General features: G+C 41.2%; 2 long non-coding RNA genes and 8 other non-coding genes across 10 annotated transcripts; 4 read left to right on the top strand and 6 right to left on the bottom strand.

The window, feature by feature from the left end:
* Positions 1 to 29,890: 29,890 nt before the first annotated feature.
* LOC147271136 (uncharacterized) lies at positions 29,891 to 30,566 on the bottom strand. The gene is made up of 3 exons (XR_015115744.1): positions 30,546 to 30,566; positions 30,363 to 30,436; positions 29,891 to 29,954 (listed from the first exon to the last, which is right to left on the bottom strand). It is a non-coding gene; the product is annotated as an uncharacterized LOC147271136 (long non-coding RNA).
* Positions 30,567 to 30,641: 75 nt separating this feature from the next.
* On the bottom strand, positions 30,642 to 30,713 carry trnaa-agc (transfer RNA alanine (anticodon AGC)). Its single transcript has one exon. It is a non-coding gene; the product is annotated as a tRNA-Ala (tRNA).
* Positions 30,714 to 62,380: 31,667 nt separating this feature from the next.
* Positions 62,381 to 77,424, top strand: LOC147271134 (uncharacterized). The gene is made up of 2 exons (XR_015115743.1): positions 62,381 to 62,418; positions 77,007 to 77,424. It is a non-coding gene; the product is annotated as an uncharacterized LOC147271134 (long non-coding RNA).
* Positions 77,425 to 78,793: 1,369 nt separating this feature from the next.
* trnal-cag (transfer RNA leucine (anticodon CAG)) lies at positions 78,794 to 78,876 on the top strand. Its single transcript has one exon. It is a non-coding gene; the product is annotated as a tRNA-Leu (tRNA).
* A 6,267-nt stretch (positions 78,877 to 85,143) lies between these two features.
* trnan-guu (transfer RNA asparagine (anticodon GUU)) lies at positions 85,144 to 85,217 on the bottom strand. Its single transcript has one exon. It is a non-coding gene; the product is annotated as a tRNA-Asn (tRNA).
* A 5,641-nt stretch (positions 85,218 to 90,858) lies between these two features.
* Positions 90,859 to 90,930, top strand: trnaq-uug (transfer RNA glutamine (anticodon UUG)). Its single transcript has one exon. It is a non-coding gene; the product is annotated as a tRNA-Gln (tRNA).
* Positions 90,931 to 109,565: 18,635 nt separating this feature from the next.
* Positions 109,566 to 109,637, bottom strand: trnam-cau (transfer RNA methionine (anticodon CAU)). The gene has a single exon. It is a non-coding gene; the product is annotated as a tRNA-Met (tRNA).
* A 5,528-nt stretch (positions 109,638 to 115,165) lies between these two features.
* On the bottom strand, positions 115,166 to 115,237 carry trnah-gug (transfer RNA histidin (anticodon GUG)). The gene has a single exon. It is a non-coding gene; the product is annotated as a tRNA-His (tRNA).
* A 415-nt stretch (positions 115,238 to 115,652) lies between these two features.
* On the top strand, positions 115,653 to 115,724 carry trnam-cau (transfer RNA methionine (anticodon CAU)). Its single transcript has one exon. It is a non-coding gene; the product is annotated as a tRNA-Met (tRNA).
* Positions 115,725 to 120,301: 4,577 nt separating this feature from the next.
* trnal-cag (transfer RNA leucine (anticodon CAG)) lies at positions 120,302 to 120,384 on the bottom strand. The gene has a single exon. It is a non-coding gene; the product is annotated as a tRNA-Leu (tRNA).
* Between the last annotated feature and the right edge of the window lie 23,795 nt (positions 120,385 to 144,179).

Genomic DNA, 144,179 nt, shown 5'->3' with positions numbered 1-144,179 from the left:
GTCCCAATATTTTGAGGTACGTAGCAACTTTTACTACATTACTGTCGCATTATTTAAAGGTTCGTAGCAACTCTTAGGACATGACTGTCAGCATCACTTTGAGGTTATTCGAAACGTTCACTCCATTACTGTTAGCATCATCTTGAGTTCATTGGCAATTCTTCTGACATCACTGTCGCAATATTTTGAGGTTCGTAGCAACTTTTACTACATTACTGTCGCATTATTTTGAGGTTCGTAGCAACTGTTTGTACATGACTGTCAGCATCACTTTGAGGTTATTCGAAACGTTCACTCCATTACTGTTAGCATCATTTTGAGTTCATTAGCAATTCTTCCTAAATCACTGTCGCATCTTTTTGAGATTTTTAGCTATTCTACTGACATCACTGTCGCATTATTTTGAGGTTCGTAGCAACTCTTACTACATGACCATCAGCATCATTATGAGGTTATTCGAAACTTTCACTCCATCACTGCTAGCATCATTTTGTGTTCATTAGCAATTCTTACTAAATCACTGCCGCATCATTTTGAGATCTTTAGCAATTCTTCTGACATCACTGTCGCATTATTTTGAGGTTCGTAGCAACTCTTACTACATGACTGTCACCATCACTTTGAGGTTATTCGAAACACTTACTACATTACTGCAAGCATCACTGAGTTGATTAGCAACTATCACTAGATTACTGTTAGCATCATTTTGAGTTCATTAGCAATTCTTACTACATCACTGTCGCATCATTTTGAGATCATTAGCAATTCTTCCGACATCACTGTCGCATTATTTTGAGGTTCGTAGCAACTTTTACTACATTACTGTCGCATTATTTTGAGGTTCGTAGCAACTGTTTGTACATGACTGTCAGCATCACTTTGAGGTTATTCGAAACGTTCACTCCATTACTGTTAGCATCATTTTGAGTTCATTAGCAATTCTTCCTAAATCACTGCCGCATCATTTTGAGATCTTTAGCAATTCTACTGACATCACTGTCGCATTATTTTGAGGTTCGTAGCAACTCTTACTACATGACCATCAGCATCATTATGAGGTTATTCGAAACTTTCACTCCATTACTGTTAGCATCATTTTGAGTTCATTAGCAATTCTTACTACATCACTGTCGCATCATTTTGATATCATTAGCAATTCTTCCGAAATCCCTTACGCATTATTTTTAGGTTCGTAGCAACTTTTACTACATTACTGTTGCATTATTTAAAGGTTCGTAGCAACTCTTACTACATTACTGTCAGTATCACTTTGAGTTTATTAGCAACTATCACTACATTACTTTTCGCATCATTTTGAGTTTATTAGCAATTCATAGACATCACTGTAGCATTAAATTGAGGTTAGTAGCAACTCTTACTACATGACTGTCAGCATCACTTTGAGTTAATTAGCAACTATCACTACATTACTGTGAGCATCATTTTGAGTTCATTAGCAATTCTTCCGACATCACTGTCGCAATATTTTGAGGTTCGTAGCAACACTTACTACATGACTGTCAGCATCACTTTGAGGTTATTCGAAACTTTCACTCCATTACTTTTAGCATCATTTTTTGTTCATCAGCAATTCTTACTACATCACTGTCACATCATTTTGAGGTTCGTAGCAACTCTTTCTACATTACTGTGGCATTATTTTGAGGTTCGTAGCAACACTTACTACATGACTGTCAGCATCACTTTGAGGTTATTCGAAAGTTTCACTACCTTACTGTTAGCATCATTTTGAGTTCATTAGCAATTCTTCCGACATCACTGTCGCAATATTTTCAGGTTCGTAGCAACTCTTACTACATTATTGTTGCATTATTTTAAGGTTCGTAGCAACTCTTAATACATTACTGTCATCATCACTTTGAGTTGATTAGCAACTATCACTACATTACTGTTAGCATCATTTTAAGTTCATTAGCAATTCTTCCGACATCACTGTCCCAATATTTTGAGGTACGTAGCAACTTTTACTACATTACTGTCGCATTATTTAAAGGTTCGTAGCAACTCTTAGGACATGACTCTCAGCATCACTTTGAGGTTATTCGAAACGTTCACTCCATTACTGTTAGCATCATCTTGAGTTCATTGGCAATTCTTCTGACATCACTGTCGCAATATTTTGAGGTTCGTAGCAACTTTTACTACATTACTGTCGCGTTATTTTGAGGTTCGTAGCAACTGTTTGTACATGACTGTCAGCATCACTTTGAGGTTATTCGAAACGTTCACTCCATTACTGTTAGCATCATTTTGAGTTCATTAGCAATTCTTCCTAAATCACTGTCGCATCTTTTTGAGATCTTTAGCTATTCTACTGACATCACTGTCGCATTATTTTGAGGTTCGTAGCAACTCTTACTACATGACCATCAGCATCATTATGAGGTTATTCGAAACTTTCACTCCATTACTGTTAGCATCATTTTGAGTTCATTAGCAATTCTTACTACATCACTGTCGCATCATTTTGATATCATTAGCAAGTCTTCCGAAATCCCTTACGCATTATTTTTAGGTTCGTAGCAACTTTTACTACATTACTGTTGCATTATTTAAAGGTTCGTAGCAACTCTTACTACATTACTGTCAGTATCACTTTGAGTTTATTAGCAACTATCACTACATTACTGTTAGCATCATTTTGAGTTTATTAGCAATTCATAGACATCACTGTAGCATTAAATTGAGGTTAGTAGCAACTCTTACTACATGACTGTCAGCATCACTCTGAGTTAATTAGCAACTATCACTACATTACTGTTAGCATCATTTTGAGTTCATTAGCAATTCTTCCGACATCACTGTCGCAATATTTTGAGGTTCGTAGCAACACTTACTACATGACTGTCAGCATCACTTTGAGGTTATTCGAAACGTTCACTCCATTACTGTTAGCATCATTTTTGGTTCATCAGCAATTCTTACTACATCACTGTCGCATCATTTTGAGATCATGAGCAATTCTTCTGACATCACTGTCGCATTATTTTGAGGTTCGTAGCAACTCTAACTACTTGACTGTGAGCATCACTTTGAGGTTATTCGAAACATTCACTCCATTACTGTTAGCATCATTTTGAGATCATTACCAATTCTTCTGACATCACTGTCGCATCATTTTGAGATCTTTAGCAATTCTTCTGACATCACTGTCGCATTATTTTGAGGTTCGTAGCAACTCCTACGACATGACTGTCAGCATCACTTTGAGTTTATTAGCAACTATCACTACATTACTGTTAGCATCATTTTGAGTTAATGAGCAATTCTCACGACATCACTGTAGCATTGAATTGAGTTCATTAGCAACTCTTACTAAATGACTGTCAGCATCACTTTGAGGTTGTTGGAAAGTTTCACTCCATTACTGTTAGCATCATTTTGAGTTCATTAGCAATTCTTCCGACATCACTTTCGCAATATTTTGAGGTTCGAAGCAACTTTTACTGCATTACTGTCGCATTATTTTGAGGTTCGTAGGAACTCTTAGTATATCACTGTCAGCATCACTTTGAGATTATTCGAAACGTTCACTCCATTACTTTTAGCATCATTTTGAGATCATTACCAATTCTTCTGACATCACTGTCGCATCATTTTGAGATCTTTAGCAATTCTTCTGACATCACTGTCGCATTATTTTGAGGTTCGTAGCAACTCTTACTACATGACTGTCACCATCACTTTGAGGTTATTCGAAAGTTTCACTCCATTACTGTTAGCATCATTTTGAGTTCATTAGCAATTCTTCCGACATCAATGTCGCAATATTTTAAGGTTCGTAGCAACTCTTACTACATTCCTGTCATCATCACTTTGAGTTTATTAGCAACTATCACTACATTACTTTTAGCATCATTTTGAGTTGTTGAGCAATTCTCACGACATCACTGTGGCATTAAATTGAGTTCATTAGCAACTCTTACTAAATGACTGTCAGCATCACTTTTAGGTTGTTCGAAACACTTACTACATTACTGTAAGCATCACTGAGTTAATTAGCAACTATCACTACATAACTGTTAGCATCATTTTAAGTTCATTAGCAATTCTTCCGACATCACTGTCGCAATATTTTGAGGTTCGTAGCAACTTTTACGACATTACTGTCGCATTATTTTGAGGTTTGTAGCAACTCTTAGTACATGACTGTCAGCATCACATTGAGGTTATTCGAAACGTTCACTCCATTACTGTTAGCATCATTTTGAGTTCATTAGCAATTCTTACTAAATCACTTTCGAATCATTTTGAGATCATTAGCAATTCTTCTGACATCACTGTCACATTATTTTGAGGTTCGTCGCAACTCTTACTACATTATTGTTGCATTATTTTAAGGTTCGTAGCAACTCTTACTACATTCCTGTCATCATCACTTTGAGTTTATTAGCAACTATCACTACATTACTTTTAGCATCATTTTGAGTTGTTGAGCAATTCTCACGACATCACTGTGGCATTAAATTGAGTTCATTAGCAATTCTTACTAAATGACTGTCAGCATGACTTTGAGGTTGTTCGAAACACTTACTACATTACTGTCAGCATCACTGAGTTAATTAGCAACTATCACTACATTACTGTTAGCATCATTTTGAGTTCATTAGCGATTCTTACTACATCACTGTCGCATTATTTTGAGGTTCGTAGAAACTCTTGCTACATGACTGTCAGCATCACTTTGAGGTTATTCGAAACACTTACTACATTACTGCAAGCATTACTGAGTTGATTAGCAACTATCACTACATTACTGTTAGCATCATTTTAAGTTCATTAGCAATTCTTCCGACAACACTGTCGCAATATTTTGAGGTTCGTAGCAACTTTTACTACATTACTGTCGCATTATTTTGAGGTTCGTAGCAACTCTTAGTACATGACTTTCAGCATCACTTTGAGGTTATTCGAAACGTTCACTCCATTACTGTTAGCATCATTTTGAGATCATTACCAATTCTTCTGACTTCACTGTCGCATTATTTTGAGGTTCGTAGCAACTTTTACTACATTACTGTCGCATTATTTTAAGGTTCGTAGCAGCTCTTAGTACATGACTGTCAGCATCACTGAGGTTATTCGAAACACTTACTACATTACTGTAAGCATCACTGAGTTGATTAGCAACTATCACTACATTACTGTTAGCATCATTTTGAGTTCATTAGGAATTCTTCCTACATCACTGTCGCAATATTTTGAGGTTCGTAGTAACTTTTACTACATTACTGTCGCATTATTTTGAGGTTCGTAGCAACTCTTAGTACATGACTGTCAGCATCACTTTGAGGTTATTCGAAAGTTCCACTCCATCACATTTAGCATCATTTTGAGTTCATTAGCGATTCTTACTACATCACTGTCGCATCATTTTGAGATCATTAGCAAGTCTTCCGACATCACGTTCGCATTATTTTGAGGTTCGTAGCAACTCTTGCTACATGACTGTCAGCATCACTTTGAGGTTATTCGAAACACTTACTACATTACTGCAAGCATCACTGAGTTGATTAGCAACTATCACTACATTACTGTTAGCATCATTTTAAGTTCATTAGCAATTCTTCCGACATCACTGTCGCAATATTTTGAGGTTCGTAGCAACTTTTACTACATTACTGTCGCATTATTTTGAGGTTCGTAGCAACTCTTAGTACCTGACTGTCAGCATCACTTTGAGGTTATTCGAAACGTTCACTCCATTACTGTTCGAATCATTTTGACTGTCAGCATCACTTTGAGGTTGTTGGAAAGTTTCACTCCATTACTGTTAGCATCATTTTGAGTTCATTAGCAATTCTTCCGACATCACTTTCGCAATATTTTGAGGTTCGTTGCAACTCTTACTACATTATTGTTGCATTATTTTAAGGTTCGTAGCAACTCTTACTACATTCCTGTCATCATCACTTTGAGTTTATTAGCAACTATCACTACATTACTTTTAGCATCATTTTGAGTTGTTGAGCAATTCTCACGACATCACTGTGGCATTAAATTGAGTTCATTAGCAACTCTTACTAAATGACTGTCAGCATGACTTTGAGGTTGTTCGAAACACTTACTACATTACTGTAAGCATCACTGAGTTAATTAGCAACTATCACTACATTACTGTTAGCATCATTTTGAGTTCATTAGCAATTCTTCCGACATCACTGTCGCATCATTTTGAGATCATTAGCAATTCTTCTGACATCACTGTCACATCATTTTGAGGTTCGTAGCAAATCTTTCTACATTACTGTGGCATTATTTTGAGGTTCGTAGCAACTCTTGCTACATGACTGTCAGCATCACTTTGAGGTTATTCGAAACTCTTATTACATTACTTTAAGCATCACTGAGTTTCTTAGCAACTATCGCTACATTACTGTTAGCATCATCTTGAGTTCATTAGCAATTCTTCCGACATCACTGTCGCAATATTTTGAGGTTCGTAGCAACTTAAATACATGACTGTAGCATTATTTTGAGGTGTGTAGCAACACTTACGACATGACTTTCAGCATCACTTTGAGGTCATTCGAAAGTTTCACTCCATTACATTTAGCATCATTTTGAGTTCATTAGCGATTCTTACTTCATCACTGTCGCATTATTTTGAGGTTCGTAGCAACTCTTGCTACATGACTGTCAGCATCACTTTGAGGTTATTCGAAAGTTTCACTCCATTACTGTTAGCATCATTTTGAGTTCATTAGCAATTCTTCCGACATCACTGTCGCAATATTTTAAGGTTCGTAGCAACTCTTACTACATTACTGTCAGCATCACTTTGAGTTTATTAGCAACTATCACTACATTACTGTTCGCATCATTTTGCGTTGTTGAGCAATTCTCACGACATCACCGTAGCATTAAATTGAGTTCATTAGCAACTCTTACTAAATGACTGTCAGCATGACTTTGAGGTTGTTCGAAACTCTTACTACATTACTGTAAGCATCACTGAGTTTCTTAGCTACTATCACTGCATTACTGTTAGCATCACTTTGAGGTTGTTCGAAACTCTTACTAAATGACTGTCAGCATCACTTTGAAGTTGTTCGAAACACTTACTACATGACTGTCAGTATCACTTTGAGGTTGTTCGAAACTCTTACTACATTACTGTAAGCATCACTGAGTTTATTAGCAACTATCACTACATTACTGTTAGCATCATCTTGAGTTCATTGGCAATTCTTACGACATCACTGTCGCATTATTTTGAGGTTCGTAGAAACTCTTACTACATGACTGTCAGCATCACTTTGAGGTTGTTAGAAACGTTCACTCCATTACTGTTAGCATCATTTTGAGATCATTAGCAATTCTTACTAAATCACTGTCGCATCATTTTGAGATCTTTAGCAATTCTTCCGACATCACTGTCGCATTATTTTGAGGTTCGTAGCAACTCTTACTACATGACTGTCAGCATCACTTGGAGGTTCTTCGAAACACTTACTACATTACTGTAAGCATTACTGACTTGATTTGCAACTATCACTACATTACTGTTAGCATCATTTTGAATTCATTAGCAATTCTTCCGACATCACTGTCGCAATATTTTGAGGTTCGTAGCAACTTTTACTATATAACTGTCGCATTATTTTGAGGTTCGTAGCAACTCTTAGTACATGACTGTCAGCATCACTTTGAGGTTATTCGAAACTTTCACTCCATTACTGTTAGCATCATTGTGAGTTCATTAGCAATTCTTACTACATCACTGTTGCATCATTTTGAGATCATTAGCAATTCTTACTACATCACTATCGCATCATTTTGACGTTCGTAGCAACTCTTACTACATTACTGTCATCATCACTTTGAGCTTATTAGCAACTATCACTACATTACTGTTAGCATCACTTTGAGGTTGTTCGAAACTCTTACTAAATGACTGTCAGCATCACTTTGAAGTTGTTCGAAACACTTACTACATGACTGTCAGTATCACTTTGAGGTTGTTCGAAACTCTTACTACATTACTGTAAGCATCACTGAGTTGATTAGCAACTATCACTACATTCCTGTTAGCATCGTTTTGAGTTCAATAGCAATTCTTACGACATCACTTTCAGCATCATTTTGTATTTACTCGCAACTCAAACCACATGACTGTCAGCATCACTTTGAGGTAATTCGAAACTTTCACTCCATTACTGCTAGCACCCTTTTGAGTTCATTAGCAATTCTTACTAAATCACTGTTGCATCATTTTGAGTTCATTAGCAATTCTTCCGACATCACTGTCGCAATATTTTGAGGTTCGTAGCAACTTTTACTACATTATTGTCGCATTATTTTGAGGTTCGTTGCAACACTTACTACATGACTGTCAGCATCACTTTGAGGTTATTTGAAACGTTCACTCCAATACTGTTCGCATCATTTTGAGTTCATTAGCAATTCTTTCGACATCACTGTCGCATTATTTTGAGGTTCGTAGAAACTCTTACTACATGACTGTCAGCATCACTTTGAGGTTGTTAGAAACGTTCACTCCATTACTGTTAGCATCATTTTGAGATCATTCGCAATTCTTACTAAATCACTGTCGCATCATTTTGAGATCTTTAGCAATTCTTCCGACATCACTGTCGCATTATTTTGAGGTTCGTAGCAACTCTTACTACATGACTGTCAGCATCACTTTGAGGTTCTTCGAAACACTTACTACATTACTGTAAGCATTACTGACTTGATTTGCAACTATCACTACATTACTGTTAGCATCATTTTGAATTCATTAGCAATTCTTCCGACATCACTGTCGCAATATTTTGAGGTTCGTAGCAACTTTTACTATATAACTGTCGCATTATTTTGAGGTTCGTAGCAACTCTTAGTACATGACTGTCAGCATCACTTTGAGGTTATTCGAAACTTTCACTCCATTACTGTTAGCATCATTGTGAGTTCATTAGCAATTCTTACTACATCACTGTTGCATCATTTTGAGATCATTAGCAATTCTTACTACATCACTATCGCATCATTTTGACGTTCGTAGCAACTCTTACTACATTACTGTCATCATCACTTTGAGCTTATTAGCAACTATCACTACATTACTGTTAGCATCACTTTGAGGTTGTTCGAAACTCTTACTAAATGACTGTCAGCATCACTTTGAAGTTGTTCGAAACACTTACTACATGACTGTCAGTATCACTTTGAGGTTGTTCGAAACTCTTACTACATTACTGTAAGCATCACTGAGTTGATTAGCAACTATCACTACATTCCTGTTAGCATCGTTTTGAGTTCAATAGCAATTCTTACGACATCACTTTCAGCATCATTTTGTATTTACTCGCAACTCAAACCACATGACTGTCAGCATCACTTTGAGGTAATTCGAAACTTTCACTCCATTACTGCTAGCACCCTTTTGAGTTCATTAGCAATTCTTACTAAATCACTGTTGCATCATTTTGAGTTCATTAGCAATTCTTCCGACATCACTGTCGCAATATTTTGAGGTTCGTAGCAACTTTTACTACATTATTGTCGCATTATTTTGAGGTTCGTTGCAACACTTACTACATGACTGTCAGCATCACTTTGAGGTTATTTGAAACGTTCACTCCAATACTGTTAGCATCATTTTGAGTTCATTAGCAATTCTTTCGACATCACTGTCGCATCATTTTGAGATCTTTAGCAATTCTTCCGACATCACTGTCGCATTATTTTGAGGTTCGTAGCAACTCTTACTACATGACTGTCAGCATCACTTTGAGGTTCTTCGAAACACTTACTACATTACTGTAAGCATTTCTGACTTGATTAGCAACTATCACTACATTACTGTTAGCATCATTTTGAATTCATTAGCAATTCTTCCGACATCACTGTCGCAATATTTTGAGGTTCGTAGCAACATTTACTATATAACTGTCGCATTATTTTGAGGTTCGTAGCAACTCTTAGTACATGACTGTCAGCATCACTTTGAGGTTATTCGAAACTTTCACTCCATTACTGTTAGCATCATTTTGAGTTCATTAGCAATTCTTACTACATCACTGTTGCATCATTTTGAGATCATTAGCAATTCTTACTACATCACTGTCGCATCATTTTGAGGTTCGTAGCAACTCTTACTACATTACTGTCATCATCACTTTGAGTTTATTAGCAACTATCACTACATTACTGTTAGCATCACTTTGAGGTTGTTCGAAACTCTTACTAAATGACTGTCAGCATCACTTTGAAGTTGTTCGAAACACTTACTACATGACTGTCAGTATCACTTTGAGGTTGTTCGAAACTCTTACTACATTACTGTAAGCATCACTGAGTTTATTAGCAACTATCACTACATTACTGTTAGCATCATCTTGAGTTCATTGGCAATTCTTACGACATCACTGTCGCATTATTTTGAGATCATTAGCTATTCTTCTGACATCACTGTCGCATTTTTTTGAGGTTCGTAGCAACTATTACTACATTACCGTCAGCATCACTTTAAGGTTGTTCGAAACGTTCACTCCATTACTGTTAGCATCATTTTGAGTTCATTCGCAATTCTTACTAAATCAATGTCGCATCATTTTGAGATCTTTAGCAATTCATCTGACATCTCTGTCGCAATATTTTGAGGTTCGTAGCAACTTTTTCTACATTACTGTCGCATTATTTTGAGGTTCGTAGCAACTCTTACTACATGACCGTCAGCATAACTTTGAGGTTATTCGAAACTTTCACTCCATTACTGTTAGCATCATTTTGAGTTCATTAGCAATTCTTCCGACATCACTGTCGCATTATTTTGAGGTTCGTAGAAACTCTTACTAAATGACTGTCAGCATCACTTTGAGGTTATTTGAAACGTTCACTCCATTACTGTTAGCATCATTTTGAGATCATTAGCAATTCTTACTAAATCACTGTCGCATCATTTTGAGATCTTTAGCAATTCTTTTGACATCACTGTCGCATTATTTTGAGGTTCGTAGAAAGTCTTACTGCATGACTGTCAGCATTACTTTGAGGTTGTTCGAAACACTTACTACATTACTGTAAGCATCACTGAGTTGATTAGCAACTATCACTACATTACTGTTAGCATCATTTTGAGTTCATTAGCAATTCTTCCGACATCACTGTCGCAATATTTTGAGGTTCGTAGCAACTTTTACTACATTACTGTCGCATTATTTTGAGGTTCGTAGCAACTCTTACTACATGACTGTCAGCATCACTTTGAGGTTATTCGAAACTTTCACTCCATCACTGTTAGCATCACTTTGAGGTTGTTCGAAACTCTTACTACATGACTGTCAGCATCACTTTGAAGTTGTTCGAAACACTTACTACATGACTGTCAGCATCACTTTGAGGTTTTTCGGAACACTTACTACATTACTGAAAGCATCACTGAGTTGATTAGCAACTATCACTACATTACTGTTAGCATCATCTTGAGTTCATTAAAAATTCCTCCGACCTCACTGTCGAAATATTTTGAGGTTCGTAGCAACTTTTACTACATTACTGTCGCATTATTTTGAGGTTCGTAGCAACTCTTACTAAATGACTGTCAGCATCACTTTGAGTTTGTTCGAAACTTTCACTCCATTACTGTTAGCACCCTTTTGAGTTCATTAGCAATTCTTACTACATCACTGTCGCATCATTTTGAGATCATTAGCAATTCTTCCGACATCACTGTCGCAATATTTTGAGGTTCGTATTAACTCTGACTACATGACTGTCAGCATCACTTTGAGGTTATTCGAAACTTTCACTCCATTAATGTTAGCATCATTTTGAGTTCATTAGCAATTCTTACTAAATCACAGTCGCATCATTTTGAGATCATTAGCAATTCTTCTGACATCACTGTCGCATTATTTTGAGGTTCGTAGCAACTCTTACTACATTAATGTCAGCATCAGTTTGAGGTTGTTCGAAACGTTCACTCCATTACTGTTAGCATCATTTTGAGTTCATTAGCAATTCTTACTACATCACTGTCGCATCATTTTGAGATCATTAGCAATTCTTACGACATCACTGTAACATTATTTTGAGGTTCGTAGCAACTTTTACTACATTACTGTCGCATTATTTTGAGGTTCGTTGCAACTCTTACTACATGACTGTCAGCATCACTTTGAGGTTATTTGAAACCTTCACTCCATTACTGTTAGCATCATTTTGAGTTCATTAGCAATTCTTACTACATCACTGTCGCATCATTTTGAGATCATTACCAATTCTTCCGACATCACATTTGCATTATTTTGAGGTTCGTAGAAACTCTTAATACATGACTGTCAGCATCACTTTGAGGTTATTTGAAACGTTCACTCCATTACTGTTAGCATCATTTTGAGTTCATTAGCAATTCTTACGACATCACTGTCGCATCATTTTGAGATCATTAGCAATACTTCCGACATCACTGTCGCAATATTTTGAGGTTCGTATTAACTCTTACTACATGTCTGTCAGCATCACTTTGAGGTTATTCGAAACTTTCACTCCATTAATGTTAGCATCATTTTGAGTTCATTAGCAATTCTTACTAAATCACTGTGGCATCATTTTGAGATCATTAGCAATTCTTACTAAATCCTTGTAGCATCATTTTGAGATCATTAGCAACTCTTCTGACATCACTGTCGCATTATTTTTTAGGTTCGAAGCAACTCTTACTAAATGACTGTCAGCATCACTTTGAGGTTGTTCGAAACTTTCACTCCATTACTGTTAGCACCCTTTTGAGTTCATTAGCAATTCTTACTACATCACTGTCGCATCATTTTGAGATCATTAGCAATTCTTCTGACATCACTGTCGCATTATTTTGAGGTTCGTAGCAACTCTTACTACATTAATGTCAGCATCAGTTTGAGGTTGTTCGAAACGTTCACTCCATTAATGTTAGCATCATTTTGAGTTCATTAGCAATTCTTACTAAATAACTGTAGCATCATTTTGAGATCATAAGAAATTCTTACTAAATCACTGTAGCATCATTTTGAGATCATTAGCAATTCTTCTGACATCACTGTCGCATTATTTTTGAGGTTCGTAGCAACTCTTACTACATGACTGTCAGCATCACTTTGAGGTTGTTCGAAACTCTTACTACATTATTGTAAGCATCACTGAGTTGATGAGCAACTATCACTACATTACTGTTAGCATCGTTTAGAGTTCAATAGCAATTCTTACGACATCACTGTCGCATTATTTTTTAGGTTCGTAGCAACTCTTACTACATGACTGTCAGCATCACTTTGAGGTTGTTCGAAGTGTTCACTCCATTACTGTTAGCATCATTTTGAGATCATTAGCAATTCTTACTAAATCACTGTCGCATCATTTTGAGATCTTTAGCAATTCTTCCGACATCACTGTCGCAATATTTTGAGGTTCGTATTCACTCTTACTACATGACTGTCAGTATCACTTTGAGGTTATTCGAAACTTTCACTCCATTAATTTTAGCATCATTTTGAGTTCATTAGCAATTCTTACTAAATCACTGTAGCATCATTTTGAGATCATTAGCAATTCTTCTGACATCACTGTCGCATTATTTTGAGGTTCGTAGCAAGTCTTACTACATCACTGTAGCATTATTTTGAGGTTCATAGCAACTCTTACTACATGACTGTCAGCATCACTTTGAGGTTGTTCGAAACACTTACTACATTACTGTAAGCATCACTGAGTTGATTAGCAACTATCACTACATTACTGTTAGCATCATCTTGAGTTCATTAAAAATTCCTCCGACATCACTGTCGAAATATTTTGAGGTTCGTAGCAACTTTTACTACATTACTGTCGCATTATTTTGAGGTTCGTTGCAACTCTTACTACATGACTGTCAGCATCACTTTGAGGTTATTTGAAACTTTCACTCCATTACTGTTAGCATCATTTTGAGTTCATTAGCAATTCTTACGACATCACTGTCGCATCATTTTGAGATCATTAGCAATTCTTCCGACATCACTGTCGCAATATTTTGAGGTTCGTATTAACTCTTACTACATGTCTGTCAGCATCACTTTGAGGTTATTCGAAACTTTCACTCCATTAATGTAAGCATCATTTTGAGATCATTAGCAATTCTTACTAAAACACTGTAGCATCATTTTGAGATCATTAGCAATTCTTACTAAATCCCTGTAGCATCATTTTGAGATCATTAGCAACTCTTCTGACATCACTGTCGCATTATTTTTTAGGTTGGTAGCAACTCTTACGAAATGACTGTCAGCATCACTTTGAGGCATTTCGAAACTTTCACTCCATTACTGTTAGCACCCTTTTGAGTTCATAAGCAATTCTTACTACATCACTGTCGCATCATTTTGAGATCATTAGCAATTCTTCCGACCTCACTGTCGCAATATTTTGAGGTTCGTATTAACTCTGACTACATGACTGTCAGCATCACTTTGAGGTTATTCGAAACTTTCACTCCATTAATGTTAGCATCATTTTGAGTTCATTAGCAATTCTTACTAAATCACAGTCGCATCATTTTGAGATCATTAGCAATTCTTCTGACATCACTGTCGCATTATTTTGAGGTTCGTAGCAACTCTTACTACATTAATGTCAGCATCAGTTTGAGGTTGTTCGAAACTTTCACTCCATTACTGTTAGCATCATTTTGAGTTCATTTGCAATTCTTACTACATCACTGTCGCATCATTTTGAGATCATTAGCAATTCTTACGACATCACTGTAACATTATTTTGAGGTTCGTAGCAAGTTTTACTACATTACTGTCGCATTATTTTGAGGTTCGTTGCAACTGTTACTACATGACTGTCAGCATCACTTTGAGGTTATTCGAAACTTTCACTCCACTACTGTTAGCATCATTTTGAGTTAATTAGCAATTCTTACTACATCACTGTCGCATCATTTTGAGATCATTAGCAATTCTTCCGACATCACTGTAGCATTATTTTGAGGTTAGTAGCAACTCTTACTACATGACTGTCAGCATCACTTTGAGGTTATCCGAAACACTGACTACATTAATGTTAGCATCATTTTGAGTTCATTAGCAATTCTTCCGACATCACTGTCACATTATTTTGAGGTTCGTAGCAACTCTTACTACATTATTGTTGCATTATTTTAAGGTTTGTAGCAACTCTTACTACATGACTGTCAGCATCACTTTGAGGTTGTTCAAAACACTTACTACATCACTGTTAGCATCATTTTGAGTTCATGAGCAATTCTTCTGACATCACTGTCGCATTATTTTGAGATTCGTAGCAACTCTTGCTACATGACTTTCACCATCACTTTGAGGTTATTCGAAACTCTTACTACATTACTGTAAGCATCACTGAGTTGATTAGCAACTATCACTACATTACTGTTAGCATCATTTTAAGTTCATTAGCAATTCTTCCGACATCACTGTCGCAATATTTTGAGGTTCGTAGCAACTTTTACTTCATTACTGTTGCATTATATTGAGGTTCGTAGCAACTCTTAGTACATGAGTGTCAGCATCACTTTGAGTTTATTAGCAACTATCACTACATTACTGTTAGCATCATTTTGAGTTTATGAGCAATTCTTCCGACATCACTGTAGCATTGAATTGAGTTCATTAGCAACTCTTACTAAATGACTGTCAGCATCACTTTGAGGTTGTTCGAAACTCTTACTACATTACTGTAAGCATCACTGAGTTTCTTAGCAACTATCACTACATTACCGTTAGCATCATCTTGAGTTCATGAGCAATTCTTCCGAAATCACTGTCGCAATATTTTGAGGTTCGTAGCAACTTTTACTTCATTACTTTCGCATTATTTTGAGGTTCGTAGCAACACTTACTACATGACTGTCAGCATCACTTTGAGGTTATTCGAAAGTTTCACTCCATTACTGTTAGCATCATTTTGAGTTCATTAGCAATTCTTACTACATCACTGTCGCATCATTTTGAGATCATTAGCAATTCTTCCGACATCACTGTCGCATTATTTTGAGGTTCGTAGCAACTCTTAGTACATGACTGTCAGCATCACTTTGAGGTTATTCAAAACATGTTCCACATTACTCTCAGCATCACTTTGAGTTTATTAGCAACTATCACTACATTACTGTTAGCATCATTTTTGAGTTAATTAACAATTTATCCTACCTCACTGTAGCATTATTTTGAGGTTATTAGCAGCTCTTACTACATCACTGTCAGCATCATTTTTAGGTTACTCGCATCTCGAACCACATGACTGTCAGCATCACTTTGAGGTCATTCGAAACTTTCACTCCATTACTGTTAGCATCATTTTGAGTTCATTAGCAATTCTTACGACATCACTGTCACATCATTTTGAGATCAATAGAAATTCTTCCTTCATCACTGTAGCATTATTTTGAGGGTTATTAGCAGCTCTTACTAGATTACTGTTGCATTATTTTGAGGTTCGTAGCAACTCTCACTACATGACTGTCAGCATCACTTTGAGGTTGTTCGAAACACTTACTACATTACTGTTAGCATCCTTTTGAGATGATTAGCAATTCTTACGACATCACTGTCGCATCATTTTGAGATCAATACCAATTTTTCCGACATCACTGTCGCATTATTTTGAGCTTCGTAGCAACTCTTACTACATTACTGTCAGCATCATTTTTAGGTGACTCGCAACTTTAATCACATGACTATAAGCCTCACTTTGAGGTTGTTCGAAACACTTAGTACATTACTGAAAGCATCACTGATTTTATTAGCAGCTATCACTACATTACTCTTAGCATCATTTTGAGTTCATTAGCAATTCTTACAAAATAACTGTGGCATTATTTTTAGGTTCGTAGCAACTCTTACTACATGACTGTCAGCATCACTTTGAGGATATTTGCAACTTTCACTACATTACTGTTAGCATCATTTTGAGTGCATAAGCAATTTTTACTCCATCACTGTCGAATTATTTTGAGATGATTATCAATTCTTCCGACATTACAGTCGCATTATTTTAAGGTTCGTAGCAACTCGAACCACATGACTGTCAGCATCACTGAGTTTATTAGCAAATGTCACAAAATTACTGTAAGCATCATTTTGAGATCATTAGCAATTCTTACGACATCACTGTAGCATTATTTTGAGATCATTTGCCATTCTTCTGACATCACTGTCGCATTTTTTTGAGGTTCGTATCAACTCTTACTAAATTACTTTTGCATTAGTTTGAGGTGAGTAGTAACTCTTACTACATGACTGTCAGCATCACTTTGAGGTTGTTCGAAACACTTACTACATTACTGTAAGCATCACTGAGTTCATTAGTAACCATCACTACATTACTGTTAGCATCATTTTGAGTTCATGAGCAATTCTTACTACATCACTGTCACAGTATTTTTAGGTTCGTAGCAACTCTTACTACATGACTGTCAGCATCACTTTGAGGATATTTGCAACTTTCACTACATTACTGTTAGCATCATTTTGAGTGCATAAGCAATTTTTACTCCATCACTGTCGAATTATTTTGAGATGATTATCAATTCTTCCGACATTACAGTCGCATTATTTTAAGGTTCGTAGCAACTCTAACCACATGACTGTCAGCATCACTGAGTTTATTAGCAAATGTCACAAAATTACTGTAAGCATCATTTTGAGATCATTAGCAATTCTTACGACATCACTGTAGCATTATTTTGAGATCATTTGCCATGCTTCTGACATCACTGTCGCATTTTTTTGAGGTTCGTATCAACTCTTACTAAATTACTTTTGCATTAGTTTGAGGTGAGTAGTAACTCTTACTACATGACTGTCAGCATCACTTTGAGGTTGTTCGAAACACTTACTACATTACTGTAAGCATCACTGAGTTCATTAGTAACCATCACTACATTACTGTTAGCATCATTTTGAGTTCATGAGCAATTCTTACTACATCACTGTCGCATTATTTTTAGCTTCGTAGCAACTCTTTCTACAAAACTGTCAGCATCATTTTTAGGTGACTCGCAACTTTAATCACATGACTGTCAGCCTCACTTTGAGGTTGTTCGAAACACTTTGTACATTACTGAAAGCATCACTGATTTTATTAGCAGCTATCACTACATTACTCTTCGCATCATTTTGAGTTCATTAGCAATTCTTACGAAATAACTGTGGCATTATTTTGAGGTTCGTTGCAACTCTTACTACATGACTGTCAGCATCACTCTGAGGTAGTTCAAAACACTTACTACATTACTGTAAGCATCACTGAGTTTATTATCAACTATCACTACGTTACTGTTCGCATCATTTTGAGTTTAATAGTATTTCTTACGACATCACTGTCAGCTTCATTTTTAGGTTATTAGAAACTTTCACTCCATTATTGTTAGCATCATTTTGAGTTCATTAGAAATTCATGCGACATCACTGTCACATTATTTTGAGGTTCGTAGCAACTCTTACTACATTATTGTTGCATTATTTTAAGGTTCGTAGCAACTCTTACTACATTACTGTCATCATCACTTTGAGGTTGTTCGAAACAGTTACTACATTACTGTCAGCATCACTGAGTTTTTTCGCAACTATCACTACATTACTGTTAGCATCATTTTGAGTTCATTAGCAATTCTTACGACATCACTGTAGCATTATTTTGAGGTTTGTAGCAACTCTTACTACATGACTGTAAGCATCACTGAGTTTATTAGCAACTATCACTACGTTACTGTTAGCATCGTTTTGAGTTTAATAGCAATTCTTATGACATCACTGTCAGCATCATTTTTAGGTTATTCGAAACTTTCACTCCATTACTATTCGCATCATTTTGAGTACATTAGCAATTCTTACTACATCACTGTCGCATCATTTTGAGATCATTAGCAATTCTTCCGACATCACTGTCGCATTACTTTGAGGTTCGTAGCAACTCTTACTACATCACTGTAGCATTATTTTGAGGTTATTAATAACTCTAACTACATTACTTTCAGCATCATTTTTAGGTTACTCGCAACTCAAACCACATGACTGTCAGCATCACTTTGAGGTTATTCGAAACTTTCACTACATTACAGTTAGCATCATTTTGAGATCATTATCAATTCTTCTGACATCACTGTCGCATTATTTTGATATTCATAGCAACTCTTACTACATTACTGTCAGCATCACTTTGAGGTTGTTCGAAACATTTACTACATTACTGTCAGCATCACTGAGTTTATTAGCAACTATCACTACATTACTGTTAGCATCATTTTGAGGTCAATGGCAATTCTTACGACATCGCTGTCAGCATCATTTTTAGGTTACTCGCAACTCTAACCACATGACTTTCAGCATTACTTTGAGGTTATTCGAATTTTTCACTACATTACTGTTAGCATCATTTTGAGTACATTAGCAATTCTTACTCCATCACTGTCGCATTATTTTGAGGTTTGTAGCAACTCTTACTACATGACTGTCAGCATCACTTTGAGGTTGTTCGAAACACTTAGTACATTACTGTAAGCATCACTGAGTTTATTAGTAACCATCACTACATGACTGTTAGCATCATTTTGAGTTCATTAGCAACTCTTACTACATGACTGACAGCATCACTCTGAGGTTTTTCGAAACACTTACTACATTACTGTAAGCTTCACTGAGTTTATCAACTATCACTACATCATTGTTAACATCATTTTGAGTTCATTAGCAATTCTTACTACATGACTGTCAGCATCATTTTGAGGTTCGTAGCAACTCTTACTACATGACTGTCAGCATCACTTTGAGTTTATGAGCAACTATCACTACATTACTGTTAGCATCCTTTTGAGATGATAAGCAATTCTTACGACATCACTGTCGCATCATTTTGAGATCATTACCAATTCTTCTGACATCACTGTCGCATTATTTTGATATTCGTAGCAACTCTTAATACGTTACTGTTGCATTATTTTAAGGTTAGTAGCAACTCTTACTACATGACTGTCAGCATCATTTTGAGATGATTAGCAATTCTTCCGACATCACGGTCGCATTATTTTAAGGTTCGTAGCAACTCTAACCACATGACTGTCAGCATCACTTTGAGGTTGTTCAAAACACTTACTACATTACTTTCAGCATCACTGAGTTTATTAGCAACTCTCACTACATTACTGTTAGCATCATTTTGAGTTCATTAGCAATTCTTACGACTTCACTGGAGCATTATTTTGAGGTTTGTAGCAACTCTTACTACATCACTGTAGCATTATTTTGAGGTTTGTAGCAACTCTTACTACATGACTGTCAGCATCACTTTGAGGTTGTTTGAAACACTTACTACATTACTGTAAGCATCACTGAGTTTATTCGCAACTATCACTACGTTACTGTTAGCATCTTTTTGAGTTTAATAGCAGTTCTTAAGACATCACTGTCAGCATCATTTTTAGGTTACTTGCAACTCCAACAGCATGACTGTCAGCATCGCTTTGAGGTTATTCGAAACTTTCACTCCATTATTATTCGCATCATTTTGAGTACATTAGCAATTCTTACTACATCACTGTCGCATCATTTTGAGATCATTAGCAATTCTTCCGACATCACTGTCGCTTTATTTTGAGGTTCGTAGCAACTCTTACTACATCACTGTAGCATTATTTTGAGGTTATTAGCAACTCTTACTACATCACTGTCAGCATCATTTTTAGGTTACTTGCAACTCCAACAGCATGACTATCAGCATCACTTTGAGGTTATTCGAAACTTTCACTCCATTATTATTCGCATCATTTTGAGTACATTATCAATTCTTCTGACATCACTGTCGCATCATTTTGAGATCATTAGCAATTCTTCCGACATCACTGTCGCATTATTTTGAGGTTCGTAGCAACTCTTACTACGTTACTGTTGCATTATTTTAAGGTTTGTAGCAACTCTTACTTCATGACTGTCAGCATCACTTTGAGGTTATTCGAAACTTTCACTACATTACAATTAGCATCCTTTTGAGATGATAAGCAATTCTTACGACATCACTGTCGCATCATTTTGAGATCATTACCAATTCTTCTGACATCACTGTCGCATTATTTTGATATTCGTAGCAACTCTTAATACGTTACTGTTGCATTATTTTAAGGTTCGTAGCAACTTCAACAGCATGACTGTCAGCATCACTTTGAGGTTATTCGAAACTTTCACTACATTATTATTCGCATCATTTTGAGTTCATTAGCAATATTTACTACATCACTGTCGCATCATTTTGGGATCATTAGCAATTCTTCCGACATCACTGTCGCATTATTTTGAGATTCGTAGCAACTCTAACCACATGACTGTCAGCATCACTTTGAGGTTGTTTGAAACACTTACTACATTACTGTTAGCATCATTTTGAGTTCATGAGCAATTCTTACGACATCACTGTAGCATTATTTTGAGGTTAGTAGCAACTCTTACTTCATGACTGTCAGCATCACTTTGAGGTTGTTCGAAACACTGACTACATTACTGTAAGCATCACTGAGTTTTTTAGCAACTATCACTTCGTTACTGTTAGCATCTTTTTGAGTTTAATAGCAGTTCTTAAGACATCACTGTCAGCATCATTTTTAGGTTACTTGCAACTCCAACAGCATGACTGTCAGCATCACTTTGAGGTTTTTCGAAACTCTTACTACATTACTGTAAGCATCACTGAGTTTCTTAGCAACTATCACTACATTACTGTTAGCATCATCTTGAGTTCATTAGCAATTCTTCCGACATCACTGTCGCAATATTTTGAGGTTCGTAGCAACACTTACTACATGACTGTTAGCATCACTTTGAGGTTATTCGAAACTTTCACTCCATTATAATTCGCATCATTTTTAGTACATTAGCAATTCTTACTACATCACTGTCGCATCATTTTGAGATCATTAGCAATTCTTCCGACATCACTGTCGCTTTATTTTGAGGTTCGTAGCAACTCTTACTACATCACTGTAGCATTATTTTGAGGTTATTAGCAACTCTTACTACATCACTGTCAGCATCATTTTTAGGTTACTTGCAACTCCAACAGCATGACTGTCAGCATCACTTTGAGGTTATTCGAAACTTTCACTCCATTATTATTCGCATCATTTTGAGTACATTATCAATTCTTCTGACATCACTGTCGCATCATTTTGAGATCATTAGCAATTCTTCCGACATCACTGTCGCATTATTTTGAGGTTCGTAGCAACTCTTACTACGTTACTGTTGCATTATTTTAAGGTTTGTAGCAACTCTTACTACATGACTGTCAGCATCACTTTGAGGTTATTCGAAACTTTCACTACATTACAATTAGCATCCTTTTGAGATGATAAGCAATTCTTACGACATCACTGTCGCATCATTTTGAGATCATTACCAATTCTTCTGACATCACTGTCGCATTGTTTTGATATTCGTAGCAACTCTTAATACGTTACTGTTGCATTATTTTAAAGATTCGTAGCAACTCCAACAGCATGACTGTCAGCATCACTTTGAGGTTATTCGAAACTTTCACTCCATTATTATTCGCATCATTTTGAGTTCATTAGCAATATTTACTACATCACTGTCGCATCATTTTGGGATCATTAGCAATTCTTCCGACATCACTGTCGCATTATTTTAAGGTTCGTAGCAACTCTAACCACATGACTGTCAGCATCACTTTGAGGTTGTTTGAAACACTTACTGCATTACGGTAAGCATCACTGAGTTTATTAGCAACTCTCACTACATTACTGTTAGCATCATTTTGAGTTCATGAGCAATTCTTACGACATCACTGTAGCATTATTTTGAGGTTAGTAGCAACTCTTACTACATGACTGTCAGCATCACTTTGAGGTTGTTCGAAACACTGACTACATTACTGTAAGCATCACTGAGTTTTTTAGCAACTATCACTTCGTTACTGTTAGCATCTTTTTGAGTTTAATAGCAGTTCTTAAGACATCACTGTCAGCATCATTTTTAGGTTACTTGCAACTCCAACAGCATGACTGTCAGCATCAGTTTGAGGTTATTCGAAACTTTCACTCCATTATTATTCGCATCATTTTGAGTACATTCGCAATTCTTACTACATCACTGTCGCATCATTTTGAGATCATTAGCAATTCTTCCGACATCACTGTCGCATTATTTTGAGTTTCGGACCAACTCTTACTACATCACTATAGCATTATTTTAAGGTTTGTAGCAACTCTTACTACATGACTGTCAGCATCACTTTGAGGTTATTCGAAACTTTCACTACATTACAGTTAGCATCCTTTTGAGATGATAAGCAATTCTTACGACATCACTGTCGCATCATTTTGAGATCATTAGCAATTCTTACGACATCACTGTCGCATTATTTTGAGGTTCGTAGCAACTCTTCCTACATCACTGTAGCATTATTTTGAGGTTATTAGCAACTCTTACTACATCACTGTAGCATTATTTTGAGGTTTGTAGCAACTCTTACAACATGACTGTCAGCATCACTTTGAGGTTGTTTGAAACACTTACTACATTACTGTAAGCATCACTGAGTTTATTAGCAACTCTCACTACATTACTGTTAGCATCATTTTGAGTTCATTAGCAACTCTTACTACATCACTGTAGCATTATTTTGAGGTTTGTAGCAACTCTTACAACATGACTGTCAGCATCACTTTGAGGTTGTTTGAAACACTTACTACATTACTGTAAGCATCACTGAGTTTATTAGCAACTATCACTACGTTACTGTTAGCATCTTTTTGAGTTTAATAGCAGTTCTTAAGACATCACTGTCAGCATCATTTTTAGGTTATTCGAAACTTTCACTCCATTATTATTCGCATCATTTTGAGTACATTAGCAATTCTTACTACATCACTGTCGCATCATTTTGAGATCATTAGCAATTCTTCCGACATCACTGTCGCATTTTTTTGAGGTTCGTAGCAACTCTTACTACATCACTGTAGCATTATTTTGAGGTTATTAGCAACTCTTACAACATCACTGTCAGCATCATTTTTAGGTTACTCGCAACTCAAACCACATGACTGTCAGCATCACTTTGAGGTTATTCGAAACTTTCACTACATTACAGTTAGCATCATTTTGAGATAATTATCAATTCTTCTGACATCACTGTCGCATTATTTTGAGGTTCGTAGCAACTCTTACTACATCACTGTAGCATTATTTTGAGGTTTGTAGCAACTCTTACTACATCACTGTCAGCATCATTTTTAGGTTACTCGCAACCCAAACCACATGACTGTCAGCATCACTTTGAGGTTATTCGAAACTTTCACTACATTACAGTTAGCATCATTTTGAGATAATTATCAATTCTTCTGACATCACTGTCGCATTATTTTGAGGTTCGTAGCAACTCTTACTACATCACTGTAGCATTTTTTTGAGGTTTGTAGCAACTCTTACTACATGACTGTCAGCATCACTTTGAGGTTATTCGAAACTTTACTCCATTACTGTTAGCATCATTTTGAGTTCATTAGCAATATTTACTACATCACTGTCGCATCATTTAGGGATCATGAACAATTCTTCCGACATCACTGTCGCATTATTTTAAGGTTCGTAGCAACTCTAACCACATGACTGTCAGCATCACTTTGAGGTTGTTTGAAACACTTACTGCATTACTGTAAGCATCACTGAGTTTATTAGCAACTATCACTACATTACTGTTAGCATCGTTTTGAGTTTAATAGCAATTCTTACGACATCACTGTCAGCATCATTTTTAGGTTACTCGCAACTCTAACCACATGACTGTCAGCATCACTTTGAGGTTATTCGAAACTTTCACTACATTACTGTTAGCATCATTTTGAGTTCATTAACAATTCTTACTACATCACTGTCGCATCATTTTGAGATCATTAGCAATTCTTCTGACATCACTTTCGCATTTTTTGAGGTTCGTAGCAACTCTTACTACATTACTGTTGCATTATTTTGAGTTTAGTAGCAACTCTTACTACATCACTGTCAGCATCACTTTGAGGTTGTTAGAAACACTACATTATTGTAGGCATCACTGAGTTCATTAGCAATTCTTTCGACATCACTGTCGCATCATTTTGAGGTCATTCGCAATTCTTACGACATCACTGTAGCATCATTTTGAGATCATTACCAATTCTTCCGATGTCACTTTTGCATTATTTTGAGGTTCGTAGCAACCCTTACTACATGACTTTCAGCATCACTTTGAGGTTATTCGAAACTTTCACTCCATTACTGTTGGCATCATTTTGAGTTCATTAGCAATTCTTACTAGATCACTGTCGCATCATTTTGAGATCATTAGCAATTCTTAAGACATCACTGTAGCATTATTTTGAGGTTATTAGCAACTCTTACTATATTACTGTCAGCATCATTTTTAGGTTACTCGCAACTCTAACCGCATGAGTGTCAACATCACTTTGAGGTTATTAAAAACTTTCACTACATTACTGTTAGCATCATTTTGAGTTCATTAGCAATTCTTCTGACATCACTGTCGCATTATTTTGATATTCGTAGCAACTCTTACTACATTATTGTTGCATTATTTTAAGGTTCGTACCAACTCTTACTACGTGACTGTCAGCATCACTTTGAGGTTGTTGTAAACACTTACTACATTACTGTAAGCATCCCTGAGTTTATTAGCAACTCTCACTACATTACTTTTAGCCTCATTTTTTGTTCATTAGCAATTCTTACGACATCATCGTTGCATTATTTTGAGAGCTTTAGCAATTCTTCCGACATCACTGTCGCATTATTTTGAGGTTCGTAGCAACTCTTACTACATGACTGTCAGCATCACTTTGAGGTTGTTCGAAACACTTACTACATTACTGTAAGCATCACTGAGTTTATTAGCAACTATCACTACATTACCGTCAGTACCATTTTGAGTTTATTAGCAAGTCTTAAGAATATCACTGTCACCTCATTTTGAGATCATTAGCAATTCTTCTGACATCACTGTCGCATTATTTTTAGGTTCGTAGCAACTCTTACCACATTACTGTGTCATTATTTTAAGGTTTGTTGCAACCCTTACTACATTACTATCAGCATCACTGAGTTTATTAGCAACTATCACTCCATTACTGTTAGCATCATTTTGAGATCATTAGCAATTCTTCCCAAATCACTGTCGCATTTTTAGGTTTGTATCAACTCTTCCTACATTACATTCAGCATCACTGAGTTTATTAGCAACTATCACTACATTACTGTTAGCATCATTTTGAGTTCATTAGCAATTCTTACTACATCACTGAAGCATCATTTGGAGATCATTAGCAATTCTTACGACATCACTGTCAGCATCATTTTTAGGTTACTCGCAACTCTAACCACATGACTGTCAACATCACTTTGAGGTTATTCGAAACTTTCACTACATTACTGTTAGCATCATTTTGAGATCATTAGCAATTCTTCCGACATCACTGTCGCATTATTTTGAGGTTAGTAGCAACTCTCACTACATGACTGTCGCATTATTTTGAGGTTCGTAGCAACTCTTAGTACAATACTGTTGCATTATTTTAAGTTTAGTAGAAACTCTCGCTACATCACTGTAGCATCATTTTGAGGTTTGTAGCAACTCTCACTACATCACTGTAGCGTAATTTTATCCTTGAGATTGGGGACCAATAATTTTATTTTCCATTTTTGGGACATGTACTGTACACAGACACACAGATTTATGAAAGTCACTTTCAGGTGCCTGAAATTCCTTTGGGGACTAAAGTCTAGAAAAGTAATTTGAACATTTGTGTGTACTTTGTTTTGTGATGATAAGATTTACACCGACCAAGTCAGCCATATTGGCACCACAATCCAATTGGCATGTCAATAAACATCACCCAATAAACCAAGGTCTTCTGTCTAAATGTATGTCACTGAAACATACTGTATTGTATTGCCTCACACTTACAGCATACAAGGATGCATGGCGTGGGTGGAACTGCCTGAATCTCTTCTGCAATGGAAGTTTGGTCAACCGTGTGGAACATTCCTGCACGATCCCCTTTGAGTGTGAAAGTAGCATCAACACAGCACCACGTGGTCCACCAGCAGCTTGGATTTCTGCTCCTTGTCTTGTAGTTCCACTTGACTTCTCCAAGGGAAGAGACTGCAAATAGTCAAGAACTCTGGGAAATTTGGTGGCTGTGGCCTCCTCAAATTCCACATTGATGTGGACACCAGTTCAAAGTTTGAAGTGCAGTTATCAACTCTGCACTGAAGTTGTTTCGTTAAAGGATAAATGATTTCCATTGTCCAATGATTATTTTACATTCCAATCCTCTAAAGTGATGGAGTGATACTGTAAATATGTAGAAATTCTCTATTGTTCAAAGTACAGATTCTGTGTTTATACATGGTTGTAGTTTTTATACTTGGAGAAACCAGAATCTAACAGGAAATCACTGTAGAAAGTTGGCTCAGTTTCATAAAGTAACAACTAAATAGCTTCAATTGACAGTGATTGACCTTAAACTTGGCAATTTTAATCACTATGCTTGCTTTTCCACTGTCAAATGAACTTTTTAATGGGAAATTCCTGCTCATAGACTGGTTTGTTTCATACATGAACCAGTAAGAGCCCTGAACTTAGAGAAGAACCTGAAAGGTCCTTGTTCTTCATGTGTTTTTACGTGATGGGCCTTTTTTCCTGCAGTTTAATTCACATTTATCAACAATTAAAGGGCACCTAGAATGAAAATCATTGTTTTTGTGTTTTTGGTGTTTCTTCAATGTCCCCCAGCTGTGGGGAACACACACCAAGTGTGAGGCAGTGTCATAACCTCTGTTTGAAGGATCTCCCCTTTTTTGAATCGCCGTGGGAAAATGGACCAATGCGATTTTGGCTGAAGTGTTACGTCACAGTTCAGTCAGTGCCCCCCCCCCCCCCCACTCACACACACCCCTTTGACATATTTCGGGGGGGGGGGGCGATTATGCGAGCGAGCCGAGTGAGTGCAGCGCTCTTGTGTCGCAACTGGAGCCTGCAGCAGCAGCACTGACTGAGCAGATTGATTGAAGGAATGGCCTCGATAGAATTGAGACCTTTGTTTTATCTGCGCTGTCTGTCGCTAGCTGGCCTGGCCTGGCTTGAGGGGGAAGGAATCTCACCAGCCAGGCAGGCTACCAAGGGGCCAGGCCACCAGGAAAACTCCCAGTTGTCCCGACGGTCACCCCGCCGCTGCATATACGGCTGGATCTGCGAATGGGCCGTGGCTACTTGGTATCTTATCTTACAAATGTTGTTGTATGATATGGAATGTTGTCAATTGACAGTAGCCGTCACACTTAGCACTGGCGACAGTTAGCCGAGAAAGTGGGAGTACTTTCTTTTCAGTGACAGTGAGGGCAGCCAATCACCGAGTAGTAGTTAAATGAGGTTGCCAGATAAACAACTGCAACTGATCTCCGTCAACTCATGCACTTGCATAAATAATGAGGTTGCCAGATAAGGTCAGAAACGACCCCAATAGGGACAAATGAGGCATTCTAAACCCAACATGGTAACATAGCGGTTTCAGAGAGCCTTTTAGGAAGCTACTGAGCCATCACAGACCCAACCATTTTTTGTGGGGTTACATATCACACCACAGAACAAGAATTAATACCCCTTCAACCTCTCTATGGCACCTTTAATGTACTGTAATTTAATGAGTTGGGACTGTGAAAGCTGCTGTGTATTTTTACAGTTTATTCCATGTAATTTTGTGGAACAGTTCATCACTGTAATTTGACGGTATTCGTCTGGAAACTCTGCTGCCAGACTTTTTACCGTTTTTTTATAGTTTTTTTTCTTGACAGTGTACACAGAGGTCTCGTGGTTGAGCCGGGGCACACAGAGTCCCGCCCCCACACAGCTGAGAAACGCAGCTCTGAGCAGCTGCCTCAGTCACACAGAAGATAGACGCGTTTCCTGGTTGGCGAGTGCAGACACAACTTCTCTGAGTGCAGGATTCACTTCTCTCATTGCTGTTTGTTCACTCTTGAGGTTTTATTCCTCCACCAACCTGCTTCTGTCTGGAAAGAAACAAATAACTGGAGTGCTGCACATCAACAGACTTGGTGTTTGGACACGGACGAATGAAGTTTGGCTTTTTGTTTCTTCCATCAGATCAGAGCTGATAGGAAAAACAATCAGGTGGTTTTATTAAACCAGCAGTGAGCTGGACTTCAGCCCAGGTCCTCAGTCCCACTGTCAGTTCACTTCAACATGGATGAACAAAATCCAACCCTCACCTGGCCTGGAAATCAATAACAATTACATAACAACTCCTTTATTTCTCTCCTGTTCAGGTCCAGTTGGACTCCATTCATCATCATCTTCCGCTTATTCCTTACTATTAAGGGTCGCGGGGGGGCTGGAGCCTATCCCAGCATCTACGGGCAAGAGGCGGGGTACACCCTGGACAGGTCGCCAGTCCCAGTTGGACTCATTCATCTCTATTTGTTAGGATTTCACTTCATGAGTTCAGAAGCATCTTCACATGAGATGCTGGTTCCTCAAATTGATTGATCGTTGAATTCTGTGTTTGATGTCTGAATTCTGTCTTTGATCTCTGGGTTCTGTGCATTGAATTCCTGCTCCAGTCTTTGATCTCTGACTGATTCTAAACTCATCAAAGGATCACATCAGCATCTTGGTCCAGACTCCAGATGGTGATTTTACCAAGTGCACCACAGTCCTTGTTGCTGTCTGCTGTTGGGTCACAGCAAAGTAAGGAAACAGCCTGACGGTCCTCAGGAGGAAATCCAACAACCTCCAAAGATGGAGGTGAATCTAGACCCTCTCATGTTGGCCATCCTTGATGAACTTGGGCGGTACTCTGGTGCAGGGATGAGGTCATGGAGCGTATCTGGGAGCAGTCCTGATGTTAAATGCTGTGATGAAGGACAGTGTGGAGGCAAAATGGACAAAATGTGTCAACATCAAATAAAGTTGTAAACCTGTTTGAAGTCTTATTTTGTGTTTGATGGACATTTTTAAAATCACTAATGATTTTTTTGACTGAACGTCCTGGATCCTGTGGTGCCTGATGAGGTGACAACTTGAGTACAGAGTTGGAGAAGAGGGTTTTTGGAGGGGAGATGATTTTTGCAGTGCTACAAGTCAATAAAATGTCATCATTTTTCAAAATGTCCTCACTAAGATGGTTATTAATTCTCTCTCTCCCTCATTCTCAGCTGCTACAGCCTTTAAAGAAAACCTTTGACTGGTGGATCTAACAAAGATCAGATGTTGTCTCCTCTAGAACATCAACAGCTTAACGTTGTGGGCAGGACTCCTACCTGAGCAGGGAGACCCCAATGGATTTCTAGTCCTGATAGGGAGAGGGAGCCTCCTGGGTCACGGAGTGGGGAACCTGATAGGGAGTGGGAAGACCCGCCCATTGTGGGTGATTGACAGGGCAGGTTTGATCTATGTTTTCATTTTCAAAAGTAATTTTGAATATTTGTGGAAAGTTAGCCCACCTTGAACATGGAGAAGATGTCTTCTGATAGTGAATCGACTGTTGTCACATTTAAGGATCACTTGAGCTGATAAGATGAAGGCTACAAAGGACCAGCTGGAGATGCCAGGGATTGAACCCAGGGCCTCATACATGCTCAGCATGCGCTCTACCACTGAGCTACACCCCCTCTGGTAGAGTCACTGTTTAACTGATGCAGGAACACAAACACAGACACAACATTTATTTTCTTCATTTTAGGGATGTCTGTGTAGGTTCTCATTCATCCAGGTCATCGTAGATCAAAGCGAAGTAAAATCTGGTCAAATGGACGTAAGTTTATCTTGAAGACGTTTCACCTCTCATCCGAGAGGCTTCTTCAGTTCTCGTGAAGAGTGTGGAAACTCCAGCTTATAAACCTATGTGGGAGTGGTCAGTGCTATTGTGGTGGAAACGACCCTCCCGAGACTCACCTGGCCTCCCCAAACGACAGTCGTTGTGCGGTGTCAGGGAGTTTCACCGACCACTCAGATGCTAATGGACTGTGCTGGCAGCAGCAACTCAGTCGCGTTTTAAGGTCTCATATGTGTGAATGTCACTGAGAAGAGAACTGATCTTGTCCTGGTAGTCAGTTGTGTCAAGGACCACCATGCATCTTCCTTTGTCAGCCGGAAGGATGGTGATGTTCTCATCTTTGCTCAGTGCATTCAAGGCCTTCCTTTCCTGGACCGAGAGGTTGGCAGAGGGGACCTTCGCTTCGGAGAGGGCCGCTGTGACCTTGAGTCGTAGTTCATCTGCTTTTGTGGTGGAGAGGTTGTTCTTCTTGATGGCGGATTCTGTGGCAGTGATGAGGTCCACCGTCGGGAGATGTTTCGGGGTGACAGCAAAGTTCATTCCTTTGGCAAGGACGCGTTTCTCAGGACTGGTGAGCTCCCTGTTGGATAAGTTCCTTATCCACCTGTCCTGTGAGTCCGCTGGGGTTGGGCCTTCTGCTTCTCGTTCCCGGTCGAGGCGAGACTGGAGGCGAGCGAATGTCCTTTTCTGCCTCTCCTTGCTCTTCTGATGTTGAGATAGTTGGGCTGTCCCAACGAAGGAGGTGACCTTGTCCAAGATGGCGGGTGGCAAAAATGGCGATAACTCTTGATTAAGGTGATCTAGCTTGGTCTTTAGTCCCTCGATGGTGAAATGGACCTGTCTCACTCTCTCGTTGAGAAGCTGATTTTGTGCCCGTTCCAAAATCTTGCTGGCCCTGTGGCCCCTCACGGTGGATCCTAGTAGTAGGCTAGTGGGAATGAGGTTGTGTTGGCGGCATCGGAGGTTGGAACGTAGATGGTTCCTGTAGTCTGCGATTTTCCTTGCAGTCCTTTCACATTCCCGTCCTTTCACATTCCCGCACCACACTAAGGATGTCCTTCCCATAGTGTTCGGCAAGATGTCTGTGTAGGTTCTCATTCATCCAGGTCATCGTAGATCGAAGCGAAGTAAAATCTGGTCAACTGGACGTAACTGAGCCTGTGATCTCAAAGGCTCTGTGATCTCTGTCATTTCACTGTGATGTCAGCCCTCACAGTCTGAAGGCGTGTTCATATCAATCGTGACACAAATTTTCGTGCAACAAGTTCACATGTAAAGTCCATGTAGAGAGCTGAACTGGTGTGTGTACTCGCCGGCAACGTGAGTGACGCGTATTCATGCATTTGAAAGTATTCAACTTTTGTGACAAATTCTCATGACAAGGAGTCCAGAGAGCCGGTCAGCGTTGAGATTCCCCTGGCGTCAGGGAAGTCATGTCAACGGTCCTGGAGCCTGTAGTTGGTGTCGGTCCTTGACATCCTGGCACCGATCCTCACAAACAGGTCATCGAACAGGAACCTCGTCAGCCTGAAGTAGCGCTGGAAACGGCCGTCGTCCAGGCGCAGTTCTTGGAGAAAGAGAGTTAAGAAGTTTAGAGGTCCAAGAAGCTTCTTCAGTTCAAAACTTGCCTTTAACCTTCAGTCTAACGCTGTTCCAGCATTGGATGAAAGAGACTGGTGCTCTCATCTTCTTCAACACTGACTTGTTCTACCAGGACAAGAGAATCTGAGCTTGGATGTCATTTAGCAGTCAAAGGCTTGTTAAACTGGTCAACATCAGCTGGTGTTCACTCTGATGATGTAGCGATGGTCTGGATTCTTCCTTCTGGAGCACCAAGCTGCTGGGAAGAAGCCTGATGATGTCAGAGTTGTGTTCAGTGGCTCCTGCTGGGTCCATTTCTGACAAATGGGCTCCAAAGAGTTCACTGTTTCAAAGGCTCAGAGAAAGCAGCACATCATGGTGGTCAGGAGACGAGGTGGCCGAGTGGTTAAGGCGATGGACTGCTGATCCATTGAGCTCTGCAGGCGTGGGTTCCAATCCCATCCTCGTCGTAGGAGACTTTGGTTTCTGCTCCTAGATTCTGGAACGACTCTGAACTGTGAGGCTTTTCAAGAGGAGATCCTGCAGCACCAGAGAGCTGCAGTTCCAGGACCCCACAGCACCCCCTACTGAATTGGATGATAAAATGCAGTTCTGGGACTTTTGGGTGACAGCGCCACCTATCGAATTAGATGATAGCAAATTACTCCTTTCGAACTACAGTATTAAAGGTTTATTCCACAAAATACTACTTCCTGTCCTTCAATTTCTGACAACTGCATAGAAGGATTATTCCAATTCCTCCAAAATACTTTCAAACAAGTTATTGTTTTAAAGGTTCATTCCACCAAAATACTTTCTAATTTATAGTTTTAAAGGTTCATTCCACCAAAATACTGCTTTCTGTCCAACTTCTCAGTTTTAAAGGTTCCTTCAGTTGAGGGCTCCTGGTTCTGTGTGAGGGGTTGAGGGTCGATATGGGATGATGAGGAAGATTTCATGTCCCGATGGTCCTGCTAAAGGAACTGAGAGTCATGATATCAAACAATGTCACCAAAATATGCTTGAACTCTTAAAATGGTAATAAAATCTACTGGAATCATTTTAGCACAAACACTTTTATTGTGTTTTTGTGAGCATCATTTTTCAAACATGATAACATAAACTTTAAAAAGGGTCCATTCACTAACACTCTTACTTGAAGGTAGTCACTGATATCAGTAAACAGCTGATAAAGATTTGTGCTCATGTTTTAATTCTCTACTCTGACCTGTGCTGAGACACTGGACCAGAGAGGAAGACCTGCTCAGCCTCCTGCATGGACCAGTTCTGCAGCCCAGTGATGACGACGAGGGATTCAGCATTGAGTTCATTTTAAACTTTTTGGAGGAAACACCTGTAAATTAACCAGCAGTTACTGGTGATGCTTCACAGTTTCCAAGCTCAAACGGCCTCCTGCTTGTTGGACTCACAATTTCCAAAAAAGGTAGACATCAAAAGTCAAATCATGGTTTTGTTTTGTTTTGTGTTGTTTTGTTTTTTACTGGAGGAAAACTTCAAATTGTGATGATGTGTCTGACTTAGAAACTGAACCCCCAAAAATCAAAAAGTCTCCTTCTTCTGTGCCGTGATCTCTGAGCTGATCATGATTGATCTCATCAATAATCCTTGGCAGCCGACCAGTCACACACAGCCCCCCCCCCCCACACACACACACTGAGACATGAAGCAGCTCACAGTAACTGCCTCAGTCACACAGCAGAAAGACTCCTTTCTATAACAAGATCAGCAGTAGAAATGGATGGAAGTGATGATGAACTGATGAACAGGTGATTTGTCCAAAAGTCAACATCAGATTCATTTCCAATCTGTGGAAGCAGTTTCATCTTGAGGTTCCAGGTAAGAACAGCCAGCTGTGGGCTGACACACATCTCTTCAGGAGCACTTCTATGTAGTATGCAGTAATGTAGTAAGTGTTTCGAATAAACTCAAAGTGATGCTGAGAGTCATGTAGTAAGAGTTGCTACTAACCTCAAAATATTGCGACAGTGATGTCAGAAGAATTGCTAAAGATCTCAAAATGATGCGACAGTGATGTCAGAAGAATTGCTAAAGAACTCAAAATGATGCTAACAGTAATGGAGTGAAACTTTCGAATAACCTCAAAGTGATGCTGACAGTCATGTCGTAAGTGTTGCTACAAACCTCAAAATAATGCGACAGTAATGTAGTAAACTTGCTACAAACCTCAAAATATTGCGACAGTGATGTCGGAAGAATTGCTAATGAACTCAAGATGATGCTAACAGTAATGGAGTGATAGTTGCTAATAAACTCAGTGATGCTTACAGTAATGTAGTAAGAGTTTCGAACAACCTCAAAGTGATGCTGACAGTCATTTAGTAAGAGTTGCTAATGAACTCAATTCAATGCTACAGTGATGTCGTGAGAATTGCTCATAAACTCAAAATGATGCTAACACTAATTTAGTGATAGTTGCAATTAAACTCAAAGTGATGCTGACAGTCATGTAGTAAGAGTTGCTACGAACCTCAAAATAATGCGACAGTGTTTTCGGAAGAATTGGTAATGATCTCAAAATGATGCTAAAAGTAATGGAGTGAACGTTTCGAATAACCTCAAATTGATGCTGACAGTAATGTAGTAAGAGTTGCTACGAACCTTAAAATAATGCAACAATAATGTCGTAAGTGTTGCCACGAAACTCAATATAATGCGACAGTAATGTCGGAAGAATTGCTAATGAACTTAAAATGATGCTAACAGTAATGTAGTAAGTGTTTCGAACAACCTCAAAGTGATGGTTACAGTCATGTAGTAAGAGTTGCTACGAACCTCAAAATAATGCGACAGTAATGTAGTAAATGCTGCTACGAACCTCAAAATAATGCGACAGTGATGTCGGAAGAATTGCTAAAGATCTAAAAATGATGCGACAGTGATTTGGTAAGAATTGCTAATGAACTCAAAATGATGCTGACAGTAATGGAGTAAACGTTTCGAATAACCTCAAAGTGATGCTGACAGTCATGTCCTAAGAGTTGCTCCGAACCTCAAAATAATTCGACAGTGATGTCGGAAGAATTGCTAATGATCTGAAAATGATGCGACAGTGATGTAGTAAAAGTTGCTACGAACCTCAAAATAATGCGACAGTAATGTAGTAAATGTTGCTCCGAACCTCAAAATATTGCGAAAGTGATGTCGGAAGAATTGCTAATGAACTCAAGAAGATGAAAACAGTAATGTAGTGAAAGTTGCTAAGAAACTCAGTGATGCTTACAGTAATGTAGTAAGAGTTTTGAACAACCTCAAAGTGATGCTGACAGTCATTTAGTAAGAGTTGCTAATGAACTCAATTCAATGCTACAGTGATGTCGTGAGAATTGCTCATGAACTCAAAATGATGCTAACAGTAATGTAGTGATAGTTGCTAATAAACTCAAAATGATGCTAACAGTAATGTAGTGATAGTTGCGAATCAAGTCAGTGATGCTTCCAGTGATGTAGTAAGTGTTTCGAACAACCTCAAAGTGATGCTGACAGTCATGTAGTAAGAGTTGCTACGAACCTCAAAATAATGCGACAGTGATGTCAGAAGAATTGCTAAAGATCTCAAAATGATGCGACAGTGATGTCAGAAGAATTGCTAATGAACTCAAAATGATGCTAACAGTAATGTAGTGATAGATGCTAATAAACTCAGTGATGCTTACAGTAATGTAGGAAGTGTTTCGAACAACCTCAAAGTGATGATGACAGTCATGTAGTAAGAGTTGCTACGAACCTCAAAATAATGCGACAGTGATGTCAGAAGAATTGCTAATGAACTCAAAATGATGCGAAAGGTAATGTAGTAAGTGTTTCGAAAAACCTCAAAGTGATGCTGACAGTCATGTACTAAGAGTTGCTACGAACCTCAAAATAATGTGACAGTAATGGAGTAAAAGTTGCTACGAACCTCAAAATATTGTGACAGTGATGTCGGAAGAATTGCTAATGAACTCAAGAAGATGCTAAAAGTAATGTCGTGATAGTTGCTAAGAAACTCAGTGATGCTTACAATAATGTAGTAAGAGTTTCGAACAACCTCAAAGTGATGCTGACAGTCATTTAGTAAGAGTTGCTAATGAACTCAATTCAATGCTACAGTGATGTCGTGAGAATTGCTCATGAACTCAAAATGATGCTAACAGTAATGTAGTAAGTGTTTCGAACAACCTCAAAGTGATGCTGACAGTTATGTACTCAGAGTTGCTACGAACCTTAAAATAATGCAACAATAATGTAGTAAGAGTTGCTACGAACCTCAAAAGAATGTGACAGTGATGTCGGAAGAATTGCTAATGATCTCAAAATGATTCGACAGTGATTTAGTAAGAATTGCTAATGAACTCCAAATGATGCTAACTGTAATGGAGTGAACGTTTCGAATAACCTCAAAGTGATGCTGACAGTCATGTACTAAGAGTTGCTACGAACCTCAAAATAATGTGACAGTAATGGAGTAAAAGTTGCTACGAACCTCAAAATCTTGCGACAGTGATGTCGGAGGAATTGCAAATGAACTCAAAATGATGCTAACAGTAATGTAGTGATAGTTGCTAATAAACTCAAAGTGATGCTGACAGTAATGTAGTAAGAGTTGCTACGAACCTCAATATAATGCGACAGTCATGTAGTAAGAGTTGCTACGAACCTCAAAATAATGCGACAGTGTTTTCGGAAGAATTGGTAATGATCTCAAAATGATGCTAAAAGTAATGGAGTGAACGTTTCGAATAACCTCAAAGTGATGCTGACAGTAATGTAGTAAGAGTTGCTACGAACCTTAAAATAATGCAACAATAATGTCGTAAGTGTTGCCACGAAACTCAATATAATGCGACAGTAATGTCGGAAGAATTGCTAATAAACTTAAAATGATGCTAACAGTAATGTAGTAAGTGTTTCGAACAACCTCAAAGTGATGGTTACAGTCATGTAGTAAGAGTTGCTACGAACCTCAAAATAATGCGACAGTAATGTAGTAAATGCTGCTCCGAACCTCAAAATAATGCGACAGTGATGTCGGAAGAATTGCTAAAGATCTCAAAATGATGCGACAGTGATTTAGTAAGAATTGCTAATGAACTCAAAATGATGCTAACAGTAATGGAGTGAACGTTTCGAATAACCTCAAAGTGATGCTGACAGTCATGTCCTAAGAGTTGCTCCGAACCTCAAAATAATTCGACAGTGATGTCGGAAGAATTGCTAATGATCTGAAAATGATGCGACAGTGATGTAGTAAAAGTTGCTACGAACCTCAAAATAATGCGACAGTAATGTAGTAAATGTTGCTCCGAACCTCAAAATATTGCGAAAGTGATGTCGGAAGAATTGCTAATGAACTCAAGAAGATGCAAACAGTAATGTAGTGAAAGTTGCTAAGAAACTCAGTGATGCTTACAGTAATGTAGTAAGAGTTGCTACGAACCTCAATATAATGCGACAGTCATGTAGTAAGAGTTGCTACGAACCACAAAATAATGCGACAGTGTTTTCGGAAGAATTGGTAATGATCTCAAAATGATGCTAAAAGTAATGGAGTGAACGTTTCGAATAACCTCAAAGTGATGCTGACAGTAATGTAGTAAGAGTTGCTACGAACCTTAAAATAATGCAACAATAATGTCGTAAGTGTTGCCACGAAACTCAATATAATGCGACAGTAATGTCGGAAGAATTGCTAATGAACTTAAAATGATGCTAACAGTAATGTAGTAAGTGTTTCGAACAACCTCAAAGTGATGGTTACAGTCATGTAGTAAGAGTTGCTACGAACCTCAAAATAATACGACAGTAATGTAGTAAATGCTGCTCCGAACCTCAAAATAATGCGACAGTGATGTCGGAAGAATTGCTAAAGATCTCAAAATGATGCGACAGTGATTTAGTAAGAATTGCTAATGAACTCAAAATGATGCTAACAGTAATGGAGTGAACGTTTCGAATAACCTCAAAGTGATGCTGACAGTCATGTCCTAAGAGTTGCTCGAACCTCAAAATAATTCGACAGTGATGTCGGAAGAATTGCTAATGATCTGAAAATGATGCGACAGTGATGTAGTAAAAGTTGCTACGAACCTCAAAATAATGCGACAGTAATGTAGTAAATGTTGCTCCGAACCTCAAAATATTGCGAAAGTGATGTCGGAAGAATTGCTAATGAACTCAAGAAGATGCAAACAGTAATGTAGTGAAAGTTGCTAAGAAACTCAGTGATGCTTACAGTCATGTAGTAAGAGTATCGAACAACCTCAAAGTGATGCTGACAGTCATTTAGTAAGAGTTGCTAATGAACTCAATTCAATGCTACAGTGATGTCGTGAGAATTGCTCATGAACTCAAAATGATGCGAACAGTAATGTAGTGATAGTTGCTAATAAACTCAAAATGATGCTAACAGTAATGTAGTGATAGTTGCTAATCAAGTCAGTGATGCTTCCAGTGATGTAGTAAGTGTTTCGAACAACCTCAAAGTGATGCTGACAGTCATGTAGTAGGAGTTGCTACGAACCTCAAAATAATGCGACAGTGATGTCAGAAGAATTGCTAAAAATCTCAAAATGATGCGACAGTGATGTCAGAAGAATTGCTAATGAACTCAAAATGATGCTAACAGTAATGTAGTGATAGATGCTAATAAACTCAGTGATGCTTACAGTAATGTAGGAAGTGTTTCGAACAACCTCAAAGTGATGATGACAGTCATGTAGTAAGAGTTGCTACGAACCTCAAAATAATGCGACAGTGATGTCAGAAGAATTGCTAATGAACTCAAAATGATGCTAAAGGTAATGTAGTAAGTGTTTCGAAAAACCTCAAAGTGATGCTGACAGTAATGTACTAAGAGTTGCTACGAACCTCAAAATAATGTGACAGTAATGGAGTAAAAGTTGCTACGAACCTCAAAATATTGTGACAGTGATGTCGGAAGAATTGCTAATGAACTCAAGAAGATGCTAAAAGTAATGTCGTGATAGTTGCTAAGAAACTCAGTGATGCTTACAATAATGTAGTAAGAGTTTCGAACAACCTCAAAGTGATGCTGACAGTCATTTAGTAAGAGTTGCTAATGAACTCAATTCAATGCTACAGTGATGTCGTGAGAATTGCTCATGAACTCAAAATGATGCTAACAGTAATGTAGTAAGTGTTTCGAACAACCTCAAAGTGATGCTGACAGTTATGTACTCAGAGTTGCTACGAACCTTAAAATAATGCAACAATAATGTAGTAAGAGTTGCTACGAACCTCAAAATAATGTGACAGTGATGTCGGAAGAATTGCTAATGATCTCAAAATTATTCGACAGTGATTTAGTAAGAATTGCTCATGAACTCCAAATGATGCTAACTGTAATGGAGTGAACGTTTCGAATAACCTCAAAGTGATGCTGACAGTCATGTACTAAGAGTTGCTACGAACCTCAAAATAATGCGACAGTAATGTCGTAAAAGTTGCTACGAACCTCAAAATATTGCGACAGTGATGTCGGAAGAATTGCTAATGAACTTAAAATGATGCAAACAGTAATGTAGTGATACTTGCTAATCAACTCAGTGATGCTTGCAGTAATGTAGTAAGTGTTTCGAATAACCTCAAAGTGATGCTGACAGTCATGTACTAAGAGTTGCTACGAACCTCAAAGTGATGCTGACAGTCATGTACTAAGAGTTGCTACGAACCTCAAAATAATGTGACAGTAATGGAGTAAAAGTTGCTACGAACCTCAAAATATTGCGACAGTGATGTCGGAGGAATTGCAAATGAACTCAAAATGATGCTAACAGTAATGTAGTGATAGTTGCTAATAAACTCAAAGTGATGCTGACAGTAATGTAGTAAGAGTTGCTACGAACCTCAATATAATGCGACAGTAATGTAGTAAAAGTTGCTACGAACCTCAAAATATTGCGAAAGTGATGTCGGAAGAATTGCTAATGAACTCAAGATGATGCTAACAATAATGTAGTGATAGTTGCTAAGAAACTCAGTGATGCTTACAGTAATGTAGTAAGAGTTTCGAACAACCTCAAAGTGATGCTGACAGTCATTTAGTAAGAGTTGCTAATGAACTCAATTCAATGCTACAGTGATGTCGTGAGAATTGCTCATGAAGTCAAAATGATGCTGACAGTAATGTAGTGATAGTTGCTAATAAACTCAAAGTGATGCTGACAGTAATGTAGTAAGAGTTGCTACGAACCTTTAAATAATGCAACAATAATGTAGTAAGAGTTGCTACAAACCTCAAAAAAATGTGACAGTGATGTCAGAAGAATTGCTAAAGATCTCAAAATGATGCGACAGTGATGTAGTAAGAATTGCTAATGAACTCAAAATGATGCTAACAGTAATGGAGTGAACGTTTCGAATAACCTCAAAGTGATGCTGACAGTCATGTACTAAGAGTTGCTACGAACCTCAAAATAATGCGACAGTAATGTAGTAAAAGTCGCTACGAACCTGAAAATATTGCGACAGTGATGTCAGAAGAATTGCTAAAGATCTCAAAATGATGCGACAGTGATTCAGAAAAAATTGCCCATGAACTCAAAATGATGCTAACAGTAATGGAGTGAACGTTTCACATAACCTCAAAGTGATGCTGACATTCATGTACTAAGAGTTGCTAATGAACTCAATTCAATGCTTCAGTGATGTCGTGAGAATTGCTCATAAACTCAAAATGATGCTAACAGTAATGTAGTGATAGTTGCTAATAAACTCAAAGTGATGCTGTCAGCAATGTAGTAAGAGTTGCTACGAACCTTAAAATAATGCAACAATAATGTAGTAAGAGTTGCTATGAACCTCAAAATATTGCGACAGTGATGTCGGAAGAACTGCTAATGATCTCAAAATGATACTAACAGTAATGTAGTAAGAATTGCTAATGAACTTAAAATGATGCTAAAAGTAACGTAGTGATAGTTGCTAAGAAACTCAGTGATGCTTACAGTAATGTAGTAATAGTTGCTAATAACCTCAAAGTGATGCTGACAGTCATGTAGTAAGTGTTGCTACGAACCTCAAAATAAGGCGACAGTAATGTAGTAAAAGTTGCTACGAACCTCAAAATATTGCGACAGTGATGTCGGAAGAATTGCTCATGAACTCAAGATGATGCTAACAGTAATGGAGTGAAACTTTCGAATAACCTCAAAGTGATACTGACAGTCTTGTACTAAGAGTTGCTACGAACATTAAAATAATGCGACAGTGATGTCAGAAGAATTGCTAATGATCTCAAAATGATGCGACAGTGATGTAGTAAGAATTGCTAATGAACTCAAAATGATGCTAACAGTAATGGAGTGAAACTTTCGAATAACCTCAAAGTGATGCTGACAGTCATGTAGTAAGTGTTCCTACGAACCTCAAAATAATGCGACAGTAATGTAGTAAAAGTTGCTACGAACCTCAAAATATTGTGACAGTGATGTCGGAAGAATTGCTCATGAACTTAAAATGATGCTAACAGTAATGTAGTGATAGTTGCTAATCAAGTCAGTGATGCTTACAGTAATGTAGTAAGTGTTTCGAACAACCTCAAAGTGATGCTGACAGTAATGTAGTAAGAGTTGCTACGAACCTCAAAATATTGCGACAGTGATGTCAGAAGAATTGCTCATGATCTCAAAATGATGCGACAGTGATGTAGTAAGAATTGCTAATGAACTCAAAATGATGCCAACAGTAATGGAGTGAAACTTTCGAATAACCTCAAAGTGATGCTGACAGTCATGTAGTAAGAGTTGCTACAAATCTCAAAATAATGCGACAGTAATGTAGTAAAAGTTGCTACGAACCTCAAAATATTGCAACAGTGATGTCGGAAGAATTGCTAATGAACTCAAAATGATGCTAACAGTAATGTAGTGATAGTTGCTAATAAAGTCAGTGATGCTGACAGTAATGTAGTAAGAGTTTCGAACAACCTCAAAGTGATGCTGACAGTCATTTAGGAAGAGTTGCAAATGAACTCAATTTAATGCTACAGTGATGTCGTGAGAATTGCTCAACAACTCAAAATGATGCTAACAGTAATGTATTGATAGTTGCTAATAAACTCAAAGTGATGCTGACAGTAATGTAGTAAGAGTTGCTAGGAACCTTAAAATAATGCAACAATAATGTAGTAAGAGTTGCTACGAACCTCAAAATATTGCGACAGTGATGTCGGAAAAATTGCTCATGAACTCAAGATGATGCTAACAGTAATGGAGTGAAACTTTCGAATAACCTCAAAGTGATGCTGACAGTAATGTAGTAAGAGTTGCAAGGAACCTTAAAATAATGCAACAATAATGTAGTAAGAGTTGCTACGAACCTCAAAATATTGCGACAGTGATGTCGGAAGAACTGCTAATGATCTCAAAATGATGCTAACAGTAATGTAGTAAGAATTGCTAATGAACTTAAAACAATGCGACAGTGATGTCAGAAGAATTGCAAATGATCTCAAAATGATGCGACAGTGATTTAGTAAGAATTGCTCAACAACTCAAAATGATGCTAACAGTAATGGAATGAAACTTTCGAATAACCTCAAAGTGATGCTGAAAGTAGTGTAGTAAGTGTTGCTACGAACCTCAAAATAATGCGACAGTCATGTGGTAAAAGTTGCTACGAACCTCAAAATAATGCGACAGTAATGTAGTAAAAGTTGCTACGAACCTCAAAATATTGCGACAGTGATGTCGGAAGAATTGCTAATGAACTCAAGATGATGCTAAAAGTAATGTAGTGATAGATGCTAAGAAACTCAGTGATGCTTACAGTAATGTAATAAGAGTTTCGAACAACGTCAAAGTGATGCTGACAGTCATTTAGTAAGAGTTGCTCATGAACTCAATTAAATGCTACAGTGATGTCGTGAGAATTGCTCAACAAGTCAAAATGATGCTAACAGTAATGTAGTGATAGTTGCTAAGAAACTCAATGTGATTCTGACAGTAATGTAGTAAGATTTGCTTGGAACCTTAAAATCACTGTCAGCATCACTTTGAGTTTATGAGCAACACTTACTTCATTACTGTAAGCATCACTGAGTTGATTAGCAACTATCACTACATTACTGTTAGCATCATTTTGAGTTCATTAGCAATTCTTCCGACAACACTGTCGCAATATTTTAAGGTTCAGTGTGTTGCTACGAACCTCAAAATAATGCGACAGTAATGTAGTAAGAGTTGCTACGAACATCAAAATAATGCTACTGAACTCAATTCAATGCTACAGTGATGTCGTGATAATTGCTCATGAACTCAAAATGATGCTAACAGTAATGGAGTATACTTTCGAATAACCTCAAAGTGATGCTGACAGTCATGTAGTAAGAGTTGCTACGAACCTAAATATAATGCGACAGTAATGTCGTAAAAATTGCTCCGAACCTTAAAATATTGCGACAGTGTTGTCGGAAGAATTGCTAATGAACTCAAAATGATGCTAACAGTAATGTAGTGATAGTTGCTAATCAACTCAGTGATGCTTACAGTAATGAAGTAAGTGTTTCGAATAACCTCAAAGTGATGCTGACAGTCATGTCGTAAGAGTTGCTACGAACCTCAAAATAATGCGACAGTAATGTAGTAAAAGTTGCTACGAACCTCAAAATATTGCGACAGTGATGTCGGAAGAATTGATAATGAACTTAAAATGATGCTAACAGTAATGTAGTGATAGTTGCTCATCAACTCAGTGATGCTTACAGTAATGTAGTAAGTGTTTCGAATAACCTCAAAGTGATGGTGACAGTCATTAGGAAGAGTTGCTACGAACCTCAAAATAATGCGACAGTGATGTCGGAAGAATTGCTAAAGATCTCAAAATGATGCGACAGTGATGTCAGAAGAATTGGTAATGAACTCAAAATGATGCTAACAGTAATGGAGTGAAACTTTCGAATAACCTCAAAGTGATGCTGACAGTCATGTAGTAAGAGTTGCTACGAACCTCAAAATATTGCGACAGTAATGTAGTAAAAGTTGCTACGAACCTCAAAATATTGTGACAGTGATGTCGGAAGAATTGCTAATGAACTCAAAATGATGCTAACAGTAATGTAGTGATAGTTGCTAATCAACTCAGTGATGTTTGCAGTAATGTAGTAAGTGTTTCGAATAACCTCAAAGTGATGCTGACAGTCATGTAGTAAGAGTTGCTACGAACCTCAATATAATGCGACAGTAATGTAGTAAAAATTGCTACGAACCTCAAAATATTGCGACAGTGATGTCGGAAGAATTGCTAATGAACTCAAGATGATGCTAACAATAATGTAGTGATAGTTGCTAACAAACTCAGTGATGCTTACAGTAATGTAGTAAGAATTTAAAAACAACCTCAAAGTGATGCTGACAGTCATTTAGTAAGAGTTGCTAATGAACTCAATTCAATGCTACAGTGATGTCGTGAGAATTGCTAATGAACTCAAAATGATGCTAACACTAATGTAGTGATAGTTGCTAATCAACTCAGTGATGCTTACAGTAATATAGTAAGAGTTTCGAACAACCTAAAAGTGATGCTGACAGTCATGTAGTAAGAGTTGCTACGAACCTCAATTTAATGCTACAGTGATGTCGGAAGAATTGCTAATGATCTCAAAATGATGCGACAGTGATTTAGTTAGAGTTGCTAATGAACTAAATTTAATGCTACAGTGATGTCGTTAGAATTGCTCATGAACTCAAAATGATGCTAACCGTAATGTAGTGATAGTTGCTAATAAACTCAAAGTGATGCTGACAGTAATGTAGTAAGAGTTGCTACGAGCCTCAAAATAATGCGACAGTGATGTCAGAAGAATTGGTAATGATCTCAAACTGATGGGAAAGTGATGTCGTAAGAATTGCGAATGAACTCAAAACGATGCTAACAGTAATGTAGTGATAGATGCTAATAAACTCAGTGATGCTTACAGTAATGTAGTAAGAGTTTCGAACAACCTCAAAGTGATGCTGACAGTCATGTAGTAAGAGTTGCTTCTAACCTCAAAATGATGCTAACAGTAATGTAGTGATAGTTGCTAATAAACTCAGTGATGCTTACAGTAATGTAGTAAGAGTTTCGAACAACCTCAAAGTGATGCTGACAGTCATGTAGTAAGAGTTGCTACGAACCTCAAAATAATGTGACAGTGATGTCAGAAGAATTGCTAATGATCTCAAAATGATGCGACAGAGATGTAGTTAGAATTGCGAATGAACTCAAAATGATGCTAACAGTAATGTAGTGAACGTTTCGAATAACCTCAAAGTGATGCTGAAAGTTATGTACTAAGAGTTGCTACGAACCTCAAAATAATGCGACAGTAATGTAGTAAAAGTTGCTACGAACCTCAAAATATTGCGACAGTGATGTCGGAAGGATTGCTCATGAACTCAAAATGATGCTAACAGTCATGTAGTGATAGTTGCTAATCAACTCAGTGATGCTTACAGTAATGTAGTAAGTGTTTCTAACAACTCAAAGTGATGCTGACAGTCATGTAGTAAGAGTTCCTACGAACCTAAAAATAATGCGACAGTGATGTCAGAAGAATTGCTAAAGATCTCAAAATGATGCGACAGTGATTTAGTAAGAATTGCTAATGAACTCAAAATGTTTCTAACAGTAATGTTGTGAACATTTCGAAAAACCTCAAAGTGATGCTGACAGTCATGTAGTAAGTGTTGCTACGAACCTTAAAAAAATGCAACAGTGAAGTAGTAAGAGTTGCTTCGAACCTCAAAATAATGCGACAGTGATGTCGTAAGAATTGCAAATGAACTCAAGATGATGCTAACAGTAATGAAGTGATAGTTGCTAATAGACTCAGTGATGCTTAAAGTAATGTAGTAAGAGTTTCGAACAACCGCAAAGAGATGCTGACAGTCATGTAGTAAGAGTTGCTACGAACCTCAAAATAATGCGACAGTGATGTCAGAAGAATTGCTAAAGATCTCAAAATGATGCGACAGTGATTTAGTAAGAATTGCTAATGAACTCAAAATGATGCTAACAGTAATGTTGTAAGTGTTTCGAACAACCTCAAAGTGATGCTGACAGTCATGTAGTAAGGGTTGCTACTAACCTCAAAATAATGCGACAGTGATGTCAGAAGAATTGGTAATGATCTCAAACTGATGCAACAGTGATGTCATTAGAATTGCTAATGAACTCAAAATGATGCTAACAGTAATGTAGTGATTGTTGCTAATCAACTCAGTGATGCTGACAGAAATGTAGTAAGAGTTTCGAAGAACCTCAAAGTGATGCTGACAGTCATGTAGTAAGAGCTGCTACTAACCTCAATTTAATGCTACAGTGATGTCTTAAGAATTGCTAATTAACTCAAAATGATGCTAACAGTGATGTAGTAAGAGTTGCTACGAACCTCAAACTAATGCGACAGTGATGTCAGAAGAATTGCTAAAGATCTCAAAATGATGCGACAGTGATTTAGTAAGAATTGCTAATGAACTCAAAATGATGCTAACAGTAATAGAGTGAACGTTTCGAATAACCTCAAGGTGATGCTGACAGTAATGTAGTAAGAGTTGCTACGAACCTCAAAATAATGCGACAGTGATGTCGGAAGTATTGCTCATGATCTCAAAATGATGCGACAGTGATGTAGTAAGAATTGCTAATGAACTCAAAATGATGCTAACAGTCATGGAGTGAAAGTTTCGAATAACCTCAAAGTGACGCTGACAGTCATGTAGTAACAGTTGCTACGAACCTCAAAATAATGCGACAGTGATGTCGGAAGAATTGCGAATGATCTCAAAATGATGCTAACAGTAATGGAGTGAAACTTTCGAATAACCTCAAAGTGATGCTGACAGTCATGTAGTAAGAGTTGCTACGAACCTCAAAATAATGCGACAGTAATGTAGTAAAAGTTGCTACGAACTTCAAAATATTGCGACAGTGATGTCGGAAGAATTGCTAATGAACTCAAGATGATGCTAACAGTAATGTAGTGATAGTTGCTAAGAAACTCAGTGATGCTTACAGTAATGTAGTAAGAGTTTCGAACAACCTCAAAGTGATGCTGACAGTCATTTAGTAATAGTTGCTAATGAACTCAATTTAATGCTACAGTGATGTCGTGAGAATTGCTCATGAACTCAAAATGATGCTAACAGTAATGCAGTGAACGTTGCGAATAACGTCAAAGTGATGCTGACAGTCATGTAGTAAGAGTTGCTACGAACCTCAAAATAATGCGACAGTGATGTCGGAAGAATTGCTAATGATCTCAAAATGATGCGACAGTGATGCAGTAAGAATTGCTAATGAACTCAAAATGATGCTAACAGTAATGGAGTGAAACTTTCGAATAACCTCAAAGTGATGCAGACAGTCATGTCGTAAATGTTGCTACGAACCTCAAAGTGATGCGACAGTAATGTAGTAAAAGTTGCTACGAACCTAAAAATAATGTGACAGTAATGTAGTAAAAGTTGCTACGAACCTCAAAATACTGTGACAGTGATGTCGGAAGAATTGCTCATGAAATCAAAATGATGCTAACAGTAATGTAGTGATAGTTGCTAATCAACTCAGTGATGCTTACAGTAATGTAGTAAGTGTTTCGAATAACCTCATAGTGATGCTTACAGTCATGTAGTAACAGTTGCTACGAACCTCAAAATAATGCAACAGTAATGTAGTAAGAGTTGCTACGAACCTCAAAATATTGCGACAGTGATGTCAGAAGAATTGCTAAAGATCTAAAAATGATGCGACAGTGATTTAGTAAGAATTGCTAATGAACTCAAAATGATGCTAACAGTAATGGAGTGAAACTTTCGAATAACCTCAAAGTGATGCTGACAGTCATGTAGTAAGAGTTGCTACGAACCTCAAAATAATGCGACAGTAATGTAGTAAAAGTTGCGACGAACTTCAAAATATTGCGACAGTGATGTCGGAAGAATTGCTAATGAACTCAAGATGATGCTAACAGTAATGTAGTGATAGTTGCTAAGAAACTCAGTGATGCTTACAGTAATGTAGTAAGAGTTTCGAACAACCTCAAAGTGATGCTGACAGTCATTTAGTAAGAGTTGCTAATGAACTCAATTTAATGCTACAGTGATGTCGTGAGAATTGCTCATGAACTCAAAATGATGCTAACAGTAATGCAGTGAACGTTGCGAATAACGTCAAAGTGATGCTGACAGTCATGTAGTAAGAGTTGCTACGAACCTCAAAATAATGCGACAGTGATGTCGGAAGAATTGCTAATGATCTCAAAATGATGCGACAGTGATGCAGTAAGAATTGCTAATGAACTCAAAATGATGCTAACAGTAATGGAGTGAAACTTTCGAATAACCTCAAAGTGATGCAGAAAGTCAAGTAGTAAATGTTGCTACGAACCTCAAAGTGATGCGACAGTAATGTAGTAAAAGTTGCTACGAACCTAAAAATAATGTGACAGTAATGTAGTAAAAGTTGCTACGAACCTAAAAATACTGTGACAGTGATGTCGGAAGAATTGCTCATGAACTCAAAATGATGCTAACAGTAATGTAGTGATAGTTGCTAAGAAACTCAGTGATGCTTACAGTAATGTAGTAAGAGTTTCGAACAACCTCAAAGTGATGCTGACAGTCATTTAGTAAGAGTTGCTAATGAACTCAATTTAATGCTACAGTAATGTAGTAAAAGTTGCTACGAACGTCAAAATATTGCGACAGTGATGTCGGAAGAATTCCTAATGAACTCAAAATGATGCTAACAGTAATGTAGTGATAGTTGCTAATCAACTCAGTGATGCTTACAGTAATGTAGTAAGTGTTTCGAATAACCTCATAGTGATGCTTACAGTCATGTAGTAACAGTTGCTACGAACCTCAAAATAATGCAACATTAATGTAGTAAGAGTTGCTACGAACCTCAAAATATTGCGACAGTGATGTCAGAAGAATTGCTAAAGATCTCAAAATGATGCGACAGTGATTTAGTAAGAATTGCTAATGAACTCAAAATGATGCTAACAGTAATGGAGTGAACATTTCGAATAACCTCAAAGCGATGCTGACAGTCATTTAGTAAGAGTTGCTAATGAACTCAATTTAATGCTACAGTGATGTCGTGAGAATTGCTAATGAACTCAAAATGATGCTAAAAGTAATGTAGTGATAGTTGCTTATAAACTCAAAGTGATGCTGACAGTAAGGTAGTAAGAGTTGCTACGAACCTTTAAATAATGCAACAGTAATGGAGTAAGAGTTGCTACTAACCTCAATTTAATGCTACAGTGATGTCGTAAGAATTGCTAATAAACTCAAAGTGATGCTGACAGCAATGTAGTAAAAGTTGCTACGAACCTCAAAATACTGTGACAGTCATGTCGGCAGAATTGCTAATGAACTCAAAATGATGCTAAAACTAATGGAGTGATAATTGCTAATCAACTCAGTGATGCTTACAGTAATGTAATAAGTGTTTCAAACAACCTAAAAGTGATGCTGAAAGTCATGTAGTAAGAGTTGCTACGAACCTCAAAATAATGCGACAGTGATCTCGTAAGAATTGCTAATGATCTCAAAATAATGCAACAGTGATGTAGTAAGAATTGCTAATAAACTCAAAGTGATGCTGACAGTCATGTAGTAAGAGTTGCTACAAAATTCAAAATAATGCGACAGTGATGTCGTAAGAATTGCTAATGATCTCAAAATAATGCAACAGTGATGTAGTAAGAATTGCTAATGAACTCAAAATGATGCTAACAGTAATGTAGTGATAGTTGCAAATGAACTCAAAGTGATGCTTACAGTCATGTCGTAAGAGTTGCTACGAACCTAAAAATAATGTGACAGTGATGTCAGAAGAATTGCTAATGATCTCAAAATGATGCGACAGTGATGTAGTAAGAATTGCTAATGAACTCAAAATGATGCTAACAGTAACAGAGTGAAAGTTTCGAATAACCTAAAAGTGATGCTGACAGTCATGTTGTAAGTGTTGCTACGAACCTAAAAATAATGCGACATTAATGTAGTAAAAGTTTCTACGAACCTCAAAATATTGCGACAGTGATGTCGGAAGAATTGCTCATGATCTCAAAATGATGTGACAGTGATGTAGTAAGAATTGCTACTGAACTCAAAATGATGCAAAAAGTAATGTAGTGAAAGTTTCGATTAACCTCAAAGTGATGCTGACAGTCATGTAGTAAGAGTTGCTACTAACCTCAAAATGATGCTAACAGTAATGTAGTGATAGTTGCTAATGAACTCGAAGTGATGCTGAAAGTAATGTAGTAAGGGTTGCTACGATCCTTAAAATAATGCAACAGTAAAGTAGTAAGAGTTGCTACGAACATCAAAATAATGCGACAGTGATGTCAGAAGAATTGCTAATGATCTCAAAATGATGCGACAGTGATGTAGTAAGAATTGCTAATGAACTCAAAATGATGCTAACAGTAATGGAGTGAAAGTTTCGAATAACTTCAAAGTGATGCTGACAGTCATGTACTAAGAGTTGCTACGAACCTCAAAATAATGCGACAGTAATGTAGTAAAAGTTGCTACGAACCTCAAAATATCGCAACAGTGATGTCAGAAGAATTGCTAATGAACTCAAAATGATGCTAACAGTAATGTAGTGATAGTTGCTAATAAACTCAGTGATGCTTACAGTAATGTAGTAAGTGTTTCTAACAACCTCAAAGTGATGCTGACAGTCATGTAGTAAGAGTTGCCACTAACCTCAAAATAATGCGACAGTGATGTCAGAAGAATTGCTAAAGATCTCAAAATGATGCGACAGTGATTTAGTAAGAATTGCTAATGAACTCAAAATGATGCTAACAGTAATGGAGTGAACGTTTTGAATAACCTCAAAGTGATGCTGACAGTCATGTAGTCAGTGTTGCTACTTACCTCAATTTAATGGAACAGTGATGTCTATGAATTGCTAATAAACTCAAAATGATGCTAACTGTAATGTACTGACAGTTGGTAATAAACTCAGTGATGCTTACAGTAATGTAGTCAGTGTTTCGAATAACCTCAAAGTGATGCTGACAGTCATGTAGTAAGAGTTGCTCCGAACCTCAAAATAATGCGACAGTGATGTGGGAAGAATTGCTAATGATCTCAAAATGATGTGACAGTGGTGTAGTAAGAGTTGCTACTAACCTCAATTTAATGCGACAGTGATGTGGTGAGAGTTGATAATAATTTCAAAATCACACTAAAGTGATGTAATGAGAGTTGCTACATACCTAAGAAATGATGCTAAAGTGATGCGGTGAGAGTTGCTACTTACCTAATAAATGATGCTACAGTGATGTGGTGAGAGTTGCTACGATCCTCAAAATGATGCCAAAGTGATGTAATGAGAGTTGCGACAAACCTAAGAAGTGATGCTACAGTGATGTCGTGAGAGTTGCTGCATACCTAAGAAATGATGCTACAGTGATGTGGTGAGAGTTGCTACGAACCTAAAAATTATGCTACAGTGATGTAATGAGAGTTGCTGGGAATCTCAAAATGATGCTCCAGTAATGTCGTGAGAGTTGCGACTATCCTCAAAATTATGCTACAGTGATGTAATGAGAGTTGCTCCAAATGTCCAAATGATGCTAAAGTGATGTAATGAGAGTTGCTAAAAAACCTAAGAAATGATGCTACAGTGATATAATGAGAGTTGCTACAAATGTCAAAATGATGCAACAGTGATGTAGTGAGAGTTACTACGATCCTCAAAATGATGCTACAGTGATGTGGTGAGAGTTGATTGTAATTTCAAAATCACGCTAAAGTGATGTTGTGATAGTTGCTACGATCCTCAAAATGATGCTAAAGTGATGTAATGAGAGTTGCGAATAACCTAAGAAGTGATGCTACAGTGATGTGGTGAGAGTTGATACTAATTTCAAAATAATGCTAAAGTGGTGTCGTGAGAGTTGCTACGAACCGCAATATGATGCTACAGTGATGTAATGAGAGTTGCTACTTACCTAAGAAATGATGTTACAGTGATGTGGTGAGAGTTGCTACGAACCTCAAAATGATGCTACAGTGATGTAATCAGAGTTGCGACGAATCTCAAAAAGATGCTCCAGGAATGTTGTGAGAGTTGCGACTATCCTCAAAATGATGCGACAGTGATGTAATGAGAGTTGCTACAAATGTCCAAATGATGCTAAAGTGATGTAATGAGAGTTGCTAAAAAACCTAAGAAATGATGCTACAGTGATATAATGAGAGTTGCTACAAATGTCAAAATGATGCAACAGTGATGTAGTGAGAGTTACTACGATCCTCAAAATGATGCTACAGTGATGTGGTGAGAGTTGATTGTAATTTCAAAATCACGCTAAAGTGATGTTGTGATAGTTGCTACGATCCTCAAAATGATGCTAAAGTGATGTAATGAGAGTTGCGAATAACCTAAGAAGTGATGCTACAGTGATGTGGTGAGAGTTGATACTAATTTCAAAATAATGCTAAAGTGGTGTCGTGAGAGTTGCTACGAACCGCAATATGATGCTACAGTGATGTAATGAGAGTTGCTACTTACCTAAGAAATGATGTTACAGTGATGTGGTGAGAGTTGCTACGAACCTCAAAATGATGCTACAGTGATGTAATCAGAGTTGCGACGAATCTCAAAAAGATGCTCCAGGAATGTTGTGAGAGTTGCGACTATCCTCAAAATGATGCGACAGTGATGTAATGAGAGTTGCTACAAATGTCCAAATGATGCTAGAGTGATGTCATGAGAGTTGCTACAAACCTAAGAAATGATGCTACAGTGATGTAATGAGAGTTGCCACGAATCTCAAAATGATGCTACAGTGATGTGGTGAGAGCTGCTACGATCCTCAAAATGAGGTGGCAGTGATGTAGTGACAATTGATACTAATCTCAAAATGATGCTCAAGTGATGTAATGAGAGTTGCTACAAACCTAAGAAGTGATGCTACAGTGATGTGGTGAGAGTTGATAGTAATTTCAAAATGATGCTAAAGCGGTGTAATGAGAGTTGCTACTTCCCTGAGAAATGATGCTAAAGTGATGTAGTGAGGTTTGCTACGAATCTCAAAATGATGCTAGAGTGATGTAATGAGATTTGCTTCAAACCTAAGAAATGATGCTACAGTAATGTTGTGAGAGTTGCGACTATCCTCAAAATGATGCGGCAATGATGTATTGAGAGTTGCTACGATCCTCAAAATGATGCTACAGTGATGTGGTGAGAGTTGCTACGATCCTCAAAATGATGCTACAGTGATGTTATGACAGTTGCTACTAACCTAAGAAATTATACTGACAGTGTTGTGGTGAGAGTTGATAGTAATTTCAAAATCATGCTAAAGTGATGTCATGAGAGTTGCTACGATCCTCAAAATGATGCAACAGTGATGTAATGAGAGTTGCTACGAATATCAAAATGATGCTACAGTAATGTAGTGAGAGTTGCGACAAACCTCAAAATGATGCTACAGTGATGTCATGGGAGTTTCTACTAACCTAAGAAATGATGCTACAGTGATGCAGTGAGAGTTGATAGTAATTTCAAAATAAAGCTGAAGTGGTGTAATGAGAGTTGATACTTCCCTAAGAAATGATGCTACAGTGATGTAGTGAGAGTTGCAACGAACCGCAAAATGATGCTACAGTGATGTAATGAGGGTTGCTATTTACCTAGGAAATGATGCTACAGTGATGTGGTGAGAGTTGCTACTAACCTAAGAAATGATGCGACAGTGATGTAGTGAGAGTTGCGACTAATCTCAAAGTGATGGTTACAGTGATGTAGTGAGAGTTGCTACGATGCTCAAAATTATGCTTACAGTAACGTCGTGAGAGTTGCTACGAACCTCAAAATGATGCTGAAAGTGATGCAGTGAGAGTTGCTACTAACCTCAAAATGATGCTACAGTGATGTGGTGAGAGTTGCTACGAATCTCAAAATGATGCTACAGTGATGTAATGAGAGTTGCTACTAACCTAAGAAGTTATGCTACAGTGATGTGGTGAGTGTTGATAGTAATTTCAAAATCATGCTAAAGTGGTGTAATGAGAGTTGCTACTTCCCGAAGAAATGATGCTACAGTGATGTAGTGAGAGTTGCTACGATCCTCAAAATGATGCTACAGTAATGTCGTGAGAGTTGCGACTATCACTACATCACTGTCGCATCATTTTGAGGAGAGTTGCTACGATCCTCAAAATGATGTTAAAGTGATGTAATGAGAGTTGCGACAAACCTAAGAAGTGATGCTACAGTGATGTAATGAGAGTTGCTACAAATGTCCAAATGATGCTAAAGTGATGTAATGAGAGTTGCGACAAACCTAGAAATGATGCTACAGTGATGTAATGAGAGTTGCTACAAATGTCCAAATCATGCTAAAGTGATGTAATGAGAGTTGCTACTTACCTCAGAAATGATGCGACAGTGATGTGGTGAGAGTTGCTGCGAACCTCAAAATGATACTACAGTGATGTGATGAGAGTTGCTACGATCCTCAAAATGATGCTACAGTGATGTAATGAGAGTTGCTACTTACCTAAGAAATGATGCTACAGTGATGTGGTGAGAGTTGCTACGAACCTCAAAAAGATGCGACAGTGATGTAGTGAGAGTCTCTACGATCCTCAAAATGATGCTACAGTGATGTGGTGAGAGTTGATACTAATTTCAAAATAATGCTAAAGTGGTGTAGTGAGAGTTGATACTAATTTCAAAATAATGCTAAAATGGTGTAGTGAGAGTTACTACGAACCGCAAAATGATGCTACAGTGATGTAATGAGAGTTGCTACTTACCTAAGAAATGATGCTACAGTGATGTGGTGAGAGTTGCTACGAACCTCAAAATGATGCTACAGTGATGTCGTGAGAGTTGCGACTGTCCTCAAAATGATGCGACAGTGATGTAATGAGAGTTGCTACAAATGTCCAAATGATGCTCAAGTGATGTAATGAGAGTTGCGAATTACCTAGAAATGATACTACAGTAATGTAATGAGAGTTGCTACAAATGTCCAAATGATGCTAGAGTGATGTAGGCAGAGTTGGTACGATGCTCAAACTGATGCTTCCAGTAATGTAGTGAGAGTTGCTACAAACCTCAAAATGATGCTACAGTGATGTCATGGGAGTTGCTACTAACCTAAGAAATGATGCGACAGTGATGAAATGATAGTTGCTACTAACCTAAGAAATTATACTAACAGTGTTGTGGTGAGAGTTGATAGTAATTTCAAAATAAAGCGAAAGTGGTGTAATGACAGTTGATACTTCCCTGAGAAATGATGCTACAATGATGTAGTGAGGTTTGCTACGAATCTCAAAATGATGCAAGAGTGATGTAATGAGAGTTGCTACGAATCACAAAATGATGCTAGAGTGATGTAACGAGATTTGCTACAAACCTAAGAAATGATGCTACAGTCATGTCGTGAGAGTTGCGACTATCCTCAAAATGATGCGACAATGATGTATTGAGAGTTGCTACTAACCTAAGAAATGATGCTCCAGTGATGTGGTGAGAGTTGCTACGAACCTAAGAAATGATGCAACAGTGATGTAGTGAGAGTTGCTACTAACCGAAGAAATTATGCTACAGTGATGTAGGCAGAGTTGGTATGATGCTCAAACTGATGCTTCCAGGAATGTAGTGAGAGTTGCTACAAACCTCAAAATGATGCTACAGTGATGTCATGGGAGTTGCTACTAACCTAAGAAATGATGCTGCAGTGATGCAGTGAGAGTTGATAGTAATTTCAAAATAAAGCTATAGCGGTGTAATGAGAGTTGATTCTTCCCTAAGAAATGATGCTACAGTGATGTAGTGAGAGTTGCTACGAACAACAAAATGATGCTACAGTGATGTAATGAGGGTTGCTACTAACCGAAGAAATGATGCGACAGTAATGTAGTGAGAGTTGCTACTAACCTAAGAAATGATGCGACAGTGATGTAGTGAGAGTTGCTACTAACCTAAGAAATGATGCGACAGTGATGTAGTGAGAGTTGCGACTAATCTCAAAATGATGGTACAGTGATGTAGTGAGAGTTGCTTAAAACCTCAAAATAATGCTACAGTAATGTCGTGTAAGTTGCTACGATCCTCAAAATCATGTTATATGATGTAATGAGAGTTGCGACAAACCTAAGAAGTGATGCTACAGTGATGTGGTGAGAGTTGATACTAATTTCAAAATAATGCTAAAGTGGTGTAGTGAGAGTTGCTACGAACCGCACAATTATGCTGACAGTGTTGTGGTGAGAGTTGATAGTAATTTCAAAATCATGCGAAAGTGATGTCATGAGAGTTGCTACGATCCTCAAAATGATGCTAAAGTGATGTCATGAGAGTTGCTACAAACCTAAGAAATGATGCTACAGTGATGTAATGAGAGTTGCTACAAACCAAAGAAGTGATGCTACAGTGATGTGGTGAGAGTTGCTACTATCCTAAAAATGATGCGACAGTGATGTGATAATTGCGATGAAGCTCATAATGAAACTACAGTGATGTAGTGAGAGTTGCTACGAACCTCAAAATGATGCAGGGTGACTTTGTGCAAAGTCTTGCACTGCCAACACATTCATTCTCACTAATGCAGTGACAGGTCAGAGCCAAGGGAGCCTCCATGTCCACAGATGTCCACATGGCAGCTGGACTTCCTTTTTCACTCCTTCCCGTTCCTCCTGGTACTTTTTGGCCACCCTTTGTTTGATGGTCTGAAAATGACACCCAGAGTAAATCAATACATTGAAATTAGAGATGAAATAAACTGGAGATATCAACGACTGCTTTAGATCATTTCCACACAAACCTTTCTGGTTGGCAAACATATGAGGCTCAAGGACCTGAACCAGTTCCCTGAACCCTTCCCTCTCAACAGTGCTGAGGGGCTGGCAGTCCTTCAGGATCAAATTCAGCAGAGCCTCATCCAGCATCTGCTTCCTGGAAGCTGGATGGTTAAAGATGAAGGAGAGAAGAAATGAATAGGAATTAATGATCAATGAAGCAACTGTGAGTCAGTTGGAGAGTGGCTGTATACCTGAGTTCATCCTGGTGGATCTGGGACTTCATTCTCATGCCTGGCCCCATCATGCCTCAGCACTGAAGAGGTGCTTTTGTTGAGATGAGACGCTTCTGTCCAACAAATGCGACATTCAACCTGCAGAAAAGAACATGAGTGCTCAGCTAAAAGTTCCTTTCTTCTTGGTGACTGGTGTTTCTTAGTCTTAGACCACCAGGTTTCCAATGAGGTGTATCGGATACGTTGTTGTGTGCCGCTGAAATCCGTCCAATTCCGGCGTTGTTTCCTCATGAAATATGTTTGCCTTAAAGCTCATTAAAGTGTTGCACCACAATATCGTTCACCATAACTGAGTCAACTTCAAGATAACCTACTTCTACATTCCAGTCCCGGCTGCTCCTGTTCTGCTGCAGTCCAGAAAACAACAACCCGATACAATTGGCGCTCCTTCCCACAGCTCCGGCCCGGATCCGCATGGTTCCGCTGACTGACTGTGAGACGCGCTCCCTCCAGAGTGGCACAGCCCGATGGGGGTCCTTATCTGGCACGGGGGCGTAAAACAGGTGCGACTGGAAAGCCTGGTTTATTCTGCGTCGAGGGAACGCGTTGCTCTGCAATTCACCGCCAAGCCGCTAGGGGGTGGGGCTTTGTCTTTATTGTTTACGGGCTCTTGTCGGATTCCTCGGTTTTCTTCCGGTCACAGACAACAATTGTTGGCCATTTGTCAGTCTTTGTAGTGCCGCGAAGAGGCGTTGTAGAGGTGGTCGTACTTGAGCACCTCCTCGATAATCCTTTCTTCAGCTTGGTCCATTTTTTCTTGGAGCTTTCACCACAGAAACTTTGAAAATGGCGGTGTTGTGCTGCGACTGAACCGGAAATAACGTTCTGAGCGGACCAATCACAGTCCTCGACGTTGACGTCACCACGCGTCGACGCGATGCGTAAGCAGGATTTTTTGGAGGCGCGTTTCAGGCTACGGCGGAGGTATGAATACTTCGCGACACAGAAGCATAAATCAGGCTTTATAGTCCAACAGGAAGTTAGCATGTCAGGGATGAGACACCTGATAGTCCAACAGGAAGTTAGCATGTCAGGGATGTTTATCTTGAAGACGTTTCACCTCTCATCCGAGAGGCTTCTTCAGTTCTAGTGGAGAGTGTGGAAGCTCCATCTTATAAACCTATGTGGGAGTGGTCAGTGCTATTGTGGTGGAAACGACCCTCCCGAGACTCACCTGGCCTCCCCAAACGACAGTCGTTGTGCGGTGTCAGGGAGTTTCACCGACCACTCAGATGCTAATGGGCTGTGCTGGCATCAGCCGTTCCACATGGGTCTTTCAGCTGAACTCTTTGGGGAAGCTTTGAAAGGACTTGGTTGTAAATAGGTGAAAGGAAATGTCGCAGTCCACCTCCTCTGTTCAAAGATGGTTTCTCTATCCTGACGTGGATGGCTTCTTTAACTCCACTTTCAAACATCTGTCCTCTCTGTCGAGTATTTGGACATGGTCGTCCTGGAAGGAGTGGCTTTCCTCCTTGAGGTGGAGGAAAACCGCTGAGTCCTGTCCTCCAGAGTTGGCTCTTCTATGTTGGGCCACGCGCTTGTTGAGGGGCTGTTTGGTTTCCCCTATGTAGAGATCCGTGCAGGCCTCACTGCATCTGACAGCGTATACCAGATTGCTTTTCTGGCTGTGAGGGGTGGGATCTTTGGGGTGAACCAGTCTTTGTCTCAGAGTGTTGTCTGGTTTAAAAGACACAGGGATGCGGTGCTTATTATAGATTCTCCTTAATTTCTCAGAAACCCCTGCCACATAGGGGATCACTATGTTTTTTCTCCTGCCTTCTTCATCTTCCCTCCTCCAGGAGGAGGGAACGTCCAGTTGACCAGATTTTACTTCGCTTCGATCTACGATGACCTGGATGAATGAGAACCTGCACAGACATGTCAGGGATGAGACACCCTGATAGTCCAACAGGAAGTTAGCATGTCAGGGATGAGACACCCTGATAGTCCAACAGGAAGTTAGCATATCAGGGATGAGACACCCTGATAGTCCAACAGGAAGTTAGCATGTCAGGGATGAGACACCCTGATAGTCCAACAGGAAGTTAGCATGTCAGGGATGAGACACGCTTATCGTCCAACAGGAAGTTAGCATGTCAGGGATGAGACACGCTTATCGTCCAACAGGAAGTTAGCATGTCAGGGATGAGACACCCTGATAGTCCAACAGGAAGTTAGCATGTCAGGGATGAGACACCCTGATAGTCCAACAGGAAGTTAGCATCTCCATGGTTCCCTTGACCAGAAGCCAGGGGGATCGTTCCATTCTGACATCTTGATTGACATTTGTCCTTCTCTTAGCTAAATAGCTGGCAATTATTTTAAGAAAACCTTGATTTACTTTTTGTATTTTGATCTTCAGCTCATTTGCATACGTTTGTTAAAATTCTCCCCTTTTTGTCTTTTTTTTCTGCTGTTTTTAGCACAAAGTCCACCTGGTGCCTAAAGACCAGTTCAGCATGGACTACGTTGAACCTTCAGTCCGCTGCATCAGCACCCATGGACGGTTCCCCCCTGACAGGAGGATTCTGGTGAGGAACATTAGTGGGACAGCGCTCTTGTTAGAACGGTTCTGATCCACCTTCCCTCCCCCTGTAGCTCCTCCTGTGTCCCCTCAGCGCTCTTGTTAGAACGGTTCTGATCCACCTTCCCTCCCCCTGTAGCTCCTCCTGTGTCCCCTCAGCGCTCTTGTTAGAACGGTTCTGATCCACCTTCCCTCCCCCTGTAGCTCCTCCTGTGTCCCCTCAGCGCTCTTGTTAGAAGGGTTCTGATCCACCTTCCCTCCCCCTGTAGCTCCTCCTGTGTCCCCTCAGGCTCTTGTTAGAACGGTTCTTATCCACCTTCCCTCCCCCTGTAGCTCCTCCTGTGTCCCCTCAGGTTTCCAAACTCCCTCCCACTGGCTGGTGCTGAAGGAGGGCCAGAGCTCCTCCTACAGGAGCCCATCCTGGCCTCCCCCGCTGCAGCTCCTCCACTGACCTCCCACCAGAGAGATGAGCCCCCTGGTTCAGAGGTGACAGACCACCTCTGGGAGCAGACAACAGAGACCACATCAGGCTGGACTCCGTGCAGGTACGGAGGCTGACGGCTGCTGAGTGAGTGAGTTTACGACGCTCCCACCACTGCTGCTGGATTGATTTAACACATCTGGAATATTTAGATTTATTCTGGGTCAACATCTGCATCTGTTGAAGTCCTCAGTCTCCATGCAGGTGGTGTTGTTCCAGCTAAAAGGTCTCAATAACAGCATCACTCCAGGTGAAACCATTCCAAAGAAGGCTCAGTGGAGCTGGCATATCAGCCTCAATGGAAGCCTGCTGCTGCTGCCAAGCTCTCCATGTCATCATGGAAAAGTTGATTGTTCAACTCAATGTTTTTCCCATTGGGAGGAGATTTGTTGTTCCACCATGAAGTCTTTTCTGGTGATGAGTTTGTGTGTTGTAGTAGCATGAAGACATCTTGTTATCATGATCAACTCCTCTGGCCTGGTGGAAGAACGCTGCTGTGTTTGGATTCAGACGAGTCAAATCTGAACCAGGGACTTGTAGTTTTATCCTCGGTCTCTGGACTCATAAAATGGAGACCGGCCCAGTTTGACACTTTTGAACTCCTCCATGATGTTCAAATCTCATGACTGAGATTCGTGATTGGAAACATCGGCGGTTCAGGAAAGAAAACATGTACCATTGAACATCGCTCTCATCCTTCTACTCAGAACGCTGCGGTGGACTCCACCGTGTCCAGGCTTTGGGCAGATACGTCTTCATCCTCCACCACCACCAGCCGCTCCACCCCACCCACCCTGTGCAGGTCTACATTACCAGGGTCGGATCTGGCAGGGTGGAGGATCTTTGATTCATCTTAGCTTTCCTGATCCGGCTGTTTGAGAAACATTAAAATGGAGATGGTTGTTTGTGTCTTTCAGGCCACGCCAACGCCTCCTTCTGTCCCCACGCTTACGGCTGCCGAAAAGTGCCGGTGTCTGAAAACCAGATCATTCTGGATGTGCCGGACCACCAGGTCCTCCTCACCTGCAGGTTCCTGCAGGCAGAGCCCTGTGGTGGTAGGTTTCCTGCTCCTCTGCTGGACTGATACCCTCTCCCTTTCCCCACACGTATCTGCTGTTTCTACTCCGTGCCTCCTTCTCCTCTGTCAGGCCTGGACTTCTTCCTTCTGTCTCTCCAGGATCACGTCCTGGTGGTGCCTGAGAGCAGCTCCAGCTCCAGCTCCCTGAACCAAGAACCACTGGAGAAATCTGACCACTTCATCAGCAACTGTGGCCTCAACAGCTTTCATGTCAAGTCGGTGTCTCTCAGCCTGAGTTGGTCCCTGTTCTGTATCCCTGAATGTTCAAGAGGAACTAAACTGGGCCTGACTGGGACGCTTCTGTCTGCTCAGATTTGGGTTGTGAATGCATTCAGATGTCATTTACAAGCATTGGAACTAAAGACCTGAGCCTCAAGAATATTTAGTTCTTGATTTACTTTCTCTTGCAGGGTTTCACTTTGTGCAAATTTTCTTTTGAAGATCTTTGTTTTTTTGTTGTCCTTCCATTTAGCAAGTTTGGCTAAGAACCGTTTCCCCACTAAACTAATTTTCCTAAAATGTCTCGCTAACGTTTCCTTTTTCTCTGTCGTCCTTCTTGTCCTTCGTCTCCATTCTGTCTCAGCTCAGCTGAGTCTCTTGGGCTCTCTTCAACAACGGCGCCCTGCCTTGTGCCTGCCATGAAGTTGGAGCTGAGAGTGACACCTGCGAGTCATTTGGTGGTCGGTGCCGCTGCAGGCCCCACGTGATTGGCCGAGACTGCTCCATGTGGGCCGCGGGCTGCTGGGGATTCCCCACTGCAGACGTGAGTGTCAGATTGGATGAATGATGAGTAATAAGGGCTTTTAATGATGAGTGAGAGGACGGACCAAACCAACCTGTCCAACCATCAGAGGACAGCTTGTTGTTCTAGTTTCAACTCTTCCTACATTACCGTCAGCATCATTTTGAGTTCATTAGCAACTATCACTACATTACTGTTAGCATCATTTTGGGATCATTAGCAATTCTTACTACATCACTGTCAGCATCATTTTTGAATTCATTAACAATTCTTCCTACATAACTGTAGCTTTAACTTTAGCAGCTCTTACTAGATTACTGTTAGCATCATTTTGAGGTTATTCGAAAATTTCACTCCATTACTGTTAGCATCATCTTGAGATCATTAGCAATTCTTCCGACATCACTGTTGCAATATTTTGAGGTTCGTAGCAACTTTTACTACATTACTGTAGCATCATTTTGAGGTTCGTAGCAACACTTACTACATGACTCTCAGCATCATTTTTAGGTTACTCGCAACTTTCACTACATTACTGTTAGCATCATTTTGAGTTCATTAGCAATTATTACTACATCACTGTCATATCATTTTAGATCATTACCAATTCTTCTGACATCACTATAGCATTATTTTGAGGTTCGTAGCAACTCTTACCACATGACTGTCAGCATCACTTTGAGGTTATTCGAAACTCTTCCTAGATGAGTGTCAACATCAGTTTGAGGTTATTCGAAACTTTCACTCCATTACTGTTAGCATCATTTTGAGTTCATTAATGGGTTCTTTCGCAATTCTTAAGACATCACTAGCATTATTTTGAGGTTATTAGCAATTCTTAGTACATCACTGTCGCATTATTTTGAGTTCATTCGCAGCTCTTACTACATTACTGTCAGCCTCATTTTTAGTTTTCTCGCATCTTTCACTACATTACTGTTAGCATCATTTTGAGTTGATTAGCAATTCTTACTACATCACTGTCCCATCATTTCAGATCATTAGCCATTCGTACTACATCACTGTCACATTATTATGAGGTTCATAGTAACTCTTACTACATCACTAGTATTATTTTAAGGTTATTACCAGACTTACTACATTCCTGTCAGCATCATTTAGAGGTTATTAGCAATTCTTACGACATCACTGTAGCATCATTTTGAGGTTAGTAGCAACTCTTACTACATGACTGTCAGCATCACTTTGAGGTTGTTCAAAACACTTACTACATTACTGCAAGCATCATGTAGTTTATTTGCAACTATCACTACATTACTGTAAGCATCATTTTGAGTTCATTAGCAATTCTTCCGACATCACTGTAGCAATATTTTGAGGTTCGTAGCAACTTTTACTACATTACTGTCGCATTATTTTGAGGTTCTTAGCAACTCTTACTACATGACTGTCAGCATCACTTTGAGGTTATTCGAAACTTTCACTCCATTACTGTTAGCATCATTTCGAGTTCATTAGCAATTCTTATTACATCACTGTCGCATCATTTTGAGATCATCAGCAATTCTTACGACTTCACTGTAGTATTATTTTGAGGTTATTAGCAACTCTTACTACATTACTGTCAGCATCACTTTAAGGTTATTCGAAACTTTCACTACATTACTGTTAGCATCATTCTGAGTTCATTAGCAATTCTTCCGACATCACTGTCGCATTGTTTTGAGGTTCGTAGCAGCTCTTACTACATTACTGTCAGCATCATTTTTAGGTTACTCGCAACTTTCACTACATTACTGTTAGCATCATTTCGAGTTCATTAGCAATTCTTACTACATCACTGTCCCATCATTTCAGATCATAAGCAATTCTTGCGACATCACTGTCACATCATTTTGAAGTTCGTAGTAACTCTTACGACATTACTGTTGCATTATTTAAAGGTTCGTAGCAACTCTTCCAACATGACTGTCAGCATCACTTTGAGTTTATTGGCAACTTTCACTACATTACTGTTACCATAATTTTGAATTCATTAGCAATTCTTACGACATCATTGTCGCATCATTTTGAGGTCATTAGCAATTCTTACGACATCACTGTCGCATCATTTTGAGATCATCAGCAATTCTTACAACATCACTATAGCATTATTTTGAGGTTATTAGCAACTCTTACTACATTACTGTCAGCATCATTTTTAGGTTATTCGAAACTTTCACTACATTACTGCTAGCATCATTTTGAGTTTATTTGCAATTCTTACTCCATCACTGTCGCATCATTTTGAGATCATTAGCAATTCTTCTGACATCACTGTCGCATCATTTTGAGATCATTAGCAATTCTTCTGACATCACTTTCGCATTATTTTGAGGTTTTTCGCAACTCTTACTACATTACAATCAGCATCATTTTTAGGTTACTCGCAACTCTAACCACATGACTGTCAGCATCGCTTTGAGGTTATTCGAAACTTTCACTCCATTACTGTTAGCATCATTTTGAGTTCATTACATTTCTTACGACATCACTGTCGCATCATTTTGAGATCATTAGCAATTCTTCTGACATCACTGTCGCATTATTTTTTAGGTTCATAGCAACTCTTACGACATTTCTGTTGTATTATTTTAAGGTTCGTAGCAACTCTTACTACATGACTCAGCATCACTTTGAGGTTGTTCGAAACACTCACTACATGACTGTCAGCATCACTTTGAGGTTGTTCGAAACACTTACTATATTACTGTAAGCATCACTGAGTTGATTAGCAACTATCACTACATTACTGTAAGCATCATTTTGAGTTCATTAGCAATTCTTCCGACATCACTGTCGCCTTTTTTTGAGGTTCGTAGCAACTCTTACTACATGACTGTCAGCATCACTTTGAGTTTATTCGCAACTATCACTACATTACTGTTAGCATCATTTTGAGTTTATGAGCATTTTTCACGACATCACTTTAGCATTAAATTGAGTTCAATAGCAACTCTTACTCAATGACTGTCAGCATCACTTTGAGGTTGTTCGAAACTCTTACTACATTACTGTAAGCATCACTGAGTTTCTTAGCAACTATCACTACATTACTGTTAGCATCATCTTGAGTTCATTAGCAATTCTTACGACATCACTGTCGCATTATTTTGAGGTTCGAAGCAACTCTTACTTCTTTACTGTTGCATTTTTTAAGGTTCATAGCAACCCTTACTACATGACTGTCAGAATCACTTTGAGGTTGTTCGAAACACTTACTACATTACTGTTAGCATCACTTTGAGTTAATTAGCAACTATCACTACATTACTGTTAGCATCATTTTGAGGTTAGACACAACTCTTACTACATGACTGTCATCATCACTTTGAGGTTGTTCGAAACACTTACTACATTATTGTAAGCATCACCGAGTTGATTAGCAACTTTAAGTACATCACTGTTAGCGTCATTTTGACTTCATTAGCAATTCTTACTACATCACTGTCGCATCATTTTGAGATCATTAGCAATTCTTCCGACATCACTGTCGCATTATTTTGAGGTTCGTAGCAACTCTGACTACATTACTGTCAGCATCACTTTGGGGTTATTCGAAACGTTCACTCCATTACTGTTAGCATCATTTTGAGTTCATGAGCAATTCTTTCTAAATCACTGTCGCATCATTTTGAGATCTTTAGCAATTCTTCCGACATCTCTGTCGCATTATTTTGAGGTTCGTAGCAACTCTTACTACATGACTGTCACCATCACTTCGAGGTTATTCGAAACACTTCCTACATTACTGTAATTATCACTGAGTTGATTAGCAACTATCACTACATTACTGTTAGCATCATTTTAAGTTCATCCGCAATTCTTCCGACATCACTGTTGCAATATTTTGAGGTTCGTAGCAACTTTTACTACATTACTGTCGCATTATATTGAGGTTCGTAGCAACTCTTACTACATGACTGTCAGCATCACTTTGAGGTTATTCGAAACACTTACTACATTACTGTAAGCATCACTGACTTGATTAGCAACTATCACTACATTACTATTAGCATCATTTTGAGTTCATTAGCAATTCTTCCGACATCACTGTCGCAATATTTTGAGGTTCGTAGCAACTTTTACTACATTACTGTCGCATTATTTTGAGGTTCGTAGCAACACTTACTACATGACTGTCAGCATCACTTTGAGGTTATTCGAAACTTTCACTCCATTACTGTTAGCATCATTTTGAGTTCATTAGCAATTCTTAATTCATCACTGTCGCATCATTTTGAGATCATTAGCAATTCTTCTGACATCAATGTCACATTATTTTGAGGTTCGTAGCAACTCTTACTCCATTATTGTCGCAATATTTTGAGGTTCGTAGCAACTCTTACTACATTATTGTTGCATTATTTTAAGGTTCGTAGCAACTTTTACTACATTACTGTCAGCATCACTTTGAGTTTATTAGCAACTATCACTACATTACTGTTAGCATCATTTTGAGTTGTTGAGCAATTCTCACAACATCACTGTAGCATTAAATTGAGTTCATTCGCAACTCTTCCTAAATGACTGTCAGCATCACTTTGAGGTTGTTCGAAACACTTACTACATTACTGTAAGCATCACTGACTTGATTAGCAACTATCACTACATTACTGTTAGCATCATTTTGAGTTCATTAGCAATTCTTCCGACATCACTGTCGCAATATTTTGTGTTTCGCAGCAACTCTTACTACATCACTTACGCATCATTTTCAGATCATTAGCAATTCTTCTGACATCACTGTCGCAATATTTTGAGGTTCGTCGCAACTTGTACTACATTATTGTTGCATTATTTTAAGGTTAGTAGCAACTCTTACTACATGACTGTCAGCATCACTTTGAGTTTGTTCGAAACACTTACTACATGACTGTCAGCATCACTGACTTGATTAGCAACTATCACTACATTACTGTTAGCATCATTTTGAGTTCATTAGCAATTCTTCCGACATCACTGTCGCAATATTTTGAGTTTCGCAGCAACTCTTACTACATCACTTACGCATCATTTTCAGATCATTAGCAATTCTTCTGACATCACTGTCGCAATATTTTGAGGTTCGTCGCAACTTGTACTACATTATTGTTGCATTATTTTAAGTTTCGTAGCAACTCTTACCACATTACTGTCAGCATCATTTTGAGTTCATGAGCAATTTTCACGACATCACTGTAGCATTGAATTGAGTTCATTAGCAACTCTTACTAAATGACTGTCAGCATCACTTTGAGGTTGTTCGAAACTCTTACTACATTACTGAACGCATCACTGAGTTTCTTAGCAACTATCACGACATTACTGTTAGCATCCTCTTGAGTTCATTAGCAATTCTTCCGACATCACTGTCGCAATATTTTGAGGTTCGTAGCAACTTTTACTACATTACTTTCACATTATTTTGAGGTTTGTAGCAACACTTACTACATGACTGTCAGCATCACTTTGAGGTTATTCGAAAGTTTCACTCCATTACTGTTAGCATCATTTTAAGTTCATTAGCAATTCTTACTAAATCACTGTCACATCATTTTGAGATCTTTAGCAATTCTTCTGAATTCACTGTCGCATTATTTTGAGGTTCGTAGCAACTCTTACTCCATGACTGTCACCATCACTTTGAGGTTATTCGAAACACTTACTACATTACTGTTAGCAACATTTTAAATTCAATAGCAATTCTTCCGACATCACTTTCGCAATATTTTGAGGTTCGAAGCAACTTTTACTTCATTACTGTCGCATTATTTTGAGATTCGTAGCAACACTTACGACATGACTGTCAGCATCACTTTGAGGTTATTCGAAAGTTTCACTCCATTACTGTTAGCATCATTTTGAGTTCATTAGCAATTCTTACTAAATGACTGTCAGCATCACTGTGAGGTTGTTCGAAACTCTTACTACATTACTGTAAGCATCACTGAGTTGATTAGCATCTATCACTACATTACTGTTAGCATCATGTTGAGTTCATTAGCAATTCTTCCGACATCACTGTCGCAATATTTTGAGGTTCGTAGCAACTTTTACTACATCACTGTCGCAATATTTTGAGGTTCGTAGCAACTTTTACTACATCACTGTCGCAATATTTTGAGGTTCGTAGCAACTTTTACTAAATCACTGTCGCATCATTTTTAGGTTAGAAGCAACTCTTACTACTTTACTGTTGCATTATTTTAAGTTTCATAGCAACCCTTACTACATGACTGTCAGCATCACTTTGAGTTTGTTCGAAACACTTACTACATGACTGTCAGCATCACTGACTTGATTAGCAACTATCACTACATTACTGTTAGCATCATTTTGAGTTCATTAGCAATTCTTCCGACATCACTGTCGCAATATTTTGAGTTTCGCAGCAACTCTTACTACATCACTTACGCATCATTTTCAGATCATTAGCAATTCTTCTGACATCACTGTCGCAATATTTTGAGGTTCGTCGCAACTTGTACTACATTATTGTTGCATTATTTTAAGTTTCGTAGCAACTCTTACCACATTACTGTCAGCATCATTTTGAGTTCATGAGCAATTTTCACGACATCACTGTAGCATTGAATTGAGTTCATTAGCAACTCTTACTAAATGACTGTCAGCATCACTTTGAGGTTGTTCGAAACTCTTACTACATTACTGAACGCATCACTGAGTTTCTTAGCAACTATCACGACATTACTGTTAGCATCCTCTTGAGTTCATTAGCAATTCTTCCGACATCACTGTCGCAATATTTTGAGGTTCGTAGCAACTTTTACTACATTACTTTCACATTATTTTGAGGTTTGTAGCAACACTTACTACATGACTGTCAGCATCACTTTGAGGTTATTCGAAAGTTTCACTCCATTACTGTTAGCATCATTTTAAGTTCATTAGCAATTCTTACTAAATCACTGTCACATCATTTTGAGATCTTTAGCAATTCTTCTGAATTCACTGTCGCATTATTTTTAGGTTCGTAGCAACTCTTACTCCATGACTGTCACCATCACTTTGAGGTTATTCGAAACACTTACTACATTACTGTTAGCAACATTTTAAATTCAATAGCAATTCTTCCGACATCACTTTCGCAATATTTTGAGGTTCGAAGCAACTTTTACTTCATTACTGTCGCATTATTTTGAGATTCGTAGCAACACTTACGACATGACTGTCAGCATCACTTTGAGGTTATTCGAAAGTTTCACTCCATTACTGTTAGCATCATTTTGAGTTCATTAGCAATTCTTACTAAATGACTGTCAGCATCACTGTGAGGTTGTTCGAAACTCTTACTACATTACTGTAAGCATCACTGAGTTGATTAGCATCTATCACTACATTACTGTTAGCATCATGTTGAGTTCATTAGCAATTCTTCCGACATCACTGTCGCAATATTTTGAGGTTCGTAGCAACTTTTACTACATCACTGTCGCAATATTTTGAGGTTCGTAGCAACTTTTACTACATCACTGTCGCAATATTTTGAGGTTCGTAGCAACTTTTACTAAATCACTGTCGCATCATTTTTAGGTTAGAAGCAACTCTTACTACTTTACTGTTGCATTATTTTAAGTTTCATAGCAACCCTTACTACATGACTGTCAGCATCACTTTGAGTTTGTTCGAAACACTTACTACATGACTGTCAGCATCACTGACTTGATTAGCAACTATCACTACATTACTGTTAGCATCATTTTGAGTTCATTAGCAATTCTTCCGACATCACTGTCGCAATATTTTGAGTTTCGCAGCAACTCTTACTACATCACTTACGCATCATTTTCAGATCATTAGCAATTCTTCTGACATCACTGTCGCAATATTTTGAGGTTCGTCGCAACTTGTACTACATTATTGTTGCATTATTTTAAGTTTCGTAGCAACTCTTACCACATTACTGTCAGCATCATTTTGAGTTCATGAGCAATTCTCACGACATCACTGTAGCATTGAATTGAGTTCATTAGCAACTCTTACTAAATGACTGTCAGCATCACTTTGAGGTTGTTCGAAACTCTTACTACATTACTGAACGCATCACTGAGTTTCTTAGCAACTATCACTACATTACTGTTAGCATCCTCTTGAGTTCATTAGCAATTCTTCCGACATCACTGTCGCAATATTTTGAGGTTCGTAGCAACTTTTACTACATTACTTTCACATTATTTTGAGGTTTGTAGCAACACTTACTACATGACTGTCAGCATCACTTTGAGGTTATTCGAAAGTTTCACTCCATTACTGTTAGCATCATTTTGAGTTCATTAGCAATTCTTACTAAATCACTGTCACATCATTTTGAGATCTTTAGCAATTCTTCTGAATTCACTGTCGCATTATTTTGAGGTTCGTAGCAACTCTTACTCCATGACTGTCACCATCACTTTGAGGTTATTCGAAACACTTACTACATTACTGTCAGCATCACTTTAACTTTATTAGCAACTATCACTACATTACTATTAGCATCATTTTGAGGTTAGTAGCAACTCTTACTACATTACTGTAAGCATCACTGAGTTTATTAGCATCTATCACTACGTTACTGTTAGCCTCATTTTGAGATCATTACCAATTCTTCTGACATCACTGTCGCATCATTTTGAGATGTTTAGCAATTCTTCCGACATCACTGTCGCAATATTTTGAGGTTCGCAGCAACTCTTACTACATGACTGTCAGCATCACTTTGAGGATATTCGAAAGTTTCACTCCATTACTGTTAGCATCATTTTGAGTTCATTAGCAATTCTTACTACATCACTGTCGCATCATTGTCAGATCATTAGCAATTCTTCCAACATCACTGTCGCATTATTTTGAGGTTCGTAGCAACTCTTAGTACATGACTGTCAGCATCACTTTGAGGTTATTAGAAACGTTCACTCCATGACTGTTAGCATCATTTTGAGTTCATTAGCACTTCTTACTAAATCACTGTCGCATCATTTTGAGATCTTTAGCAATTCTTCTGACATCACTGTCGCAATATTTTGAGGTTCGTAGAAACTCTTACTACATGACTGTCAGCATCACTGAGTTTCTTAGCAACTATCACTACACTACTGTTAGCATCATCTTGAGTTCATTAGCAATTCTTCCGACATCAGTCTCAATATTTTGAGATTCGTAGCAACTTTGACTACATTACTGTCGCATTATTTTGAGGTTGGTAGCAACAACTACTACATGACTGTCAGCATCAGTTTGAGGTTATTTGAAACGTTCACTCCATTACTGTTAGCATCATTTTGAGATCATTACCAATTCTTCTGACATCACTGTCGCATCATTTTGTGATCTTTAGCAATTCTTCTGACATCACTGTCGCATTATTTTGAGGTTCGTAGCAACTCTTACTACATGACTGTCAGCATCACTTTGAGGTTATTCGAAACGTTCACTCCATTACTGTTAGCATCATTTTGAGTTCATTAGCAATTCTTACTACATCACTGTCGCATCATTTTGAGATCATTAGCAATTCTTCTAATATCACTGTCACATTATTTTGAGGTTCGTAGCAACTCTTACTACATTATTGTTGCATTATTTCAAGGTTCGTAGCAACTCTTACTTCATGACTGTCAGCATCACTTTGAGGTTGTTCGAAACACTTACTACATTACTGTAAGCATCACTGAGTTAATGAGCAACTATCACTACATTACTGTTCGCATCATTTTGAGTTCATTAGCAATTCTTCCGACATCACTGTCGCAATATTTTGAGGTTCGTAGCAACTCTTACTACATGACTGTCAGCATCACTTTGAGGTTATTCGAAACTTCCACTCCATTACTGTTAGCATCATTTTGAGTTCATTAGCAATTCTTACGACATCACTGTCCCATCAGTTTGAGATCATTACCAATTCTTCTGACATCACTGTCGCATTATTTTGAGGTTCGAAGCAACTTTTACTACTTTACTGTTGCATTATTTTGAGGTTCATAGCAACTCCTACTACATGACTTTCAGCATCACTTTGAGGTTGTTCGAAACTCTTACTACATTACTATAAGCATCACTGAGTTTATTCGCAACTATCACTACATTACTGTTAGCATCATTTTGAGGTTAGAAGCAACTGTCACTACATGAGTGTCAGCATCACTTTGAGGTTGTTCGAAACACTTAATACATTACTGTAAGCATCACTGAGTTAATTTGCAACTATCACCACATTACTGTTAGCATCATTTTGAGTTCATTAGCAACTCTTACTGCATGACTGTCAGCATCACTTTGAGGTATTTCGAAACTCTTATTACATTACTGTAAGCATCACTGAGTTAATTAGCAACTATCACTACATTACTGTTAGCATCATTTTGAGTTCATTAGCAATTCTTCCGACATCACTTTCGCAATATTTTGAGGTTCGTAGCAACTTTTACTACATTACTGTCGCATTATTTTGAGGTTCGTAGCAACACTTAATACATGACTGTCAGCATCACTTTGAGGTTATTCGAAACTTTCACTCCATTACTGTTAGCATCATTTTGAGTTCATTAGCAATTCTTCCAACATCACTTTCACAATATTTTGAGGTTCGTAGCAACTCTTACTACATTACTGTTGCATTATTTAAAGGTTCGCAGCAACTCTTACTACATTACTGTCAGCATCACTTTGAGTTTATCAGCAACTATCACTACATTACTTTTAGCATCATTTTGAGTTTATTAGCAATTCTTACGACATCACTGTAGCATTAAATTGAGTTTAGTAGCAACTCTTACTCCTCCTGGAACCGTCACCTTACCGTGGTGGAGGACTTTGAGTTTCCTAGTGACCCTAGGAGCAATGCTGTCGGGGGCATTTTTCCCCTGGTAGGGTCACCCAAGGCAGACTGGTCAGAGGCGAAGGGCCAGACAAAGAACGGTTCAACAGACCCTTCATGGAAAATCCAGCAAGTGCTACATGTACCCTGCCCGGAGGGGCACCGGGGCCCCGCCCTGGAGCCAGGCCCAGGGTGGCGGCTCGAAGGCGAGCGCCTGGTGTCCGGGCCTTGGTCCGTGGGGCCCGGCCAGGCCCAGCCCGAAGAGGAGACACAGGCACGTCCTCCCTTGGACTCACCACTCATCGGGGGAACCGGAGGGGTCCGGTGCAATGTGGTTTGGGTGGCAGTTTCAGGCGGGTGCCTCGGCTGTCTGAACCACAGACATGGAAGCTGGCTTTTGGGACATGGAACGTTACCTCCCTGGTGGGGAAGGAGCTGGAGCTGGTGCAAGAGGTTGAGTGTTACCGGCTAGATATAGTCGGCCTCACCTCGACACATAGCTCTGGGTCCGGAACCCGAGTCCTTGAGAGGGATTGGACTTTCTCTTTTGCTGGAGTTGCTCCGGGTGAGAGGCGGAGGGCGGGGGTGGGCTTTTTGGTTGCCCCTTGACTCTCTGCCTGTACGTTGGGGTTTACCCACGTGGACGAAAGGGTTGCTTCCCTGCGCCTTCGGGTCGGGGAACGGGTCCTGACTGTGGTCTGCGCATATGCGCCGAACACTAGTTCAGAGTACCCACCCTTTTTGGAGTCCTTGGGAAGGGTACTGGATGGTGCCCCGGCTGGGGACTCCATTGTCCTACTGGGAGACTTCAACGCTCACGTGGGCAACGACAGCATGACCTGGAGAGGTGTGATTGGGAGGAACGGCAGGCTCGACCTGAACCCGAGTGGTGTTCAGTTATTGAACTTCTGTGCAAGTCGCAGTTTGGCCATAACGAACACCATGTTCGGGCATAAGGATGCCCACATTGCACATGGCACCAGGACACCCTAGGTCGCAGGTCTATGATCGATTTTATAGTCGTATCATTTGACCTGCGACCGCATGTTCTGGACACTCGGGTGAAGAGAGGAGCTGAGCTGTCAACTGATCACCACCTGGTGGTGAGTTGGATCAGATGGCAGGGGAAGATGCCGCGCAGACCTGGCAGGCCCAAACGAGTAGTGAGGGTTTGTTGGGAACGCCTGGCAGAAGAACCAGTCAGAACGATCTTTAACTCCCACCTCCGGCAGAGCTTTGATCACATCACGGGGGTAGTGGGGGACATTGAGTCCGAATGGGCCATGTTCCGCTCTGCCATTGTCGAGGCGGCTGCTGTGAGCTGTGGCCGCAACGCTGCTGGGGCCGGCCGCGGGGGTAATCCTCGAACACGCTGGTGGACACCAGAGGTGAGGGGAGCCGTCAGGCTGAAGAAGGAGGCTTACAGGGCATGGCTGGCCTGTGGGTCTCCAGAGGCAGCTGACCGCTACCGGCAGGCCAAACAGTGTGCAGCTGTGGCGGTCACCAAAGCAAAAACGCGGGCGTGGGAAGAGTTCGGTGAGGCCATGGAGAATGACTATCGGTCGGCTCCAAAAAGGTTCTGGCAAACCGTCCGTCGCCTCAGGGGGGGAAGGCGGCAACTTGCCCACACTGTTTACAGTGGGGGTGGGAGGCTGCTGACGTCAACTGGGGAGATAATTGGGCGGTGGAAGGAACTCCTCAATCCCACCAGCACGTACTCCGTGGAGGAGACAGAGTCTGGGGAGTACTTGGGGGCGGGGTCGTCCAATCTCCGGGGCAGAAGTCGCCGAGGCAGTTAAACAACTCCGCGGTGGCAGAGCCCCGGGGGTGGATGAGATTGTTCGAAACTCTTACTACATGACTGTCAGCATCACTTTGAGGTTGTTCGAAACACTTACTACATTTCTGTAAGCATCACTGAGTTAATTAGCAACTATCACTACATTACTGTTAGTGATGTCGGAAGAATTGCTAATGAACTCAAAATGATGCTGTCGCAATATTTTGAGGTTCGTAGCAACATTTACTACATGACTGTCAGCATCACTTTGTGGTTATTCGAAACTTTCACTCCATTACTGTTGGCATCATTTTGAGTTCATTAGCAATTCTTCTGACATCACTGTCACATTATTTTCAGGTTCGTAGCAACTCTTACTACATTATTGTTGCATTATTTAAAGGTTCGTAGCAACACTTACTACATTACTGTAAGCATCACTGAGTTTATTAGCAACTATCACTCCATTAACTGTTAACATCATTTTGAGTTCATTAGCAATTCTTACGACATCACTGTAGCATTAAATTGAGGTTCGTAGCAACTCTTACTACATTACTGTTGCATTTTTTAAGATTCGTAGCAACTCTTACTTCATGACTGTCAGCATCACTTTGAGGTTGTTCTAAACTTTCACTTCATTACTGAAAGCATCACTGAGTTTATAGCAACTATCACTCCATCACTGTCAGCATCATTTTGAGTTCATTAGCAATTCTTACGACATCACTGTCGCATCATTTTGAGATCATTAGCAATTTTTACAACATCATTGTAGCATTATTTTGAGGTTATTAGCAACTCTTCCTCCATTACTATTAGCATCTTTTTGAGTTCATCAGCAATTCTTCCGACATCACTGTAGCATTATTTTGAGGTTTTGAGGTACCTTTGTTTGTAACCGATCTGCTGACCAGCGAGACGCCACCACGCACGGCTGTCGGCTCCGTAAAGGAGGGAGAGGAAGTGGAAAGGATGGAGAAGGGTCGGACCAGGTCTACTTCTAGGTGACCACTCACTATCGTCTTCCACACTGCCCCTCACGATGGGGAGTGTAGCGCTATCCTGCCACAGTACATTTGTTTCATTCTTTTGCTCTTGCACTTTAATTAAAATGGACTTGACTTGAGAATGTTTTGTTTCAAAATATAGATGAATTCCCAGATTTATAGGTAGCATGAGTATGAAGTTGCACTTGCACCCGGTGGGAAAATGTCCTCTGCATTTGACTCTAACTATGTAGGAGCAGTGGTAGCAGTGTCAGCCTGGGGGCTTGGTCAAGATCAATGACAGGAGTAGCAGACAGGTAATATCCATAGCATGCATGTTGTTTTAGAGGAGTAAGGGTACACTGTTGGTCTCTCACCTGATGCGCTGTCATCAGCACAAATGATCTGTTCCTAAACATCAAAATCTACCATCCCCCTGATTGTTTTTTACAACTGGAGTACTGGTTAACACTTTAGAAAGCCTTCATTCAGAGCTGTGAAGAACCTTGAACCTGATATCCCAGACATCAAAGTGGGCCACTAACTGGCCAGATGAAGCTATGCTAGGCTGCTGTATCCTGAAGAGCTAAAGTAGCAGCTTCTGAGAGGGATGCTAACCTGGATGTGTTCATCTCCTACTTTAATATCAGCAGCCCAACTTGGAGCTTTGACAGCCTCCAGCTTGTTGTTCCTGTTTCTGCTTCAGTCAACAGGGAACTCCAACCTGCAGTAGAATCTTCAACAACAATGGAATAGAAAAGTGAGGAAGAAAAACTAGAATAAACTTACAAAGCTGAGAAATGTTCATGAAGAAGAAAGGCACACGTTATGATTGAGGCCAGAAACTAAAACTCCACACCAAATGTACTTTGACTTGTAGGATAATGAACTTGAATGTGTTGAAATAGCAGATCAATGAATCCACTACCACACAACAAGATGATGACCCCCTACCACAAGATGGCGTCACAGATCCTGACGGTCTGTGCAGGAAACATCGAGCAAAACATTACAACAAAGCTCCTGTTGTTCCCTCCAGGAAAAACTGTGGCTCTGATGAGAAGAAGGATCCCAGCCTCCTCTGAGGATCCATGGCCGCACCATTGGGTAGAAGGACGATGGGGTCGGCACCAGGAGGAACCCTGGTGTCTCCGATGCAGGGAAGATGGAGCAGTGAAGAGGCCACATTGTGGCATCCTAAAGAGGACATTTGGTGGAGCCTGAGACAGCAAACATCACGCCCCCTTCATCAGAAGAACCACAGCACCAGAAGAAAGAATCCTGGCAGTGACGACAGGGAGGATCAGGGTGACCTCCTCACCACCACCTTTGAACCTTCAAGTGAACTTTAAAAAGCTTTAGAGTGGAGAAGGATTTTAAAACATTTTATTGTTTTTTCCTTTCATTCTCATTTGTGCGATTGTCTGATTTATTAGAAATAAACACTGTCTGCTGGGTTTACATCGACTGTGATTCTCTTTTTGCATGCAAGTTGAAAGTTCTGCCAATAAAAACCACAAGTATTTGAAGACCAAAGGAAGAACCCCCAAAGTCAGGACCCTGAGATCAAAGTGAGAGCTCTGATCTCAGAGGTCTGGGATATTTCCCATCCCATGGCCCTTCAAATAAGAGCCCTGTGTCACTGTCTCAAAGTTTTCAACCGTATTTGTTTGTTAAATTAAAACCAGACGACCACTGTGGTCCTTTTTACACGGTAAGTAAAGCACAGATGCCCTGGTGGACCTGTTGGCACCCTGGACTTTGAATCCAGTGACCTGAGTCCAAGTCTCCGTTCCAGCAGGTTTCCTGCAGCCTTCAGCAGAGCTGCCATGTTTCTCTGTAGAGAACTAAGTGATGCTCTCAGCAGGTTGAGGGCACCACCAACAAGTGAGGGATGAACCTCTGACTTCCTTCTTGTCAAACAGGAAACTCCTAATACCTCATTTGAGTAAAGTACCTCATATTCCTGACATCCAAGTAGTAGTGAAGTGGAGGAAGAAGGGAGGAGATCTCCAACAGGATCCTTCTTCCCTCTGTCCTCCTTGATCTCATGGATCACCACAGTCAAGGGGAGACCCAAGCTCCTGGATGGATCTGGCACTCAGGAACTGCTGAGTTTTCCAGTGGACTTTGTTCCATCCATGGTTCAGGAGCAGGACTCCTCCTGGTTAACCTGGTATCTTTCCACCCAACTGTGGGTTCTTGGAGAATTTTTCATGTCATGTCAAGAAATCAGGCTGGTGGGTTTTTCAATGAGAGAAATTCTGGTAACTTAATTAAGTGGCATGTTTGTTGAAGCAGTAATTAACTGATAAATTAAGGAAGGCCTGGCCAGTCTTTGCTCCCAGGTCATACGATGGAGTTAGAAAGTCCTGAATAAATCTGGAGTTCCATGATTTCCTTGTGGTTCTTGTTCCTTTTGACAATGTAGTCTGGAACAAGAGCAAGATGAACCTCCAAATATCAACAGGTTGATTGCAGGTGATGTCAAGTGGTATTTTGAGGAACCTCCTCCTTGTGTTTGGTTCCATGGTGGAATGGTGAGCCCTCTGGACTCTGGATCCAGTGATCCCAGTTCAAGTCTTGGTGGGACCTTCCTGTCTGGAAGGTGTCCCATGTAACAAACTGATCAAGAGATGCAATGTGGTTCTAATGTTCTGGTTCATTTCTTGTCCTTTAGAAAAATGAAATTCATTTCTTACTGCCATGAACTCAGACTGTGTGTTTAATGTTAACAATAAATGCAACAACTAAGGAGCCAGTAGCTCCTGTGGAAAAAATTCTACTTTGTCAGTGAATTAATTCAGTCTGCAACTGTCAGTTTCTGTCAGGATGGCCGAGCGGTCTAAGGCGCTGCGTTCAGGTCGCAGTCTCTCCTGGAGGCGTGGGTTCAAATCCCACTTTTGACAAAGGACATTTTCTCCACATTCCTATGCATCCACAATGGTACATTCCAAACCCAGTTGAAGCTGCTCTCCACTGATGGGAGTGAGTGGTTGAACTGGCAGCAGAGGAGGCAAAGGAGCTTCCCTGTGACGTCCCAACATCGCCTGGTTTCCTCCAACATGGAGCAGCCACCAAACTCGAACTTCAATGTTGGATCAAAGTCTACTGAAGGAATGTGTTTTCTTTCAATTCACATTTTGTCCATTAACTTCATAATCAGAGTCTCCATCTCATCACATGACTAAAGTCTGGGTTCTGTGTTGGTGGTAAAATATCCTTCCATGCCCCTCACTAGTTTGCACACAGAAAAGCATATTTTACTGGTTTCAGATCTCTTAGCTTGTCCTCTCTCTTAAACCAGCTGAGGCAGCTTTCATTGTGTGATTCATTTTAAAATATAAAGATGGAACAGAGCCATTGGAATCAGATGTCAGGACATTTGAAGGAATGTCAATCTCCTGTTGAAATGTTGCAGTGTGCAGCTGAGGCTCTCTGGCAGTGGCACCAGGAGCCCCAATGGCAGAACCTGGACCCTCCTGGAGGAGAACCACAGGTGAGGGCCTTCTTGGCTCCAGATTGATGGAAATCAAGTGTCTGAGGCTGTTAGCAGCCATGAAGTTGATCTGGTTGGCACTGGTATTTGTTCTTGCTGCAGCTCAGGAGTGATTCAGGAGAAGAGTTTCAGAACAGCCCAGGTTGGGGACTGGAATTCTAAAATTTCCCCTGGAACCAAACAACCTTGGAGGGTAAAAGCTCCAATCATAGCCACTCAGATGCAGCAGCAGAAGAAGCTGTCATCCACCCTGACAGTCAGAGCATCGAGTCAAGGAAACATCACCATCTTGTAGTTCCAAACCTCCACCTGTCAGATTCAGCTACTTCTTATTGTGGGACTTTAAACTTGAACAGAATGGAATTTGGACAAGGAGTTTTCCTTCCAGTCCAAACATCATCGTCCAGCCTCCAACCAGAGGTCCATCAGTTATCATGGAGCCACAGGTGGAGTCTGGATTCTTTTCTAGAATGAGACGGCAATGACAGTCCTGCCAAGTGACATCACTGACATGAATGGATGACTTCAGTCACGTGACTGGATGACTTCAGTCACGTGACTGGATGACTTCAGTCACGTGACTGGATGACTTCAGTCACGTGACTGGATGACTTCAGTCACGTGACTGGATGACTTCAGTCACGTGACTGGATGACTTCAGTCACGTGACTGGATGACTTCAGTCACGTGACTGGATGACTTCAGTCACGTGACTGGATGACAGTGTAGATACCAATGTAGAGGTTGGGGAAATAGTCTCTGAGAATCCAGCTTGAACCCACAGCCTCCTTGTTTTCCAAAAACCCAAACAGCGACCATCAGTCTCCCTCCAATCCTGTACTTGGGTAAACAACAAAAACAGAGTAAAAGTCTCTGGCAACATATTTGTTTCATGTAGGGTTTCTTCATGTATGTGTGGTGTACCTGCTTTCCCAGAGGACTGCCATCTTTGTTCTGTGGGCTGACATGTTTTAGTGTCAACACAGGTCATAGCGCTGAGACTGAACTCTCATTCTCCTCCAACTATTATTTCCACCTCACACTCCTGCATATATTCAAGTGAACAGGGAACACAAATTTATGCTCAGCTTCTCCTGTGTATTCATCCACAGTCACTAAACAACAACCAAACCAAACAAAAGGGGTTTGCTAGCGTGGCGATCAGCTGTGGTTCACCATCTTATCCAGGTCACATGACTCAGGAGTAGCATGGCCGTCTGGCAACCAAAGGGTGGCTGGTTTGATCCTCACTTTCTCCAGTGACCATGTCAAAGTGTCCTTGAGTGAGATACTGAACCCCTAAATACTTCTGATGAGTAGGTTGGCTCCTTGCATGGCAGCCTTCAGCATCAGTGTGTGAGTGTGTGTGAATGAGAGGACATTGTTCAGCTCCTTGAGTGCTGCTGAGGTAGAAAGGCTCTGTACAAACTGAGTCCTTTTACCATTTCTTTCCTGCTTCTAGCGGCGCTGTCGTCACTTCCTGTGACCGTGGAGGGAAGGGGTCCCCCTTCAGAATAAGTTTGATATCATTGTTACTTCCTCTTCAACATGCCTTTAGCAGACCAACTCAGAGAGTACCACAGTGAGGTAGTGTGGCCGAGCGGTCTAAGGCGCTGGATTAAGGTTCCAGTCTCTGAGGAGGCGTGGGTTCAAATCCCACCCCTGCCATCATGTCCCAGGTCACTGGAGAGATGTGGCAGGTCTCTGACTACCTCTTCTCTGTCTTCCACTGAGGTCTTCAAACCTGTGACCAAAAGAAGAACCCTCCTCTGAGTCCACAGACCTGAGCATCGCTGCTCTGACTACCAGGTTACCTCCTGGTTATCAGGGTGAAGTCAATGGGGAGGTGGTCAGTTGTTTTATGACAGAGGCTTCATTGTGAATTAAATAATTTTAATTCTTTACTTGTAGTTTCATGCTGTTTCGATTGAAAAAGGCGAGTTCCTGGAGAAGATCTTCTAGGGGTCCAGGTTAAAGCGGTGCCCCAGCTGGCACCAGGATCTGACCCAGGTCCTGCATGGGAGATACTGTCAGTTCTGTTCTGCCCTGCTCACAACCACAGGCTGGTGTTGAGGCCTGCAGCAACCAGGGCCCCAGTCACCAAGGGTATAAAGGCTGGTCATTGTGGCAGTGGGAGGAGTCAAAATGAAGACCGACCAATGTGAGCAGGACGTTCCTGGAGAAGTCAGAAGAACTTGACCATGTTTCCTACAGTACCCAGGAGGCCTGGTAGTTGTTGAAGGAAGCTCCAAAAGCAAAGAGCAGACAGCAGGACATCAAAAGAAAAGATCCAGACACTAAAACTACAAGTAGAAACAAGAAGAAACACTAAAAGCTTTGGAAAGATACTACAAGGTTGGATATACATTATTATATACACTACTATTCTCACTGACTCCTAAAGAGGGACAGGAAACATTAGAATGTGGATCAGATCAGCTGATTTCAGTGTTGAGTCCATCCCTCCATCCACTTTCTATTCTTGTCCTTTCAGGGTCACGGGGGGGGGGGGGGGGGCGATCGCAGGTGACATTGGACAAGAGGCAGGGTTCACCCTGGACAGGTCAGAATTCCTGATGATGTCATCAGGGCTTTGACAGTAGCTAGAATTCTGTCTTTGATCTCAGGAGGACATGAAAGAAACACAACTGAGGAAAGTAGAGGAGAACATTCAGCTTCATTAGAAACACTTGAACTGTTGAACAGTAGAATTTGTTAGAAACAGTTTACAACACTGAGTGACAGGATTGAAGAGGGAAGGTTTTCTACTTGAAAATTAATTTGTAACTTTAAACTGGAGATGAACATTTTTAGTGGTTCATATTCTAACATACAGAGGAAGTCATGTCATTCCCTTTTTTAAAAAAGAAAAACATGTGAAGCTCCTCCCCCCAGCTCCAGATGGACAGACAGACATGAGAGTGGCCAGGAAGCAAAGAAGTGTTGTGCTCCTCTCCAGTGCTCTGGTGTTGTTGTGTTCTTCTCAGCTCCATCATGTAGACCTGCTGGCACTGGGCGCTGGTGGAAGTTTGCAGCTCTCACTGGAAAGTCCTGAGGCTCCTCCCACTCTGAAGCAGGCAGTTGCTCCCAGCCAGCCCACACTTTCACTCTCTGGTGTAGGAGTGAAGAACAAAATCAGAATCAAGAACCATCACTCTTTCATTGGGGCTCCTTTCTCCTTGTTCTGACACAGAAATTCAACAGCTTTTATCATTGATTTGACAGGAAATGTTGATGACACACTGGGATTTTTGTTCTGCTGCTGTCACTGTCAAGTGCAGCTGAACATGAGAGGTAGCAGGATCATTCATGTGTTCATGTTTCCAGCAGACAAGGAGGGAACCTGGGAGGACTTCAGTGACTCTGATCAGTGGTTCTCACTTCATCTTCTCAGTATAAAGTTTAAAGCGAGCTGGCCAGGAGTTGAACCTAGAATCTTCTGATCCGTAGTCAGACTCGTTATCCATTGCACCACCAGCCCTGTGAAGAAGCTGCTATGTTCATGTGTGCTTGCTGTTACAGAAAAGCCCAACAAGGTGGTGGCATTTTCAGGGGACACAATGGTGCAGTGGTCAGCACTGTGGCCTCCCAGCAAGAAGGTTCAGCTCTCCTCCTATTTGGTTGCTAGGAACCTGAATCAGTCCTCAGTGGAGCCGTGCTGCTGAGGCTGAGTGAGGCTGAGTGAGGGACTGAGCAGGAGCCAGCAGGTCCAAGCAGGTTCAGGCAAACTCCCCTCAGTCCACCAACATCAAAGCAGAGGAACAGAGTTCATCTAACAAAATGATTCATATCATCTCCTCTTGGAATGTTCTGGAACTACAAGTACACTTAAAATGGCTGACTTATGACCACAGAAGGAACTTTGAAGTAGATTTGATTTATTTAAGTCAGTCACAGTCATTTTTTCAAGAATTTAGTTCAGGTAACTTGATTGTTTTACTAAGATGAGCTTTAATGTTATACCATTGAAAAAAGACCTTCATGTATTTATGATGACATCACCAATAGGAGCCTTCAGTCTGTCAGGGGGTAGAGTTCAGTCACCACCAATGACATCAGAGTCAGAGTTAGAGATCAAAGACAGACATTAAAGTCTCACGTTAAAGTCTCTCTTATTAAAAAAATTAAAGTGTTATATCTTTGAAAATATACTGCAATACATGAAATATTATATTTACATGAATGGTAACCTCGTTCTTATATTCTTTAATATACTGCAATAGTAATGGACCCTCTATGACACTGTAGTGATGAATCTATCAAGGAGTACAAATGATTATAATCAGAGAATTTTGAAGTAAATTTTGAGATCAGTTTGATCCTCTCTCTCTCTCTCCCTCTCTCTCTCTCCCTCTATCTCTCTCCCTCCCTCCCACCCTCTCTCTCTCTCCCTCCCTCTATCTCTCTCTCTCCCTCTCTCTCTCCCTCCCTCTCCCTCTCTCTGTCTCTCTCTCCCTCCCTCTATCTCTCTGTCTCTCTCTCTCCCTCTCTCTCTCTCTCTCTCTCTCTCTCTCTCTCTCTCTCTCTCTCTCTCAGGAGCTTTTAAATGAATATTTTAATAAAACAGAACAGGAGACTGAAGAGTGATCACTCAAACCCGCAGGCTGAATGGGACATCTTTTAAAAATATTGAACCACTGAGTAAAACCATAGAAGCGCTCCTGTCTAGTCGGTGCTAACAAGTTAGCTGTTGAGTGAGTCCAGCTGTGCTGTCTAGGAATCCTGGTCAAAAGCCTCCACACATCAAACAGCTGGTGTGTTGGTGGATCTGTGGATCCTGCTGGAAGAAGCAGGGTGGAGCTCTGAATGGTTCCTGTCTCAAAGAGCTTCTCTGTGCAGCTCCCATCAGCTCCTAAAAACAGGAAACCAGCAGATTCACTGTTGAACGGTGGCATTAAAATGTCTCAAAAGCTGTCCTGTCCACCATTTGTTGGTGCAAAGACATTTAAAAACACCAGTTGAACATTTTCCAAAGTTGCTCTCACCTTCTTTCAAACACCTGGAATGATTTCCTCCAAATCAAAAGAAACTGGTAAAAAAACAACAACAAAAACTCCTGGAGAATCAAACTCCACCCTCTGCTCCAACTGGACTTGGGACTTCAAATGACCCCCATTAAAAGCCTGCCTGCATCCCCATTCACTGACTGTTGTGCTGTGGGTCTCCTGGACAAACATGGCAGGATCCTCTTGATCTCCAGGAGTTTAAAAAGAGCAGCTCTTTTAAAATGGGTTCTGGCTCCATTCAGGTTGAGAGAGCTGAGACTAAAATCACACATGAATGAAAGAGGGAACCCAAGAAAACAAGTCAGCGTGAAAGAGGAGCAGATTTTAAAACTCCTCATCATTTCCACCTCCAGGAGTGAAGCCTCCCAGGACCCAAGAGGCTCCAGCTGGCAGAGCTCTCACTGGTTTCTCCACCACCTCGCTAACCTGAGCTGTAGCATCTGAGAACCAAACAGTGACCCCCTTCACTCCGGAGCCGACTCCACAAACTCTGAGCCCCCACTTTACCCACAGCCAGCAGGCCTCCTCAACACTGCATGACACACGACGACTAAATTTAACACTTCTCATCAAGAGATCAGTCACAGGTGTCTACTGTGGAGGGTCAATCTGTCCGTCCACATTCAGATCATTAACACAGCGACTCCTAAGCACCAGTAAAGCCTGTTCATCGTCCCTGGGTGGGCTCGAACCACCAGCCTCTCGGTTAACAGCCGAGCGCGCTGACCGATTGCGCCACAGAGACTCTGAGGCACCTGCTTTTCATGAAGACTTTTCAGGCTAAATTCAGTGTGTGAGGTCCACACTGCACATTTGAGGGACCATGAAGGACAGAGGAGAGTCTGACTGTCATGGTGAAAGCCTTCAGCACTAGAAATGAAACAGCCCCATCATCTTAACCCCCCCAGACCAAACAGGCTTCATCAGAAACAGACCCCCCTCCTAGAACATCCAGAGATCATCAGTCTGATTAATAGAACATGGCAAACAAACAAGAACATGTTATTGTTTGATCAGATGCTGAAACAATGTTTCTATGTTTGTCAGTTCTGGTCTGAATGAAAGAGGAGGTTTTCTTGGTCATGTGACGTGGATGAGAGTTCAACTAGAACTTCCTGATTCAACAGGGTTTGAGTTTGTTGGGATTTTGTCAAAGCCACCAACCAAACCTCTGAGTGGTGCAGATGTCTGCTGCCTCCTCAGAGCAGACTGGAGCTCAGCCTCACTCACCTGTGGGAGCCCCAGCAGAGCCACCGTGTGATGGAGTTTCAGTTTAGGATCCAAGGTCCTGGATTGAGTTGGTGTTTTGTGTGTTTTTAGGCCTCCTGGCACAGATGAATGAATGAACCATTGTTCCAGAGGGAGCTGGTGTCAGGTCAGTCCCTGTTTCTACAAGACCTCCTGCTGCAGAGCCAAACTGGGAAACATTTGAAACTCAAAATCCTGTTCTTGTCACAATCCTGCTCTCCTAAATCAAGCACTGTTCAGTCAATGGTAGAGCAGAGAGGTGCAGAGGAAGAGAGCTGGGACCAGAACCAGAGGTTGATGGATCAAAACCATCCTCTGCTAGAAGAAGAAAAATAAAATGAACCTGCATATTTAGAAATGTGTGTCTGTTAAAAAGAGGTTCGTAAGGATTTTGTCTTCCTCCAGAAACACAAATCATTGCGAGAGTTAACAACAGTCTACTTTCTGACTGAAGCAAAAGTTTACTTCAAAAGGTTTTTCTGATTCAACATAGCAGATAAATTTCCATTTCTATACTGATTATTTGTTAAGGTTCGTGGGGGGTGGAGCCTATCACAGCTGACATTGGTCGAGGGGCGGGGTTCACCCTGGACAGGTGATCAGTCCATCACAGGACCAACACATAGAGACAGACAACCATTCACACTCACAGTCACACCTACAGTCAATTTAGAGTATCAATCAGCCTCGTCCCCTCTTGATGTCTTTGGACTGTGGGAGGAAGCTGGAGTACCAGAGAGAACCCACACAGGAACAGGAGAACATGGAGACTCACACAGAAAGATCCTGTGATGGAGCCAGGACTGGAATCCTGGGACCTTCTTGCTGTGAGGAGACAGTGCTGACCACTGCACCACCGTGCTGGATTTTCTGTAACATCAAGTACATCTGAACTGGCACTTGACAGTGACAGCAGGAGAACAAAAATCCCAGTGTGTCATCAACATTTCCTGTCAAATCAATGATAGAAGCTGTTGAATTTCTGGATCAGAACAAGGAGAAAGGAGCCCCAATGAAAGAGTGATGGTTCTTGATTCTGATTTTGTTCTTCACTCCTACACCAGAGAGTGAAAGTGTGGGCTGGCTGGGAGCAACTGCCTGCTTCAGAGTGGGAGGAGCCTCAGGACTTTCCAGTGAGAGCTGCAAACTTCCACCAGCGCCCAGTGCCAGCAGGTCTTCATGATGGAGCTGAGAAGAACACAACAACACCAGAGCACTGGAGAATTACTGTGTTCTCTTTTGGTGTCCCAGTGTTAATTTGAGGATCTAAACCTGATATTTAGAAAATCAGACAGCACAAAAAAAGAAAATGCCACCACATCATTGAAATTTTCTGTTATACAAATGAACGTGTTGACTCTTTTTGTATGAGCCCTGTCACTGAGGTCACCAACATGAGCTGGAGTTGGGAATCTTGAACTGAACCTGGTATCACAGCGACCCCTGCTGCTGCAAAATGGAACAGCAACACTGAACCAAGTACAGGATTGGAGGGAGACTGATGGTCGCTGTTTGGGTTTTTGAAGAACAAGGAGGGTGTGGGTTCAAGCTGGATTCTCAGAGACTATTTCCTCTGCTACTCTTACGTCCACTTCTGTCAACGTGCAGACATCTTTCTCGTTTCTGCGTACTTCAGGTGACAGCAGAGCTGCTGAGATGGCTGGTTGCTGCTGGAGGAAACGGTCCAGCATCTCCAGTGAGCTATTCCAACGTGTCACCACGTCAATCACCATCTTGTGCTCAGGAAGCTCCAGCACCCTTTGCTTCTCACTGAGGATGCGGCTCGCCGTAGAGCTACGGTGAAAAAATGCAGCGATGCGTCTGACTCTGCCAAGCAAGCGTGCAGCTGTAGGGACTTCAATTAAGAAGGTGTGCAAAGCAACCAATGTGCAACAAGCCCGTAATCTCCGCAGCGCGGACAATATTTGCTGCTGAGTTTTCTCGCTGTGTGGCTGGTTTCCACGGCTCTGGTTTGAAGAACATGGCATGCGAGGATCCAGTCGCTAATGTAGTGAGCTGTAATGGTCAGATATGAATGATGATGTCATCAGGGCTTTGACAGTAGCTAGAATTCTGTCTTTGATCTCAGGAGGACATGAAAGAAAGACAATTGAGGAAAGTAGAAGAGAGCATGGCAGCATGATGGTGCAGTGGTGAGCACTGTGGCCTCACAGCAAGAAGGTTCTGGGTTTGAGTCCAGGCTCAGGTGCAGAATCTTTCTGTGTAGAGCCTGCATGTTCTCCCCATGAATGCGTGGGTTCTCTCCGGGTACTCCGGTTCCTTCCCACCGTCCAAAGACGTGTAATTTGGGACGAGGCTGATTAGACACTCTAAATTGACCGTAGGTATGAATGGTTGTTTGTCTCTGTATGTTGGCCCTGTGATGGACTGGTGACCTGTCCAGGGTGAACCCCGCCTCTGGCCCGTAGATGCTGGGAAAGGCTCCAGACCCCTCGACCATCAATGTGGGTCTTTTGTTAATTGCATGCCACATGAAATTATTGTTGGTCAGTTTTCTAGCGACTGTCTCACAGTGGCAAGACAAGAACAAAAAATGAACAAAAATGACTGTCACTGACTTAAATAAATCAAATCTACTTCAAAGTTCCTTCTGTTGTCATAAGTCAGCCATTTTAAGTGTACTTGTAGTTCCAGAACATTCCAAGAGGAGATGATATGAATCCATTTTGTTGGATGAACTCTGTTCCTCTGCTTTGATGTTGGTGAACTGAGGGGAGTTTGCCTGAACCCGCTTGGACCTGCTGGCTCCTGCTCAGTCCCTCACTCAGCCTCACTCAGCCTCAGCAGCACCGCTCCACTGAGGCCTGATTCAGGTTCCTAGCAACCAAATAGGAGGAGAGCTGAACCTTCTTGCTGAGAGGCCACAGTGCTGACCACTGCACCATTGTGTCCCCTGAAAATGACACCATGTTGTTGGGATTTTCTGTAACAGCAAGCACACATGAACACAGCAGCTTCTTCAGAGGGCTGGTGGCGCAATGGATAACGAGTCTGACTATGGATCAGAAGATTCTAGGTTCAACTCCTGGCCAGCTCGCTTTAAACTTTACACTGAGAAGATGAAGTGAGAACCACTGATCAGAGTCACTGAAGTCCTCCCAGGTTTCCTCCTTGTCTGCTGGAAACATGAACACATGAATGATCCTGCTACCTCTCATGTTAAGCTGCACTTGACAGTGACAGCAGGAGAACAAAAATCCCAGTGTGTCATCAACACTTCCTGTCAAATCAATGATAGAAGCTGTTGAATTTCTGTATCAGAACAAGGAGAAAGGAACCCCAATGAAAGAGTGATGGTTCTTGATTCTGATTTTGTTCTTCACTCCTACACCAGAGAGTGAAAGTGTGGGCTGGCTGGGAGCAACTGCCTGCTTCAGAGTGGGAGGAGCCTCAGGACTTTCCAGTGAGAGCTGCAAACTTCCACCAGCTCCCAGTGCCAGCAGGTCTTCATGATGGAGCTGAGAAGACCACAACAACACCAGAGCACTGGAGAGGAGCACAACACTTCTTTGCTTCCGTGCCTTTCTCATGTCTGTCTGTCCATCTGGAGCTGGGGGGAAGAGCTTCACATGTTTTTTCTTTTTTTAAAAAGGGAATGACATGACTTCCTCTGTATGTTAGAATATGAACGACTAAAAATGTTCATCCACAGTTTAAAGTTAGAATTCAATTTAAAGTAGAAAACTCTTCCCTCTTCAATCCTGTCACTCAGTGTTGTAAACTGTTTCAAACAAATTCTACTGTTCAACAGTTCAAGTGTTTCCAATGAAGCTGAATGTTCTCCTCTTCTTTCCTCAGTTGTGTTTCTTTCATGTCCTCCTGACATCAAAGACAGAATTCTAGGTACAAATAAAGACACCATCAAAGCCCTGATGACATCATCATCAATTCTGACTTTGATCTGTGTCTGTCCAGCTTGTCCTGAGTGGATCCAACAGTTTCCCATGGGTGACTCTGTCATGGTCTCTCTCCTGCTGTCTCCAACTCTCAGAGTGCTACTACTGGTTTCTCTCCATCGTCCCTGTTGCTAGGCAGAGCACTGGTGAGGACTGAGGCCAGTGATGTCATCACCTCCAGCTGAGACCTGCCAGGTGGTCCTGCTTCATTCAACTCTGCTGCCTCTGCCACTGCCCTGACTGGTGAGGCTGACAGCAGGTTCTCTCTCATCTAAACTCTCTGTTTACAATGGAGGCTGAAATCCTTGTGATTGGTGGTTCAATCATCAGGTCTGTTGAACTCCCAGGTGCCATCACCTGCTGTCTTCCTGGTGCCAAAGTTGTGGACATTATTGAACGTCTCCAGGACTCATCGATCTCCACCCCTCAGCTCACATCCTGATTATACAGGTGTGTGTGAATGACATCACGAAGAGGCAGCCAATCATACTTCATGACCAGCTTGAGTCTCTTGCTAGTTCAAATCAGAGTCTGGGTAAATTCTGTGTTTTTTCTGGCTCCATCTCTGCTCCTTCCAGAAGCAGGGAGCATTTCAGCCTCTTTCCAGTCTGCATGAATGCTGAAAGGCTTCTGTACTGTTTGGCTTTGCTGTTCCCTGCAGCTTGGACATCAGATTAGAACGAACCACACTCACTAACTCACCTGTTCTTAACCACTGAGAGCTGATTGGGTTAAACATGGAAAAACACTGACTCACTATGAGGATGTTCTCCTGCCCTGTGTGGGTGGAGCCAAGAGAGTAAAAAGACTGTGAGACCCAGAAATCAGGGCTTCTTCTCCTCCATCTTAAGGTGGTTAGACTGAAGTCTCAGCTCTGACTCTGGATCTGTTCTCTGTGTGCCAACATAAATGTGATTGGACCAGAGAAGTTGATGAGGATTTTGTTAACCTGAACCATGATAGAAAATTGTTTTAGTTTATTTGACAGCTGATTGAAGACGTGGGTCAAAACTGACCGTTACCATAGAGATGGGAACATGAAGCTGACACAAGAGGAAGGTTCCAGCTCTGAAAAAGGAGTCTGCAACCATTAACAGGAATGAGCGGAAGACAATGGATGAATGGATGGATGTTTGTGAAAATTAAAACCAGACAACCACTGTAGTCCCTCCTACATGATAAGCGCCATAATTTTTCTCACTCATGTCTTTTTTTTAGACTGGTTCCATGGTGTAATGGTTAGCACTCTGGACTTTGAATCCAGTGATCCGAGTTCAAATCTCGGTGGAGCCTCCAGCAGGTCTCTGACGGACTTTGAAAGAGGAATTGGATTTTTCTATGGCCAACTCCTGCTACTTGGCTGTGGCTGGTTGGGAGGAGGCTCAGGCCCTAACAACGCTGCCACCACCTTCAATTAAGACCTCAGTTTTGTCCTGGTTGAGCTGGAGAAAGTTCTCTGTCACCATGACAGGTAAATGGACATCAACTGGTCCTGAGTCATCAGGAGACACGGCGATGTGAAAAGGAAAGAATCGCTGCAAGCTTGACAAATAACTGGCACAAACCAGGTTCAAGCCTGGACTTTGGACACTGGTATCTCCCATCAACTCCTAATCTAGCATCTCTGCTGAGGGTCCAACTATTTTACAGAACATTTGAGCATCACAACACTTAGCAGGACCTTCAAGTTGGATTCTCAGAGACTATTTCCCCAACCACTACATTGGCATCTACACTGCCCAGATAGCAGGAGTCTTTGGGCCAGATCCGTTTGAAAGCTTCCTGATCCGGCTGTGGTGCACACATGACGGTTGTGGCCCACACATGAAATACAGGTTTTAACCCGAAAGCTCCAAAATCCAAGGTGAAATGAAAATGTGTGGAACTAACTGGATTCGGTCCGAACATCCGAAGGTGCCAAATACTAAAGTAAAATCAGAACTGGACCAATCCTGGGTCTGGTGTGGTGCTGATCTGCAATCGGGATGCGGGCCGTTTTTGGGCCATCGTGCGTCGAGACACTGTTTGTGTTCAAAGTTAAAGTCCCACAATAAGAAGTAGCTGAATCTGACAGGTGAAGGTTTGGAACTACAAGATGGTGATGTTTCCTTGACTTGATGCTCTGACTGTCAGGGTGGATGACAGCTTCTTCTGCTGCTGCATCTGAGTGGCTAAGATTTGTGTCCAACCAGATCAACGTAAAGAGCTTCAACAGACAAACTGTCCAGTTTAACAACAAATACCAGTCAGTAGGGCTGAGTATCGATTCAGATTTTCCTAATCGATTTGATTCGATTTTCCGAGGTCCGATTCAATTCAATTCACGATTCAATTCGATATCCATTTATTTATTTATTTAAACCTGACCAAGTGACTGACAACACAAAAAAATGAATGAATATAAATCAAATTAAAATAAATTACAAGATAGACAATGTAAATTATGTATATGTATATATACAATGTATATTATTCAAGTATCTCCAAAGATGACACACATAAACAGGACACTCACTTAGCTACAACTGTCTCACAGCTTTTGTGCAATAACACTACAATGGTTGTGACAACTGCATCAGAAAAGAATTAACAGCCATCTGTTGACTCAAATAAATGTAGGCAAATTAAAATAGCGCCAATATCTCCATTTTTTGGAACATGGTCTGTATATTTGAAACATACAATGTAAACTGAAAAACACCATCAGACAAGTGGTGACATTCCATCTTGTTTTCCAGGCATTCTGAACTTCCTGTTTGGGTTTGGTTTGTTTTTCATTCATGCAAAAAAGAAAAGTATTTACAAGTCTAAACAGCTCTGAATTACTCCTTAAAGGGTTTTCTTGACACACGAATGAAAAAGATCTTGTAAACTTCTGAACAATAATCACAAACCTAAGTCCATAAAACTTCAAGACCTGTCATCCCTTTTCTTACTTGTTGGAGAGAGTAAGATTTTTCTGCATGAAAAGGAGTTGATCAACATGTTGAGGAGTAAGGCAGCTCCTTTTTGCCGTCACAACATCCCCAGTGGTGGAAAAAACCCGCTCGGACGGGACACTGGTACCAGGTACACAAAGGTACTGTTTTGCTTGGTGGGCCAATAGGGGATCCTGCTTTGCATGTGTTCTCCACCAGTTGAGAGGATTCTCAGAGAGTGGAATGGGTGTTACTTCCCTGTATATTTTGATTTCATCCTGGGCCTTTTCAAATACAGTTTTCTGTGTAACTGTGTCTTTCCGCATGTAGGCTGACCCTAGGAGAGACATCAGTGCAGAGGATTCCTTTGGTCTCTTTGGTGGAGCAACATCTTCAATGGGATCAGGCACAGCTTCTTCTTTTCCACCAAAAGCAGATGTTTGCTGTTTGAAAATAGCAAGAAAATGATCTGGAAAGTCACTTGGAACACAATTCAGAATACAACTGCTTAATATTAAAATAATGAAGACAAAGTAAATTTGAGTTGAATACAGTAAAGTACAAAAACTGTAGGAAATAAGGTTTTTTTTGTGTCAATAACTTACATTAGATGCCTCCGCCTGTGCCACAACAGAAGCTTCAGTCACCAGTCGGGAGAATGTGTGGTTCCAGGCCTCATCAGACAAGAAAGGCAGAGCCTTGAAACGAGGGTCTGACGCTGAAGCAACATAGAGCCTGTCCTTCAAGGCACGAACCTTGAAAAGATATATTTGATCACTTAAATATAATTTAATTGGAAATGAATGTGCATGAATGCACACGCATTCACCTACATACTTTTTAAGCTTACCTTGAATTGAGGTTGTTGTCTGCTGCTGTCCTGACCTCTTTGATGACTGTTGAATCCTGGGGGACACAGCGCATCTCTTCCAACAGTTGTGCATGCAAGGGTGCAATGATGGACAGAGTCTGGGATTTTTCCTCAGACGTGGCAAGAGTGGCTGCTTTCAGTGGCTGAAGGGCTTTGACCACATCCTCTGCTACTCTTTCGTCCACTTCTGTCAACGTGCAGACATCTTTCTCGTTTCTGCGTACTTCAGGTGACAGCAGAGCTGCTGAGATGGCTGGTTGCTGCTCGAGGAAACGGTCCAGCATCTCCAGTGAGCTATTCCAACGTGTCACCACGTCAATCACCATCTTGTGCTCAGGAAGCTCCAGCACCCTTTGCTTCTCTCTGAGGATGCGGCTCGCCGTAGAGCTACGATGAAAAAATGCAGCGATGCGTCTGACTCTGCCAAGCAAGCGTGCAGCTGTAGGGACTTTCAGCGCAGTTTGCGAGGCTAAATTAAGAAGGTGTGCAAAGCAACCAATGTGCAACAAGCCCGTAATCTCCGCAGCGTGGACAATATTTGCTGCATTGTCAGTTCCGATGGCTGGCACCTTGTTCGTAAGCTTCCACTCGCCTATTGCACTGAATAACAGTTCACTGAGTTTTCTCGCTGTGTGGCTGGTTTCCACGGCTCTGGTTTGAAGAACATAGCATGCGAGGACCCAGTCACTAATGTAGTGAGCTGTAATGGTCAGATATGAATCTGTTGCTCTTGACGTCTAACAATCACAAGTCAATGCTACGTTCTCTGCTGAGTGAAGCGAAGTTTCGATGCTTTGTTTTAAGCTTGCGTTCATGTTTGGTATTGTCACTTCACTTAGGTGTTTGCAAGTCGGCAAAATGTAGCGCGGCTCCAAAGTTTTTATGAGACCTCGGAAACCGTCGTTTCCCCGACGCTGTAAGGTCGGATGTCTTTGCATATAAAAACTGCGACAGCCTCGGTTATCTTATACCTGCTCCAGGCTGCGTTGTTTGAGCCGTGTCGACTGGTTTTCTGCTGGGTGATGTCTTGACAAGTGGAGATTTGTCGTATTCCCACAGTACTTTACCATCCCGTTGCATAGGTTGCATATTGCTCCCCCCCCCCCCCCCCAAGTCGTCGTTTTCTCCGTCCTTAAAACCAAAGTGCACCCAAACATCGGCCTTTAATCTCGCCGGGGGTGCCTTCAGGGTTGTGCTTCCTTCCGCCATGTTTGCTTGACTGGTAGTAAATTCTCGCGAGATCACATTCCATTAAAACTGGCGCCAAACGCTGATCACGCGAGACTGCCAGAGTTGATACACAGGCTGTTCTCTGCGAGTTGGAAATCGATCTGTGGGTTTTATGAATCGATATCAAACCATGAAAAGGAAAATTGATTCAAATGGATTAAATCGATTTTTTAAACCCAACCCTACTCATTAACGATAAATCTTCCATGCAAACCAAAGTTAAACGTGGTGTTCCCCAAGGTTCAGTGCTGGGGCCGATACTCTTCACTTTATATATGCTTCCTTTAGGTCATATTATTCAAAAACACTCCATACATTTCCATTGTTTCACAGATGATACTCAATTATATTTATCAATAAAGCTGGATGAAGGCCAACAGTTATCCAATCTACAAGCATGCATTCCAGACATGAAGGCCCGGATGACTTATAACTTGTTACTGTTCAACTCTGATAAGACAGAAGTTCCTGTGCTTGGCCCAAAACCCCTTAGAGACATTATCTAGTGATGTCACTGCTCGATTGTAACTCTTAATTATCATATATTTTTATTTACTTTATTATCAGGCTGTACTAACAAGTGGTTGAAGACTCTGCAGCTGGTCCACAATGCAGGTGCACACATAGAAATAAAGCGTAAAGCATAGACAAGAAGCATAGACAAGAAACTAGGAAGAGAGAGCACATCACGCAAATCTTAGCTTCGCTGCACTGGTCTCCAGTAAAATCCAGAGTAGCGTTTAAAATCCTTCTCCCAGCTTGTGAAGCTCTTAAAGGACAATTCCAGTGCAAAACAAACCTAATGTGTGTTCTTGTATTATTAATTATTTTTGAAGAATTGCAGGGATGTATTTTTGCAACATCCAAAAGTAACCTGGTTTGGTTGCATACTGCAAATTAGCTCTCAACACAGGTTTAACAGAAAAGTCACGCAGAATCTCGTGTCTTTCATGATGTTTCTTGTGTTGCAGCAGGTATCTGGAGGGTGGGGAGCTGTTCATTCCTCCTAGTTGGAAGCACCTGGGCCCATTTTTGATTTATCGTGGTGTTTTTTTTAGTTAAATACATTCATTATTGGCTTTCAACCTGCGTCTCCCACTCTTTTGTCATGGCTTCAGTGTCATGTTTGGAAAAATGGTTTCTCCCCACTGTGCATTCTCATGTGTCTTTTCAGGTGTCCCTTTACCGAGAATCTTTTAGCACAAACTGAGCAGGGGAATGGTTTCTCCCCAGTGTGCGTTCTTATGTGATTTTTCAGTTGTGCCTTTATCAAGAATCTTTTAGCACAAAGTCAGCAGGGGAATGGTTTCTCCCCAGTGTGTGTTCTCATGTGTTTTTTCAGATTTCCACTGTCTGACCATCTTTTTCCACAAACTGAGCAGGGGAATGGTTTCTCTCCAGTGTGTGTCCTCATGTGGTTTTTCAGATATCTCTTTTCTGAGAATCTTGTGCCACAAATTGAGCAGAGGAATGGTTTCTCTCTAGTATGTGTTCTTATGTGGCTTTTCAAATATCCTTGAACAGAGAACATTTTTCCACAAATGGAGCAGGGGAATGGCTTCTCCCCTGTGTGAGTTCTCATGTGCATTTTCAGATGCCCATTTTCTGAAAATCTTGTGCCACAAACTGAGCAGGGGAATGGTTTCTCCCCATTGTGCATTTTCATGTGTCTTTTCAGACCTCCCTTTTCTGAGAATCTTTTGCCACAAACTGAGCAGGGGAATGGTTTCTCTCCAGTGTGTCTTCTCATGTGTCTTCTCAAATTACCCTTTTCTGAGAATCTTCTGCCACAAACTGAGCATGGGAATGGTTTCTCCCCAGTGTGTGTTCTCATGTGATTATTCAAACTCCTTCTGTTCCTAAAACCTTTACTGCATGTTGAGCACCTAAAAGGACGCTCATCCTCACTGACTTCTGTCTCAGATTCAGAAGGACCAAAGTTCACGTTCCTGATGATATCTGATTCTCTTTCAGTCTTAACTCTTTGCTCTTTTGAGCTGCAATGACTCACTTCCTGTCCTGGGCTCAGTTTCTGAAGCAAATTCCTCCTTGAGGTGGCCGTGTTATCAGGTCTGACCCAATCATCCTCACTGACTTCAGTCTCAGCTTCAGAAGAGTCTGATATCTGGTCATCAGTCTCAGGTTGTACAAGTGGATCTGGATCTACCTTGCTGGCTGGTTCTGGTTCTGGTCCTCCACACTCTTCTCCATCAGCTTCTGTTTTCAGAGGATGAACTGGGCTGCTGCTCAGAGACTCTTCTTTCAAGTTCTCCTCAGTTAGACTCTGGTGAAGCTGTGGGAACTGAGGTTTCTCTTCGTCCCCTTCACTCTTCACAGGGACCAGGGTGAAGGGGAACGTGGTGATATCAGCCTCCTCCTGCCCTTGAAGCTGCCCTCTCTCCTCACTGGTCCAGAGCTCCTCCCACTCCTCTTTAATGTGGGGGGGCTCTGGGTCCTGCAGCTCAGGGGGAACCTCTTCTTTAATCACCAGCAGCTGCTCCACATCTGCAGGACACCAACAGCAACATCAGAAATCTCTTCATTTGACTCTGAAACAGCGGAGCAACAGACAGAAACAGAAATCAACTCAATGAAAAGAGACGTCCTGCTACTGAGGACCAGTCAGCAAACTGGGAACAGAAACGCTGGCTTCAGATGTTTGGATCAACGTTGGGTCACCCAGGTCAAAGGTCACAGGTCCCCATCACTGAATGTTTTTGTCCATTCATAATCACAAGGTGAGGTTTATCCACTCTAACAACACCAAATAGCCGTCAGCTATTAAAATCTTCTATGTTTTCACATTCCTGCTCAGTTGGAACACAATGGCCCGCATTACAGACACAACAAGACCAGAGACACTTGCTGGCTACCATTAGCATGAGTGCCGCCTCCCAGTGTCCTGGTCAGTGTGTGGGGTCCAGGGACGTCCTCTCCACTGGGAAAAGTGGGACAATTCTTGAATGGCCGGTCCAGCCCAGGCCAGCTGGGCATGGAACAAAAATAACTTTTTAAAAGGCCTGTATAGTTTCCATTATAGGAGGCACAGTGGTGCAGTGGTTCAACCTGTCACCTCACAGCAACAAGGTTCTGGGTTCAAGCCCCGGCTCAGGCACAGGATCTTTCTGTGTGAGTCTGCATGTTCTCCCTGTTCCTACGTGGGTTCCCTCCAGGTTTTCTGGCTCTGCATTTGTATTCCACATGTACCCGAGTCAATGCCTATGATATCATTTTACTCTTAATTTGGTGAACTTTCTAAACCTCTAATACTGTAATATTGTAGTAGTAACAGTGTGATGGCCTTTTATTTAGAATTGGAAACTCTTCTCATTGTTCTATACTGTTGATGAATGGTTGATGGTCTTCAAGGTTCCTGTTCATGTTGGAGCACTGGAGGTCTGAACCAGTGAGACACTCAAAGAGCTGCATGAGTGACGTCACTTCAAGCTGGCAGAACGACTCCAGCCAGGGTCCTGCTGAGTGTTGTGATGCTCCGTGTTTAGCTGTCAAGCTAGCAGCTCTGGACTCACTGATCTGGACTGAAACTGCATTGAAATGAAACAACAGAGCTTCACTGGTGTCTGCAGGAGGTTTGCCTTTGGATTTTGTCCCCTTAAGCTGCTGTAACATTGGTTCATTCTGACGGGACTCATTTGGATATCATGTGACTTGCTGCAGGAGACAGAGAGACTGCTGACACGTGTGTGTGTGTGTGTGTGTGTGTGTGTGTGTGTGTGTGTGTGCTGACTGTTTTGATGTTGAGGTGTTAATTGTCATGTTGTATGCATTTCTTTGAAGGTTTTAAATTAAATCAGTAACAACAGGAAATAAACCAATTGTTTCAGGTCGACTTTGTTTCCTGAGTTCCTAAAACTTCCCTTTATGTTGGTAACAATGCAGCTGGAGCCTGGTTCACATTCTGGTCCACAAGTTAGCAGCAGTTGGTGATCCAGTGTGAACGTCATTCAGGCGAGGTGTTGTTGTGGTTCAGTTCAATGGTAACACGCTGCTACTGATTGTTAAGGCAGGGCTTCTTAACAGGACCCAGGAATGAGGGGCCCAGCAGGTCCGGGGGACTCACCTGCTCTGTCCAGCCTGACTCGGGGCTTCAGCACGGCATCGAGCAGCAACCTCTGCCGGCGGTTCTCCCGCTCGTACTCCGCCACGGTTTCCTCCAGCAGAGCCCCGATCTGCTCCGCGGCCGCCGCCAGCCGCTCGGTGAGCAGCGCTCTCAGCACCGGGACTCCAGCCGCTGAGTCTCCTTCTCCCAGCTGCAGCAGGAAGTCTTCAGCGGCGGCGAGGATCCGCTCCTGGACCGACACCCGCAGCAGCTGCGCGGCGCACATGTTGAGGTTCTACCGGCGCCACTCAGCCTTCAGGAGACAAAGACCGAGGCCGGGGGTTCACGGACTTCTCCTTCTTTCCTTGTGGTGTTCAAAGCTTCCCGCGTCTTCTTCTCGTTCTGTGAAGCGCGTATTGATGACGTATGTGGTGACGTCCGAAGCCTCTCCAGCCGGCAGTGACCACGTGACTGATTCAGGACCTGCTTCTCCGGCTTGGCGTGAGATTCTAAATGTAAAGCAGTGAAACGCCGTGGTTTCCTCCCTCTGGTTCGCGCGTCTGTTGGAGCTCCACGGCAGGAGAAATCGCTTCAAGAAACCCAACAGACTTGATTTGAAAACGTTGGAAAAACTTCTTTTTTTAATAAAAATTGTAAAATCAAAGCGTCCTCATTCCCATCACTTTCACTGAGACTTTAACATCATGGTCCCATTGTTCAAAGACATGGAACGATCCAGTATGAACGCAAAGACTTCAATGATCTCATTGTGTTCACGGGTCATCAAATCAGTGTCAGTTCAGTCGGTCAAGCCTGCAGGGAAGTTTACAGTCCAGCAGGTGTCAGTATTCAGTGACAGTAACACAGTGTCATGGCGTCCACAGGCTTCATGACGCCTCATCCACCCTTCACTCCTGTCTCGTCCTTGTGTGCTCACTCCAGCCCGTTGATGCACAGTTCCTGCCACAGCCTCTACCTTGTTAATGCAGCCGTGCCTGTCTTGTGTTCTTTGGCCCCTGAGAGTTTTTGAAAGTTTTATCCGATAGTCTAGATTTAGTGGATACGTTTGCAGCCGTTTGGTTTCTCTGCTCGGAGTACAAGAACATCAACGTCCCTTGCCGTGAACCCTGCTTCTGTCCTGTGTCTGAGCCTGGTCCTGTCAATCACAATGATCCAATTTTTGGAACTGACCATATCTTTCTTTCAAAAACAAAAGAAATCAAGAGAGCGATTCCTCAGTGATGGCACGAAAAGATCTTCCTCACAAACGTGGACGATACAAAGCTCTCTTCCTCTTCATCTCCAATTATTTGACCAAATTTGGCCGTCAAACTGGAGAGAAAACTCAGCCCTGTTGAACTCTGGCAGCTTTCCATTTACAAATAACACGTGTCCATGTGACAAAGTGTGTGAGCAGGAAGGAAGGGAGAAGGAGGGCTGAGAAAATAACAGCAGATCCCTGGATGGAGACCCCGTGCTCTTCTCTCCACCTCTCTTCCTCCCTGCTCTCTCCACCCCTCTTGAACAACACTGCAGGTGAACAGTTAGCATTGCTCTGTTTGATGAAGCTGCGTTCAGGAATGAGGAAGTTTCCCTTTGTGTCACTGCTTCTCTACTAATCTGATCTCTGATCAGTTCACCAAGAAGAGTCTGGGGTCAGGGGCTTGATGAGTAGAGCTGTTTAGTCAGGAGGAGGCTGCTCTGATTGGTTCCTGACACTGAAACAAGGCCAAAGCTCAAGTACACAGGCTCACATATTGTAGTATTCTCAGTCTTCCCACTTCAAGTATTTTCTCACTTCAAGTATTTTCTACTCTGCACACCAAGTTACCTCTTATGTTAAGTTACTAGCTGAGAGTTATGCAGGACACTTGGATGGAAACATAACCTTTTTCTCTAATCAGCACAACAATGTGGGCGTGTAGTGAATCAACACCATAACAGTAACGAGGAATGAACGCAGCAGCCATCTTGGAATCACCAGGTTTACAAGGCTTCCACTCGGTGAGAGCAACCCCTCGATGGAGGAGAAGAAGCCGGATCATCAAGAAGACCTGAAAGAAGACAGCAGAGGCAGGAAGAGGGACCAGAGACACACAAACAGACACAACACTGCCACCTTCTGATCTGATGACATCAGAGTTGAATGTGTGGACTATTTGGAGGCCAAGCCTCACAATAAAAGCAGCATTTTCATGGGAATGTGTCCCATCCAGGGCTGCACGGTGGTGCAGTGGTCAGCACTGTCTCCTCACAGCAAGAAGGTTCCTGGTTCCAGTCCCGGCTCCAGCACAGGATCTCTCTGTGTGAGTCTCCATGTTCTCCTGTTCCTGTGTGGGTTCTCTCTGGTACTCCAGCTTCCTCCCACAGTCCAAAGACATCAAGAGGGGACCAGGTTAATCCAGACTCTAAATTGACTGTAGGTGTGACTGTGAGAGCGAATGGTTGTCTGTCTCTATGTGTTGGACCTGCGATGGACTGGTGACCTGTCCAGGGTGAACCCTGCCTCTCGCCTGAAGATACTGGCATAGGCTATGGACATCAGGCAGCTGGTGTGTTGGTGGATCTGTGGATCCTGCTGGAAGAAGCAGGGTGGAGCTCTGAATGGTTCCTGTCTCAAAGAGCTTCTCTGTGCAGCTCCCATCAGCTCCTAAAAACAGGAAACCAGCAGATTCACTGTTGAACAGTGGCATTAAAATGATGCCAGTGCTGGTTGTCTCTGTCTAAGGGTTTTGAGGGCATCCAGCTGCAGTCAGGAGACAAACAGGGATGCTGCTTGAGGACATCATCCAGGAGGCTGTCCATGGGGTGGAGCTGGGGTCTCAGACTGGGGACATTGGACAAGAACTTCTCAGAGGAAACTCATCATGGTGGCTCAGTGAAGAAAACTAGACCTGAGCTGCCTGCTGGAACCTAGCAGGTGAAGGACAGAGCTCCACCTCTTTGGAGACACCACCACTGTGGGCTCATGTTGGCAAAAGAAGTGGGTCAGTATTTGACACACACACACACACACACACACACACACACACACACACACACACACACACACATGCATGTTCTTACACACAGAGACTTTTCCTCTGTTTTTGTTTTTTACTGGTTTTGAACCAGTAAGTGGTTTCTGTTGGTTTGGTTTGCTTGACTGGTTGTTGTTTGTTGACCTTCCAAATCCACATTTTGGGTTCTGGCTTGTTCTGCTTTTCATTTTGTGTTTGTATTAAAGTTCTGTTGCTGAAAAAGAGACTTCTTTCTCTTTTTCTTGAAGTAAATATATGAGGGTCGAAACTGACCCATAACACCATTGATGTTCCAATAGTTAATGATATTAAAATGAATACTAAATCAAACCAGTCCATGTCAGAGATGTGTTCTAACACCCTCAGTAACGGTCAGGAAACACAGCAACCTTTGGTTTATTTCTAGGATTTTCTTGAGGTTCATTTTACCATTTTTTTAACTGAAATCGAGGGTTTAGTGACTAAAAAAAGGTCCAGAGGCCCACAACTAAATATTCAAACCAATATTTCCATGGATAAGGAAGCCTAACAAGGTCACCAAGAGATGGAAACAACTTGGAGGATAGAAAATTGTTTTAGTTTATTTGACAGCTGATTGAAGACGTGGGTCAAAACTGACCGTTACCATAGAGATGGGAACAGAAAGCTGACACAAGAGGAAGGTTCCAGCTCTGAAAAAGGAGTTTGATCAAAATCTTCAACTGCCAGTAGAAATATCCTTTTGTATGTTGACCTTTGTTGACAGAAGTCACTTTAGCTTGGCAGTGAAAAGAATGGCTGCTAGCTTGACAAAGAGCTGCACAAACCAGGTTCAAGCTGGACTTTGGACCCTGGTATCTGCAACGACTCCATCAACTCCTAATCTAGCAGCTCTGCTGGGTCCAAGTATTTTACAGAACATTTGACAGACCTGTGGAGCAGTGAGGACAGACATGAGTTGATCACATGATCCACTGAAGCGCCATTTTACCCTGGTACTGAGGTCACCAATATGAGCTGGAGTTGGGAATCTTGAACTGAACCTGGTATCACAGCGACACCTACTGCTGCAAAATGGAACAGCAACACTGAACCCAAGTACAGGATTGGAGGGAGACTGATGGTCGCTGTTTGGGTTTTTGAAGAACAAGGAGGGCGTGGCTTCAAGCTGGATTCTCAGAGACTATTTCCCCAACCTCTACATTGGTATCTACACTGTCCTCCAGTCATGTGACTGAAGTCATCAGTCATGTCAGTGATGTCACTCTGCAGGACTGTCATTGCCGTCTCATTCTAGAAAAGAATCCAGACTCCACTTTTATGGGGCAGTTTTGGTCTTTAAAGACTTGACAGTTCCAGGAGATTTAGTCTGGCTCAAGATCTTCAGATCAACCCAGAACAGAAGGCTATGACTCCATTGGATTGTGTAGTTGGAGCATTCAGAGATCTGGTGGATCTCAGTAGGAGCTGGATTTATCCACTGAATGATCCTGGTCAATGTGATCCTGCTCCTCCATCTCTCAGGCTGACAGAGCAGGAGGACCTGACTGAGAAGAAAGCTGCCCTTGAGCAGCTTCAGTCTCTGTGTGACAACACACAGGCAGAAAACCTGAATTTGAGGGAACAAGTTTCTACTCTTGAACATGAGAATAAAAGAGCAATCCAGGAGCTCCAGAACCTCACTGCTGTGGTGGCCAACCTCCAAACGGTCCAGGACAAGAACCAGACTCAGACAGAAGATCTGAACGCAACAGTCCACAGTCTTCAGTGTGAGGGGAGGAAGGTTGATGGAGAGAACAATGAGCTCAGAAAAGAGCTGACCCAGGTTCAGTCTCTGAGGGAGAGTGAACAGGTGGAGATGAAATGTCTTGAGGAAGACCTGACAGAGAAGAAAAGTGCACTTGATCAGCTTCAGTCTCTGTGTGACAAGAGATGGACAGAAAACCAGAATTTGTGGGGACAGGTTTCTAGTCTTGGACAAGAGAAGATTATTGCATATCAGCTGGTAGAGAACATGTCTGCCATGGTGGGCAACCTTGAATCTGTGAGAGAGGAGAACCAGACTAAGATCAGAGACCTGAACACACAACTCCACAATCTTCAGCTTCAGGTGAAGATGGTTTACAAGGAGAAGTGTGACCTCAAGTGTGAGCTCAACTCCATCCAAGCAGAGAAGAAAAAAATGAGACAAGAACTCACTGAGAAGAAGGCGACTCTTGAACAGCTGAGGTCCCAGAGTGAGTAGAGAGAGGAAGAAAATGGATGTTTGAGGAGACGAGTTTCTACTGCATCTCAGGAGACAGAGACCTTCACTGCAGAGTTGGCCCACCTTGAATCAAGGAAGGACCAGGACCCCACAAAGAGTGACAGTCTGAACGGTGAAGTTCAGAGTCTTCTATGTGCAGTGAGAACACAAAAGAAGAAAAGGAGCAGTGCTCAGAGGGAAATCCTGGGAAATCTTCATGATTTAAAAAGCTGTTTGAAAGAGGAAAATCATAACCTTCAAGTGAAGGTCCAGCAAACTTCTGAAGAGCAAGCAGACTCTCCCCTACGTCCAGCCAGAGAAGAGCAAACAGACTCTCCCCTACGTCCAGCCAGAGAAGAGCAAGCAGACTCTCCCCTACGTCCAGCCAGAGAAGAGCAAACAGACTCTCCCCTACGTCCAGCCAGAGAAGAGCAAGCAGACTCTCCCCTACGTCCAGCCAGAGAAGAGCAAGCAGACTCTCCCCTACGTCCAGCCAGAGAAGAGCAAACAGACTCTCCCCTACGTCCAGCCAGAGAAGAGCAAGCAGACTCTCCCCTACGTCCAGCCAGAGAAGAGCAAGCAGACTCTCCCCTACGTCCAGCCAGAGAAGAGCAAACAGACTCTCCCCTACGTCCAGCCAGAGAAGAGCAAGCAGACTCTCCCCTACGTCCAGCCAGAGAAGAGCAAACAGACTCTCCCCTACGTCCAGCCAGAGAAGAGCAAGCAGACTCTCCCCTACGTCCAGCCAGAGAAGAGCAAGCAGACTCTCCCCTACGTCCAGCCAGAGAAGAGCAAACAGACTCTCCCCTACGTCCTGCCAGAGAAGAGCAAGCAGACTCTCCCCTACGTCCAGCCAGAGAAGAGCAAACAGACTCTCCCCTACGTCCAGCCAGAGAAGAGCAAGCAGACTCTCCCCTACGTCCAGCCAGAGAAGAGCAAGCAGACTCTCCCCTACGTCCAGCCAGAGAAGAGCAAACAGACTCTCCCCTACGTCCTGCCAGAGAAGAGCAAGCAGACTCTCCCCTACGTCCAGCCAGAGAAGAGCAAGCAGACTCTCCCCTACGTCCAGCCAGAGAAGAGCAAGCAGACTCTCCCCTACGTCCAGCCAGAGAAGAGCAAACAGCCTCTCCCCTACGTCCAGCCAGAGAAGAGCAAACAGACTCTCCCCTACGTCCAGCCAGAGAAGAGCAAGCAGACTCTCCCCTACGTCCAGCCAGAGAAGAGCAAGCAGACGCTCTCATATGTTCTTCTGCAGAGGAGCGACGGGATTCTGCTGCATATCCTGCAACTGAAAAGCAGAATGATGGGGGCACCCTGGAGACTGGACCTGCTAAGGGTCAAACCAGAGGTCTACTGAGCCGTGTGACATCTGGTGTAGAAGATGTTCTGTTTATGTTCATAGTTTTTTCTTTGTGTGCTTTTCCTCAACTTTGTTTTCTTTGTTTGTTCTATATGTTGATACCTTGATCACCACAGCAGTTGATCCCAGCTTGATTAGCTGAGTGCTTTGCAGTCTAAAGCACTTTAGTGATACCTGTGGGGTCCCTTATCCTCCCTGACCACAGGGATTCAGCCTCACTGAAGGAGAGTGAACCTTCCAGTTTGCAGCTCCTAGACTCTGGAACGCTCTCCCACTGGACATGAGGACGCTGAGGACGCCTTCAGAAAGAAGCTAAAGACCCATTTGTTTAGTAATATTATTGTTCATGATGGAATCGTCCCTCTGTACCTGCCCACACAGGTCAAGAGGTCAAATGATTCCCTGTTTAAAACAGCTCTTCCATCACATGGATGTGCATCCCAACAGTCAGAGCTCACCGATGCTCCTATTCCCTCCGGTGGGAGGCGCTACGAGTGACTGAGGGTCAGGGGGGTCAGGCTAGTCCAGATAGTGGGTCTGTATGAGGTTGTTAGGGAGGGATAAGGTAGTGGCAGAGTTCAGGCTGTCGCTGTGCTCCAACAGTTGAGACAGGGCAGGACAAAAAATGACATCCTGATGGCGTTAGGAGTGATTCTTACAAGAACCAATCAATAAAAGTGGGTGGTGACCTGCTCATGTGACGCTTGTGTTGATGATTACTGGGTCTCCTCCATGCTCATTTATCATGAATGAATCCCTCGAAGTAAAACACCTAATGTCTCCTGAGTTGTTTCACAAAATGTGTGTGTGTGTGTGTGTGTGTGTGTGTGTGTGTGTGAGTGTGTGGGCAATAACTACAAGTTATCTATGTATAGATCAAAAAATTATGAATCAGTTGGATACATTGACAGTGGAAGTTCAGGTTTCCTGTAATTCAGTTTGCAGACAACACAGTAAACTGCCCCTGACCCCTCCCCTCATTCTGGAGGCTTTAACATGAAAATGAAAATGCTGAGAGACACAAATGCAAATCAGAGTATTTGACCAGAGGTGACATTTTTTAATGCTTTTCTTGTTATATTTGTTATATATGTTCTGTATGGTTATATTTGTTATGGTTGTTATGGAGTTTATGGTTATTATCTCTGTTTCTTGTGTCTTTGTCTTTGTTGTCCTCCCCTTCGTCCGTCCTGGATTTTTGACCCTGGTTGCAGGAAGCGTGTGACCTCAACTCCTTTTTCTGTGTTGCTGAACGTAGAGCCTTGCTTCATTGTGTTAGCTAAAGTGTGATCCTCCCTGCTAATTCCTTATTTCGTTGACAAATTACCCACCAAAAATTAATACCTACTTGCTTTATTTGGCTGAAGTTTAAAAGACCATCATTCTTGTAGCAACAGTCTTTCTGCCTTGTAAACAGGCTAAGCTAATGATGGCTTCTCCCTCTTGTCCTCCTCTCTCCTGCTCAGAGTGCCACATGTTTTGTTCCTCCTCTGCCTCCTTTAGTGATACTGATAAGTGTGTTAAATGTAGTTTTCTTGTTGTGTTGGAGGTGAGGCTTAGCGAGGTTGAATTGGACCTGCAGCGGCTCTGCACCAAAAGCTGCAAGAGCTAGCCAACCCTCACTCGCTGGTGCAGACCAACTTAGCTTAGCTCCTGGCTTAGGCCCAACTAGCGCTCCCCCAGAAGCTCCCAAGCATCTGGGAGAGCGCCAAGAAAAGTTGGGCCTAAGCTAGGATGTGCTTGCTCATGAAGAATTGTTGGGTGTAAATTCATTTAAGGAGTGTGGAACTGGACCTGTTCTACTTGTAAAGTGTAACTTTTGTTATTTGGTGCTTTACAGGGTGATGACTTGACTTCATTGCAGCTTTGACCTGAGCAGGTGTTCATCCTCATCTCAGTAACAGGGGACACTTTATCACAGCAGTGGACAAACATCAGCATTCATCACCCAGCAGCTCTTCTGATCAACAGAACAAGTTAAAGTATAATGGAGAATGAGGGCATCGATCCCTCTACCTCTCACATGCTAAGCGAGCGCTCTACCATTTGAGCTAATTCCCCTGTTAAGGAGCACAGCAGATGATGCACGTTGACCTTCATGCATGGTTGAATGAGCGTCACCAGTTGAAGCTTCTCTGGTTGACCAATGTAATGGAGACCAAGGGTTCCATGACATAAATGATGAATTGAAGGTAGCATTTGTCTTGGTATTAACAGTTTATGTAAATTAGAGGCACACACACATGTTAATGGTCAGGTTTATTGAATCAGCAAATATGTGAAACATTTGCTATGCCATGTGTTCCAGGGAGGGACCTGGGAAGCACAGGGGGACCGGCCATCCTGCCTGTGGAAAATGAAGACCCCAGTGTCAGTCAGTGGGAATCACTGTGCAAGGCCTGGTATTTAGTGTTGATCGAGTTTGTCTTATGTAAATGTGGCAGTTTCAGTCGTCATGTCAGTCCTCACCTCTTCCTGGTGGTTTCCTTAAAGGGGGTGGAGCCAAAAGGGGAGAGTGGCCCAAGGAAGCTCCTTTAGAGCTGTAGGTGCAAACCTTTGCTCCCAGATGGGAGAGGGGGTACAATCACAGGCGAGGTTCATTGAATGATTATGTGGATGTATGATTGAGTTGGTGTAGTAGTCTGGAATCATGTATATATTTAGTCAGGTTAAGTTGTTGCTGGTTTGATGTAAATATTGATTGTAGAGCATGGTTGTGGTCTCACCTCCACTCTATGGGCCATCCATCGTCATCTTCCTCTTATTCCTTACTAGTAAGGGTCACGGGGGGGGGGGGGCTGGAGCCTATCCCAGCATCTACGGGCGAGAGGCGGGGTTCACCCTGGACAGGTCACCAGTCCATCGCAGGTCCAACACACAGACGAACAACCATTCACGCTCACGCCTACGGTCAATTTAGAGTATCAATCAGCCTCGTCCCCTAATGTCCATGTCTTTGGACAGTGGGAGGAAGCCGGAGTACCTGGAGAGAACCCACGCAGGCCCGGGGAGAACATGCAAACTCCACACAGAAAGATCCCACGCCCGAGCCAGGACCCGAACCCAGAACCTTCTTGCTGTGAAGGCACAGTGCTGACCACTGCACCACCGTGCAGCCCCGCTATGGGCTAGTCTGTCTAATTTCCTGCAGCCAGGAGGGAATTAAAGGCAGTCAGGGGTTTTTAATGTAAGTTGATGGTGTCTCATGCAATCTCTTTCAATACTCCAGTGGTGGTTTAAGTGAAGAAAAACATGGGTTAGTCAGTAGGACTCTGTGTGTGTGTGTGTGTGTGTGTGTGTGTGTTTCCATGCAGACTTTCCCTTGTGACAACCGATTTGATTTGGAAACCATCTCATCTAAATCTCCTCTCCAAAAACCCTCTTCTTCAACTTTGTACCCAAGTTGTCTCCTCATCAGGCACCACAGTATCCAGTAGGTTCAGTTAAAACAGTCATCAGTGATTAATGTTCATGTTCAATGATGAGGTTTTGATTTATTCTTCCAGAATCATCTGAACAAACCCTCCTCAACACAGTGAAGCCTTCGTCTGACAGGAGGAGTTTCTTTTCCCAGTGATTCCACTGACAGTGAAAAGCTACGTTCATCAGACTGGTCTGATAGGATCAACTACTGGTTGCTCTGGAGTGCAAACAGCAACCTGTCAGGAAACATTAGTCAGATCAAAGCCAAGATTAAAGCAAGAGCCTCCAGATCAAAGACAGAATTGATGATGATGTCATCAGGGGGGCTTTGATAGTGTCTTTATTTGTACCTGGAATTCTATCTTTGATCTCAGGAGGACATGAAAGAAACACAACTGAGGAAAGTAGAGGAGAACATTCAGCTTCATTTGAAACACTCGAACTGTTGAACAGTAGAATTTGTTTGAAACAGTTTACAACACTGAGTGACAGGATTGAAGAGGGGAGATTTCGGTATTTTCAGTTTAATTCTAACTTAAAACTGGGCATGAACATTTTTAGTCGTTCACATTCTAACATACAGAGGAAGTCATGACATTCCCTTTTTTTTAACCTGTCCTGTTCAGGAAATGGAAATGGAAATTTAGCTGCTATGTTGAATCAGAAAAACCTTTTGAAGTCTACTTTTGCTTCAGTCAGAAAGTGGACTGTTGTTAACTCTCACAATGGTTGGTGATTGTGGAGGAAGAAAAAATCCTTATGAACCTCTTTTTAACAGACACGCATTTCTAAAGACACTGGTTCATTTTATTTTTCTTCTTTTAGCAGAGGATGGTTTCGATCCATCGACCTCTGGGTTATGGGCCCAGCACGCTTCCTCTGCGCCACTCTGCTCTACCATTGACTGAACAGTCCTTGTTTTATGAGAGCATTCTCTGTCTTTGTCTCTGCCCTGCTCTCCTGCTCTCTTTCCCCTCATTTAGTCCTTGACATGATCCATGCTCTACAGCTCTGCGGGTGGAATGAAGACCTGCGTCTGCTCTGCCCGTGCCGTCCTTCGTCTCAACCTAAATTGTTTGACCCACCTTTATAATGATCGGACTCGCTCCCGCTGAGCGCGCCAGGCGCTGCAGACAACACAACCAAACTGGCCCCGATCAGGATTTGACAGGCCGAACTCGCGCCGAAATCTTTACAAAAAATCCATTTTTGTCACCCACGTGAAGATGGGTGGGAACATGCCCTAAAAACACCAAGAATAATATTCACCACCTTCTGAACGGGTCCTGGCCCGTCTCCTGCATCAGGGGCCGCCTCAGTCGCCCATCAGCTGTTCAACAGCTGTTCGCCGCAACACTCAATCAGTAAAGACATAGAAGCTCAAACTGCTGTTGCGGAAGCCATGATCGTATAGTGGTCAGTACTCTGTGTTGTGGCCGCAGCAACCCCGGTTCGAATCCGCGTCACGGTAGCATGAGATAAATTTCTTTGTGTGTGTTGATGGACACAAGCCAAGCAGAAATTTCCCACGATGCAATAGGGCAGTGTTTGGTCAGTGTTGAGCAGGCGTCAGTCTGACAATGATGTCATATTATTGTGTCATCACTTGACCAGACCCAAAAGTAGACTCAGGTATCAGTTTCTTCTCAATGCTAATGTCTGCTAGCTTAGTCTGCTACTTTGATGGCTCTGCCTGCCCAAAGGTCCAGACCCCTGGATGTGGTGGTTCCTACCTGAACGTAGATTCTGTCAGCTCATGTTGTTAAATCAACTCACCAGGAACACCAGTAGATTTCAATGGACTGACAATGAGTCTCATTGAATGGTAAACATGTCAAATATGAAGTCATCACCTGAGGAGGTCTGCTGCTGGAATGAAGCTCCAGATATTCACAAGATATTCTAGATCTTAAAATAAAGCATTTTTATATTTGATTTATTGTTCATTAGCCTGCTTCACATTGTTTGATTTTATGTGTTGGATATAAATAGAACTTTGATCCACAACCTCCACAAACACTCTTGTCCAACTTTTGTGCCCAAATTTTCTCCTCCTGAGGCACCAAATCAAGTCAAATCATTTTTATTTGTTAGAACCAAATCACAACAAAAGTTCTCTCATGACTCTTTACTAGTACAACAGGTCCAGCACCAAACTGCTTCAATGAATCTACACCCAACAATTCTCCATCAGCAGCACATCCTGCAACAGTGGTGATGAACACCTTCCTTTTAACAGGCAGGAACGTCGAGCAGATCCAGGATCAGTGGGGACGGCCTCCTGCTTTGACCGGTTGTATGTAAAGCTCCATCAGATTGGAACAACCTTTCCTCCTCACTTGGGTCTCTCTCTTCCTTTCTCATCTTCAAATCATCAAGCATTTTCAAACATCTGCTCTCGTTTCTGATGCACCTCCCCTTTTCTCTCCAGGATTCACTCTCTACTTGTTCTTGTTTGTTCTCTGTACTGTAAATATGTGGATATTTGTGTATGAATATTCATTGTGTACTTTAATGGTGCATGGAAGCAGTATTTATTGAGATGGGTGTTTAAATGTATGAGTATGTGAACACAGGCCCACTCTTATTCTGCAGTGGGATCTCTGATCATACTTTGTATAATACTGGATGGTGGTGGTGGTGGTGGTGGTGGTGGTGGGGGGGGGGGGGGGGCTTTGGGGAACATTGTTGGCCTGTACCTGGGTGTATGATGTGTGTGTCCTTGTGTTGAAAATATAATCTACTTTTATTATTGTTGTATTGTTGGTCATTATTTGTCAGGACCCCCTCCAAAATGAGATGGTGCATCTCAAGGGGCTGCCCTTGAAATCAAGAATCAAGAATGAAGGTGTCTGCTGGTCTTGGTGGACCCTCTGCTTCTCCAGCTGAGTCAACAGATTCCTGTGTATCCTGAGTCATTGTGTATCCTGGCTGCATTCAGTGCTTTCACCGCTGCAGCCTAGCTTGATTGCCAGTCAGGACAGGTGTTATTAAGAATGGAAGAGGGGACAGTTTTGGCAGGACAAGTTGCTCCACATTCAGGAGATGGTGGGAAGTTTCAAAGCTGCCATAAATCTTGATGACAAACTCCTTCACTGTGTGGTTCAGAGTCCCTGGTTTGATTGCAGCTTTGACCTGAGCAGGTGTTCATCCACATCTCAGTAACAGGGGACACTTTATCACAGCAGTGGACAAACATCAGCATTCATCACCCAGCAGCTCCTCTGATCAACAGAACAAGTTAAAGTATTCTCAGAAGGACGGCATGGATCCCTCTACCTCTCACATGCTAAGCTAGCACTCTACCATTGGAGCTAAGTCCCTGCTAATGAGCACAGCAGATAATGCAGGTTGACCTTCATGCAGGGTTTAATGAGCGTCACCACTTGAAGCTTCTCTGGTTCAACAAACCCTTGGGACCAAGACAGGGATTGGAACCTGTGCAGGTCCAGACCCATACTGAAGTTGGTGGAGACAATTGTTTCAACCAGGGACTGAATGAAAAGACTTGCCCAGACTCCAGCTCACTCTTCTGAACAGACCCCTCATCTCTGTGTGGAGTAAACATCAGAGGTGGGGGGTGCAGGTTCTGCTTTGACCTCCTGACCTCCTGGGTAAAGCAGTGGAGATGTTGAGCTTGAAGGAGTTGACGGCCTCCTTCATCTTCTCATTGGTTTGCGAAACTCAGCATCATGAAGTGTTGCTGAAATTCAACATGTCAGCTGAGGCCAGAGATTCCTGCATTCCCTGAGTCCTTGAGTGTCGTCTCTGTTGTTTGAAAGCACAAAGCTGTTCCTGATGGTCCAGTGTGTCAGATTCTGGGCTCTCACAGCTGTAACTGGGGTTTGAGCTCCGTTAAGGGACTGGTTTTGTGGAGAGAACCAAGCAGAAGAATTGACAGTTTCAGCAGGAAAGGTGACCATTGCTCCACAACCTCAGTCCCAGGATTCATTCCTGCTTCACCCAGCATGGCCCTATGATCAACAGAAATGAACTGCCAGTGGAGGTCCTCAGTAATCCAGGTCATGGTTTCTCTAGATTGCTGTGTTGTACTCAGGACACTTGCAAATATCAGCCTCTTTCCTCCATGATCTCTCATTCTTTCTGTTCTCTCCATTTCTCCTCTTCGTTTCTACTCCTTGCTGACTGTTGTTCCTCTTTTGTGGCAGAGTTCAGTCAGTGGACCAGACATTTTGCCACTGCACTGTCCATCATCAGGGCATTTAACATCCAGGACTGGCTCCCAGATCATGGCCATGACCTCATCCCCTGCACCAGTGGACAGTTCATCAAGGATGGCAAACATGTGGGTCTCAATTCCCCTCCATCTTTGTAGGTTGGTTACATTTCCTCCTGGTCTTTAATCCATCTTTCGTTGACATTCTTCTGTTGAGCCCAGTTTGTTGACTGCCAGGCTGTCTTACTTTTCAATGGCACAACAGCAGACAGCAAGAGGGTTGCTATGGTGCAGTTGGTAAAATCCCTATCTATGGTCTGCAGAAATATGCTGGGAGTTCTTTTTTATTATGAACCAGAATTCAAAGACTGACCAAGGAAACCAAAGCACAGAATTTAGAGATCAAAGAAAGAAATCAAAGACAGAACCTGAAGATCAGGAAATGGCACAGATCAATGAGATCCATGGACTCATCAGTGAAGGTTTTCTTTTGGTTCATGGTCACTTGTTGTCATACTGGTGTGATGATGTCAGACCCTTCACATTCAGTTCAAACAGACTCCAAAGTGTAGCTGTGATGCAGAGGGCAGCAGCCTTGTGCTTGGTACCGTCATGGTTCTCTGCATTGTTAGCAAACTCACCAAAGACCTCCCTGAAAGCAGGATCATTTTCCCACAGTGCTTTTTTGACCAAGTACCAATTTGTCCCTCTTTAAAAAACAACAAACAAAGATGAGGTCAGACTGAGATGGACAAGATGATATGGATGTGATTTATGGCTTTCAAACTCCAAATATTCAATTTTTCTTCAGGGCTTTTGAGAGGTTCTGGGTAATGAATGAAAATTTAAGTTGGGCAAAAACGACATGCGGGGTCACTGTGTGTGTTTACACGTGTGTGTATTTCTTGTTTTATGGTGTTGGAGACCATTTCCATCATCAACACTGATCAGGAGTCCTCGTCCTCATGGGGACCAAAGACCGGCCCTGATGCAGCGCAATGCAGTTTGTGAGTTCTTTCAGAGTGAAGGTCTGGATTGAGTTTAGTTTCAAATAAAGATTAAGATTCAGTTGGTTAAGATTAAGATTAAGATTAAGGTTAGGCTGCACATAGAATGAAGTTGATCGAATGTTCTCATAAGAATAGCTGGGCACACCTGAGTGTGTTTACATGCAGACTTCCTCTTGTGACAACTGATGTCATTGGAAACCGTGTTGAGGACATTTGGAGAAAGTTCAATCATTCAGCTGCAGTTACAGTGACTTACAACACTGCAACAACAACAAAAAAACACCCCTCCACAAACACTCTTGTCCAACCTTTGTGCCCAAATTTTCTCCTCATGAGGCACCAAATCAAGTCAAGTCAGTTTTATTTGTTTAGAACCAAATCACTACAAAAACAGCCATGAAGTTGATCTGGTTGGCACTGGTATTTTTTCTTGCTGCAGCTCAGGAGTGATTCAGGAGAAGAGTTTCAGAACAGCCCAGGTTGGGGACTGGAATTTTGAAGTTTCCCCTGGAACCAAACAACCTTGGGAGGTAAAACCTCCAATCCTAGCCACTCAGATGCAGCAGCAGAAGAAGCTGTCATCTACCCTGACAGTCAGAGCATCAAGTCAAGAAAACATCAACCATCTTGTATGTGGAGTCTGGATTCTTTTCTAGAATGAGACGGCAATGACAGTCCTGCCAAGTGACATCACTGACATGAATGGATGACTTCAGTCACGTGACTGGATGACTTCAGTCACATGACTGGATGACCTGAATGAATAAGAAATCAAATATAAAAATGCTTTATTTTAAGATCTAGAATATCTTGTGAATATCTGGAGCTTCATTCCAGCAGCAGACCTCCTCAGGTGATGACTTCATATTTGACATGTTTACCATTCAATGAGACTCATTGTCAGTCCATTGAAATCTACTGGTGTTCCTGGTGAGTTGATTTAACAACATGAGCTGACAGAATCTACGTTCAGGTAGGAACCACCACATCCAGGGGTCTGGACCTTAGAGCAGACAGAGCCATCAAAGTAGCAGACTAAGCTAGCAGACGTTAGCATTGAGAAGAAACTGATACCTGAGCCTACTTTTGGGTCTGGTCAAGTGATGACACAATAATGTGACATCATTTTCAGACTGACGCCTGCTCAGCACTGACCAAACACTGCCCTATTGCATTGTGGGAAATTTCTGCGTGGCTTGTGTCCATCAATACACACAAAGAAATTTATCTCATGCTGCCGTGACCCGGATTCGAACCGGGGTTGCTGCGGCCACAACGCAGAGTACTAACCACTATACGATCACGGCTTCCTCAACAGCAGTTTGAGCTTCGATGTCTTTGTCTCATTGAGTGTTGCGGCGAACAGCTGTTGAACAGCTGATGCGCGACTGCGGCGGCCCCTGATGCAGGAGACGGGCCAGGCGCCGTTCAGAAGGTGGTGGATATTATTCTTGGTGTTTTTAGGGCATGTTTCGGCCGGTCAAATCCTGATCGGGGCCAGTTTGGTTGTGTTGTCTGCAGCATTATAAAGGTGGGTCAAACAATTTAGGTTGAGACGAAGGACGGCACGGGCAGAGCAGACGCAGGTCTTCATTCCACCCGCAGAGCTGTAGAGCATGGATCATGTCAAGGACTAAATGAGGGGAAAGAGAGCAGGAGAGCAGGGCAGAGACAAAGACAGATAATGCTCTCCTAAAACAAGGACTGTTCCGTCAATGGGAGAGCAGAGTGGCGCAGAGGAAGCGTGCTGGGCCCATAACCCAGAGGTCGATGGATCGAAACCATCCTCTGCTAAAAGAAGAAAAATAAAATAAACCTGCATCTTTAGAAATATGTGTCTGTTAAAAAGAGGTTCATAAGGATATTTTCTTCCACCAGAATCACCAACCATTGTGAGAGTTAACAACAGTCCACTTCCTGACTGAAGCAAAAGTAGACTTCAAAAGGTTTTTCTGATTCAACATAGCAGCTAAATTTCCATTTCCATTTCCTGAACAGGACAGGTTAAAAAAAAGGGAATGTCATGACTTCCTCTGTATGTTAGAATATGAACTACTAAAAATGTTCATGCTCAGTTTAAAGTTAGAATTAAATTTAAAGTAGAAAACCTTCCCTCTTCAATCCTGTCACTCAGTGTTGTAAACTGTTTCAAACAAATTCTACCGTTGAACAGTTCAAGTGTTTCTAATGAAGCTGAATGTTCTCCTCTGCTTTCCTCAATTGTGTTTCTTTCATGTCCTCCTGAGATCAAAGACAGAATTCTAGGTACAAATAAATATACTATCAAAGCCCCCTGATGACATTATCATCAATTCTGTCTTTGATCTGGAGGCTCTTGCTTTAATCTTGGCTTTGATCTGACTAATGTTTCCTGACAGGTTGCTGTTTGCACTCCAGAGCAACCAGTAGTTGATCCTATCAGACCAGTCTGATGAACAAAGCTTTTCACTGTCAGTGGAATCACTGGGAAAAGAAACTCCTCCTGTCAGATGAAGGCTTCACAGTGTTGAGGAGGGTTTGTTCAAATGATTCTAGAAGAATAAATCAAAACCTCATCATTGAACATGAACATTAATCACTGATGACTGTTTGAACTGAACCTACTGGATACTGTGGTGCCTGATGAGGAGACAACTTGGGTACAAAGTTGCAGAAGAGGGTTTTTGGAGAGGAGATTTAGATGAGATGGTTTCCAAATCAAATCGGTTGTCACAAGGGAAAGTCTGCATGGAAACACACACACACACACACACACACACACACACACACACACACACACACACACACACACACACACAGAGTCCTACTGACTAACCCATGTTTTTCTTCACTTAAACCACCACTGGAGTATTGAAAGAGATTGCATGAGACACCATCAACTTAAATTAAAAACCCCTGACTGCCTTTAATTCCCTCCTGGCTGCAGGAAATTAGACAGACCAGCCCCCATAGCGGGCCTGCAGGATGGTGCAGTGGTTAGCACTGTGCCCTCACAGCAAGAAGGTTCCGGGTTTGAGTCCTGGCTCGGGCGCGGGATCTTTCTGTGTGGAGTCTCCATGTTCTCCCCGTGCCTGCGTGCGTCCTCTCTGATACTCCAGCTTCCTCCCACAGTCCAAAAACATGCAATTTGGGGACGAGGCTGATTGGATTCTCTAAATTGACCGTAGGTATGAGTGTGAATGGTTGTTCGTCTCTGTGTGTTGGCCCTGTGATGGACTGGCGACCTGTCCAGGGTGAACCCCGCCTCTCGCCCATAGATGCTGGGATAGGCTCCAGCCCCCCCCCGCGACCCTTACTAGTAAGGAATAAGCAGAAGATGACGATGGATGGCCCATAGAGTGGAGGTGAGACCACAACCATGCTCTACAATCAATATTTACATCAAACCAGCAACAACTTAACCTGACTAAATATATACATGATTCCAGACTACTACACCAACTCAGTCATACATCCACATAATCATTCAATGAACCTTGTCTGTGATTGTACCCCCTCCCCCATCTGGGAGCAAAGGTTTGCACCTACAGCTCTTAAGGAGCTTCCTTGGGCCACTCTCCCCTTTTGGCTCCACCCCCTTTAAGGAAACCACCAGGAAGAGGTGAGGACTGACCGTGATGACTGAAACTGCCACATTTACATGAGACAAACTAGATCAACACTAAATACCAGGCCTTGCACAGTGATTACCACTGACTGACACTGGGGTCTTCATTTTCCACAGGCAGGATGGCCGGTCCCCCTGTGCTTCCCAGGTCCCCCCCTGGAACACATGGCATAGAAAATGTTTCACTTGTTTGCTGATTCAATAAACCTCACCATTAACATGTGTGTGATCCTCTAATTTACATAAACTCTTAATACCAAGACAAATGCTACCTTCAATTAATCATTGATGTCATGGAACCCTTGGTCTCCATTACATTGGTCAACCAGAGAAGCTTCAACTGGTGACGCTCATTAAACCATGCATGAAGGTCAAGGTGCATTATCTGCTGTGCTCCTTAACAGGGGAATTAGCTCCAATGGTAGAGCGCTAGCTTAGCATGTGAGCAGTAGAGGGATCGATGCCCTCCTTCTCAGAATACTTTAACTTGTTCTGTTGATCAGAGGAGCTGCTGGGTGTTGAATGCTGATGTTTGTCCACTGCTGTGATAAAGTGTCCCCAGCAAGTCATCACCCTGTAAAGCACCAAATAACAAAAGTTACACTTTACAAGTAGAACAGGTCCAGTTCAACACTCCTTAAATGAATTTACACCCAACAATTCTTCATGAGCAAGCATATCCTAGCTTAGGCCCAACTTTTCTTGGCGCTCTCCCAGATGCTTGGGAGCTTCTGGGGGAGCGCTAGTTGGGCCTAAGCCAGGAGCTAAGCTAAGTTGGTCTGCACCAGCTAGTGAGCATTGGCTAGCTCTCGCAGCTTTTGGTGCAGAGCCGCTGCAGGTCCAATTCAGCCTCACCATAAGCCTCACCTCCAACACAACAAGAAAACTACATTTAACACACTTATCAGTATCACTAAAGGAGGCAGAGGAGGAAGAAAACATGTGGCACTCTGAGCAGGAGAGAGGAGGACAAGAGGGAGAAGCCATCGTTAGCTTGGAGTGGAGAATTTACAAGGCAGAAAGACTGTTGCTACCAGAATGATGGTCTTTTAAACTTCAGCCAAATAAAGCAAGTAGGTATTAATTTTTGGTGGGTAATTAGTCAACGAAATAAGGAATTAGCAGGGAGGATCACACTTTAGCTAGCACAATGAAGCAAGGCTCTACGTTCAGCAACACAGAAAAAGGACTTGAGGTCACACGCTTCCTGCAACCAAGGTCAAAAATCCAGGACGGACGAAGGGGAGGACAACAAAGACAAAGACACAAGAAACAGAGATAATAACCATAAACTCCATAACAACCATAACAAATATAACCATACAGAACATATATAACAAATATAACAAGAAAGGCATTAAAAGATATGTCACCTCTGGTCAAATACCCTGATTTGCATTTGTGTCTCTCAGCATTTTCATTTTCATGTTAAAGCCTCCAGAATGAGGGGATGAATGCTGCAAAATGGAACAGCAACATTGAACCAAGTACAGGATTGGTGGGAGACTGATGGTCGCTGTTTGGGTTTTTGAAGAACAAGGAGGGCGTGGCTTCAAGTTGGATTCTCAGAGACTATTTCCCCAACCTCTACATTGGAATCTGCACTGCCATCCAGTCACATGACTGAAGTCATCCAGTCACATGACTGAAGTCATCCTGTCATGTCAGTGATGTCACTTGGCAGGACTGTCATTGCCGTCTCCTTCTTGAAAAGAATCCAGACTCCACCTGTGGCTCCATGATAACTGATGGACCTCTGGTTGGAGGCTGGACGATGATGTTTGGACTGGAAGGAAAACTCCTTGTCCAAATTCCATTGTGTTCAAGTTTAAAGTCCCACAATCAGAAGTAGCTGAATCTGACAGGTGAAGGTTTGGAACTACAAGATGGTGATGTTTTCTTGACTTGATGCTCTGACTGTCAGGGTGGATGACAGCTTCTTCTGCTGCTGCATCTGAGTGGCTATGATTGGAGCTTTTACCCTCCAAGGTTGTTTGGTTCCAGGGGAAATTTTAGAATTCCAGTCCCCAACCTGGGCTGTTCTGAAACTCTTCTCCTGAATCACTCCTGAGCTGCAGCAAGAACAAATACCAGTGCCAACCAGATCAACTTCATGGCTGCTAACAGCCTCAGACACTTTATTTCCATCAATTTAGAGCCAAGAAGGCCCTCACCTGTGGTTCTCCTCCAGGAGGGTCCAGGTTCTGCCATTGGGGCTCCTGGTGCCACTGCCAGAGAGCCTCAGCTGCACACTGCAACATTTCAACAGGAGATTGACATTCCTTCAAATGTCCTGACATCTGATTCCAATGGTTCTGTTCCATATTTATATTTTAAAATGAATCACACAATGAAAGCTGCCTCAGCAGGTTTAAGAGAGAGAACAAGCTAAGAGATCTGAAACCAGTAAAATATGCTTTTCTGTGTGCAAACTAGTGAGGGGCATGGAAGGATATTTTACCACCAATACAGAACCCAGACTTTAGTCATGTGATGAGATGGAGTCTCTGATTATGAAGTTAATGGACAAAATGTGAATTGAAAGAAAACACATTTCTTCAGCAGACTTTGATCCAACATTGAAGTTAGAGTTTGGTGGCTGCTCCATGTTGGAGGAAACCAGGTGATGTTGGACCATCACAGGGAAGCTCCTTTGCCTCCTCTGCTGCCAGTTCAACCACTCACTCCCATCAGTGGAGAGCAGCTTCAACTGGGTTTGGAATTTACCACTGTGGATGCATAGGAATGTGGAGAAAATGTCCTTTGTCAGAAGTGGGATTCGAACCCACGCCTCCAGGAGAGACTGCGACCTGAACGCAGCGCCTTAGACCGCTCGGCCATCCTGACAGACACTGAAAGTTGCAGACTGAATTAATTCACTGACAAAGTAGAATTTTTTTTCCACAGGAGCTACTGGCTCCTTAGTTGTTGCATTTATTGTTAACATTAAACACACAGTCTGTGTTCATGGCAGTAAGAAACGAACCAGAACATTTGAACCACGTAACATCTCTTGATCAGTTTGTTACATGGGACACATTCCAGACAGGAAGGTCCTTCTGAGACTTGAACTGGGATCACTGGACCCAGAGTCCAGAGGGCTCACCATTCCACCATGGAACCAAACACAATGAGGAGCTTCCTCTAAATACCACTTGACATCACCTGCAATCAACCTGGTTGGCGCTGTGGGATTGGTCTTTACTGCTGAGACAGAAAGAATCCTCCCACATTGGCTTCTTTTAACTGTCAACATTGGTTTGGCTCATTGGAACATTTTCAAACCCTCGTTGCTCAGATTTTACATGAATTTGATCATGACTTTAGACAAATGTTCTGTTCATTAATTAAATAATCACTTGAGTTATGAATTTAGTGAGTCAACCAGACTTGGTCAAAGATAAAAGTTAGTCTGGTTATTATTCAGTTTCCAGTCAGTAGGGACACACACACACACACACACACACACACACACACACACACACAGCCTGTCTTCAGTATAAAATGGTCTGTCACGTTCTCTCACGTTGGAAGATTTCTCTGACTCCATTGTGAATACAGAGATTCTTCATCTGCCACCTGAGTCTTGATCCACTGATTCCTCTGATCCACCTCTTTCTGCTCCAACAAGGCTGACATGGATCAGGTGGGTCCATGTCATCCAATCAGGAGGTTTCTCCTCTCAGTTAATTTTCTTCATCCCAGTTTAGATTGATTCTTCTCAGCCTGATGAAGGAGCATCTGATCAGGTGTTTGACTGCTTGTTGGTTGTAATTCCATAGATTTTAATCTCAGATGTTATAGAATTAAGAATGCAATGGCAGTCCTGCCAAGTGACATCACTGACATGACAGGATGGCCCAGTCATGTGACTGAAGGAGCTGAGAGCTTCTACACATCATTGTTGATGGTGTCTTCCACTGTAGTCAGCAGCCACAACTCCTCTATCAACACCTGTCAGAGACCTGCTGGAGGCCCCACTGAGGTTTGAACTGGGATCACTGGATTCAGAGTCCAGAGTGCTCACCATTCCACCATGGAACCATCAAAGAGGAAACGTGTGAGACAAACTATGGCACTAATCATGTACGAGGGACTGCAGTGGTTTTCTGGATCTAATTTCCACAAACAAATGATGATTTGGGGAAAGGTCTGACAAAGTCTGACAAACAGACCCTGATTTTTTCACAAACAAATGATGATTTTTAGACAGTGACACAGGGCTCTTATTTTGGAGGGCCATCAGGATGTGAAATATCCCAGACCTCTGAGATCAGAGCTTTCACTTTGATCTCAGGGTCCTGAATTTGGAGGTTCCTTCTTTGGTCTCCAAGTTCTAACTCCCATCTGACTGAATCCTTTTTTCAATGAACTCCTCAGACCCTGATGATGTCAGGAAGAAATCCAGACATTCAGTTCTCATCTCAGCTGTTCTGACTGAGACATCAAGCAGTCAGGAAAAAAGTGTTACGACCCAAAGTGGGACCTTTACAGGAGCTAACAAAGTGTCTTTTTTCCTAAACTACTTGAGGAACTGGTTAAACCAGTAAAATATGCATTTCTGTGTGCAGACCAGTGAGGAGCCTGGGTGAGTGGAAGGATGTTTACCACCAACACAGAACCCAGACTTTAGTCATGTGATGAGATGGAGACTCTGATGATGAAGTTAATGGACAAAATGTGAATTGAAGGATGAACACAAATGGGTTTTTGAACCAAACACATTCCTTCAGTAGACTTTGATCCAACATTGAAGTTAAGAGTTTGGTGGCTGCTCCATGTTGGAGGAAACCAGGCGATGTTGGACCATCACAGGGAAGCTCCTTTGCCTCCTCTGCTGCCAGTTCAACCTCTCACTCCCATCAGTGGAGAGCAGCTTCAACTGGGTTTGGAATGTACCATTGTGGATGCATAGGAATGTTGAGAAAATGTCCTTTGTCAGAAGTGGAATTCAAACCCACGCCTCCAGGAGAGACTGTGGCCTGAACGCAGCGCCTTAGACCGCTCGGCCATCCTGACAGAAACTGAAAGTTGCAGACTGTAATATGAAATGAATTAATTCACTGACAAAGTAGAATTTTTGTTAACATTAAACACACAGTCTGTGTTCATGGCAGGAAGAAATGAATGTGTGTGTGTGTGTGTGTGTGTGTGTGTGTGTGTGTGTGTGTGTGTGTGTGTCAAGTCACAACAAAAGTTCTCTCATGACTCTTTACGAGTAGAGCAGGTCCAGCACCAAACTGCTTCAATGAATCTACACCCAACAATTCTCCATCAGCAAGCACATCCTGCAACAGTGGTGATGAAAACCTTCCTTTTAACAGGCAGGAACGTCGAGCAGATCCAGGATCAGTGGGGACGGCCTTCTGCTTTGACCGGTGTGGGGAAAGAGAGCAGGAGAGCAGGGCAGAGACAAAGACCGATAATGCTCTGCTAAAACAAGGACTGTTCAGTCAATGGTAGAGCAGAGTGGTGCAGAGGAAGCGTGCTGGGCCCATAACCCAGAGGTCGATGGATCAAAACCATCCTCTGCTAAAAGAAGAAAAATAAAATGAACCTGCGTCTTTAGAAATGTGTGTCTGTTAAAAAGAGATTCATAAGGATTTTGTCTTCCTCCACAATCACCAACCATTGTGAGAGTTAACAACAGTCCACTTTCTGACTGAAGCAAAAGTAGACTTCAAAAGGTTTTTCTGATTCAACATAGCAGCTAAATTTCCATTTCCATTTCCTGAACAGGACAGGTTAAAAAAAGGGAATGTCATGACTTCCTCTGTATATTAGAATATGAACGACTAAAAATGTTCATGCCCAGTTTTAAGTTAGAATTAAACTGAAAATACAAAAATCTCAGTGTTGTAAACTGTTTCAAACAAATTCTACTGTTGAACAGTTCAAGTGTTTCTAATTCAGATTCAGATTCAGATTCAGATGACTTTATTTATCCCCGAGGGGCAATTAAAGTACGGTACAACTGAGCAGCATGACATTAAAAAACAATAGTAAAAAAGAGGGACATGACAGTGGGAATAAATAAGAGAATAAAAATAAGATTAAAGATAAAATACAATAAATATACTACATACAGGATGTACACAATATAAAATGAAGAGTAAGGTGACTGGAGTGAGTGAATAAAGTGCAGACAATGTAAACAGTATAAACAGTGTAACAGTGAATGAAGCTGAATGTGCTCTCTTATACTTTCCTCTATTGGGTTTCTTTCATGTCCTCCTGAGATCAAAGACAGAATTCTAGCTACAAATATATACACTATCAAAGCCCCCTGATGACATCATCATCAATTCTCTCTTTGATCTGGAGGCTCTTGCTTTAATCTTGGCTTTGATCTGACTAATGTTTCCTGACAGGTTGCTGTTTCCACTCCAGAGCAACCAGTAGTTGATCCTATCAGACCAGTCTGATGAACGAAGCTTTTCACTTTACCAGTGGAATCACTGGGAAAAGAAACTCCTCCTGTCAGATGAAGGCTTCACTGTGTTGAGGAGGGTTTGTTCAGATGATTCTAGAAGAATAAATCAAAACCTCATCATTGAACATGAACATTAATCACTGATGACTGTTTTAACTGAACCTACTGGATACTGTGGTGCCTGATGAGGAGACAACTTGGGTACAAAGTTGCAGAAGAGGGTTTTTGGAGGGAGATTTAGATGAGATGGTTTCCAAATCAAATCAGTTGTCACGAAGGAAAGTCTGCATTAAAACACTTATCAGTATCACTAAAGGAGGAAGAGGAGGAACAAAACATGTGGCACCCTGAGCAGGAGAGAGGAGAACAAGAGGGAGAAGCCATCGTTAGCTTAGCGTGTTTACAAGGCAGAAAGACTGTTGCTACCAGAATGATGGTCTTCTGAACTTCTGCCAAATAAAGCAATTCGGTATTAATTTTTGGTGGGTAATTAGTCAACGAAATAAGGAATTAGCAGGGAGGATCACACTTTAGCTAGCACAATGAAGCAAGGCTCTACGTTCAGCAACACAGAAAAAGGAGTTGAGGTCACAGGCTTCTTGCAACCAAGGTCAAAAATCCAAGACCAAGCCTCCTCCAGAATGAGGGGAGGGGTCAGGGGCAGTTTTCTGCATTGTCTGCAAACTGCTGTAAATTACAGGAAACCTGAACTTCCACTGTCAATGTATCCAATTGATGAATAATTGTTTGATCTATACATAGATAACTTGTAGTTATTGCACACACACACACACACACACACACACACACACACACAGAGTCCTACTGACTAACCCATGTTTTTCTTCACTTAAACCACCACTGGAGTATTGAAAGAGATTGCATGAGACACCATCAACTTACATTAAAAACCCCTGACTGCCTTTAATTCCCTCCTGGCTGCAGGAAATTTGACAGATCAGCCCCCATAGCGGGCCTGCACGGTGGTGCAATGGTTAGCACTGTGCCCTCACAGCAAGAAGGTTCCGGGTTCGAGTCCTGGCTCGGGCGTGGGATCTTTCTGTGTAATAATAATAATAATAAGCAGAAGATGACGATGGATGGCCCATAGAGTGGAGGTGAGACCACAACCATGCTCTACAATCAATATTTACATCAAACCAGCACCATCTCAACAACTTAACTTGACTAAATATATACATGATTCCAGACTACTACACCAACTCAATAATACATCCACATAATCATTCAATGAACCTTGCCTGTGATTGTACCCCCTCCCCCATCTGGGAGCAAAGGTTTGCACCTACAGCTCTTAAGGAGCTTCCTTGGACCGCTCTCCCCTTTTGGCTCCACCCCCTTTAAGGAAACCACCAGGAAGAGGTGAGGACTGACGTGACGACTGAAACTGCCAAATTTACATGAGACAAACTAGATCAACACTAAATACCAGGCCTTGCACAGTGATTACCACTGACTGACACTGGGGTCTTCATTTTCCACAGGCAGGATGGCCGGTCCCCCTGTGCTTCCCAGGTCCCTCCCTGGAACACATGGCATAGGAAATATTTCACTTGTTTGCTGATTCAATAAACCTGACCATTAACATGTGTGTGTGCCTCTAATTTACATAAACTGTTAATACCAAGACAAATGCTACCTTCAATTAATCATTCATGTCATGGAACCCTTGGTCTCCATTACATTGGTCAACCAGAGAAGCTTCAACTGATGACGCTCATTCAACCATGGTGAAGGTCAACCTCCATTATCTGCTGTGCTCCTTAACAGGGGAATTAGCTCCAATGGTAGAGCGCTAGCTTAGCATGTGAAAGGTAGAGGGATCGATGCCCTCATTCTCCAGAATACTTCAGCTTGTTCTGTTGATCAGAGGAGCTGCTGGGTGATGAATGCTGATGTTTGTCCACTGGTGTGATAAAGTGTCCCCTGTTACTGAGATGTGGATGAACACCTGCTCAGGTCAAAGCTGCAGTCAAGTCATAACCCTGTAAAGCACCAAATAACAAAAGTTACACTTTACAAGTAGAACAGGTTCAGTTCAACACTCCTTAAATGAATTTACACCCAACAATTCTTCATGAGCAAGCACATCCTAGCTTAGGCCCAACTTTTCTTGGCGCTCTCCTAGATGCTTGGGAGCTGCTGGGGGAGCGCTAGTTGGGCCTAAGCTAGGAGCTAAGCTAAGGTGGTCCGCACCTGCTAGTGAGGGCTGGCTAGCTCTCGCAGCTTTTGGTGCAGAGCCGCTGCAGGTCCAATTCAACCTCGCTAAGCCTCACCTCAAACACAACAAAAAACTACATTTAACACACTTATCAGTATCACTAAAGGAGGCAGAGGAGGAACAAAACATGTGGCACTCTGAGCAGGAGAGAGGAGAACAAGAGGGAGAAGCCATCGTTAGCTTAGCGTGTTTACAAGGCAGAAAGACTGTTGCTACCAGAATGATGGTCTTTTAAACTTCAGCCAAATAAAGCAGTTAGGTATTAATTTTTGGTGGGTAATTAGTCAACGAAATAAGGAATTAGCAGGGAGGATCACACTTTAGCGAGCACAATGAAGCAAGGCTCTACGTTCAGCAACACAGAAAAAGGAGTTGAGGTCACACGCTTCCTGCAACCAGGGTCAAAAATCCAGGACGGACGAAGGGGAGGACGACAAAGACAAAGACACAAGAAACAGAGATAATAACCATAAACTCCATAACAACCATAACAAATATAACCATACAGAACATATATAACAAATATAACAAGAAAAGCATTAAAAATATGTCACCTCTGGTCAAATACCCTGATTTGCATTTGTGTCTCTCAGCATTTTCATTTTCATGTTAAAGCCTCCAGAATGAGGGGAGGGGTCAGGGGCAGTTTTCTGTGTTGTCTGCAAACTGAATTACAGGAAACCTGAACTTCCACTGTCAGTGTATCCAACTGATGAATAATTGTTTGATCTATACATAGAAAACTTGGAGTTATTGCCCACACACACACACACACACATTTTGTGAAACAACTCAGGAGTCATCAGGTGTTTTACTCAGAGGGATTCATTCATGATAAATGAGCATGGAGGAGACCCAGTAATCATCAACACAAGCGTCACATGAGCAGGTCACCACCCACTTTTATTGATTGGTTCTTGTAAGAATCACTCCTAACGCCATCAGGATGTCATTTTTTGTCCTGCCCTGTCTCAACTGTTGGAGCACAACTACAGCCTGAACTCTGCCACTACCTTATCCCTCCCTAACATCCTCATACAGACCCACTATCTGGACTAGCCTGACCCCCCTGACCCTCATCAGTCACTCCTAGTGCCTCCCACTGGAGGGAATAGGAGCGTCTGTGAGCTCTGACTGTTGGGATGCACATCCATGTGATGGAAGAGCTGTTTTAAACAGGGAATCATTTGACCTCTTGACCTGTGTGGGCAGGTACAGAGGGACGATTCCATCATGAACAATAATATTACTAAACAAATGGGTCTTTAGCTTCTTTCTAAAGGTGTCCACAGCATCCTCATGTCCAGTGGGAGAGCGTTCCAGAGTCTAGGAGCTGCAACCTGGAAGGTTCACTCTCCTTCAGTGAGGCTGAATCCCTGTGGTCAGGGAGGATAAGGGACCCCACAGGTATCACTAAAGTGCTTTAGACTGCAAAGCACTCAGCTAATCAAGCTGGGATCAACTGCTGTGGTGATCAAGGTATCATCATATATAACAAACAAAGAAAACAGAGTTGAGGAAAAGCACACAAAGAAGAAGCTATGAACATGAACAGAGCATCTTCTACACCAGATGTCACACGGCTCAGTAGACCTCTGGTTTGACCCCTAGCAGGTCCAGTCTCCAGGGTGCCCCCATCATTCTGCTTTTCAGTTGCAGGACATGCAGCAGAATCCCATGGCTCCTCTGCAGAAGAACATGTGAGAGCATCTGCTTGCTCTTCTCTGGCTGGACGTAGGGGAGAGTCTGCTTGCTCTTCTCTGGCTGGACGTAGTGGAGAGTCTGTTTGCTCTTCTCTGGCTGGACGTAGGGGAGAGTCTGTTTGCTCTTCTCTGGCTGGACGTAGGGGAGAGTCTGTTTGCTCTTCTCTGGCTGGACGTAGGGGAGAGTCTGCTTGCTCTTCTCTGGCTGGATGTAGGGGAGAGTCTGTTTGCTCTTCTCTGGCTGGACGTAGGGGAGAGTCTGTTTGCTCTTCTCTGGCTGGATGTAGGGGAGAGTCTGTTTGCTCTTCTCTGGCTGGACGTAGGGGAGAGTCTGTTTGCTCTCCTCTGGCTGGACGTAGGGGAGAGTCTGCTTGCTCTTCTCTGGCTGGACGTAGGGGAGAGTCTGTTTGCTCTCCTCTGGCTGGACGTAGGGGAGAGTCTGCTTGCTCTTCTCTGGCTGGACGTAGGGGAGAGTCTGCTTGCTCTTCTCTGGCTGGACGTAGGGGAGAGTCTGTTTGCTCTTCAGAAGTTTGCTGGACCTTCACTTGAAGGTCATGATTTTCCTCTTTCAAACAGCTTTTTAAATCATGAAGATTTCCCAGGATTTCCCACTGAGCACTGTTCCTTTTCTTCTTTTGTGTTCTCACTGCACATAGAAGACTCTGAACTTCACCGTTCAGACTGTCACTTTGTGGGGTCCTGGTCCTTCCTTGATTCAAGGTGGGCCAACGCAGCAGTGAAGGTCTCTTTCTCCTGAGATGCAGTAGAAACTCGTCTCCTCAAACATCCATTTTCTGCCTCTCTCTCCTCACTCTGGGATCTCAGCTGTTCAAGAGTCGTCTTCTTCTCAGTGAGTTCTTCCCTCATCAGGGAAGAACCCAGCAGAAGAAAATCTGCATCTTGAACCATGGAAAAGAAAAGACCCGGCCAGAAACTCAGTAGTATTTAAACACACACTTCTTCAGATTAAATGTCACCCACACGGCTCATCAGCAGTCCAGCTCTCACTTAAAAGAAACGGGGACAGCACGGGAGCTCAGCATGACTTCTTTTCCCTTTTTTTTTCAGTTGCAACGTAGCGAGGCAGCGGCTAACAAGCTAGCTAACCGCACTCGTTAATGGCAAAACTTACAGGTTGCTTGCATCCTCTTAAAGCACAGTCCGCAAATCGACCCACAGGAAAAAAGAAAGAAAGGACTCCGGTCTCCGCGCAGAATTAAAAACAGCATCTGTCTTGCTCTCTTACACCAAAAGCTCATTCTAGCTGCAGTGAAATGTCTGCGTGCCGCTACTTCGTTCAAGTCCGGAAGAGAGAGAGAGAGCGGAAGGAGACCCCTGACCTTGACGCGTCTGATCTGTTACGTTGCGTCAAGTGAACTTCGCATGTCACCCCAATCTTTTACTACACTTTTTTTTTTATTTTAAAGGCACATTCACATGAAATAAAATACCCTTTTTAACAAATATAATAATTTGTGTATTATTAATGTTTTTAACCTATTTATTGACCCTTTTTAATATTTTTAACCATGAACTAATTTATTTATTCCATGTAAAATCATTTTAGGCTATTTATTTAATCAAACTTGATGTTTTTGTATTTATTTATTTAATAAATTGAGGAATCTGGACTTTTCCAAATAGAGCCTAGTAACCTGGGTTACAATACCAATTACCATTCACAGTCACAGTCCAACCTACACCTTTGTAATGGCTGTACATGATGTCATCATAAAAACCCTTCCTCCAGGGAATTGTGAGTCATGTAATGTGCTATAGGGCCGAGTCGCTGTGGTTCTATTCCTTCTACAGCAGCCACGGAAATATGGGGCGAGGTTTTATCAACCTGAAACAGTGACAAAGCCAAACCTCCAACGTTTGGTAAATAGAAAACACCTTTTGGGGTTCTTGCCAAAGTATCTGAGAACACAGAGAATTGTGATCCCGTATTTGGGTCTAACAGTTTGAAGCAGGCAACATCTGTTCCTGTCATATCAACATGTAGAGTTACATGGAGGTCTTGTAATCCTGTTAACCTGGAATGATCTGGCAGGTCTTCTTTTCCTGCTAAGAAATCATCCGTCTGAATCCAGGACACCGTCAGCATCTGATTGAAAAGGAGTACATGAGAGAATAATAGCATCCTGTATTTACAGCCTGTAGCATGTTGAAGAAGCATTCAGAGTCATAGTCAGGGACTGTGGTATGAACGCCTTCAGGAGAACAATGAATAGTTGCACGCCACTTGGTGAACAAATCCCGACCCAGTAGATTACTTGGTGAGTTATCAGTGATTACAAATGGATGCTCTCATGAAATGGGTCCAAATTGAACTTTGGCTGGTGCTCCAATGGACTTTGCATAGTTGCTCCAGCAATTGCTACTGTTTTTATATTTTCAGAAGTAGGAACTAATCCTACACGGTTAGCATCTGACTTATTAATGGTGGAAACTGTTGCACCTGTGTCCCCTAAGAGTTCAGCAGATTTTCCATCTCCTGATAATTCAACTTTAGGTTCAGCAGTTAGAGTTATTTGAGAGCATTCAGTTACAACTTTCTGTTTTTCATTTTCATTGTTGCACACTGGAAGACACTGAAGTGCTGTCCTATTGTTGAGGGGGATGCCACAGGTTCAGAGGCGGTCCTGGTCTGGGGCCCTGTTGAGTCTGAGGTCTGGGGTGCCAGTTTCCTCTTCCTGTTGGTCTTGGCCTTCAACCCCTCTACCTCTTCTAGGATACAATCCTCTTCATTAATCGCTTCTTCTCCTTCATCATTTAACACATTTTTGTCCTGGTATCCTAGGTTTCCAGGCTCTAGTTCTTCTTCTAAATGCAGGGCTCCATTGAGCAGTGGGAGAGAGTGAGGCAGACAAGTTCTGCTCTCTTTTAGGAAGCTTAGACAGTTCACTAAGTGACGGAACAGGACTTTGGAGATCATCATTGGCAGCAGCAGCTGCTCAAGCAGAGGTGGAGGACTGAGTAGGTTTGCTACTGGGAGTCTGCTGCTGTAACTGGTAAAAGGTGTTCTCCTACCAGTCTACATGATCAGTGGAGTCGTTGCATCGAGTCTGTAACCTCAGGTGTTTAGGATCCCATCCTCGTCGCCATTAATTGTGGTCAAGTGGCCCTGCGTGGGGGGGTCGTCCGGCGGAGCAGTGAACAGAAAGGAGGCTTGGTCTCTTTCTCAAACCTTACACACTTTATTCATGCATGAGAGAGAAGTTACAGCACTCATAGAGCATCAGAAGTTCTCTGATGTTTCTGAGGAACAGTCAGCTATTTATCACTGTGGGGAGGGGACATACAGATTGGAGGTAGAGTCATGTCACATCCAAGAATTCTCAAAATCTCAAAACAGGCGCCCAGGTTGAGGTCAAATAGTTCAGATCATTCAAATTAACAAATGCAACCATCAATCTGCCAACCACAAAGTAAGTTTACAACTTTGAAACCTGGAGCATGAGGGTACACACTTCAGCTCCTGTGGTTTGACCCAAATATATTTTAACGTCCATGAATAAGCATCCTATTCTGCATGAATAGCACATTTACAACATGAGCAAACATTCTCTAAGGTTTTAATCGTCTCAGCTGTGACGCTCTTCCACATTCTGCCTGACGTTTGCAGAGAAACATAGAAACCAACAGGTCATCTTCAGCTGCACAGTCATAAATTTCCATTAGCTCATTTCTGAAGAACTCACATTAAATAATAGAAAAAGATACATAAGAGAAACATAGAACAGGAGAGTGCTCAAACAATAAAGAAACTAAGCGAGATTCTACAGAACCTCTTTGAACAGAGGAGGTGGACTGCGACATTTCCTTTCACCTATTTACAACCAAGTCCTTTCAAAGCTTCCCCAAAGAGTTCAGCTGAAAGACCCATGTGGAACGGCTGATGCCAACACAGCCCATTAGCATCTGAGTGGTCGGTGAAACCCCCTAACGACCACCCCTGAAACTCCCTGACACCGCACAACGACTGTCGTTTGGAGAGGCCAGGTGAGTCTCGGGAGGGTCGTTTCCACCACAATAGCACTGACCACTCCCACATAGGTTTATAAGCTGGAGTTTCCACACTCTTCACTAGAACTGAAGAAGCCTCTCGGATGAGAGGTGAAACGTCTTCAAGATAAACTTACATCCAGTTGACCAGATTTTACTTCGCTTCGATCTACGATGACCTGGATGAATGAGAACCTACACAGACATTCTACAGAATGAAAGGAGATCCCTGACATGGCCGGATTCCTTTCCTTTGCTAATTAATTAGTAAGATCATGATTAGAATGTTAGCATTTTACAGTTCTGTGACCTCAGAATATCTGGGACTCTAAAGGAAATCACTTACATGACTGGAATCCCTTTCTTGGCTTATTAAAGGATCTCAAGCCCTTCAGGACCCTGTTCTTCTGGGGGGGGGGGGGGGGGGTTGACGCTCCCCTCGCTGTGTCTCTTGTATGGCAGCAGGTATCTGGAGGGCAGGGAGCTGTTCATTCCTCCGAGATGGAAGCACCTGGGTCCAGAGCTCTCTTCATTAACTGATATTAAGTGTTTTTCTGTTGTCTTATATATTATCTTTTAATAATACTTTGTACTCACGCATACTTACAAGTCAAGCATATACATGATATAAGCTTATGTAAATCTAAAAGACAATTGTTCTTGGAATGTCTATCTGTGTTATCTCCACTATTTATGAGTTCCTTCCTGGTGTCGGAACGGTACCAACTAATCCTGGTGCTCAGGAGATTTGTGGGACCCCCTTGTAAAACCCCTTTAACTACTTCCAGATGTTCAAGAGTTCAAAAAAGGTGACTTGCAGCTAAGTCATTGATTCTGCCTGGGATGCATGAGCAGGAGATCCCGGATCAATCACTAACATTCAAGAAGTACATTGATGAACTAAATACAGTGTTGGATCTTTTTCTACCTCTTTGGGAACTGCCATAGAAACAACTTTGTTACAGTGATGTAGTAAGAATTGCTAATGAACTCAAAATGATGCTCACAGTGATGTAGTGAGAGTTGCTAATAAACTACATGATGCTTACAGTAATGTAGTAAGAGTTGCTAATAAGCTCAAAATAATGCGACAGTGATGTCAGAAGAATTGCTAATAAACTCAAAATGATGCTAACAGTAATGTAGAGAAAGTTGCTAATAACCTCAAAGTGATGCTTACAGTCATGTAGTAAGAGTTGCTACGATACTTAAAATAATGCAACAGTAATGTAGTAAGAGTTGCGACGAACCTCAAAATAATGCGACAGTGATGTCGTAAGAATTGCTAATGAACTCAAAATGATGCTAACATTAATGTAGTGAAAGTTGCTAATAAACTCAGTGATGCTTACAGTAATGTAGTAAGAGTTTCGAAGAACCTCAAAGTGCTGCTGACAGTCATGTACTAAGAGTTGCTACGAACCTCCAAATATTGCGACAGTGATGTCGGAAGAATTGCTAATGATCTCAAAATGATGCGACAGTGATGGAGAAAGAATAGCTATTGAACTCAAAATAATGCTAACAATAAAGGAGTGAAAGTTTCGAACAACCTCAAAGTGATGCTGACAGTCATGTCGTAAGAGTTGCGACTAACCTCAAAATAATGCTCCGGTGATGTCGTAAGAATTGCGAATGAACTCAAAATGATGCTAACAGTAACGTAGTGATAGTTGCTAATAAACTCAAAGTGATGCTGACAGTAATGTAGTAAGAGCTTCTACTAACCTCAAAATAAAGCAACAGTAATGTAGTAAGAGTTGCTACGAACCTCCAAATATTGCGACAGTGATGTGGGAAGAATTGCGAATGATCACAAAATGATGCGAAAGTGGTGCAGTAAGAATTGCTAATGAACTCAAAATGATGCTAACAGTAATGTAGTGAAAGTTTCAAATAACCTCAAAGTGATGTTGACAGTCATGTGGTTAGAGTTGCGAGTAACCTAAAAATAATGCTGACAGTAATGTAGGAAGAGTTGATAATAACCTCAAAATAATGCGACAGTGATGTCGTAACAATTGCTAATGATCTCAAAATGATGCAACAGTAATGGAGTGAAAGTTTCGAATCACCTCAAAGTGATGCTGACAGTCATGTAGTAAGAGTTTCTACGAACCTCAAAATAATGCGACAGTGATGTCAGAAGAATTGCTAATGATCTCAAAATGATGCGACAGTGATGTCGTAAGAATTGCTAATGAACTCAAAATCATGCTAAAAGTAATGTAGTGAAAGTTGCTAATAAACTCAGTGATGCTTACAGTAATGTAGTAAGTGTTTCGAACAACCTCAAAGTGATGCTGACAGTCATGTAGTAAGAGTTGCTAATAACCTCAAAATGATGCGACAGTAATGTAGTAAGAATTGCTAATGATCTCAAAATGATGCAACAGTGATGGAGTGAGAATTGGTAATGAACTCAAATTGATGCTAACAGTAATGTAGTGAAAGTTTAAAATAACCTCAAAGGGATTCTGACAGTTTTGAATGAAGGTTGCTACGAACCTAAAAATAATGCAACAGTGATGTTGAAAGAATTGTTAATGAATTAAAAAATGATGCTAATGGTAATGTAATGAAAGTTGCTAATAATTCTACAGTGATGTAGAAAGAATTATTAATGAAATCAAAAATGATGCTACAGTGATGTTGTACGAATTGCTAAAAAACTCAAAATGATGCTAACAGTAATGTAGTGATAGTTGCTAATAAACTCAATGATGCTTACAGTAATGTAGTAAGAGTTTCGAACAACCTCAAAGTGATGCTGACAATCATGTAGCAAGAGTTGATACGAACCTTAAAATAATGCAACAGTAATGTAGTAAGAGTTGCTACTAACCTCAAGAAAATGCGACAGTGATGTTGGAAGAAATGCTAATGAACTCAAAATGATGCTAACAGTCATGTAGTGAAAGTTTCGAATAACCTCAAAGTGACGCTGACAGTAATGTAGCAAGAGTTGCTAATAAATTCAAAATAATGCGACAGTGATGTGGGAAGAATTGCTAATGATCTCAAACTGATGCAGCAGTGATGTAGTGAAAGTTTCGAACAACCTCAAAGTGATGCTGACAATCATGTATCAAGAGTTGATACGAACCTTAAAATAATGCAACAGTAATGTAGTAAGAGTTGCTACTAACCTCAAGAAAATGCGACAGTGATGTTGGAAGAAAAGCTAATGAACTCAAAATGATGCTAACAGTCATGTAGTGAAAGTTTCGAATAACCTCAAAGTGACGCTGACAGTAATGTAGCAAGAGTTGCTAATAAATTCAAAATAAAGCAACAGTGATGTCGGAAGAATTGCGAATGATCTCAAAATGATGCTAAAAGTCCTGTAGTAAGAGTTGCTAAGAAACTCAATGATGCTTACAGTAATGAAGTAAGTGTTTCGAACAACCTCAAAGTGATGCTGACAGTCATGTAGGATGAGTTGCTACGAACCTCAAAATAATGCGACAGTGATGTCAGAAGAATTGCTAATAAACTCAAAATGATGCTAACAGTAATGGAGTTAAAGTTTTGAATAACCTCAAAGTGATGCTGACAGTCATGTAGTAAGAGTTGCTACAAACCTTAAAATAATGACACAGTAATGTGGTAAGAGTTGCTACGAACCTCAAAATAATGTGACAGTGATGTCAGAAGAATTGCTAATGATCTTAAAATGATGCGACAGTGATGTCGTCAGAATTGCTAATAAACTCAAAATGATGCTAACAGTAATGTGGAGATAGTTGCTAATAAACTCAAAGTGATGCTGACAGTAATGTAGGAAGAGTTTGTACGATACTTAAAATAATGCAACAGTAATGTAGTAAGAGTTGCTACGAACCTATAAATAATGCGACAGTGATGTCAGAAGAATTGCTAATGATCTCAAAATGATGCTAAAAGTAATGTAGTGAAAGTTGCTAATAAACTCAGTGATGCTGACAGTAATGTAGTAAGAGTTGCTAGGAACCTAAAAATAATGCAACAATAATGTAGTAAGAGTTGCTACGAACCTCAAAATAATGTGACAGTGATGTCAGAAGAATTGCTAATGATCTCAAAATGATGCGACAGTGATTTAGCAAGAATTGCTAATAAACTCAAAATGATGCTAACAGTAATGGAGTGAATGTTTCGAACAACCTCAAAGTGATGCTGACAGTAATGTAGTAAGAGTTGCTACGAACCTCAAATAATGCGACAGTGATGTCAGAAGAATTGCTAATGATCTCAAAATGATGCTACAGTGATTTAGTAAGAATTGCTAATGAACTCAAAATGATGCTAACCTGAATGGAGTGAAAGTTTCGAATAACCTCAAAGTGATGCTGACAGTCATGTAGTAAGAGTTGCTAATGAACTCAATTTAATGCTACTGTGATGTCGTAAGATTTTCTAATGAACTCAAAATGATTCTAACAGTAATGGAGTGAAAGTTTCGAATAACCTCAAAGTGATGCTGACAGTCATGTAGTAAGAGTTGCTACGAACCTCAAAATAATGCGACAGTAATGTAGTAAAAGTTGCTACGAACCTCAAAATATTGCGACAGTGATGTCGGAAGAATTGCTAATGAACTCAACATGATGCTAACAGTAATGTAGTGATAGTTGCTAATCAAGTCAGTGATGCTTACAGTAATGTAGTAAGTGTTTCGAATAACCTCAAAGTGATGCTGACAGTCATGTCGTAAGAGTTGCTAATGAACTTAAAATGATGCGACAGTGATATAGTAAAAGTTGCTACGAACCTCAAAATAATGCAACAGTAATGTAGTAAGAGTTGCTACGAACCTTAAAATAATGCAACAATAATGTAGTAAGAGTTGCTACGAACCTGAAAATAATGCAACAGTAATGTAGTAAGAGTTGCTACGAACCTCAAAATATTGCAACAGTGATGTCGGAAGAATTGCTATTGAACTCAAGATGATGCTAACAGTAATGTAGTGATAGTTGCTAAGAAACTCAGTGATGCTTACAGTAATGTAGAAAGAGTTTCGAACAACCTCAAAGTGATGCTGACAGTCATTTAAGAAGAGTTGCTAATGAACTCAATTTAATGCGACAGTGATGTCGTGAGAATTGCTCAACAACTCAAAATGATGCTAACAGTAATGTAGTGATAGTTGCTTATAAACTCAAAGTGATGCTGACAGTAATGTAGTAAGAGTTGCTACGAACCTCAATATAATGCGACAGTAATGTAGTAAAAGTCGCTACGAACCTCAAAATATTCCGACAGTGATGTCGGAAGAATTGCTAATGAACTTAAAATGATGTCAACAGTAATGTAGTGATAGTTGCTAATTTACTCAGTGATGCTTACAGTAATGTAGTAAGTGTTTCGAATAACCTCAAAAGCGATGGTGACAGTCATGTAGGAAGAGTTGCTACGAACCTCAAAATAATGCGACAGTAATGTAGTAAAAGTTGCTACGAACCTCAAAATATTGCGACAGTGATGTCGGAAGAATTGCTAATGAACTCAAAATGATGCTAACAGTAATGTAGTGATAGTTGCTAATCAACTCAGTGATGCTTACAGTAATGTAGTAAGAGTTTCGAACAACCTCAAAGTGATGCTGACAGTCATTTAGTAAGAGTTGCTAATGAACTCAATTTAATGCTACAGTGATGTCGTGAGAATTGCTCATAAACTCAAAATGATGCTAACAGTAATGTAGTGATAGTTGCTAATAAACTCAAAGTGATGCTGACAGTCATGTAGTAAGAGTTGCGACGAACCTTAAAATAATGCAACAATAATGTAGTAAGAGTTGCTACGAACCTCAAAATATTGCGACAGTGATGTCGGAAGAACTGCTAATGATCTCAAAATGATGCTAACAGTAATGTAGTGATAGTTGCTAAGAAACTCAGTGATGCTTACTGTAATGTAGTAAGAGTTTCGAACAACCTCAAAGTGATGCTGACAGTCATTTAGTAAGAGTTGCGAAAGAACTCAATTCAATGCTACAGTGATGTCGTGAGAATTGCTCATAAACTCAAAATGATGCTAACAGTAATATAGTGATAGTTGCTAAATAACTCAAAGTGATGCTGACAGTCATGTCGTAAGAATTGCTATTGAACTCAAAATGATGCTAACAGTAATGGAGTGAACGTTTCGAATAACCTCAAAGTGATGCTGACAGTCTTGTAGTAAGAGTTGCTACGAACCTCAAAATAATGCGACAGTGATGTCGGAAGAATTGCTACGAACCTCAAAATATTGCGACAGTGATGTCGGAAGAATTGCTAATGAACTCAAGATGATGCTAAGAGTAATGTAGTGATAGTTGCTAAGAAACTCAGTGAGGCTTACAGTAATGTAGAAAGAGTTTCGAACAACCTCAAAGTGATGCTGACAGTCATTTAGTAAGAGTTGCTCATGAACTCAATTTAATGCTACAGTGATGTCGTGAGAATTGCTCATAAACTCAAAATGATGCTAACAGTAATGTAGTGATAGTTGCTAATAAACTCAAAGTGATGCTGACAGTAATGTAGTAAGAGTTGCTCGGAACCTTAAAATAATGCAACAATAATGTAGTAAGAGTTGCTACGAACCTCAAAATATTCCGACAGTGATGTCGGAAGAACTGCTAATGATCTCAAAATGATGCTAACAGTAATGTAGTAAGAATTGCTAATGAACTTAAAATGCTGCTAACAGTAATGTAGTGATAGTTGCTAAGAAACTCAGTGATGCTTACAGTAATGTAGAAAGAGTTTCGAACAACCTCAAAGTGATGCTGACAGTCATTTAGAAAGAGTTGCTAATGAACTCAATTCAATGCTACAGTGATGTCGTGAGAATTGCTCAACAACTCAAAATGATGCTAACAGTAATGTAGTGATAGTTGCTAATAAACTCAGTGATGCTTACAGTAATGTAGTAAGAGTTGCTACGAACCTTTAAATAATGCAACAATAATGTAGTAAGAGTTGCTACGAACCTCAAAATAATGCCACAGTAATGTAGTAAAAGTTGCTACGGACCTAAAAATATTGCGACAGTGATGTCGGAAGAATTGCCAATGATCTCAAAATGATGCGACAATGATGTAGTAAGAATTGCGAATGAACTCAAAATGATGCTAAAAGTAATGGAGTGAAACTTTCGAATAACCTCAAAGTGATGCTGACAGTCATGTAGTAAGTGTTGCTAAAAACCTCAAAATAATGCGAAAGTAATGTATTAAAGGTTGCCACGAACCTCAAAATATTGCGACAGTGATGTCGGAAGAATTGCTAATGAACTCAAGATGATGCTAACAGCAATGTAGTGATAGTTGCTAAGAAACTCAGTGATGCTTCCAGTAATGTAGTCAGAGTTTCGAATAACCTCAAAGTGATGCTGACAGTCATTTAGTAAGAGTTGCTAATGAACTCAGTTCAATGCTACAGTGATGTCGTGAGAATTGCCCAACAACTCAAAATGATGCTAACAGTAATGTAGTGATAGTTGCTAAGAAACTCAAAGTGAAGCTGAAAGTAATGTAGTAAGAGTCGCTACGAACCTTTAAATAATGCAACAATAATGTAGTAAGAGTTGCTACGAACCTCAAAATAATGTGACAGTGATGTCAGAAGAATTGCTAATGATCTCAAAATGATGCAACAGTGATGTCGGAAGAATTGCAAATGAATTCAGAATGATGCTAACAGTAATGGAGTGAACCTTTTGAATAACCTCAAAGTGATGCTTACAGTCATGTAGTAAGTGTTGCTACGAACCTCAAAATAATGCGATAGTAATGTAATAAAAGTTGCTACGAACCTCAAAATATTGCGACAGTGATGTCGGAAGGATTGCTAATGAACTCAAGATGATGCTAACAGTAATGTAGTGATAGTTGCTAAGAAACTCAGTGATGCTTAAAGTAATGTAGTAAGAGTTTCGAACAACCTCAAAGTGATGCTGACAGTAATTTAGTAAGAGTTGCTAATGAACTCAATTTAATGCTACAGTGATGTCGTGAGAATTGCTCAACAACTCAAAATGATGCTAACAGTAATGTAGTGACAGTTGCTAATAAACTCAAAGTGATGCTGACAGTAATGTAGGAAGAGTTGCTACGAACCTCAAAATATTGCGACAGTGATGTCGGAAGAATTGCTAATGATCTCAAAATGATGCGACAGTGATGTAGTAAGAATTGCTAATGAACTCAAAATGATGCTAACAGTAATGGAGTGAAACTTTCGAATAACCTCAAAGTGATGCTTACAGTCATGTCGTAAGTGTTGCTACGAACCTCAAAATATTGCCACAGAGAGATCGGAAGAATTGCTAATGAACTCAAGATGATGCTAAAAGTAATGGAGTGAAACTTTCGAATAACGTCAAAGTGATGCTGACAGTCATGTACTAAGAGTTGCTACGAACCTCAAAATAATGCGACAGTGATGTCGAAAGAATTGCTAATGAACTCAAAATGATGCTAACAGTAATGTAGTGATAGTTGCTAATCAAGTCAGTAATGCTTACAGTAATGTAGTAAAAGTTGCTACGAACCTCAAAATAATGCAACAGTGATGTCGGAAGAATTGCTAATGATCTCAAAATGATGCGACAGTGATGTAGTAAGAATTGCTAATGAACTCAAAATGATGCTAACAGTAATGGAGTGAAAGTTTCCAATAACCTCAAAGTGATGCTGACAGTCATGTAGTGATAGTTGCTAATAAACTCAAAGTGATGCTGACAGTAATGTAGTAAGAGTTGCTACGAACCTCAAAATATTGCGACAGTGATGTCGGAAGAATTGCTAATGATCTCAAAATGATGCGACAGTGATGTAGTAAGAATTGCTAATGAACTCAAAATGATGCTAACAGTAATGGAGTGAAACTTTCGAATAACCACAAAGTGATGCTTACAGTCATGTAGTAAGTGTTGCTACGAACCTCAAAACCATGCGACAGTAATGTAGTAAAAGTTGCTACGAACCTCAAAATATTGCGACAGTGATGTCGGAAGAATTGCTAATGATCTCAAGATGATGCTAACAGTAATGTAGTGATAGTCGCGAAGAAACTCAGTGATGCTGACAGTAATGTAGTAAGAGTTTCGAACAACCTCAAAGTGATGCTGACAGTCATTTAGTAAGAGTTGCTAATGAACTCAATTCAATGCTACAGTGATGTCGTGAGAATTGCTGATAAACTCAAAATGATGCAAACAGTAATGTAGTTATAGTTGCTAATAAACTAAAAGTGATGCTGACAGTAATGTAGTAAGAGTTGCTACGAACCTTAAAATAATGCAACAATAATGTAGTAAGAGTTGCTACGAACCTCAAAATAATGCGACAGTGATGTCGGAAGAATTGCCAATGATCTTAAATTATGCGACAGTGATGTAGCAAGAATTGCTAATGAACTCAAAATGATGCTAAAAGTAATGGAGTGAAACTTTCGAATAACCTCAAAGTGATGTTGACAGTCATGTAGTAAGTGTTTATACAAACCTCAAAATATTGCGACAGTGATGTCGGAAGAATTAATAATGAACTCAAGATGATGCTAACAGCAATGTAGTGATAGTTGCTAAGAAACTCAGTGATGCTTACAGTAATGTAGTAAGAGTTTCGAATAACCTCAAAGTGATGCTGACAGTCATTTAGTAAGAGTTGCTAATGAACTCAGTTCAATGCTACAGTGATGTCGTGAGAATTGCCCAACAACTCAAAATGATGCTAACAGTAATGTAGTGAGAGTTGCTAATAAACTCAAAGTGAAGCTGACAGTAATGTAGGAAGAGTTGCTACGAACCTCAAAATAATGTGACAGTGATGTCAGAAGAATTGCTAATGATCTCAAAATGATGCAACAGTGATGTCGGAAGAATTGATAATGAACTCAGAATGATGCTCACAGTAATGGAGTGAAAGTTTCGAATAACCTCAAAGTGATGCTTACAGTCATGTTGTAAGTGTTGCTACGAACCTCAAAATAATGCGATAGTAATGTAGTAAAAGTTGCTACGAACCTCAAAATATTGCGACAGTGATGTCGGAAGGATTGCTAATGAACTCAAGATGATGCTAACAGTAATGTAGTGATAGTTGCTAAGAAACTCAGTGATGCTTAAAGTAATGTAGTAAGAGTTTCGAACAACCTCAAAGTGATGCTGACAGTAATTCAGTAAGAGTTGCTAATGAACTCAATTTAATGCTACAGTGATGTCGTGAGAATTGCTCAACAACTCAAAATGATGCTAACAGTAATGTAGTGATAGTTGCTAATAAACTCAAAGTGATGCTGACAGTAATGTAGTAAGAGTTGCTACGAACCTCAAAATATTGCGACAGTGATGTCGGAAGAATTGCTAATGATCTCAAAATGATGCGACAATGATTTAGTAAGAATTGCTAATGAACTCAAAATGATGCTAACAGTAATGCAGTGAAAGTTTCCAATAACCTCAAAGTGATGCTGACAGTCATGTTGTAAGAGTTGCTACGAACCTCAAAATAATGCGACAGTAATGTCGGAAGAATTGCTAATGAACTCAAAATGATGCTAACAGTAATGGAGTGAAACTTTCGAATAACCTCAAAGTGATGCTTACAGTCATGTAGTAAGTGTTGCTACGAACCTCAAAACCATGCGACAGTAATGTAGTAAAAGTTGCTACGAACCTCAAAATATTGCGACAGTGAGATCGGAAGAATTGCTAATGAGCTCAAGATGATGCTAACAGTAATGGAGTGAAACTTTCGAATAACGTCAAAGTGATGCTGACAGTCATGTACGAAGAGTTGCTACGAACCTCAAAATAATGCGACAGTGATGTCGGAAGAACTGCTAATGATCTCAAAATGATGTGACAGTGATGTAGTAAGAATTGCTAATGAACTTAAATGATGCTGACAGTAATGTAGTGATAGTTGCTAAGAAACTCAGTGATGCTTACAGTAATGTAGTAAGAGTTGCTACCAACCTCAAAATATTGCAACAGTGATGTAGTAAGAATTGCTAATGAACTCAAAATGATGCTAACAGTAATGGAGTGAAACTTTCGAATAACGTCAAAGTGATGCTGACAGTCATGTACTAAGAGTTGCTACGAACCTCAAAATAATGCGACATTGATGTCGGAAGAATTGCTCATGAACTCAAAATGATGCTAACAATAATGTAGTGATAGTTGCTAATCAAGTCAGTAATGCTTACAGTAATGTAGTAAGAGTTGCTACGAACCTCAAAATAATGCGACAGTGATGTCAGAAGAATTGCTAAAGATCTCAAAATGATGCGACAGTGATGTAGGAAGAACTGCTAATGAACTCAAAATGATGCTAACAGTAATGGAGTGAAAGTTTCCAATAACCTCAAAGTGATGCTGACAGTCATGTGGTAAGAGTTGCTACGAACCTCAAAATATTGCGACAGTGATGTCGGAAGAATTGCTAATGAACTCAAAATGATGCTAACAGTAATGTAGTGATAGTTGCTAATCAAGTCAGTGATGCTTACAGTAATGTAGTAAGTGTTTCGAATAACCTCAAAGTGATGCTGACAGTCATGTAGTAAGAGTTGCTACGAACCTCAAAATAATGCGACAGTGATGTCAGAAGAATTGCTAAAGATCTTAAAATGATGCGACAGTGATTTAGTCAGAATTGCTCATGAACTCAAAATGATGCTAACAGTAATGTAGTGATAGGTGCTAATCAAGTCAGTGATGCTTACAGTAATGTAGTAAGTGTTTCGAATAACCTCTAAGTGATGCTGACAGTCATGTAGAAAGAGTTGCTACGAACCTCAAAATAATGCGACAGTAGTGTAGTAAAAGTTGCTACGAACCTCAAAATATTGCGAAAGTGATGTCGGAAGAATTGCTAATGAACTTAAAATGATGCTAACAGTAATGTAGTGATAGTTGCTAATCAACTCAGTGATGCTTACAGTAATGTAGTAAGTGTTTCGAATAACCTCAAAAGTGATGGTGACAGTCATGTAGGAAGAGTTGCTACGAACCTCAAAATAATGCGACAGTGATGTCGGAAGAATTGCTAATGATCTCAAAATGATGCGACAGTGATGTCGTAAGAATTGTTCATGAACTCAAAATGATGCGAACAGTAATGGAGTGAAGGTTTCGAATAACCTCAAAGTGATGCTGACAGTCTTGTACTAAGAGTTGCTACGAACCTCAAAATAATGCGACAGTGATGTCGGAAGAATTGCTAATCATCTCAAAATGATGCGACAGTGATGTAGTAAGAATTGCTAATGAA

Source organism: Aulostomus chinensis, chromosome 1, assembly GCF_037954235.1.
Source record: "Aulostomus chinensis isolate RoL2024-O1b breed Wild chromosome 1, RoL_Achi_v1.0, whole genome shotgun sequence".
Taxonomy (NCBI): domain Eukaryota; kingdom Metazoa; phylum Chordata; class Actinopteri; order Syngnathiformes; family Aulostomidae; genus Aulostomus; species Aulostomus chinensis.
Note: the sequence above shows the minus strand (reverse complement) of the source record. Positions and strands in the feature narration are given on the sequence as shown.